Here is a 122,410-nt window from a genome sequence, read left to right on the forward strand (position 1 = left end):
ACGTTTGGTGCTGATTTATTTGAATTAAGATGGCAAGAAAACCTCCTCTCGCCGTTTTTTCTTGGATTTTTAGTTTAGTTTTCTTTTGTTTTTAATCAAGCTCTTGCTCAAGCCATGTGAGTAAGAATTCAGTAACACATTGTAAATCACAGTTTGCAAGTTCTGTGACTGCAGATGAGATAGTAAAAGATAATGCTGTATAATTCACATGTGGCTTGTTCGTCATTCAGGCACCACATGTCAGAATCTCCCTATGCACAGCTGAATGTGTGAGCAGAAGAGTTGGTAGATATTGCAAAGAACATAATTTTAAAGTCCTGATTATTAGAATCCTTTGGTTATTGCTGAAACAATTCAGAATCTTCTGAGTACAACCTAATCCCTCTTTTTAACCATCTTTGAGTCAAAGTCAATTTGCTATGAAACTGTTTCAAAAGAGGACAAAAAACCCCCAAACAACAAACAAAAAAACCAAAAAAAAAACCCCGGAACAAAAGAAATATGCAGTCAGCAATACAACCTTTTGCAAGTAAATGGTAGAGAAATTTATATTCCAAAATGGAAGTCTCTGACACCCCATCATGATAACAAAAGATTTCTCAAAACTCTGCATCCCAATTAAACATCCCAGTTAAACTTTTTCAACAATGTAACATTATTATAAAGGTGTCAGGGACTGTAATTTGCTACGGTTGTTCAGACAAGGTCTATAGCAGAGCCATCACCCTAGACCCACTCTGTAGTCTTTGGAGACAAATGGATGAATTGTAATCCAAAAGTGCAATTTCTTTACGTTGTCCCTAAAGAAAGTCTCGGTTCCTCATATGGCTCCATTTTTATTACCTACCCATTCGCTCCACACAAATGCATATTTACCTAAGAGCCTAACCAGGCTGCTGCAGAAGGAAGAGTCACGGGGTTGTAAAGGACGTGTCAGTCAGGACAGCCCTTCGGACAGACACACAGCAGAACAAGGAACGATCGTCCTTTATGTCTGAAGCCATCCACGCCAATGTCTGTCTGAGAGATCTCTAGCTGAGTTTTGTACTGATTGGATGTATTGCTACGTTGTCAGCTACCAGCCAGCTTTATCTTAATTTAATTTTTAGCTTGATCTCATATGGAAAAGAGGGCTAATGCAATCCAAACAAGCAGATTTTTTACTATCAGCAAGCGTCTCCCACCCCTGCTACCCAGTGCACTTAAAACCTTTGGCCAAAATCAGAAAAACTTGACCCTATAAATACTTTGTGGAAATGGGCATCCAGATGAAGGGGAGCTGCCCGTCAGATGGTCTAACTGAAGGAAGACTGTTCTGCGGGTTCACAGCTTAGCACATCAGAGACCTTACAAATGCTCCACACTTCAGAGTGTCAGAGCTCACCTCGTCTTGGACATCGAAATCACACTACGCGCTTTTAAAGGGAGGTGAAACCGCTGCTGGGACGCCGCTCGCCTCTCAGCTCTGACTTCCGCTGCGTGAATACTCCTAAGCCATAGAAGCGGTCACTAATAACATCCTGTAAACATTTCATTTTGGCCCAGAACGTGTAGCAATGGTGTTAACATTATGAATAAGTTAAAAACTAAGAAGCTCTGACCCACAATGCGACATTAACTCTGTACAGAGCTGCTCCTGTTTTTCTGGGGTTTAGCCCTTTAGACTCTTTCCAGTTCTTAAGGATGCAGAAAGCTTAAACAACTTTAAAAAGAACAAAGCTCTCGTGGCCTAAATGATAATGGAACGATCTTTATAACTACTAGCTATAGATATGGGTATATATTTAATATAATTTAATATAATTACATACACATTATATGCATTATATGTGTGTATATAATACACACATATAAAATAACAGGTATTTGAGAGGATCTAGGAAAAGAACAAGAAGTATTAGGTACTACTAGAGATGTTTACATGAAAACACACATATATACACTTACCCAGTGTGTGCAGAACGTGTGGTGCTACTGTTCTTCCTTTCAAACAGAGGGATGACCAGTTAGGGGTTTATGGAGATTTTAAAGAACTATTTCTACTTTCTAGTGTATTTTGCGTGGAGTATTAGCATTTGGAGGCATGATTTTTATTAATAGTGTGGATGGTTTACCAGCTGCAGCTTAAGAAGTAATAAAAGAAAAATTATTTTACAAAATATCTATATTAATAAATGAACTGCAACAAAATCAATCCATAACTATTAGAGATCTCTTGCATTTACCTTTAAAGCAATGTATGAGGCTGGTGTCATTTTGTCATGTGTCTCAGAAGCAAAATCGCAGCAGAAGAAAATAGTATTACAGGTTTATTATGTCTCAAAATATAGAAATATATTCCAACAGCATATTTTAAAGAATAATATAACAATAATCTTCCGTTTCTTATTCTCAAAATGGTACACCATTATTTTAAAATATATTACTTAATGTACCCAGAAATTTAATTTCCATCAATTTCCATTTAGAATAAATTGAGTTCAAAAAAGCATATCCACCTACCCCGATTCATACAGAAACCAGTAAATTTTTTGAAGACAACCCAGGAATTTAACTGTTCCAAAATGGTAATTCATTTTGCTATACACCCTTGTGCCTGAACTGCAACTAAACGTAGATATGTAGGCAATAAAATAGAGATGGAAGTATAAAATGGAACCGTTCTATTAAGGGGAAAGAGCTCCCAAGATTGAAATTAGAAGTGTTAATTTTTCCAAAAAACTGAGTGTATGCATAAAAAGGGTTTATGTATTACTCCAATAGCAAGATAAAATAAATTAGTTTCTGCGAAAAAAACAGCTGCACATTCACATGCATACACACAGTCACACACACACGCTGATTTTATCAGTCTGTAATAATCTGAGTTTTCTGAAATATGCTTTAAATAACCAGAGAGGTCAGAGTTTACATGAATAGACTGTCTAAGGAGAAACTGGTAAGTCCTATTCATTTTTTAACGACACTCTGAGAACTGTTTAAATGAAGCATTTTTAATCAAGGCAATTCATGATAAAAGCATATATTATAATTAGCCATGTAATAAAGAGAAAATAGAGTTTCTATTTTCTCATTTTCATAGCACTAAAACAAAGGGGTGTCCAAAGACATTAAATTCGAAATAAGCATGTGGATAGTGGTGGTGAGAATGATGATCTGTAATTAGTTGTGCAATTCACAACCACAGGATTTCATTTGAGGTCTAAAATTTAGGGAGATTAAAAATTATGTATATGGATTTAAGAATTTTCACAGTTACACTGATTGATGCTAAAAAAAAAAGGAAAGATATCCCGTCTTAAATCTCATGATTTAATGCAATTTCCACCTGATAGAAAAGAAGATGGGACTGAAAGTAGGCTGTAAATTACCCAACAGCTCCTTAGGAAAGGTGATTTTTATCTTTCCTTGAGAACAGCCACCATCAGGGACAAGATTTTCAATTAAACAGGTGACAACTGCTGCATCTCCTGTGCCTTCCCTCCCACGCTCAGAAAACACGTCCAGAAATGGGAGCTAAATGGAGCAAAGCCCTTCCACACCCTGTCTTCTGTGTATTTCGTGAATATAGGAACTTTCCTGTGGAATGGGAAGGCTCGTGTGTTTGGTTTTGGGTTTTCTTATTTATTTCACCTTATGTTGTTATTATAAAAATATTCGCCGGAGCAGTGTGATAGATAATAGACTGATGTGATTTGAGGTAAGAATGTTGTAGTTCAATTTTTAGAGTTAACTTGGAAAGTCATAGATAGAAGCGAGAGTCTGTCTCCACAGAATTCCCGAAGCTTTGAGCCTTTTGCGAACTGCAGCCCACAAGCCAAGAAATAACATACTCCTCCAGTTACACTCATCTTGTTAAACAAAATAGTTATAACAATTATGTGCAATCATGTAACTTCTATTTTCTATCTACTATTTATTTACTTAAACACTGTTCAACATTTCACTTTTTCTAATGGAGCAGAACTTCTAAAAGAAAAAATATGTTTAGCCAAGCAGTTTTGTTTAGTTTTTTTTTCTGTGCCTTTTTCTAAATAAATACCCCACCACAGTTTTCATTGGCACAATATGACCAAACGTATTTTAGTTCCTTTAACAATATGAAGCAGTTACAGAAGATCTGGAGTTTCTAGCTTTAAAAAAGTCTACACAAAGGCTTTACTTTAAAGTATTGAAATGGAATGAAACAGATTCCAGCATGGTCAATTGAAAAATTAGTTTGTGAAATTCTACTGCATAGTGAGGTGACCCATAAAATAAATGGTTTTGAAATTTTGCTCATACAAAAGAAACTATATACTTTTAAATAAATAAAAGCTACTATATACATTATACTGTACATTTAAATGAGAGATGACATGAAATGGAATAAATTTAGGACTGCCTTTTCATCAGCAAGGCTCATATCTTGACTTTATTACAATTCTGAATAAACCCCTCTGCTTTAGATTATTTTTCTTATTCTAGTGGCAGCCACATGAACGCACCACCATATTCCTGTATTTTTTTAAAATAACATTGGAACTGTCATCAAAGTAGAGCACGGAGATTGCATTCAGTTTTGTTGGTGCACAGCATGGCTTTGGTACATGATCAGGGAACATCAAATGAACCTGAAAGACAGATAAATACATAGCTCATATATCAAACAGAGAGGTACAAGGACAACAGCAGTGCAAAACATGTCTTTGCAATTCAGAGGGTGCTGTGGTCACACATTTTCCTCGGTTAGCAACTTTAAAGCACAGCTTACCTCCAGAACGTTGCTCTGATTTCAATTGCGTGGGCAGATTATACAATAATAGCAGATGCAGAGATAAATGAGGAGGAGTGGCCAAGACGGAAAGTTGGTTTTCAGAGGAAATTTAGAAAAGAGTTGGACTTAGGTGCCTGCTCAGGAAAGCACTTAAACATATTGTCAGTACCACCTCTGCTGAGGACAGTGCTTAACATGAAGCACGGGCTCAAGTCCCAGATCTCACCAGGACCCCAGCATGTGCTAAAATGCTTTCCTGTGTCAGGGTCTCAGCATGGAGGGAAGTCTGTTGCAGACAGCAAAGGCTCATACTGAAACTGTTTTCAGCCTACGAAATGGCAAGATGTGGGCTCTCAGACAGTGTGAGTGCATTTTAAGGTCTTATCTAGGTATCCGTGGAGCCGATTCTACTTCCACTGAAGTCAAAATCAATTCATAAGGTGGGTGCCAGCTGGACAGAAGGTTTGGGGAAAGGGCTGAGGCAGAGAAGGCTTTATGTACACTAGGCTGAAATATATCAATGAAAGGTTAAAGAGAAGGAAAAGACTTTTGAACAGCATCCCAGAACGAACAAGATCTGGTGGATATATCTGAAAATGGGGGAAATACAAGTTCTTTGTACTTGAAAGAAGGTTGGATGTAATATTCTACACATGCTGAAGACTTGGAAACTGGGGAGGCCAGAAAAGAGGGAGTTGTAATAGAGAGGGCAAGAGATTATTAAGGCATGGATGAAGACTTCAGCAGTAATAGGTTTCATTTGTATGTTAAGTCTTTGTAAATCTGTTAGAGCCATCTGTCTTGCAGTGATATAAGCCCAGAGCCTTTGCCAGACAACAGAGAACAGTCTATCAGGAAACGATTTTTACATAACTGTTACCATGAGAAGGTCTTTTGAAATGAGCAATAATAAATCCTGAAGTAGCAGTTTAGTAAGGGTTTAGACACACATTTAAAAACAGTTTAACAAATGAATAGCAAAGCACTGGAGAAAAGAATGATTGTGCCTCGTCTAGGCAGATGTTTGCCCTGCCATGACTCCTGGTCCCACCAGCCCCTGCCACCCCAGCTGGGAGCACCGTGGCCCTGCTAGCCCCACACCACAGTGATGCTCACAGCCTTTTCAAGCGTGAGCCTGGAAATCAGGGCGAGTCAACCTGCTGATCCACTGGCTCGCATGACCAGGATGTCAACGCTACTCCAACGCCTGTTCAGAGCGTGATGGGAAGTAAGAGAGGAGAAGAAAGCTTATCTAACTCATTAAATGCAGTCTATCTTTTATATATATATATATATATATATATATATATATAGGCATCTGTATCATCTGTCTGCCTAAGTTCAGTCTCAGAAAGAGAAGAGAAGAGAAGAGAAGAGAAGAGAAGAGAAGAGAAGAGAAGAGAAGAGAAGAGAAGAGAAGAGAAGAAGAGAAGAGGAGGTACTGGCCCAGCATTTCTCCTATTCTTGTTACAAAAGGCAAAGAAAAAAAAAAAAGAGTCAGTAAAGTTTGGAGGGGTACCAAGGAACAATCACTTCCCAACCCAAAGAGTGGGCTTTTTTAGAATGGTGTAATCAGTATGGCTGGGAGATGATTACATTTGGATTAGGGTGGGGTGTATGAATAATCGTTTCCTAAGCCATCCCCATGTGCACACCTTGTGTAAATCTGAATTTTGTATAATTTAAACCAGAAAGCATTCAACTACTGTTATCTCATCTAATTTATGTGCAGTTAAAATTTAATTAGCCTCATGATTTTTTGGCTGCACAACTGAATGCATGTACAGTACATGCAGAGGGAGACACACAATTCCAAAAAGGCCATTAAAAGGAGGGAAATTTTAAGTATTCAATTTTAAAAATAGGACAAACTACACAAATTTCTTAATCATGGGAAATTAACCATTTTTGGAAACGATAGATGCACAAGAGAAAGTAGCACTGGGCCACTTCTTATTTAACAGTCCATAATTGTAACCGGGAACTCTAACCTGGGGATCTCACTGATATTGGCAACTTTTCTGGACAATGTTTCCCTGATGCTAAACTATCACTTTGCTGACCTATTTCTTTTCAGCTCAGGACTGCATATATGCTGTTCTTCATCATCTCCTAGGCACATTGCTGTATTCCTTGCCAAGCAGCATTTGCTGTTCCCCTTCACCTGAACCCCTTACCACAATTCTTCTGCTTATTTCCAGCCTCTGAATTTTTCCCTTCTTTTTGTGAATCTTGCTGACTTGAATTCTGGTATAGAGGAATAATGTTGCATTGGTGGCTGGACTTGTAGAAGGTGCATAAATGAAAAGCTGAAAAGGTCTCGGCACATGCTGAGGTTTTAAAAATGTAGAAGTACTCGTGTACAAGTACTTAGCAATTTCACAAGCAGGATTTGTTTTCTATCAGAAAGAAACCAAACTTTGTTTGTTTGTTTGTGGGTGGGGGTTTTTTTGTTGGGTTTTGGGTTTTGGCTTTTTTTGTTTTCCCCACGAAGGTAATAGCTGCACTCATTTCTGAAGGGGAAAGGCTTTTTAGGCCCAGGATTTTTATGTTAAAATCAAAGAAAAAGTTAGCCATCCATGGACAGACTCATCAGCATAGTCTGGTGGTGAGGATGCTTTCCTATTATCAGTTTAAATCAGAGGGACCCTTAAAGCCAGGTTTCTCTAATTGCAGTCAAGTGCCTTGACCTTTCCAGAAACTAATTAGGGATGGCAACCCTTTTCTCTTCTGATTTCATACTCCCACTCCCTCCTCATGTATTATCTCTCATTCCTCTGCTTCTTAATCATTCTGCTAATACTGGTGCTGTTCAGAGCCAGTTCTTCAGCTGGCACAGGTGAAAAATCATGACCAGGCACCAGGCTCACAGTATTACATTTAGGCATAGTGTAAATGTCTTGATTTCTGTAGGTGCTGTGTTTTCCGAACCATAGCTGAATGCTGCTGGGGTAGAGGAGGCCTAGCCAGCTGCTTCAACTAAGATCATTTTTTTGGCTGCTCCAGTTGACGCACAGAACTAACATAAGAACAAACAGAGGCAGAAAGCTGGCTGCAAATCCCCTTTTACATGTACCAGGCAGAGCAACAGATCCAAACACCCTTATTTATAAATTGCATTTGTTAGCCAGGCATGACTGAACACAATTTCTTACATGCAAATGCATCTGCTTGCAAAGCTTCACAATAAATTACGGTTTAAGTATCTCTGCCAACAGTTGACAACAGAGGTCCACAGAGTGGCCAAGTGTCAACATTTCTGGAAGGTATAGCACGTAGATGTTAACACGGAGCTTCAGTAAGCTGCAAAAAACTCTTGGAAGTGGGACCAGGGGGCCCCTTTGGTTCCTCTCCACACAATTCTCCAGTAATATGACACAGTCTTCTCGTATGTGACTGCTTTTGAAATGGAAGGGAAACCTACTACATGGGCCACTCTGGACAGTTCATTCTCTCTCCAGCGTAATCATCAAAGCACGTATTTGAAATGGGTTATCATTTACACAGAAGTAATCAAAATCCAATAGTAGCAAACAGAGAGGAGGAGGCACCCCGTCCCAAGACACTCGCAACGGCAAAATAGGCAATTACAACATAGGCAGAGGCATACCAGAGTCTGAACGATGGCGTGGTTTGTTGCGTTCATGTGGGCATTGAGGGGGAAAGAACACTCTCCATCGCAGTAAAACGCAGCGTAGCCCTCCGGTGCAATAATCCAATCCTAAAACAAAAACAAATAAACCCACTGGTTTTTTTTTTTCTTCCTCACTCAGATAATTAAAACTATATCAAACTAACTAAGACTTGTCAAAGGACAGAATGAACCTCAGAATGTGGCATGTTAAATTACCTTTTTTGCCCCCCTCCCAAAAAAAAATATTTGTTTCATTCATGCAAAACTCAGATGAAAATTAAACTTAGAAATCTGTACTGAATATGAACTAATGAGGCTGTAATGGGAATTAAAGGTCCAAATATGTTTGTCAGAATACTTTTCTTCCCAGACTGAAAACCTTGAGCACTTCTTGGTGCAATAAATGTAATTAAAATGCATCCTCTTTCTTCAGCATACACAATACCATTAATTGTATTATTGCATGAGACTGAGGATTGTTGGAGATTACCCATTGGAATGTCACTGAATCATGCATTTTGAGTATTTCTAGCAACACAGCATGAGGAAAAGACCACAGGAGAGAAAATATTTTAAAATGTTAATGAAAGCTATGTGTTTAGTTTGCTGAATTCCTCCTTTGCCAGGCAAAGGTATGGAGGTGCTGTGGGAAGGGCGGAGAGGATCAAGTATCTACTTCTTGGGTTTTGTTTCTTTTTATCTCATTTCACCCTGAGTTTCACTGATCAAATATTGTACAGCGTAGCTTTGGCTTTCCAACTGAAACTTTGAATTAGTCAAGTATTTTTTTGGTGGGGAAGAAAAAAAATTCTTTTCTCTACGGCCACCTTGAATGGCTGATCTGAGAACCTTGCACATCTTAGGGCATATCAGAATTTACTGTTTCGAAAAATGAAAAAAAAAAATGGTGATACCTGGAAAAATCTGTGATCTACAGAGAGACAATGGCTTACTTGTTCAGTAGCCTGAGTTCGAGTCAATACCACAAGCTTGCTCTGTGGCCATGGACAGGGTGATTATGCTCTGCAGAGTTGGGAAAACAGTCTCTGCCTACTTCTTCAGGCTGCGGTGAGGATAAACATACTACAAAAAGTCAGGCAGAGTAATGAGGCTGTATGAGAATCCAAGCTAGATATGTAAAGGATGAGCTGTCACTAAAGAGGTAGCACAATTTCTCTCCTCATAGACTTTTCTGCTCACAGAGAATTGTTATAAATAATTCAGAGAACTGTGAAATGCACAGCCAGCCATCTCTGAGTTCTTACCTACATATGCAATATGTCTAGGTTATAGGGTGGATGGACTTCTTGTTCTTTCTTTATAGATATCTCCTTGCTTTCTCGAAAAAAACCCTAGACTGATCTCTTTTTTCATTTCTCATAGTGCCCTGCCTCTGTCTTTATGACCTTTCACTACAAGTACCTTCTGTTTTTGTTACTGTATGGCAGGATGAGTTTCTCCTAGAATTTATATAAACTTAGCTATGGTGTTATAAAGATCACTGAGCAGGGATGCAAGCTCTAGTTCCCTACAGACCCTACCTTAGTGAAATCTTTCTGACCTGCAGTAGACAGCACTGAACCAGGGAGAATTGAAATGCAGATTTCAAAAGTGGGGATTTTGGTTTCATTTACTGCAGATCTAGTCATATCTTGAATAATAGTTCAAACTTATCTTTATGTGAATGAATCCAGGTCTTAAAGCCATTAATGTCTGTAAAATCTTTGAGAGAGCAGCAGCCAAAAAAGGTAGAGCAATAGTGATAGGCATTCATTACAAAATGCATTTAAAGGATTTGTCTCTCATCAGTGAAATACCAATTCCTATGAGGAAAACAGACTGTAAATAATGAGGTACTGTAAAATAGATTGTCCCAATTAGAATTGATACGAAACAGCATTTATAACCATACCTGCCATCCTAAGTCTCGAAAACTCACATAAAGTTCATGTTTCTTACATGCTTGCTTTTGTTCACTTGTGTTATAATCTACAGGAAGAAAATAAAAATTGTTTAGAAACATTGCTATTTTTCAGCTCCTGACCGAACTGTACGAAGGAAAGGAACAAGCGTACTGTTATTTCTGTTCCTAGGGCTGTTATTTATATGCCTGGGGTTGGTCATAAAGGCAGTGTAAACTTGGAAATTCAGAATCAGCGGTGTCAGCCTGGTACAATTTGTGTACACAGCAGAAACGATGCATTCAGCGTTAGGCAAAACAGGTTTACAGGATGTCTGTTTGCTGGCCAGCTAACAGCTCTGATAATATGCACACAGGCAATCAAAGGAGGACAACTGAGACCCTCATCCAAGATACGGGGAAATCATCTGTATGCTGGCACAGGTTTAATTGCCAGGTAAAGACAGTAGCCCAATTCAAAAGATAAATTAACTGATAAAAATTGTCCTGAAACAACAGAATTTCCAAAAGTCTGTTATTTAAACATTAGCACATTTTGTAGTCCATAATTTTTTTTTACATTTTCTGGAAATATTCACCACTTGATGATCTTTAGTTGGTACTACTAATGTAAACAAGCACACTAATAGATGCTTTTTAAAGGCCTGAATGTTTCTGCACTGTCAGAGATGTGTCAGGGTAGAAGGACAGATGGAACCTTCCATACATGCTTCTCCAGGACAATCTTAATCCTGGAGAAAATGTAGTACTTGTTCCTTACTGCCCCTGGGTAACAGGAAAGGAAGGGAATAGGGCCATGCCTTCACTACATCAGTACCCCAGAGTTGGTTTTTAGTGCTATTCTAGTGATGCCATCAGTGAGGTATGTGATGGAGCAGGAAGGACAGGCTGTCTCCTCTGGTTCCGTTTGAAGAATGTTTAAAGTGGCTTTTTTGAACCCAAATAAATATTCTGGCAGGAAAAAAAAAAAAAAAAAAAAAAAGAGTTGGCTGAAATTCATAACAACAACAACAACAAACCCCAAACAAACAAGAAAGACACTGAAAAGAAACAAAATCTTCATTTTCAGGAATAGAATTTTTTTAGAAACAGTTTTTTAACATTAAAAGACTTGAGGCTGGGATGATTATGTCTCTGTTTAGAATTCCTGGAAAACTGAGAGAGAGGCCTTTTTCACATAAAATGAAAGGAAAGGAGTTTTACAGTCTGTGAGATAACCCCCTGTAATGCTTCACTATCCTTGCAGAAAACTCTTCCAAATAGCTGGCCTAAATGAGCTTTTCTGCAAATTTACCAACTGCTTCTTGTCAGCTGTCCTGATCTGTGCTGTCATTGCTTCTCTGGGTTCTCTTCAGTTTCTTTGTGTCATTCTGAAGATGTGACGGCCAAAACTGAACACAATGCCAAGTAAAGTAAAATAATTATTTCCTATGATTTCCAGATTATTTTCTAGCAGTATATCCCAGAAAAGGAGTTTTGCAGCAAAACCACACTGTCAAATAATCAACTTCCTTTTTTGATATACTCCTGCCTAGTCATTTTAGGATTATTTTGTATTTATGCAAATGAATGAGTAAAGAACAGGTTGGGGGTGAGGATGTTGATGAGAACTGCAGGATGATGAGGCTGCAGCAACCATGATATGGTGGAGTTAAAGGTTCTGAGACATGACAATGTGCAGCCCTGGACTTCAGGGGAACATATTTCAGCTTCTTCAGAGAACTTCTTCACATGATCTCATGGGAGACTGGCCTGGAGGGCAAAGGAGCCCAGGAGAGTTGGCTGATCTTCCAGGACAACCTCTGAGAGAAGCACAAGGTAAGTCCAGTGTCATGTGCAGGTCAAACAGGTGTGGCACGAAGCCACTGTGGCTAAATAGGAAACTCTTGACTGAGCTCAAATACAAATAGGAAGTAAAAGTAATGTGGAATTGGGATAAGCTAGGCAGAAATAGTATAGACACATTGGCTGAGCACACAGGGTTGAATGTTAAGAAAGCCAAAGCTTAGCTGGAGTTGAAATTTGTGAAGGACGTGAAGGTCCACAGGAAGGACTTCTATAGGTACATTCATAGCAAAAAGAAAAACTAAGAAAAATACAGATTCATTGTTCAGTAGGGCAGAGGACCTAGTGACAAGAACTCAGAACAGGTTAAGGTACTCAATGGCTTCTTTATCTTGTTCTTTACTAGCAAGATTTACCCTCAGGACTCCCAAGTTGCTAACTCTAGTGACTGAAGCTTTACTCACAGTAAAAGAAATAGAGTTAGGAACCACGTAAGCACACTGAAGATGCACGAGTCCATGTGAGCAGAAGGGATGAATTTCAAGGTGGGGAATGAGCTGACCAACATCACTGCAGTCACTCTCTGTCAGTTTTGAGTGTTCACAGTGACTGGAGAATATTTCTGATGATTCAAAAATGGAAAATGTCATACCCGTCTTCAAGAAGGCCAATCAGCTTAACCTCAGTTTTTGGGAAGTCTGTGAGCAAATCCTCCTTGAAGCTGTGTCCAAACACATGAAGAACAAGAAGGTGTTTGGGAAGAGTCAGCATGGATTTACTAAGCCGAAATGTGCCTAACCAATATGATTGTTTTCTGTGATGAGCTGACTAACTTTGGGGCCTATGAAGAGCATTGGGGTGTTCTTCACTTTGCTTTTAGGAAGGTTTCTGATACAGTCACCCATTGTTTTCCTATAGCCGAATTGGTCAGATCCGGTTTGGATAGGTAAGGAATATAATGGGTGGAAACTTGGCTGGGCTGCTGGGCTGAAAGGGTTGTGATCAGTGGTACGAAGTCCAGCTGGCAGCTGGTTGCTAGGGATTTCCCTAAAGGAGCAGTACTGGTGCCAATAGTAATTAATGTCTTTGTTAGTAACCTGGACAATAGCACAGAGTGCGCTCTCTGCAAGTTCACAGAGGATACCAGATCTGGGAGGAGTGATCAATCATCCAAATTACCAATAAAATGTTGTGCTGAATGAGATCCAGAAGAGAATCAGTGAGAGGTCATTCAAAATGCCCACACAAAATTTACTCTTATTGGTAACATGATCTTTGAATACGCTTTTTCTTTTTTTTTTAAACAGGCTATGTATGCACTTTCTGTTGAATATACCTGAGCCCCAATATATCTCCTGAAACTGTGTCAAAAGCTGTGCACAACTCAAGCTGTATCCATTTGCAGTGTTAAATAATGTGTTCAGGTACCACCAGGGATGTTAAGTTAGGCTTTCTAAGCTATAATACACCAAATCCTCATTCCTTTTTAAAGTTGAATGCTGCCTTCTTTCCTATGGTATTTTCGTAGCCCTTCATGGGCTGATTCTCAGTGACACTCACTAAAGGTTCTCCACAGGTAGTTAGTTACCTATTGCCATCTCAGATACCCTTAGCTGTCCCAGTGTAGGTATGGTTAAAATACATACCCACATCCTATGGGAGTCCTGTGCCTTTCTGGAGTAGCCACTGGAAGCAAGGCAGGATACCTTAGGACACCACGAGTTTTCAAAAATCTGTATGCCTTCAATGTAATCAAGAACTCTTAGTCATCCTTTGCACTGAGTTGTCTGTAATAATCTAGTATGTTCTTCACACAAATTAGAAGTAAGGTGAAGGTAGTGGAGAGTAAACTTTAACAAAAAAATTTGAACTCTGTTTCACTGATCGCTCTTTACAAGGATCTGTATACTGATTTTGACTAATATCAATGTTCATAGCAGGTAAATATTGAGCTTTGCTGTTTCAACTATTAATGGAAATTTAAAATTCCATCTTAAAGAATGCAAGTTACTTTGCAAAAAAAATGTGATTAAAAAATATGGGGAAGATATGCATATGAGAAAGTCAGGAAAGTCACAATCTGGTTTAAATAGCACCCAAGCAGGCAAACAAATGAAAGCTGAAGACTGTGCTTTTGACAGTTTTCTCTAAGTCATGACATTTTTGTATTTAACAATACGTACAGAAGTTTTAACACCAGAATGTAGTGGAAGTACCTACAGTTAAAGGAGAAAGGCTGAATGATGAATATGTAAGAAGTCATCACATAGATGTCTTCATTGTCTTGGTGCTCTAAATTATTTGACTATAAGTTAACCAGCAGTGGATGAACGGTCCCGTCAGAACACCTGATGTGATGGTCTGTGATTCATATGCAGACATGTATCTGCAAACCATCTAACCCACACATGTATGAAGAAAGTGAGATTCAGGCAAGTTCGTATTCCTTCCTTGAATTCTATCTTTCATATAGGACAAATGTTGTGTGTAATGTAACATTTCATATAAGTATCAAATGTGACATTTATAATAAGATCTGGTGCCAAGGATCCAATTTCACATACTGTAGCTTCAAGGCCCATATGCTTATCCTGTCAAGAATTAAAACTGTAGGCTATTGTGACTAAAAAATATTGTTCCTCAGTTATTCAGAAATGGCAGTTGTGGGCCAAACTCCTACATAGCAGAAAGAGCTGTGGAAGAAGGGCAAAAAAATATATTTATAAGAAATGTAATGTGGGGGTTTTTTTGGCAAGGGAAATAAAGACATATAGACATCTTTATATATACTATCACAAAGTACTGTTCCAGCCTGCCCATCTCTTGCTGCCTCCATCTCCAGTCGAGGTTGCTGTCCTGCCTTTGATGCAATCACACACGCAATTACTTCTTAACCTAATTTTGTTTTAACAGAATGGTTTTCTTGAACTGCAATCTTTTTTGACAGATATCTGGCATGGATGATACTATTTATAGTGATATACCTCTACACTTATGCAGACTAGGGACCTAAAGAGTTTAGGAGAAAATTTGTTTCATAATGCACATTTCACTAGACATGTCCTGATTTTTCTTGTTTTACAACAGTTCTGGAGCATGACTGGATGCACAAATGAGGTTGACCAGTGTTTGGAGACATACAGACAGCTCTTCCCGAGGTAATTCTCAAGCCGATGCAACTTGCTGGCATGTGTTAAGGTTGAGTTTTTCCCAGGTTAAACCAGCAGGGAGCTTGTGTTCGGCTTTCCTGCTATAATCAAGGAGGCTTAATAAATCCATTCAATTCTCATTTCCTCATGGGCTAGAAAGATGGAGTTCAATCTGAAAGTATTATATTTAGGCTTCTTGTGTGTACCATGTACTTTGATGATTTTCCACTCCCTCAAAATAATATAATGCTCAAAATTAGTAGCTATTTTCCAGGAAATATGAAAAAAAAATTTAATATTTTTTGTGCAGAGAGAATATTACTTAATATTACTTACCCTTGAGGTAAGATATATTTTGGAGTTAACACAGTTGCACAGATCATCTTTGACTGTATTTAAAAACAAACAAAATCCCCAAAACCCCACCCTCATGTTGTGTCATTAAGTCCAAAGCCCTTTTATGAAAACAGGGAAGTGCATCATATGATAACAGTAAAATAGAAGGAACAGTTTCTGCAGAAAAATTGCACATTTGGTCCCTCTACCGAGGTGAATGAATTTAGAGCAAGCATCAGCTAACAAGCTTAACTGATGTGCATTAGATATTAATAACTGCTCCCCTTCAATATTGATTAAAAAGAGGTTAGAAGTCAATTGTGCAGATGAGCTATTTGTGGTATAGCTATACAACATATCAGAAAACTTGACAATACTAAAAAAAAAACCTCCAAAACCCCCTAACAAAACACAGTTGTAAATAGAGATCCCTCGTGCCTTAACAAATGTCGGGGGCTTTTCAAAAGCTAGAGTCCTCAGAGGAAACATGTGCATCTCTCTAAGTCATCTACCTGAGAAATAACTATCCTACAGGTCCTCAGCGGAAACTAGAGAAATCGCACAGTATTTTTACCACCTATACATCATACGTAAATAAAATTGAACCCACTACTGAAGCAATAATTTTTTTTTTCCCCAGGATATGATTTAATACTCATTTTTAATCTTAAAGTGGGATTTTATTCCAGTATATCACCAGGTAAACTTTAAATAAGTTTAGAAAGATAAGTTATTAAGATAATTTCTATGACTTATTTAGCAACTCAGTAGCAGTTTGTGGTTGTTAGGGCAAAATTCATCCTTGTGCAGAAGTTCAGGGAAAGGCTTATGCATTACATTAGAGGAGTCTCTAGTCTGCCGCTTTTGAGGTTCTGAGATGGATATGAGTAATACCTAATGCTCATAATGGTTCTCCTCAAACAGATGTGTTCCACTTCAGGGCTGATTTTTTTCCACTAAATACTAATTTGCTTACTTGTAGACATCCACAGGGCTTAAGAGTAGCATTTACATTGAGGTTTTGATATGCTGGTACTAGAATTGCCATACTTTTAGAAAGATACATTTTCACACCCTGTATCTGAAAAGTAGGAATGTTTGTTCAAAAATGAGAATGTTTAGAAAGTGACTTTGTGCCTTCAGCTGAAGGAGCATTTCAGGAAAGAATTGGAGCAAAACTTACTCAGGCTCTAAGGGGACTAAGAATGTTTTCACGTGCATTATTGTCAGTACTTTTCAGGTAAATAAGGGATCTAATTCACTCCCGTTCAGGGATACACTCTATTTATGTCAATACATGTCAGCTGGTCTGAACTCATAAACAGTTTACACTTTCACAGATTGGTTAAGCTTCTTTATTTCCAGTATTCAGATTTTTGTGTTACATCTTGGCTTCTTCAGCTAAGAGGCAGTTAAACAAGAGTCCAAACACGGTCTTTTGCTGATGCTTCCTTGACAAGCAGTTGGGGTGCGACCCTCCTCTCTACTCTCTCTACCTTTTTGTCATGTGTAGCAAAGATCCCATCCAGTTGCCTACTACGTAGAACTAGTTTCAAGCTCAGGTGCAGCCTTTCCCAAACTCCTTGGGCATTTCACCATCCAGCAGCCCATGAAACATGTAAGTGACCTTACTCACAGAAGGTAGATCATGCTCTGGGCCAACATAGCAAAAGACCAAAGCTGAGGGATGGGGGGCAGGGGGCAGGTCAAATTAGAGCAGGAACACAGTTTCTGACAGTTCAGCCACTGAACAGAATCTTAAGCTGCTGTGACTCCACTGCATTTGAGCAGGTGCCCATAACTCCTTTAAAAAGACTAGTAAATCATAGCTTCACCTTACCCCCAACACTTGGCATCCTAGAAGACTCCTGATGACTACTGGATTTGTTGCGGTTCTGATTTTTCCTTTTATTGTTGGCCGCTCGGACAGAACGGAAAAGCACTTCACTTGCCTTGAAGAACGCAACCATGAATGGTTGCTTTGACTGAGGCCCATGTCTTCCAATCAGGCCAGCAGATTTGACATTGATACTTCGACCTATGAAGTAATGGAAATTGTAAGTTAAAAGGTGAAATTCTGCCCCTCCTGAAGCCACGGTGGGAGTTCAACTGCTGACTGAAGCATGGCAAGGATTTTGCCCATAATCCTGAATTTACGTGATTAAGAATCTTAACTGCATTTTGTGGAACGGAACTTAAAAGATAAAAAAATTCAACGATTTACAAAAGTTTCAACAGCTTTACAGTTAGTTTGTCATAGCATAAAATTGCAGTCTCTGTGTGCTATATATCTTATTCATTACTCAGGTATTTTAATTCAGTCTCATGTACACATGAATAGAACTGAAAAATAAATGACCCCCATTAAAGTCTATAGGCTATCGAAAGGATAATGTAATGCAGTCATCTAATTTTTGCATCACTTCAGTGTGAGATATGGAACCTTATATCCCCAAAGCAAATCGGTAGCAAAAAGAGAAGTGTAGATAATAAATATACTTCTGCTTTAAAAATAAATATCGTGCAGTGTTACTCAAACTGATGTTCATTCACTAGTAAAGGTAGGAAGGCATTCAGTCGTTCAGGAGAACAGAGTTTGAAATATGTACATTATTAACTTTGGTTCTGTTCCCAGGGGATGTGCATATTTCTTTAAAGTATTTGTTCAGTCAGGACTGTGTGGTAACCTCACTATATTATAGGATCTAAACCTCAGTAAAAGAAAAGAAAGCAAAACAAGTCACTGAAACTGCATCAGTGACATTTTAACAAATAAACCCTTGCTCTTAACAGAATTTATTTTGGCAGCGTAAACACTTTTGTGCATACGTGTATTATGCAGAGCCCTTCAACCGTCAGAAAATGAGACAGTGTCATGTGAAGCTGTGCAGCTGTGCTGGGTGGGGGACACAGAGGTCCTTTAAACGGGAAGGTGCGGGCACAGGCACTGCCTGCGCTGCGCGGCATCGGGGCGCCCGGGGATTCTGCTAAACCGACTGGAAAAAGTTTGCTACGCGGGCAGGGAAGGAGCATCTGCCTCACCAGCGTATCACGCCGTTAACTCAATCATCCTGAGCAAGAACTTGCAAATAAGCATAGGAGTAAACCTTATAGAAATAAGCATATAGGTTTCCTTTTCAAACACAAACTTACAGTGGCTGTACGCCAGAGTCTATATTTCTTAGAAAAACTCTATCACTGGCGTAAATGAAAGAGGCAGTTTGATTTGTGGTTAAAGTAGTTTCCATTCTACTTCCACTGTAACAAATGTATTAATTCAGCTCAGACTTCCTCCTTCTGGCAGCCCTTTTGCAGTAAAAAGAGAAATTAGAAGTTCCAGCCAAATACCATACCTTGAACTGACCCACTTCAATACATAAACACTTTTACAACATGTTTATTCAGGTGTAGCACTTTAAATTGGTTTAAGATGTTTCCAGTGACAGAAAGCCCAGCAAAGGCAGGAGAAGAACTGAGAAAGTTAGCAGTTATGGAGCAGAGTAATTGGCAACATATTCTGAACAATTTTGTTAATTACTTTTTTGACTGCGAGGGAAAACTATATTTGTTGAAGCTTCTGATTTAATTTTAAATGGATTTTTGGCCTTGTGTTTCTTTAATTCTTCTCTTCATGTGTTTGAATTGCTATTAAATAATTCAGTAACATTAATTTCTATATGTCCCAATCTGCTCTTGCGAGTCAGATATGAAAAACTGTACAGACTATTCTCTATTCATTGCAACATGGACAAACTAGCCTCTTACCACAAAGTTCCAAGTTTCCCCTCATTTCTAGAGGGAATATTTTTACTATTTTTCTTTATTTTTTGTTCCAATGACTTTCAGAATTTTAATTTTATCTGTAAAAGATTAATACCTTACTGGTGGACATTTTAAGAATACTATTAGATTTATATACTGAGGGCTGTAAAGATGTGTGGAGGTTTTCTGAATTTAAATCTAGGTTCTCTGAATTTACAATGGTGGATATTGTGTGCGAAGCAAAATACCCTTCAAACCAATGTGAACTCCCTTTAAAATAACTTTTAATATTATTAAGTTTCCTCTGGGTTTCCTTTAGACTTCAGCAATGAGATGGCTATTAAGATTCCACAAGTTAAGGCTTACTTGGTTATTCAAGGTATAGAGATATACTATAAAAAAATTAATCCTGTAACCCACAGCCTTTCTGCACACAGAAACAGCTTATGTGACTTTAGTCCTTTATTTGCTTGATCTTTTAAGCAGCCAAACTGAGTTTTTAGGACTTGTTTGTTCAGTTCATGAATGGTATATGCACTGAATCGGCTTCTAGTGCAGTCAACAGGAAAACTTTTATTGACTTCCGTAGGTTCATCACTAAACTTTTCTCTCTCAGTTTATCACATACCCTAGCATAACTGCAACTTTCAGAAGATGAAACAATCAAAATATACAATGCCCTTGAGACGCTATATTTCTTCCGAGGAGGATCTCTGAACTGTTTGGTTTGTACATTCAAACCACATATGTTGTCTCCATTTTAGGTTGCTTCTGTGCAAAAGAAAGTTTGCATTTACAGAACTTCTATTATCCTTTATTTAAAAAAAAAAAAAAAAAAGTGCGTGTGGGAGATTTCCTTTCGTCTAAGAACACAAAGCTTTGCCCCTTCCGGAACAGGAGATATTTCAAAGTATCCTGCCTCTGAAATGCATCGAGCTTTCTGCCACAGGAGTAGTTCCATCTGTGTGCTATGCTCTTGTTAGGTAGTCCTCGCCTTTGTCTGTAGTGCGGATTTCAGAACACAGGAGGAAAAATCTTACTCCAACCTGAATTGGCCTTTGTAGCAAGAATCATTTATGGGCTTCGTTTTTAGTAAGCGGTTTTAGTCTATCATCTCTTGTAAGCAATTAGAAAACTCTTGGCTCCGATGACAACTGAAAACCCAGGTGTCTCCAGCACGCAGTTGTTCCATACCGTGGTATTAGGGCAATATTTTCTAAAATCAGCTGAATGAGTCAGGCTGACCTGCTTAAGTACACCTTCCCTCAGAGCTTCACCCACGTGAAACTGGTAAAACCAAAACAGCAAGGTGTGTCTCCCTGCTTCTCTTGAGCGTCTCTGAACAAGAATCGAACATGGTCAAGCATTCTGAAAAATGGATTTGGTTTTACACATCCATCGTATCTTTAATTCTGAGGATTTCAAAGACTTCTTCAGACTTTAGAAGAAAAGAAGAAGAAACTGCAAAAAGCCAGCAGTCAGCTAGTGCCTGCTCCACTGAACCTAATCACTGCAATTGCCCCTACACCTAGAACAAACAAATAAGCGTAACAGATGGACTTACTCTGTGTGGGGACAGTCCAGAGCCTTTGTGTTCCTCACATTCTGGCATGCGCTTCTCAATCCTGCTATGATAATTTATTATCTCTTCTCCGTATTGACAGGTATATTTGGAGGCTAAGACTTATTTAAAGCATTATGTTCCAAATCTGCTGAACTCCTTAGTCCTTATTCATATGATTTTGAGTCTTTGGCAAGATGTATTTGTTTGACTTGGCATTTAAACTTATTTTTGGCTTTTATTCTATGTGATAGTAAAGTGCCCTTAGCAGTTTGCATAAAAGGTTGTATGGAAGTGCCGGTTTGACTGACTGAACTGAATTCATATTATTTGCCTTTTCACGTTCTGTCCCCTTACGATAAAGGAATCACTGCTGCAAAAATAACTGTGAAGTTCAGCTTATAAAAAGGTGCTACCTCGACAATCCTGATGATTTTGTTTCTTTTTTTTTTTTTTTTACGCACAGGATAGGAATAGCACTCAGGATCATAACTGCGGAGCTATTTGCTGTGTCACTACATCCATTTTTCTGCTGTGACAATTGTATCATACAATTCTTCTCACGAACTGATCAAGTTCCATCTTAAAAGCTCATTTCCCTCCCCCCTCCCCAGCTGCTCCACATGGAAATGCAAAAGCCCTTCAAGCTTTCAATAACAATCTGTCTCACAGTCCTGACCTGGAGACATCGCCTCGTTTGTCATGACATTCAGAAAGCTGACTTCTTCTGAGATCGCCAGTGTGGATGCCAACGACAGTGGTAAGATTTGTTACTTGGCTGCCTCTCCTCAGGCAGTATATATTTTATGTAAGGCATAGAGCAGACACTAATTTTGCAAGAGCTTTCAGCCATTATGCATCTTGGCCAGATTTACACTGGCAACGCAGGACAATGAGTGATTCCAAGATCCATTATTTTGTCCTGAGTCATCGAACTGCAGCAAACCACTCATTCTGTTATGAAAAACAAGCACTTATTTACTTTCAAAAGTGTTCAACTAGCCACAAAACACATTTCACAGATTAACCACTACTGCTAGGCCATAGTAGTTATTTTGCTAAAAATTTTATATATTCGTAGATAGAAATGAAAACTTTAGTGATGCTGAGAATTCATTTCTGGTTTGCTGAAAAAAAAATAATTTCCAATGCCACACCTATGGTTTCCTCCTCCTGGGGAGTGATATGTGAAATGAGGATTGGGAAAGGCCTTTTGGAGAAAGGCTCCAAAGTCCAATAACATCTAATATTTGAGCAAAAATTGTCCTGAGGCTCTGAGTCTGAAAGCTCGCAAAGCAGTTTTCAAAATTAGATAGAAACTTGTGTGGTTTCTCATGCCTGAACAGTGCTCTTGAGAGCAATGGGACTTCACAGAAACAAAATAATTGAGGTAGAGTTTGGCTACCAAAGCTTAAATGAAGGCTTATTAAAAAAAGGAGAAGAGAAAACCTAACAACACAAATGTGATGGCCCATATATGACATCCTCAACACTCCAAAGTATTTTATACCATTTCTATTGTGTCATCTACATAAACTGTTATGCAAACTTTTCCTTTGGTGGACACATTTATCTATATCAACATAAAATATGTTTTTGAAACAACAACAACAAGATATCTTCAGTTTTATTAACTCCTCTGCTCCCTGGAGGCTTTAAGGAATTCTGAAAAATGGGTGGTCTTGGATGGTCTGCTCTGCATTTCCTAGGCTTCCCAGCTTTAGTTGAAACTAAAGGTTCAGCTTCTGGTTTTAAAATCTTACATTTTGTTGGTTTTATTCAGTTCAGTTGAAGGAATTTTGCGTATCTTTTTGTGTTGATTTTGGTATTCATAATGCTCTTGAAGAAAGCACTTGGGAACACATTAGGAGCCATGGTATGCCGTATAATGTGGCAGTACCATGTATGCTTACACAAAAAATCAGATGTAATCATACACAAATACACTTGCTAAGTACTTTATTTATCCTTTCAATTTAATGTACTTAAACTGCAAATGGTGTGTGGGAGTCCTAGGGCTTTTCTGCACAGTTAAAAATGTGTTCAGGAAGACAATAAAACAAGGAGAGATTAGATTAATTGGTCATCCACCAAAGAATAAAATGGATAAAAGTCTTCTGAATGAAACAAAACACAAACGCCATTATCTCTAAAATACTGGTGCTGAGAAGCAGATGTATCCTTCATCTGTCTGGGGAGCAGAGCGGAGTGGGAGTAGCACAGCTTTACAGCCAGGACCAGTATGCACCAGTATGCAGCGGTGGCAGGAGAAGGGGCAGGAGCCCATCTCACCTTCCTGACCCTCCTGCTTAAAGTAAGTGTGCCCTTACTAACAAAGGGTGTGTTCACATCGCTTGCTACAAGCAGACACAAGAAAATGCTGACTGTATTTCTGACCCAGCTGGAAAGAGGGGTTACACCTATCTGCGTAAATTAAAGAGTGCCCAGGAGTGCTCCCAGGCGCTGGAGCTGGATCATCCGCTCTGCTCGGGGTGGGAGGGTGCTCCTGGTGCACTCACCTCCTGTGCCAGCCCCACCACAGGGTCCGCAGCACCCCAAGGCGGTGCCTCAGGGACCTCTCCCAAGGAGGCGGCTGCCATGGGGTCACCCTGTTTTGGAGACTGAGAGAGTCATCCCTCCAGCTCGTTTCACACCACGGTATTCCTGAGCATGTTTAATTTACTAGTGTAACTTTGGCCAAAGTCAGCTCTGAACCAGAACTCATGTAGCTGCACTTAGGCAGCGCTTGAGCCCAAGCTAATAAAACCTGCTGAGGGGCAGGATATATTAGCTCGGGTTCAGTGCTGTGCTAACATGGCTATATGGCTTCCAGATGGCTCAGAATTTAGGCAGGGCTATTGCCTGCCAAAGTCCATATATATATCAATATAAATATATATATCCTAAATTCCCCCACTGTAAGGACACTAATGAACGTGAACTCGCTCCTGATACTTTGCCTTGTAAATACCAGATCCACCAAGAGACTTAAATGTAACAACCCAGCAGCATCCTCCAGAGTACCTAATGGCTACTGTGGTCATGTAAATTAGGTGCCAAGGTTGACTGGGGGCAACCTTGGGACGAGATCGATAACATTTAGTGTTGTAAAGGTGAGGCAAAGGCTAATGTAAAGTATTCAGCTGACTACCCGAAGAAGCCAGAGTGCTGCCGCAGGTTGCTATGGGTTGAAAGCAAGGTAGCCACCCCCTGAGACATAGAGAATGTGGCCATGCTGCCTCTCTGAAGGCTTCGTAGGAGAAAGGGACCCTGAAAGGCCCAGGCTGAAAGAAGGAGAGGTTAAAAAAGAGAGATTGTGTCTCTTAATGCCTCCCCCATCATCGCTGGAGAAGGACATTACCAAACCTTTCTGCAGCACGTAGGAGCAGGAGCCAAACCCCCTTCCAGGGGACACATGTCGGAGTATACCCAAATACGTGCTGGAGAGAGAATTGGCCTTCCCTAGGCTTCACTTGGATCAAGGAACCTATTTCTTTCAAGTTTCCCTTTGCTCTGAGGAAAAAAAAAATACCTGAAGTAAGAGTCAGAGTTGGGGAGCTGAGGATTCTTGCTGCCTGCCCACCTCAAACGGCAAGAAAGCCCAAAGAAACCTTCCATAGGACTATGCAGTAACAGAAATCACCTTAATCAGCTTGGGCTTTTCAAAGTTACCACCAGTTTCTTCCCCTCTGATGTGCAGGCGGATGGAAAATAACCGAGAGCTGTAGTAGTCTAAGAAAAGGCACAGAACTACGTGGCTGTGGGGGCTACCCAGGATGTCGTATTGAGCGCTGTGTATTTGGAACCTGTTTTACTCTGTGCATCGTCAACAATCATCATTACATCTTATCTCCCTCTCCCATTTTCTGTAGACAATGCTAGGTTCTCTTCAGTAATGATATAAACAGCAAAAGGAATATTCTTGCAGCTATTTATACTCCCCCAGTAAAAGTGATGTTCAAACCGCTGCTAACTTCCAATTATAAAAATGTTAAATGTTAATATAAAGGTGCTGATTCACTGGAACATGTTTTAAGTCTTAGGAGACATATGGTATATATACAGGAAAAGCGTCACATGGAGCTTTTCGAATTGTTTCTGCATCTGCATTGATTTTATGCTGCAATTCATCTAACACCCGCACTTCCATCAGTGTGAAAATGATCACCTCTCATTTTAAACACCATGGAGAGTTTTGGTGTCAAAAGAAGGGAATCAGCCAAAAGGGGATGCTGCAGAATGTTGAGGAGACATTAAAAAAGAGAATAAAAAACCCCTGATCCTTAATTTACCACAGCCCGAGGGAAACAGTGCATTATATGTTGACAGCTTCCATATGTGTCATGCAAACCTTTATTCTTACTGTTCAAAATAAAACGTCCCATTAAGAGAAAAAGTCTACATTTCATGCTAAAATGAGGCGTATGATACCAAATACTGTCTTAAAGAAAAAAGAAAACACATTCCAATGTCATGTGGCTTTTTGTACTTTTTCAGCATTTTCAAAGGGGCAAAAATATGAATTACAACAACCAGACATTCTTCCAAAGTTGTTTTTATCACACTGTTATATTAAATAGTTACAATTTTTTTTTATTCCTCATGTAGACATTATTATTATTTATGCACCATCTTCAGGGATCACCAAAGAAATATATCTACACAAGTAATTGCCGAAAAAGTCACTGAAAGATAACTGCAAGATTAGTGTTAATGGTAATGATAACAATATAGTAGCACCCCAGAGTCTCAGTAATTATTGGCACCCCATTTTAAAGGCGCTGTATGAATAAATCTAAAAATTAGTACGATTTACAGACTTGATTATCCAGGGCCCCAGTGCAGCACCTGAATACCTCACACAGGGATCCTCTGGCTTAACAGAATCCCATTTAGTTTAACGGTCTGTTGCAATAGAAAGGTTAATGGATCAGGTCTTATCATAAATGTCTCTCCAGTTATGGGGTCAGGACTCCTCTACCTCCCATACACTCAACAGACAGCTGGAGGCACGAAGAAACGTGCTTCAGACCTGCACGGCCTGAAGTTCACTGGAGCCAAGGGAAGGTTCTTGAGTCGATCTGAACCAGTCTCGTAGAAAACTGGTTGGAGGGAAGGTGAGTGGGGTTCTCTGGGTTACAGACAGAGTCCACTACGTACTGAGTCATGTATAAAAATTCGTGTTCCATCTGTACACAAACATGTCATTCAACTGCTGGTGTTTCTAATAGCTTCCAGAAGTAACAGCAACCCAGTGAAAATAATCAAAGCCTTAAGAGCAAAATTGTAAGAGCACGAAGGGATGATTTTCCTTATGCTAAGCTGAAGTGGTATAGCACAGGTCTTCCCTCTAGTTTTGAAAACTTTAGTCCCTAGAAGGGCACTCCTCTTGTGAATAAACTGAAAAGGGAACAGAAAGTGAGGGAAGAGGGGAATCCCCTCCTCACTCAAGCAGCTGTGTTGAGAAATTCAAATAAGTGAGGTGCAGGAGGTAAAACTGCCTGTGGCTTTGGAATATAAAATAGAAAATTATCTATCACCTTTCTGATCTTGGGAGTAGGACAGGGGAAATATTTACATAAACCATTCATTTACAATTTCTTCAGTGTATTAACCTAAAGGTTTCCTTTTACCCATACAAACTTTCCCGTTGTTTACTGAACGGATATAATTTTGAGGCTAGAACCAACAAGTTGATGGTTCCAGGGTTTCTTAATGAATGCCTTTCATGGATATTTAATTTTCGAGAATTTCTGTATTTGAATCTCCTGGAAAAAAAACCTCAAGGATGGAGTTTATTCTGGAGCAGGAAAGCTGGCCAGAAGCCAGTCCACCTAATTTGGATGCCTAACGGAGGTGTCACCTCTCCAGCATTTGAAGGGCTTAAAAATGGCTTCACAAACCCAGGCTGCCTAACAGAGCCTCTCCCCGCACAGCCCGGGCTCGTGTGCCGTGCCTCTGAGGGCTGGCTGAACCCAGCGACAACGGGGTCTACTTTGCATTGCTGCCTCCTTTTCCCGCTGACTGTACTCAGACCCTATAGGCGATATTAGGTGAAATGGTCATCCGCTCTGGTTCAAGCCTGCCAACTCCCTTTTTAAGCATCGTGCCTAATGGCGGACAGTTTTTGCATAACTCTCCGGCAGCCGGAGCACTTGCCGAAAAAGTATGAGAGGCTTTGTTCGCAGCCCAGCTGAGCCTGAGGGAGAATTCAGATCAAAAACAATGAGAAAATGTAGCCAGAACAAAGAAAGAAGAAAAAAACATTAATCCTTACACCAGGGTTTCTTCTGCTACTCATTAACATTATGTCAGCTAAGGTTTAGATTAACTGGCATCATAGATCCCTTGACCTCTGACATAAAAAGCTTTTTGACAAGAAAGAGCTAAATCTGAAAGTTTGCTTGTAAAGTAGTATGGATTAAGTGAACCACCACAGAAAAAACAGTATATAAGTCTCTTTTTATTAGTTTCTAAAGAAGTCTAAGTAAAGACCATTTCTTCTAAAAATATTATTTTGCATTGAGATGCATTTTCACTTTTTAATGACGAGCATAACTGTGAATAATGTAGTAGCCTAGTAAATTTGTTCCAAAAAATTGACTTCAGTTTTGATAGTGTTCTTTCTAATTTTCAGCTAAGATTTTCAAGATTTTGCATTTTTAACCCATTTCAAGATTTAAAAAAATTTATTTTTTTTCATTTTAGAAAACCAATTCCCACATTACCCTATTAACCCATTTCAAGATTAAAAAAAATTGATATTTTTTTTTTATTTTAGAAAACCAATTCCCACATTACCCTGTTGTTAATCTTTCTCCAACATCAGTACCAGTGGCTGTGAGATACCTCCTGAACTGTCCTAAGGGGGATTTTTTATACATTTCTCCAGGCTTCAGCCCAGAAAGATCTTTAGAAACTTTCTAAAACAAAAATTCCCAGGGAAGAACATTAAATTGGAACTTCATTTTTGTACGTAGGAGCTTTTATCCCAAGCATCATCTAATTTAACTTGATTCAGTTAGCTTTATAATTGCCATGTTCTACAGAATTAAGAATAATAGAAAGCTTGCAGACGTCAGCTATGGCAGGATAAGACTTGTGTTCTTCGCTTATAAACTTTCAGTGAATTATCAACCAGTCAAATTAAAAAACACCCATCCAGAAAAGGTTCCCAGCAAGAGATGACAAGAGCATATACGGCGTTATGATCTACAATTATGATCTTACCGTCCCCGGTTTCAGCGCAGAGTTGCAAGCCCAGATTGTTCTGTGGATTAATCACCCAGTGATTGCTGGTCACAGTAATGTCAAACACAAACCAGCCCACATCAGAAGCTTGAGCCTTTCTGGTGTCCAACAGGAACAAGTCTGCATCCCTAAGTTAAAGAAAATAGAGAGTTAAGGCGTTCAAATATTAATTTTTGTCCTTAATTTCCTTGCTGACAATAACTTCCTGGAGTCCAAATGAATAATCCTTTCACGTATCTTCATCATGTCACAGTACGGCATGTGCTGTAGCTAACATGTAATTGTTAAGTATAATACAGGTATTTCCCCTGAGAGGCCTTTCTGCAATGAGTCTCAGCATGTGAAAACTACAGCTCTGGAAAATCTGAAAAATCCAGCTTCCTGATATAAATACACAGAATATATAATCGAGGCTGTGTGTAAAGGATTCCTCTTTCAGCACTAGCATGTCTCAGGAAGATTAACTTTTATAAACCATTCAGTGTAAAAGACAAAAAATGTCAAAATCGCATTCCGATTTAAACTAAAATTCAAAGGCATAGTGTTGCTAAAAAAAATCTGTTATTAATAACATATGACAGCAGCTGTATCATATGACAAAACATGAATAGATGACAGTTCAGACAGTACCATATTAGTACAGATGTTTAGCAAATAAGTCTCCATATCAAAGCAGAAATTATATATCTATTCAATAATGTAATTATTATATTTTAACCCTCAGTTCCCTGGTATATTCTCAAATTTGTTCGCATGAAATCTTCCAGTAATTCAGAAGGGCTGCTCAAGGGAGTTAGTATAATCATGTTTAGCATGGATCGTTTATTTGTTCTGTTTTCACATATCTCCTGACACAATTGGTTCCAGAACGACATCTGTATTACAAATAATTTACTACAATGACCACACTAAACCCAAGATATTTAACTCTCATCGGTTTCATTTTACATGCTTCTACAATGCAACATGCATTATTAAACACTGTTTTCACCATTTAGCCTTTTAAACCTAAATCTATAGTTATAGAAACCTATTTCTTTTCTGCCATAAGTAGTAATCAAAACAATAATATACAGGAAAAAATATTTTATTCTAAATTTTGACTGTCCGAGTCAACTAAAGACAGACTTGGCTTACACAGACCTTGGAATCATGTTATTACCTTACAGACAGCATGAATATATGCTTAAAGAGGTAAGAGAGACAGAAATAATAGGCTTTGTGTATAAAAAGTGGATTTAAAATTACGATGATCCTGTCACTGTATTCTTATGTTGCTTAATCACAATGACATTGTAAGAAATTACTGCCTTATCTAGACTAAACACTGTAAATGCATCTAGAAGGTCTGATACTGATAAAAACATCTCGTGTGGCTCTTGAAACTGTGGTTGTTCAGCGCTCAGGAAAATAAGACCAAATGAGCTATGACAAGCATATGTTTACTTACATGTGAGAAATATCTGCAGAATCAGGGTAAAGAGCTCAGAAATGATAAAGGAGGGGTTTTTTCTTAAAGAAAAAAGAAAATTGAAAGGACATTCTTTCAAGTCACCTTTTTTTTTTCTTCTCTTAAAGGGTAATCTTTTGCTGGGCTCTTATCACTTCCATGCTAGTAGAACTGTGCTAATGACCACACAAGGAGAAAACATACCTTCTCCCTCTGGAGCTAACAGGAAAACAGTCTTGCAATTCAAAAGAGCCTGACCTGCTACGCTAGCACTGAACAAATTAACAACGTACCACAAGCTCATAAATAGTACTCTCTGGAGTCTTAAATGCCAACTTTTTTCTCTAATAAGCAGTTTTATCAGAAGATGAAAGGTTTAATTCTGAATGTGACAGTCTTTAAGATGTTTATTTAGAAATATTTCTTGTATCATTCAGTAGATTTAATAGGAAACTAGAATTGTTTGGAATACCAAATATTACAATATCACAGTGCTATAATTTCGCATTTGTCATGTCTCCTCCTAGAATACATAATTGTTTTCCCATATGGATTCTTTCAGCTCCAAACTTTACTGGGACTGACAAGAAATGTTTTCAAAAGTGAGGATGCACAATATCTCATATGCCAAATCAGAATAGGGTGCTACAAATGGTACAGTCCAGAAATCCCTATAAAGGCCAAATTTTCCCTGTAGATCTCTCCTCAGTGTGACTTTATTATTTTGTACTGCAGCAGAAACTCACACCTAAGCATCTTTGGCATTGATATATCAGTCGTCTTGCCTGCCTTCCTACGAGCATAGTGATCTGGCTAAGGTAATAGACTCAAAGCAGCAGATTATTCTTACCCATTAACTCAGCAAATGAACCAAAAATTAGTTGTGGGTACCTAGAGAAAACTAAAACTGATTCTTGAGAACACATAGTAGAATAGAGAAAATGTCTATGAACCAATGCTAATGATTTAGCCCACATAACAGCAATTTACTACAGAAATTCAAAGTATTTGGGAAAAAAATCCAACTTTTTTCACAATTGATATAAACATAGGGTGAAAACCTGACCCCTGAGAAGGCAGTGAGAGCTTCGGGATCAGGATTCCCCCATTAGCTGGTGTCATTCACTCAAACCTCTCATCACATTTTATGACATTTTCAATTTTAAAATTCTCCTTTATTCTGTGAAAAGAAAAAAAACAATCACACTTAAAATGAAAAACAGCTGCAAATTTTGGCTCTAATTTTAAAAAATATTTCTCTTTAAAAAATAGCCCACAACACATAATAAAAAAGTAAGGCATTATGTCGTAAATAGCCTGAAATGCAACAGTGAACACATTCAGGCAGAATACAGCTGATTGGCTTTACCTTTATGGAGGCTGTTTAAGTTTAGTGATCTCAGTCTGGTCCCAAACGGCCAGTTGTCTACAGCAGAAATGCTACCACAGTCAAGAATTTCAGCAAAGAGGCTGCGGGCAGAATGTCTAAGAAGCTCCAGATCTCCTGGGTCGCTTAAGGAAGTAAAGGTGGAATAAACCATCTATATGTTCCTTGAAACCCAGCAAAGTTTTCGACCAGATCAAATCACAATTACTATGAAATAGGCCATCCCCATAACGCTGCTTCACCTCTCGCCTCATTCCAGAAAGCTGCTTTAGTATCTTAATGCCACTTGAGGATTCCCTAATGCAGGAAGAATCCTCGGGGTTTAGTTAAATTAGTGGCTAGCTGCCACCAGATCATGAACAAGGATTTGGCCTGTTGGACTACATTACTTTTGTCATGAGAAAAGATCCGGGTAGGAGTACATTGGCAGGGCTGCGTAGGAAAGTTTGCCTTGCCATGGGCTGTGCTTTACACGCTTACTTAGAACAAATAGAAAATTTCAATCCCAAAGACTGTCATTTCAGCAGACTCCGAGCAAATTCAATACACATACTTCAGCGGCCATGCTGCCACAGAGACAGAAAAATGTCCAAGACTACAATATAATCCTAAATTGCAACTCAGAAACCATAAACCCTGACCACTCCTTGCCTGAAAGCATAGCAGGACTGCGTTTGGGATTGCAGAGCCCTGTCAGACACCCACATTTCCTGTTCAAAGCAAAGAAGTGGAGGAACAGGGTCAAACCCAGCAGTTTTGCTGTGGTATGGCACTAGTAAGGAGTGTGGGACATATGATCACAGAATGGTTTGGGTTGGAAGGAACCTCAAAGACCGTCTAGTTCCAACCCCCCTGCCATGGGCAGGGACACCCTCCACTAGATTGCGTTGCCCAAAGCCCCATCCAACCTGGCCTCGAACACTTCCAGGCATCCACAGCTTTTCTGGGTAACCTGTTCCAGTGTCTCACCACCCTTACAGTTCTCTTGCCCTCACTTTCTGCAGTTGCAGCTTATGAAAATTTTGCACCTAAAATCTCTTGTACGTATGTAGGAGATACCTGAGGTGATAAAGTCAAGAATAACACTAATGATGTCTAGAACCCAAAATAAAACTGTGTCTTTATTGGCGGGGGGGGGGAATTCTCGTGAACTCTTCTGCCTGGAGGTATCAAGAAGCAGGTGGGAAGGTGGAAAAGGTTCCTTGTTTCTAATTTGAACAATAGAGAGCTAGCTTGTTGTCTTCTCCCATCCTGTCTCACTGAGGCATTTGCCTCTGTATACTCTATATATGAGTAGAGACTGGCAAAATCAACAACAGGAGGGAAACAATCTACATCTGAAGTTTCTGTAGTTACACTGGTGAAATCAAATGGGTGGTATATCGTTGCATGTCCCACTTCCCAGCATCATGTTTCCATTAGAGGACATTGGGCTTTTATGTTTATAAATGCAAATATGGAACATTTATAAATTGATGTTTATGTATTGAAAGAAATCAAGAGCATTCTTTAATGGTTTCACAGACACAGTTGTAATTTTAACAAGTCTGATAATATTAAAGTGTGATTTTGCTTTCTCTCGAATAGAAGAGAAACAACGTACTGGGAAAATATGGGGGTGGGGAGAAGAAAACATCAAATGGATTAGAAAAACTAACTTTTCCCATTAGTTCTTAAAATAAAATCTGTTGAGTTTGCAGGTGAAGAGCTTTCATCACCCTGGCCTTGACTTGTGCTCTTTAAAAAGGTATGTTTTGTTCCTTCCCATTTCATTCCTTCTTCCAAGAAGTTTCTTTTGGAACCTACGTCAAAAGAATTTTTGCAAGCTGAAGACAGAGGTAAAAAAAAATCCTGCACTGTTTTGTTCTTGCCCAAATTTACTCAGAAAGCAGAAAGTATTCTGGAAGGATGAGTGCTTTCCCTCCTGTTGGTTCTGCTCCATTCGATATAAAATAACTCCCTGTTTATAGTCATAAAGATTTTATAACTTGATGTTCAGAGATCTCACCTGGAAGGTACAAGCTCAAGCTTCTGTGGGCAGAAAAGAGATTTGAACTCTAGCCCAGCCTTTGAGCTAACTGGTGATGGGGCATTTTTTTCCTCCAGAATACTCTGCAAGTTTAGGCTGTCATTTTCTTCGTTTGTATTAAACATGCCCAGGATAGAAATGGTTGATCTGTTCCAAGATGAGCAAGAGTTTTTGTTTATCTCAAAACAAAACTATTTTTCCCCACTTTTCTGAGAAAAGTCATAAACTAATTTAATTTCTAAACCCAAATTTTGGGTTTATGTGGCTTTTTTCAGCTTGGAATTCCTACTAGTTTTTAATGGGAATTTTCAAGTATTTAATTACTCTGCCTGGTGAAATCTGGTCATTTACTCAGGTCTTGCAGAGTCTTGGAAATATGTCACACGCAGAGCTCTACAAACCTAGATTCAGAGATTTGCTTATGTGTAACACCATATTTGTTTTAATTTTCAGTTATGGTGAGCAGCATGTGTTAAGTGTGTATATGTCATCTTAAAGTTAATGCATGACTTTATCCTTTAATTACATTCTGCAGAACATTAAAACACATGCAAAAAAGCCATGTTCCTTTGAAAGTAAACACAGTTGAACAATCTATCTGCCTTTAAGGAGCTAAATGAATCTTGGCTGGTAGTAAGTACCTCAGTGTCAGCAAATGGTGCGTTTCCCAAATCCAAATGCTTAGACTGCGCATACGACTCCACCATTTGCTCACTGAGAACACGGACCCTCACCCCCTCTGTGCATGACTGGACACGTAACTCTCCATAAACTCATTGGACATCTCTGTGAGATTTGACATGTAACCCTCCATAAACTTGGAATAAATTGCATTGAAGATAAGTTTTATTCTTGCTCAGTATTTGTTGTCGTTGCCTAGGAATTGATATTGCACAAGCCACAGTGATAGCAACGATGCCTCGCCGAGGGTACGCTTATGATCAGCTATTGTCTCCCTACTTAAGACAGAAGCATGAGACGTTATTCGACATGTGATATGTTCGTGCCAACAGGGTACCTGTTTGGATACTCCTTGATGATCTGATATATGCTAATCTGTATGGTTTCGTTCTCAAAGCGGCTGTTGCTTCGATCTTTGTATATCCGGAATTCAGCTGCTGTCACTGCCTCTCCGTGCGGGATCTGAGTAAGGTCAAAGCGAAACTCTTTGTAGTGCCTTCGCTGGTGGGAGAAGTCCTTGTCCCTTTCAACTGTGAGAAAGAGAGTTGGATGCAAATTAAAGAGGTGAAACCAATGCCCATTTCCAATGATTAATGGAGCATTCCCTGTGCTTGGGAGTAAACAAACAGGACAATATAAAACTGTGCAAATAATAAAACCACAAGCCCAGACATACTTCCCAGTTAAAAGAAATTCCACCGGCCCAGTGTCTTCAGTTCAAAAGAAAAAAAACCACGGTGGCTTTTATACAAATTCCAGAAGCTGGAGTGGAAAGAATATCAAAAAGAGCTGAAAGAAGGCATGCTGTAAAGTAACTAGAAAAATGGACAAACTAAAAGCCGCGAAAGGATTTAGGACTTCACTTTAGTCCTAAGTGCAGCAGCAGTAATGTCAGAGCCATAGATGACTTTGGAAAACACTAATTGCCACTAATAACCCAGCAGATGAGAGGAATGCTGCTCATTTCCACTTAACGTAATAAATTCTGAAGTGGTGCTAAAGTGCGCTGTGACTACTATATATTTAAGAAGCAGTTACATCATATAAATTAACACATGTTGTACTCTAATGGCGTAAGTGTCATCTTGCCCGTGGTCAGAAGGAGCCATGAATCAGGGCCGAGTGGATCTGGCACCCCAGCAGCAAAGGGAGCACCGCTCTTGGCGTGAGAAGTCCCCTCAAACCTCCTGTGGGTGGGCAGGTGCAGCTCCCACTGCTTCTGGCACTGACACAATTTAAAATAAAAAAGTTAACCTCATCATTGCGTAATTCCGGATTGCACAGAACTTTAAGGGGGAATAAACAGAGGATTTTAGTTTATTTGAGTTTAGAATTGGTTTGGGGCTAGAATTCCACTGTCTGCTGCAGTTCTGACCCCGAGTTAGGAGCCACTTTGGCAACGGAATATGTGTTTTGATGTGGCAAGGAAACCTACAGGCCACAGTACTGGCCGATGACCACCTTACAGGATTGGTACTTCACATATTACGGATGTGGAAAGGAAAACGATCCATGGTTTCCACTGCCACAGAGTGCAACATATCACTGACCTGTGAAGAAGCTGTGCTCCATGAGAAGAGAGAACTTCTCACTTCTGGAGAGGTTCTACCTGCCTCGTGAGACAGGTGCTTTGTTTTACTGATGTAAAACACTCAGAGCTGAGATTTGGTTTGGAGAACCAGCTAAACATTTATGACTGCACCCAGCTTCTCTAAATGCTCCCTCCTATAATCCCTGCCCTTCTACTGCCTTTTAGTATTAACAGTCCTCACATCTGAAGGAGGAACAACGTCAGTTCTGAAAAAGCGCATATTTAGATTACTGTCATATGTATAAATAATAAATGTGCATGTTATTACAACATATGTGTATATTTACACTTATACACTCATGTATGTGTGTACGCCCAAGCAATTTTGTCTACATACACAATGTGTATGTGTTTCTATGTGTATAAATATATATATTTATATATAAACCTGCATATGTGTATTATTATAATGTATATGTGGTCTTACGAAATAGAAATGCACAAAAAGAAAAAAAAACACCACACATTTTGGGCTTGCCATGTAAGGGTACAGTTACAGACGTATTAAAGTGAGATCTATTGAGGGAAAAGTATTTACATTCTTTTCAGAGCAGTAGTTACTGTTTAAGTCACCTGTGGCCACGTAGCTAGTCCCTTACACTGCACTTCCCTTTCACCCTCTCAAAAATGTAAACCATCCTTGTTTTCATCAGCATATATTTTTTTAAATGTACAAATCTATGTTGCCTTAAGAACCACCAAAAATAAAATATATAGGCTAGAAGAACACTTCATCTTCAGTGAAAATGAACTTTCTCCTGGCCGACAAAAGGAAAATTGTCTGCTAACTGTGAGGTTTACTTGGCTCGAGCGCGTATTTAGCTTCGATGGGTTTGCCATCGTACACTATGTAAAAAAGTAAAGCAGAAAAGAGGCAGAAGCATGTAAACTGGCTGCTCTGTACCTGAAGATGAATGGGCTGCTACTGAAGAGAAACAGGATACAGGCTCTTTAGCAGCTCCACCGCTCGGCTCTAAACTGTGAGATATATACAGAGATCTGACTTGAGGTTTGGGATTTGTTAGCTTTGTTGGTCTTTTTTTTTTTTTTTAATGTCCATGTAAAGCCTTTCATTTCAGAGAGAACTTGGCAGAGATTAGCATATGCAAATGCACTGAACAGGGGAGGATTTTTTCTAGGGCAAAGAGTCTGCTGCAAGTTTCTAAGGTTATAACTGAACATTTTGAAGCTGACATGAAACAGATACGTCAATAACCTTCAAATGAGAAATATATTAAAGGCAGACTTAATGTAGCAACCCTTTCTGATATCTCTGGTTGGTATTTATTCAACAAGTATTTAGCAGCATGCGTGGGTAACTAGGCACTACTCACTATGAGTAAGCATTGCAGAATTAGACACTGAATAAAAGGTTTAAATGCCAGTACTCCTGGCCTGTCTCATTTTTATCTGGGTTTGAGGTTTCCTTTTGTCTAGTTTCTTACAAGTACCTTCTAATTAGTAACATGAGTTTGGAAACGGCAGTTCTCTCCCTGCATGTTACAGTTTGGACAGAAACCTCTACAATACCCGGCGATGCTATCGCCGGGGTTCTCTCAGGACCACTCACAACTGCTGAAAGAATACCGATAGCCACTTCCTGACGGGCCCAAAATTAATTATTACAGCTCACACAGATAGTACTTATCTGTGTTTCCATGTATACCCGAGGAAGAGACAGCGCTGCCATCTGCAAGGGACACAAGTTCAAAATTTCCCTGGGCTGAGACAGCATTTACGGGCAGGCCAGGGCTCGGGAGCAGCAGCAGCCTGCAGAAATGAAGGGTCGTAGCAAACAGGCACTGAACGCCGTGAAAAACCCTGAGTCCAGGGAGGTCCCACTCTCCGCAGTGAAGCCCGAATCTCAAACTGCAAACTTCTGTCAGCCAATATACAAAATATAAAAACAATTTTTACAAATTTAGACAAGTTAAGATCTTGCTTTATATAGTAGACTGTAAAAAAGCAGGGATGGTGATGTTGCAATAATGACTAATGGTTAGAATGATAGCCAAGTTATAAAAGCGAAATGTTATTTAATGATATTGAGTATTTTCATACTGAAAATAATACACAATTCTTGATCCCTTCTGCATCTGATAAATGCCTTGTCTGAGAAGACCGTGAACGCTCAGTAGGGTATCTCTCAGGTCCTTTGTCCCGCTGAAATGGGATGAAGTGCAGGGGGCACCATGTCTCAAATATTTTTATTTCACATGCGAGAGCTTTTCAACACCGGCAGCCCAAAAAACACAGGTTAAGATTTTTAAGTATTCAGTTCTTCCAGAGCGTTCTCATGTCATTCCAGCTCTGCTCAGTTCATCTGCCAAAATGCATCTCTGTGGAACCGATCACAGCATCTAAAAACCAGTTGACCAGAAAATCAGGAAGTCCTTTTTTAACCATCGGAGGAATAAAATTTTTCTAAGTAAAAATAACTAGAATATTAGGGTCAATGCTGATTATGACAAAATGCTTCATTTGCTCTCATTGATCAAGATTCTTAGCATCAACTTTTAAAAATGTTATTTTTATACCACCTGAAACTAATATATTCAGCACTGTGGTTACATCAGACAAATCATGGCTCAGGGGAATATCACAAACACCTGTGTGTAAGATGGGAAAGAATGATATTTTCCACCCATGTGGCAAACTGATGAAATATTCATACTGTATTAACACTAAGCCCAACTCTAAGCAGAATGAAGACAAATTTACACCAAAAAAATATTTTGGAAAAGGGGTCATCTTTTACACCAAGAGAAAATATCGTGCGCTAATTTTCATTACCAAAAGTATTTGTCTTCTGGAAAAAAATAAAAAGCATGTATATGGATGGACAGTATAATAAGCAATCGGTATTTTACCAATTCAGCTATAAATGTCTGATTAACTGTTGACTGAGCTTAAAAAACGTAAAAAGTGCTAGCAATGAGTTTAGGTCATAGTGCATGAGGGACTATTAGACGTGCTCTTTCATTAGTGATTAGCTCCCCACTGACATGTGCTTTGCTTTTCCTGAAGAGGTTGGTATGTGGTGACATGTAGGGAAAGTGAAAGCTCTTTGGCAACCCGGGGAACAAACCAAAGATATGTTGGAATAAGCTGATTTTACCATCCAAGATCCCAGGATCCCAACTGGATTTGCAAATAGTGAAGCCTCGCTAATCAACTTAATGTCACTGTTTAACTACTAAATACACATGCCAAAGGAAAACGGAGGGTCTTACAGACCAGGCGTAAGTATAAGGGGCCATTTAGACTAATCTCACTGAATTTCACTGTTTGACTCTGAATTCTTTGTATAAGCACTAAGTAAACCAGTCAGTTTTAATCACTTCAAGGTGATAAAGGTTACAGTAAGCCGATACACTACAAACGACACTCGTTTACATCTTGAATATAATGAAATGATAGTTTATCTACAGGGAACACTTGTGGTTATCTGACAAAAACAGGTCAAAGGTTTCGGGCGTTTTCTCCTGAAATTACTCAGTGCTGCCTCTAATGACTGATAATTGAAAGCAGAGGCTGGAAATATCAAATGTGGTAGGTGACAGATAAGCAACAGATTAATGCAAGTACTCTGTTACAGGACACTAAAAGGTCAGAGGCCCTAGGAATTAGCTATTGTGCTACTGTGAAAAGACAGACATCAAATAGCTGTTTACCTCATTCTTGCTCTTCTCTCCAACATTCAAATTCTAGACCCACATTCTCTCTTCCACAGTTAGGCTATTTAAAGTGACTCCCTTTTTACAAAATAAGGCAACAAACGTTTTGCAGGGCATGTGGATAGGAGAAAAGATGTGATCCTAGAGCAAAATGAAAGATTAAAAAGTAGACCAAAAACCCCCAGCTATGCTAGGTGTAAATATTTTAATGAAGTGCATCAGAGAGAAGTTAAGAAGCACATTCATCAGAACATCATTCTCAGCTGAGGAGACCAGATAACAGATTTTAAAAAATGCATTTTAAAGCTTTGTAACTTTATTCAGGCTTTTACCCTCTAGAAAATGAACAGTAATTTTAGAAACTTAAATTAAGCTTATCTTTCATCTTTTTACCCTGGAAGTCCTAAAAATGCAAAATCTTATTCAAAGTTTGTTGAAGTAAATGGCAGCCCTTTCATTCTGCCCATTGCCCTTTGAATGAGGACTACAGTCTTCTAAGAAAGGTTTTAAATCAAGTGGATTTTTAAAGTCCAAATGTGATGAAAAGTAGTCCCCCAAAGTGATTATTAAAAAAACAAACCAAAACAAAACCACAAACAAACAAAAGCAGGCAATGTAAATACTTGTCTAAGCACTACGGCTTTAATCGGTTTAATATGTTTTGTAGAATGGTAAGAATCCTGATCTGGGCTCAGGAAATCTATTTGGAGTTAGACATTGCAATTGATAGAAACGGTCACCTGTCCTGAAAGGATTGTTTCGGACACCAGAGATGGCTGCCTGATACAGTCCGTGGAGAGACACTTCTGTTTGTTAAGAGTCAACTGTCTTGCACCAACCAGTAAGAACAACAGAGGACTTTATCTACATTTCCCCTCTAGTCATCTGCAGCTCCAGAGAACAGGACTAAGAAACAGCCCTTGCTCAGTCAAAGGACACTTCAGTCCTCATCAGCTGCTCTCGATGGCCATATCCTAACTGCCAGGATGCTGAGTAGCCCGGCGGTGGGACATCCTGGGCCACTGCACAGAAGAAATGCAGGGGTTGGGGGTCAAAATGAGAAGTTTTTGTTCCCACAGCTGATTTTTTTATTTATTTGCTATTAGGTGTTTACTACATAATCATTCAGCTGAAAGTTTTAACTACAAAGCTCCAGAGTCAAACACCCACTTATAGAAACATAGAATCATAGAATGGTTTGGGTTGGAAGGGACCTCAGAGATCATCTAGTTCCAACCCCCCTGCCATGGGCAGGGACACCCTCCACTACACCACGTTGCCCAAAGCCCCATCCAACTTGGCCTTGAACACTTCCAGGGAGGGGGACTCCACAGCTTCTCTGGGTTGCTTGTTCTTTTAGTACCGAGTCTTCTGCATTTCTTTTTACCCTTTTTGGTCTGCAGAGGGAGGGCGGGCTAGTGCACCCATGTGTATTCTGTAGCCAGTAGTTAGGGAAAGTGGGTGATTTAGGCTTAATAACCCTTCATTTCCCTCCCCATCTCTCTCCCCTAGCCGAGGTGGGAAAATAACATTGCACAGGCTTCAGTCGTGTCTGTCCACATGTCTTGGGGATGTTCAAAATTGACCTTCTCAGCTGAGATCTTTTGGGAATTCGACTCTGGTCAAAATAGATCAGCCCATACTCAAAGCCCGAGGGCAGGCATATAAGGATCCCTTAAGTCAAAAATGTAGGCAGGGGCTGAAAATAGGTGTCCCCAAAATTACGTTCCACACATATTCTAGCTTAAACACGAAACTCATTTTCAGAATCTTAATCCAGATTCTGATCCCCTTCCAACTGAGGTGAAACTATTTCCGTAATCAGTGAGAATTTTGCTTAATTAGGGAGGGTAAGTCTCCAGAAACTATACTTTTTTCTTCCCTTGCAACAGTTCTGTTTCTTAAGAACTGCTTTATTGCAGCACTGTATATTTGAGTTACTCTGTATTTATTATTATTAGATTGGTCGTATTTAAAGTAATTATAGATTTACAGATGTGGTTTTGAAAGAATGATGTAAATTGCTTTTACATAAAATATACTTTCTTATTAAAACACAAAGCAGAAAGCTTGATAGGTCATGTTCTGAAGCAAGTTACACTGCTGTAAATTTAGAGTTATTTCACTAAATTCTTTATTTTCAGTCAGTTACTGACATCAATGAGCAACATTTGGCTATTTTGCTTAACTAAATTAGGGACAGTTTGAAATTGTTTGATGAAATACTGGGCAGTTAGTGGCAGTTTCAATAAATGAAAAATCATCTATTGTTTATTGAATCCAGACTTTTAATGGCAGAATATCCCTTCCATAATTGCACAGAATTACTGAACTGCATGAACTGCAAAGTAATTCAAGTCAAGATAAAGTCAATGAAAAAACCTTCAGTGACTGCAGCAGAATGTAGAGCAAGAATGAAAAAGAAAACTATAAATAAAAAAATAAAAATAATACATTGCCTGGACTTTTTTCAAGCAGATATTGGTTTTCTTTCTTAATCCCTCATAGAAGAAATTTATTTCAATATCCCATATTTTATACAAAAATAAGTTAGAATATTCATGTATTTTACCCAAGCATCTAGTATTACATCTTTTGAGAATGACCAGGAAAGCAATGTTCTATTATTTCTTTTCCATTATCTATCTATTACCAATTAAGAAAATACACATTTGAAAAAGTCGGAATTGTTTGCAACACTAAATTATTATTAAGTCAGACTTTGAAATTATATGATTTCTACTTTCTAATTCCTCAAAATGTACATGCAATACATTCAACTTTAGTAAGTGGTAGGCAACAACTAGGCAAATAATGGAAGTTACAAAAACATGGTGGAATATAAGTGAATATGTAAAAGGATTTTTTTTTTCATTAATTATTTTAAGAATTAGAGCTCAGGTAGTAATTAAAAGCTTTCAGCATTCACCCCGAGCAGGAAAGAATTCCCAGGAACTGTATAACAGTGCCTGCCAGCAACTTTTATAAGCACAGACCAAGAGAAATGTCTCGACCAAAGAGGCATAATTGTGCTTGGTTTTCTCACGCATAATGTGTGTCCCAGGTGTTCTGTACACCATGAGATTACCTATCATGCCTTCTTGTTGCTTCACACTAAAATATGGGATAAAGAAGATGTTTTCATGAAATTGCTGGTTTTCAATAGCAAATATTTTGTTGGAAAATTCATTGGTAAACATATGTTATTCACTCAATTTACTCTTCCCTGCATCTTCCAAGTCAAATGCATTCGCTCAACAAGTCAAAACAAGTGCTACACTGCAGCTGCTCCAATAATAATTAAATGCTGGAAGGCTTTCACTTGTTGATATAGAATAAGTGGAAAAGCAACACCTGCTTTTCTTATGCTGGTTTGATCCTGGCCAATGCAGGAGTAGGAAGGAGTCAGTAACCAGAATAAAGAGACCGAGGTTTGGAAGTGAACAGAATTATGAAAGAGTCTGAGTATTATCATGATACAAATATAAAAGGTAGCTGACAAAGTGATTCCTCAAAATCTATTTTTTCTTCTGGTTTCAACAGTATAATGCACTGTATCCTTCAGCCTCCCGAATGCAAAACTTTCACTCCAGTTGTTTAGCTGTAGCATGAAGCACAACAGAAGATACAGTGCACGTATGTGCTTTTTAATTCTACTAACGGTGGTAGAGTGAATATCACCTGAATCTTCTTCCATAAATTTTAAAGTTGAAAGTCCAACTGGTCACAGCTTCTAGATTTAATGGTAACAGGTCATATCTGGACCTATTTTGTGCTGTCAGTTAGTAATGCGTGCCAAAAGAGAGAAACATCACAACCAAGAGGCTGGGAGGAGGCAATAAAGAAAAAATCATGTGCAGTTTGCTATTTTGAATGCAGCAAGTATAGATCCTCTGATTTCTTCATTGTTGTAAGTCACACAGTATTACAAAGGCACTCCAATCACACATACCTATTTAAAAATGCGTATCCACTAGGGTTTTGGTTGTGTTCATTTTCATCAGTGATAAATAGTTACTTGAAATAATAGAACAGATCAGAGAAAAGATCGCTGTATTATGTAGTTCTGAGCTAATACATAGATAAATTAGCTAATCCTTACATTACCATGCCTGAGGTTGTTAATTTTGTCTGCATTTTCAGTGATGTCTATTTTGCCTGGGCTTTGGCAAAGCCAGTACATTTTGACACCATCTATCAAGAGACTTCCATTTTTTCTCATATTTGATTTTGGTTTTCTCTAATCACAGATTGTCACAAAGAAAACCAACAATTATTCCCAGGTTTCTGGCTGTGTGTGAAAGTCAGGATGTCAGATCAACACAACCTCAGGGTTAACAAATGACAGAAAAAAAGATTCCTCTTGGGTTCAGCTGCAACTGAATAGGAACAAAAGTTATACCTTTGGGATCCAATGGTCAGAAAAAAGGTGTAAGTTATAACTGTTTTGACACTGTAAAAGTATACAGATGGAACATAACTTCTGAGAAGGGTGAAGGGGCATATATCATCATAGGGCAACTGGCAGGGGAGTAAAAGCTAAACATTAAAGCCCATTCTATCTTCCCACATCTCCTGAGTTCCTGCTCATGTTAACCCTCTGCTCACTTCCACACAGAGGTGGCAAGTCACTCCACCATTCACCATTCACGTACATCGTCTAATAAACTCCATCCATTTCCCACTGTGCAATTTGTTGGAAAAGCTTCCATGGAAGTTGTGTCTGCGTGCCAAACTGTATATGACTGGATAGGCTCTATTTCCTGATTACCCTGAGCTCACAACTGAGTATTTTAATATTACCCGTACCCATTAACACTGACCAAACGTTCCATAAAAAACAGTCCAGCTGCAACAACGATGAGGAAGGAAACCCTCAAGAACATCTCATTTAGAGAGTAGAAAAATGCTTTATTACATATAATAAATTAAAAATTCTTTTTATATGCTATATAATATATCGGATATTACATACATTTGCAAAAAATAGCTGATCACAGGCCATGTGCTTAGCTGGTATCTCAGCGTGGCTCTAATGACTTCAGAGTTCCTCAGATTTATACTTTGTGTGCACAAGTGTATACTGGACTAATCGCTGTACTGAGTCATCACCTTAAAAATTAAAAATGTAAAGAGATTGGAATTTCATCTTATATAAATTGTTAGCTCTCATTTTGAAGGTTCGCCCTGTGCATGCTCGCTCTTGGCCATCACCAAGGACCCACCTAGGAGAGCCTAAGCAGTGGTGCTGAGAAACCAAGTTATGGGGCCAAAAGCACAGCAGGGACGGGCCCTCCCAGACATTACACCCCGGGGGCAAACAGGAGGAAGATGAGGAGGAAGAGTAGCCAGGAGACTGGGTAGCAGTGATGAGGAGTGGCACTTTCAGACAGCAGGTTTTAACAGCCAGTTTGGGAGCTGGCTGTGATTTTAACAGCTTGTTATACTGATTCAAACCGCACCCTCTCCTCTGCAGCTCTGGTAGTCTAATCTGATCATGATTTATTCCCGCAAAGAGAGATTATTTCACCCACATATAAACCCCCATACAGAATATGTGCCCTCAACAAGAAGGAAAAAACATCTGGACTTTTTTTTTTTTTCCCTGAAGGAAACTGAAATCTTACCAAAGTTAATGAACATTTCAATCCTCTTTCAGGGCAGAAACTCACTGACTGTTAGCGAATTAAAAGATCTCTGGGTTGGCCATCCAGCATGACACCTGCACTGCCAGAGAAAAGGAAAAGCAGTCTTCACAAAAAAATATTTGTGCCATGAAAGAGCTCAGATTAGCTCCAGGTAACATGACAATAGGTGGTGATCCTTCACAGTAGGTTACTTTGGACAGAATTAGGGAGAGAGACACAGGAGTCTCAAAAGGACATAAAAAGCAAGAAAATAATTTCCAAAGTAGAAAGAAAAAGCCTAACACTTTGAGCACACAGAACTGTTCATCCAACAATTGTCTGAGCAAGATCATCACTCCACTCCAGAAAAAAAAGTAGGAATGACTGATGTCAATACATAAGGCAGGAGTAAGATCCTCCTTCTCTGTAACCACTCTGTCACAGAGTCACAGAATGGCTGAGGTTGGAAGGGACCTCAGGAGGTCATCTGCTCCAATGCCCCTGTTCAAGCAGGGCCACGTAGGGCTGGTTGCCCAGAACCATGGACATAGTTGTATTATTCCTGCGTTTTCACTGTCGTTCCACATGGGGCTGCATTGCTCATACTCCTTGCCAAGTTACTTACAGACACAATACCCAGGCCGATTGTGGAGGTATATCTATAGGTGTAACACATCTCTGGAACAGCAAAGATGATCTCCTGAAGCTCATATTATATAATACTGGCTTCTCTCCACTCCTAATAGTAGAGTGTCTCAGTAGTAGTAGTAGTAGTAGTGTCTCAGTAGTAGTAGTAGTGTCTCGGACAAAATTTGTGTGTCTTTCTGAGCAGAGAGTAAGAGTGAGCTGGGATTGGGTACCTGACCACTAAAATAGTGCTTTCATGTCAAATGCAATCTTTTTGATACAACACCATTGAGAATATTTGGCATGCATTTTACAGCATCCGATCAGCCTTTGCCTTTGCAGACATTTGTGCTAAACCTTTGTTTCTACTAGGGCTAGAAGTGACTACTGTCCTGAACTTTGGTGATAGGCCTGGTTTTCTTTTTCAAGTAATTGAGAACCATCTGTTGCCCATCCCCAAAACTGGAAGCATCACAGTCTTTTCTTTTGGGGGCTTGCTTTCATTTGTGTTTTGATGAGAGCACACTCCTCGACTGAGGACAAGATGGAGCAGAATGGTTTAATGGAGTCCACAGTAAATCTCATTGACCCAAAGTGATATACGGTTAATAAAAGAAGATTCATTCCTGTACAGCAGCAGATGGCAATGTAAACACAGGATGAACAGGTCATAACTTATCTGGGAGCTGTGCCCATGTAGCCAAGTTTTCAGTTCACGCGTGTGCCTGTTTCATTGATTCAACTCTTGTGACGCGCCCCTTTTACATTAGGTCTCTCCTGTACACACACACATGCTAGTAAGCACATCCTTTGTATTTTTCCATTTCTAAGGAGTACATACAAATATGTAGAAAGTAAACCACAACTGCTGGGAAACTGAAATGGAGCAATATATTGTTAATCTTAATGATATTACTCCCTCCATTCTGATCCAGTGAATTGTAACATGAACTCAATCTACTTGGTATTCACTCTATAGCAGAAACTGTCTCTGGATTTTCCATTTTTTTATATATATATGTAAGTATATAAATTTTATAAAATGTTATTATTTACAATATATTTAGTTAAGTTAAAATTTATACATATATATATAAAAATTCATCTCCTTGTAAATGTGATCTCATTATGATATACATCATCAGTAAACATGATTATTAATGCAATAGTTTCAGAAGTCATGAAAAAATATTACTTTTTGAAAACACATGTTGTTAAAATAGATACTCATCTCAATAGCTATAAGATGACATTAATAAAGGAGCACACCAAGGAATCAAATATAAGAAAGAATTTCATTCTGAAATGATACCTGATTTAAAACTACTTTGATAAACAATACTATATTGTGTCACATTACACATACCTCTCAGAACTCTGAAAAATAAACCCCCTCTCCCTGAAAGTCATCATATTTAATTGTATGATTTCAGTTATACCCACTATTGCTTGACACGGAAGAGAACTTAAACATCATGATCTTTTAAATACCTTACTATGATATTCAGCAAATTCTGTGTTTCATTTTTAACCCTATAAGCTTGTAAGTTAAATCAACTTATAAAAACCATTTAACTATGTAAATACCATTGTGTGTAGCTGAACTGTAGGTTGAGCCTTTGCTACCTGAAAGACTTGGTACAGATTTTTAGCTTTCACAGCAATACTGTTCACTTCATGGTGGTAATCATGGGCAGTACTGTGTCAGCCTAGAATCTCACAGCATAGCACCAAGTAATTTGTCTTTTTTATCTAGAATATGACTCATGCTGGATGCCAAACCATTTACAATAATGCCATAATTATGTCTAAGTCTAATTATCAGTGTTTTAATAAAATAAAATTGAAGCTGTATTCTTTCACCTTGTGAAAAGCAGTATGGTCAACCCCAGGTGTTTCAAAAGCCATTAGCTATATGAAAAGCATTATAAAATAAGAAATGTTTGAAGTTGCTTTCTGAGCCTTTAGAGAGCCTATTTTCAAGAACTGTGTCTGTTTCTGGATGTTGATTTGTTTTCATTTTTGTTTTTCTGCAACCACAGATAATTGCTGCTCTTTAATGAAACCTTAGATGTGTCCATAAATCACCCACACACAGAAAATCTCATAGCAAATACCATACAACTCCCAAAAGCTCATGGGAACTGGCAATTCTAGGGAAGCATAAGGAACTCTGAAGTTTTGGAAAACCACAGAGACATCACTTGTGGCAACAGAGGCTTGTCTCTCTTGTGTCATCATATGTGAACTTCAGCCCTTGCAGTAGTGTTGATAGGCCTCTCACTCCTTCCTTCATCTCTTTGCAGCAAGCTCCAAGCTGAGAATCAGAGAGGAGAAGCCTTTCTCAGAACAAAGAAAATCGTGTGATTTTATTCTCAGAAGTACCAAGGATCCTAAATGGAAAAGGAATGGTTTAAGGATCCAATTTTGCAATCAACTGGACAAGGCACAGCTCTTATTGACTATGAGATTACTCAGCACCTCATACCACTGAATTCTGCTGCCGTTTCAGTCCTCGGCTCTTTGGAGCTGATCCATAAACTCTTCTCCTTATTTCAAAATGTTACAACAGGATGTAATTAAGTACAATTAACAAGGAGGTCAAATGGTCATCTGATAAACACCGGCCCAAACAGGCAGCTTGAAAGGTCAGGGCTGCTAAAGCCACATAGTATTGATGGGAAAGAATATTATGATTTAAGGGGGAAAAAATCCCAATGACTAAAACTGAAGAGATTTACATGCTTTCTATCTGACATACGCAATGCCATACACACAGACTGATACGCATGCACACATGCCTCAGGGAGGCACAAGCCTATATTCTGAGAACAAGAGATAAACTAATCATAAGTTGTCTCTCCATTGCATCAGATCTCAAATCTCAGTTTTGGTGCTTCAATTCCAGTGTTTCTTTTTATTTTTCATTATTTTGTAAACCTGTCTGTTTTAAGAGTAAATAGACCTGTTGCCCTTACAGAAGGGCCTTTTTTTAGCCCTTTCTAAAATAACGCTTGAGACCACCATGAGGAAACGCAAGGTGTTGCAAGGCTCTTAGGAGCGAGGTATTTTATAGAGCGCATGGCCAGAGTAAAAAGAGGCTTCTCAAGAAAAAAGCTATTCCAGTACTCCGCAAGGTCAAAGAACGGGAGTGCACAGAAGTGAAAATGAACACAGAAGTATTTACCCATCCTTATTTTATGGATTGGAAAACAGAGGCACACTGTTTTCATTCTCTAACTGAGGTTCTTCAGGTTTTTCCTATTTGGCTGCTCAGACGTTTCACTCTCTGACTTTCAGGTTTAGGCTAGGCTGGGGCCAGGGCAGACTCGCTGCACAACATTTGCACACGTTTCGTGTGTGAGGCAGCAAGATAACCTGGTCAGGAGTAGCAGATTAACCCTCGGGATCACTAGCATGTTATGACTTGTAGTTATTGACAGATACCCCACCTGAGGTAACCTTGGGAACGACCTTCCCAAAGCTATGTTTCTGCTGGATCTCAGCCATCATAAATCACCACAAAGACTACAGCTGTCATGGAGTCGTATGCTGGACTTGCTCTTGCTCCCATGGCTTTATCATGCACACTACTGTTCACCCACTCGTTTGATTTCCCAGCTAATGTTTTTGCAAACCATACCACGGCTCCAGGCCAGGTGCCACCAGGTGCCATCTGCCCGCTGCTCCAAAATCAGACTCACCAATCATTCAACGTCCCTGCTCTTTCCTCTTCTGTAGTCTAGGTTTGCCAGGACAGAATTTAACACCTCTACCTCCAAAACTGATGCTATCCATATCATAGAAGTCCAACACAGTACCTTTTTGAAATTATTTTGCAGTACCTTATAGTTGAATACCCCACCTATATTTCCCCCTCACTTTTCAAAAAGGGATGTTTTAAAATACTATGCCTAGACAAATTGTTATTAATTTATAATAATTACTCTGGATTATGGGTACAGCTTTTCCAGATAATATAAATATAGTTTCATTAATTTCACTACAGTCAAATACATGAGAATTAGAACAACAATAATTTCACTTGATAGACACAGTCTACAAAGGGATAAAATCGCAGAATCATTGAGGTTGGCAAAGACCCTTAGGTTCTCATGGGGTATGGATGGGTAATATTGCTAAGTCAGATAAACCTAACAGAAATTTCAGCTATTCAAATTCCTACCTCCTCCTGATTCTCCTCCAAAAAGAGAGTTGGGTGGAATTTTGCTTCTGCAAAGCCACTGGTTGTCAGCTATGGATATAGATCAAGTACCATCACTAGTTGTCCTGATTAGTTTTGTAGGCTCTGACTCATTAGTAATTGTTGTCTCAGTTTGCCCTGAATGACAGTAGGAAAAAAAGTAAAGCCACATTATGGCAAGGTACCACACGTGTCATTGAGTTGTATAATAGCGGTCGATAAAGCCAAGTTCTCAATCTACTGCACCACAGCAGTTGCTCAAACAGAGTTTGGAACTAAACATTTAGATTCACCTTTTGGAGCATCTCTCAGTAATAGTGGGAAGTTTCTGAGAGGAGAGGTGAGCCGTAGAACCTCTCCTTTTCTACTTGTTTTACAGTCATTTTTTGTATAGAAACAAATTCATAATTCAGTGCAAAACACAAACCAGCTCCTGCTTGGCGTACCCCACCCACAAACTTAAATAATGTAGTTGTCAGGGTTGACAAGTTCTGCCTGCTGTAGCATTTCTGTGTTTTATAGGAAATTTTAACCAGGGGTGTTATTTTAAGAGATGAGCAAATGGGGAAACCCCATGGCCTAGCCAATAAAATACGAACTTTAGGTGCAATGGAGCACTCATAAATATAACTCAGAACAAGGGGATTCATTGTTTCTCCCGACCCCTTTTAGCTGCTCCTCTGATCTCAACCTCTCTGTGTGCGTCATGGCAGCCCTCATCCTTTAACCTGCGGTTTTTAAAAGCTAGCTTCTATGTTATTTATGGCTGCAAATGTTAGTAGCCCGTCTGTGTACTCCCTGCACACACATACTGAAGGGTGGGGGGAGCTGCATTTTATTTTGCAAGGATGAAAAATTTTGCCCGGGGAGCCAAGTGGCTGGTGAGGTTGAGGTAGTCACTCTGCCACGAGGGACTGAGAAGGAAACTGCTCCCTTCACCTGCAAGGCTCACTAGAATAAACTTATACCTGGATAAATTTTATCTTTCATTTGCACGTTATCTATGTTTATCATGTTCTCCCTCCTTTTCTCTCAGGCTTGCCCTTTCTCTGTCTGTATTCGCCTTCTTCTCCCTACCATGATGATCTGTCCTCCACTTTTGTAACTCTACTGGCGTGGGAAACGCTTTCAGTGCTGCAACATCACACTTCACGAGAGGCACGGAGGAGCAGGACTAACTCTGCCAGTAATACCAGTTCCTGCAGAGGCTGTTTCTCTGTTGCGAACCTTTCCCATGCCCAGCAGGTCTGTGTCCAGCCCCACACGTTGGCCGCTGCCTACTGAGAAGAAGAAGGCTGTCCTCCCTGTAAGGCTTGGTCCGTGATTTGCCATTTTTCTCTCACGCCTGCTCTCATTCCTTCCCTCTCCATCTCCCGTGCTGTCGCCTAGTCTCACCGCTTCTCGGCCTTTAATCCCTTCTGCAGCCAAATGCCACTGACATAAAATTAAAGTTCAGTGACCCTGCCTAGACAGCGGGGGTTAGAGACAAGGGAAAGGACAAGGAGGAGAGGATGGGGAAAAGTGTGGGAAATAATTATAAAGTCTGGTAGCAGCCAGAGCTCTCCTGAAGCCCTGGGGAGCCTTTCTTTAGCTGGAGGCTGCAATTGGCACTTCATAAACTGTTCATTCTCAGCTATGTGGAAACACCAGACGACACCTAGAATGATCAGACTGTAATCAATCAGCTTTCTGCAAAACTCTATTAGTTTGTGGGCCTATGAAAGCAAGCCGAAAGGAACCACCGTGGCTAAAAAGAGGAGAAAAAGGAACTGCCCGTGTCATAATTACCTCCATAACTCAGGCAGTAAGTAGGCAGGTAGCCATGGTAAAATTCTTTGCATAATTCAACATTCACAGAAAATAATAACAGGAGCAATAAGGGTGGGAGGTCACGTATGTGCCAAAGTTGTCCTGTTATCTAAGCAAACAACCCTGGGTTTAGGAAGAGAACCAAGAGGCTCTCTGTCCAGCCCATGGCAGGCGGATTCCTCCTCCAATACCCTCCGCACGGAGGCATCTCCACAAGCCTCCCTCTTTCTCTTTCATGGCTAGCCAGAGTCACTCCGAGATTGTGTTTTCCTGGGAAAATATGTACTGTACAATACATACAATCCCCACAACCCCACCCAAAGTCTGTGTTTAGTCTGGAAAGGAGCACTTTCTAAAGAAGAAGCGGAACTGGGTCAGCCGTTCTTCCCAATGGGAAAAATATTAGTAATAATATATATTTTTATATATATCTATACATATATATAGCTTTTCAACATGCACGTCTAACCATCTGCTAAATCAGTTTCTCTTCAGTTATCTGCAATTTCTTTCAAATCTGTCGGCAAGGAAAGTCAGACAGTTTTATACCCCAGTTAATGGAGAGCTTGACATTTTTTTGGCTGGGTAGATACAATAATTTACTTGGATTTAAAGTGTTAACTTTGGCAAAAAAATTAATTGACAGTTATAAAAACATTATTTTGTTAGATGATATTTATAGATCACACACAAACCTATTTTGAGGTAGAGCTATATAGTTCATAAGATTCGTGTAACATGAGAGATTTCAAAGGAAATATAAAATATTTCAATATAAAACAACAATTGTAGTATAATTCCAAAAAGGAATATGGAGAATATTTCTTGCTCAAAATCAAAAACAATTCTTAACAACCTGCTCTGTCATTGCACAAAAACTGGTTAAAACTGCTTAATGAATTGTAAGGATTGGGAGAGGATTTTAAGGGAATGTCATCCTGTGGGTAAAATCCTTTTACTCTAGAAATAAAGAAACCTATTTTGCAAAAAGCTGTCTTAATATTTAATTTGATAATAGAAAATTATTTCATCATTAATAGTTATTTCTAATGCCTGATTGCGTACCTCGGTCACAACAAATTAGTTCAACTCACTGATTGGGGGATGAAAATTTTGTTAAGTAAAAAAAACTTAGGATTTCAAGACGGCAGTGAGGTTTACTTTGGGTGATTATGTGAGACCCGCTTGATCTAGTTTGCTTTAAATTTTATGTAAAAGAGTGAAAAATGCTGTTTTACTGACTTTGGATTCCCATTCAAAAAAACTTCACAAATGTTTTCTCTTTTTTGATCCAATATTGATCCAATTCCACAATTAAAGACATGGGCTCTATTTGTTATTTAACAAGTTTTATCTCTGTAATAGCATCCCTCTTTTCAAGGCAAGATAATAGCACTATTTCTGTCACTTCAGTTAAGGCCGTGTCAATATTTTCATTAGAAGCCTGCATTTTACGGACTAAAACTGTACCACAGCCAAGGAAATTCACGTAAGGTTAAAATTAAGACAGCAACATCTGAAATCCAGTGGAAAAGAAAGAAAGAAAGAAAGAAAGAAAGAAAGAAAGAAAGAAAGAAAGAAAGAAAGAAAGAAAGAAAGAAAGAAAGAAGAGAGAAAGTGCTCATTCCTAAGATTTGAGAAGTTAATGATCCTGAGGCCTTTTTGTGTGTATCCTTCAAACCCAGCTCCCCATCCACAGCTCCTGGCATCTTATAGCTTAGCACTCCATATCCCTCGCTGATGATATGTTAGCTGTGAGTGGAGGGTTGTAGAAACTGAATTAGTTTAATTTAAGAAACTAGCTACTATATGCACTCAAGGTCTGACTGCAGTTAGGAATCCTTTCTTTTTCTTGTGTAACAAAAATATATTTGTACAGGTATTCGGTGCGGATTGATGTACTGTAGGTTTCTCAAAGTAGTTGTATGAAAAAAGTTGTTCTCTGCCGTGTTAGCATTCTCTGATGAACACAATGGGCTGTAAATCTCATGAATTTATGTATTTGCTTAGTGCTTCAGGTTTTAAAGAATATAATCTTCAAGACAGTGCACAATCTTGGGGTAGAGAAGCTGGAGAAATATGAACAGTATTCTGTGCCTCAAACAGGCAAAACTTCCTCTGATTCCGGTGTCTGATCTAAGAACAGATCACAGCACGTGTGATTTGAAGATTATAGTAGTTAAGATTGTGGAATCACGTTGTGAGTGAAGAAGAAAAGGTGTCTTTCTGGGGTGTGTCAGCTACTTTACTTCAAAAATCTCCATAATATGGTAACTTTCTTTAAATTAGCATGTGTAGGTCAGGGTCACAAATTTTACGGTGATCTTCACATTTGAGTTTTTGAAATTCAGTTTTTATGCTAAGAAAGAAAACACAACAGAAAGCCACAAAGGTTGTATATATTTATCACCTATCTTATAGAGAGTTCATATCAATTCATAAGAAAATATGAAGAAAGAAAACAGAGTTGCTTAGCAAATGCAGCAATCTGTTTGGAGAAAAATTTACAGATGTTGTAAACAAATGAAAATACAGATCATTTGAATTGCATGAGAAGGAACACTTAAGTACAGTGGATTCAGTGATCACTTTGATGCTAACGGAAAATCCAGTCCTTGAAATGTTTAAATGTAGTTTATAAAAGTGCTGCTGTTTCTCCAAGCCTCAGTCATGTACATATTTTTTTATTCAACCCCCCTCTTTTGGTGAGAGGTGAAGAGTAGGAACACTAACATTTATCTTAACAAAGTCCTTCCCTAACTAAATTTTGAGTGAGCAGAAAAGTGAGTAGGACTACATGAGTATTATTTGTCTGTTCTCTGAGGAACAGGGTATCCTATATATGTCATTTTAGGAGACTGGCCAAAAAGAAGATGCCAGAACTCTCAACAGTCAGGGCTTTGCAACAGTATAATAAAATAGAGTAGGATAAAAAAACACCCAGTGAGGAGAACAAAGTCCTGAACTTGTAGGTGATATAATCAGATCTTTGAAAACCCCGATGTACTTAGTGGAGGATTTATTCTTTGACTGCTGGACCAACCCCAGTTAACTCTTGTGTTACAATCACCGATAGTTATGGAGAGCTGCCAACGCGCACAGTCTTATACAACATACAGCACAAGGCATAGTGTCTGTCTTGTCGTATCTTTCAAGAAAGAAAGAGATGGAAATTCTGGTACAAATTCCAGTATAAAGAGCAGGTGTTTACAATTTTAACTTCAGGAGAAGTAAATGGAGTCTTGTTTTCCTCCCTGGTTGCTTGACAGAATTATAATTGCAGTTCCCTTGATGATTATTTTTTTAAATTTGTTTTTGCAAGTGAGGTATTTGCAACTCTGACAGGTTGTTTTTTGTCAAAATTAGCATATAAGTTTCAATTTTTATTCTTCAGTATAAACTTATTTGTCCTTGTCTATTTTTTTACTTTACTTTTTAATCTTATTCAGCCTTTTCAATCTTATGCTTAATAATTCCTAGCAAACATCTCAGCTACATATTTCTTGTTCTAATATATATATCTTAAATTATTATAACTGACTACAACTATATAGAAAAGTTTCAATTTAAAATATCATTATGATTAATAAAGCTTTATAATTACACCTTATGTAATTAATGGTGTGCAAGTATGAACATGGTGAATACTATTTCCAGAGCTGATTAATCTGATGCAAGTTGACTGAGGCTTCAAATCTAAAACCAGTTGAGTTATTACTGTGCTGCATCAGCATTTATTGATTTTAAGGTACAGTGTTAGCATTCACTTATCACTGCATATTTTTCCCCCTTGCACATTAAAAGAGCTTGCCCTCATCTGTCACGATCTTATACTGCATAAATCATATAAAATGGTTACCTGTTTCCATGATTTATTTCATTTTTATGTTAATTATACTGAAACATAGGATTGTTTAATAAAAATGTTGAAGCTAATCTATATCAGTCATCAATATTTCTTACATATGTTACATGGTGGAATGTGTGATAAACCAGAATATCCAACATGTATGGAAGGGCATTTGAAGTGAATTAGGACTTAGCCTCACTTAGAGCTGAGACACATTTTAATTTTACAGAGACCAAACATAACCTGGTACTTACACGGTAATTTTTTATAAGTTAATGGTGTCTATTAATCATAATCACTAGAAAAATAAAGCATCTCACCCCCGGTTTCCACAGCCTAGAAATGTAAGGTGAAAGATATGCTTTAACTTCTCACAATTACTGTCTTAAGGCAACCCTGGCTTCCCCAAAAAATGAGACAAATATTAGAAACTTCCCAGTCAAGGTAAGACACTCAGTGTAAACTTGTGTTCTTCCAGAGAGGGTTTTTGTCTGGGGAAGCGCAGCAGGATCAGGCTAGGACATATCTGACACTGTGCCTTCAAAAGACTTGTGCTCATGCACTGCAAGAAGTCCTCTTGAAATCAAAGATGTTTCGTGAAACCAAAGGCTAGGTCCCGTGTAAATAGTCCTCAGAGCCGTTTATGAAATGGTCTGCGGCATATTTACGGAGGGCATTTCTCAGCTCACATGAGGAAAATTTTTGCAGGATCAGGGCCGTGACTAATCCTTAGGAGATCAGAGCATTTCCTATTTTCCTTTATAACATTGCCATTTTAAATTCAGCTGGCTCCAGATACTCTGGGTAAATCGAGGCATACAATGATAACTAAAACGTAATACATGGATAATATGTCACTCTTTCTTAAGGATGAGGAACATATTTTCACGAAACAGAGATTGCATTTTTTTTCTAGTCTGCTATTTCAGGAGCAAGAGCACCAAGCAAATGCATTTAGAGTCGTGGACATGTTACTGTTAAGGAAAAAGATCTCAGAATTGAACACCTCCTGATCTGCCAAATAATTAATGAAAAGTAATTTTATTATTATGACAACTAAACTCTAGGGTGTCATCTTCCTAGAAATTCAAGTTGTTGAGGATTTTAGTGTTTGGAAACATTTTTAATCCTGCAGCAAGGATTAACGAGCTGGTAGACATAAAAGGTACAGAATGTGTGTGATAATCTGAAGGTAGTTCAGAACATGTGCCGTTGTTTAAAGTTTCCACTGAAAGTATTAGCCGGGAAAGCAAGACTCCATCAGATTTTGTACCAGCTTATTGAGAAACTTCAAGTTTTTAATTAAATCTCTTGCCATTCAGATCAAATGAGAAGGGATTTTTTTTTAGCTAGCTTTATGAGTTCTGCAGCATTTAAAATACTTATAAAAATAGTAAATACATTTCACGAATTATTTGCAGCTTTCTTAATGAGATTTAAGTTGCCTTCTATTAAAGAAATCTGTAACTGCTTTTTCACCCACAGCATAACTGGTAAGCATGTTTATTATACTCAGAAGCCAAAATAATTTAGTTTTATCAGGTTTTGTGTCTGAACTGATATAATTTTCAAAAGCATTCTTTGCTTGCATGTTTCTGGTGTTTAATACTCTACTTGTTATTTAATTTATTTATGACACAGAAAATAAGAACCATTGCTGACTCTGAGCACCGTGGCAGTGTAATAAAACACAGTCTGTGGTTATTAAATAGAAATAACAAAGAAACAGCAACAGATTATTTAAAATCCAGTCATCCAGCTGAAAAGATAATAAAACTCTGACTTTTATCAGCAGAAAAAAAAACCCTAAGATTTTTTTTTCCCCAGAAATGGCTTAACTTTTCCCTTTTCATAACATTCTAGGCTTTAAACTATTAACAACTGATGTTTGTTCATGTCTGAGCTTTAAGGAAAACAGTGAGGGAAATAACCGAGCAGTAGGCATAAGTGTTTGATTTTTTGAGATTTAAAAAAAAAAAGGGTTAGTTGGCCTGAGGCTAGAATTTTCATTACATCAATGAAAGAAAGAAAACAGAAGCCAGCAGAGGGGAGTTATAGAAATTGACTTCATATAAACAGTGAGAAAAATCTTTTTCCATGGCCACCTACAACGTAGCTACTTTACCATCAGCACAACTTTTTTTACCAGTGGCACAGCAGCCTGGGCCCAATCCTGCCGGTTTAGAACAGGTTCCCGTCCGGCCAAGAGGTTTGTCCCTTGCAAGATCAGGTTAACAGTTTGTCAGAGAGAGCAGAAACAAAAAAAATTTTTTCCACGTACCTAAATTGACAAAGCTCATGACCATGTCAGCATCATTCAGAAAGTTGGTGTCGTGCAGGCTGGCTAAGGGAGGATTCTGTGTGGTCAGGGGGGTCATGCGAGATAATTGTATTCTCCGTGAATATCCATTTGGAGAGGCAGGGTATCCTTTCCGTATCCCTCTGCTCTCCCCTGCCATTGATCCCTTTAGTGAATACTCCAGCTCCTCAGTATCCTCTTCATTTGTCATGGCATTATACAGGTCCAGCATGAAGAGGGGTGCAGAAGAAGCCTGCTTTCCTGGTGAAAATGGTCTGGGTCTGTGAGGTAAACCCAGGATAGAGAGAATCTCTCTCTGAATCTCCCTTCTCTCATGGTTCCGCAGCCTCCTGTAAATAAAACTCGAATGGACATGATTGTCTCCTAAACCTCCCTGTGCGTGACCCACCAGAACCCAGAAATTCCAGAGCAAGCCCACGAAAGCTTTGAGCGCAGTTAGGTTCATCTTTGGAAAGAAAAAGAACAAGGAAAAAAAAAATTTAAAAAAAAAAATCTTTTCTCCTACTTGTTCTGAGTTCCTATGAGGTCTGCTTTCCCAGTGGCTGAAAAACAAAATTTACCTATTCTTCATGTCAATGTCATCTCTAAACGTAACATCTTTGATGATTTGTCTCCCCCCACCCTGTTTAAATATTATGGAATGTGTCAGGTTGCAGTTATTTCTAAGAAAGCTGAAATTCAGACTTCCAATTTTCCACTGTTGTTATCGTTTTTTCTGCATTTATGGAGCAGAAGACCAGTATTTTGTCAGCTGACCTAGGCATTCCTATATAAACCTTAGATAACCAGGTCTTTGGTGGGGAGCTGTATTAGCAAGAGCTGTTCTTCTGACACATTGTAGTTCCCAGAGTTATCTTCCCTCGTTATTCTGAGTTCTTCGTACACCTTGCGCTCTTCCCAAGATAAAATCCTGAGTCACAGATTTGTCTTGATCTGTACCTTGGTGGTGTAACACATATTTGTCCAGCAGCCTGGTGATAACTTTAACATCTTTTGAATCGCTTGAGTGTAAAGTAATTCTAAAGCATGTACTAATCAAATTAATGTGTTGCCATGAATTTACTCAAAAAAAAAAAAAAAAAAACCTTCTGTAAATCCATTCAACCCTTTTCAGCTTCTGAACTGTTATTTCCAACTCTAGCAGGCACAAATATAACAGTTCTCTTCAAGAGAGATCTAAAGACTAATGTAAGCACAACCCTGCTGGGAAAGAAGAGGCTTCTCATTGTAATTTGAAACGGGTATAGCAAAAAAGTCCTTAACCCTTCTCTTGCCAAACAGAGCTTTAAACCTCTTCCCCCCCTCAATTTACAGTAATATCCCTAATTTTGGCTATCTGCTGGTTTTTTTTTCCTAGCAGCTTGCAGAATCAATTTTAACTTTAACAATTTTAGGATATATAGCTAGCTAAAGGCACGGCGTAACGTGGAAGCTCTTGCGAGTCTCCTTATGAGTCTCTAGTTAGTAAACTTGAATAGGAAACTCTCATAACAGACTAAAATAGCATCTCATTAATTCAAGAAATGTTTATATTTTAGGTAAGTTTAGCAAACAAAGGTGACCTTTTTAATAAACTCTGTAGGAAATTTTGTCGGTTAGGCTTGATTCGCTCTTTTCTAAAAATGTCGGGAATGCAATCTGAATGAAAACAAATTTATTCAGCAAGCGAGATTTCAAGTTGTGCATAGCCAATGGTGTAATTATGGTTATAGTCACAACTTTCATAAACTTCAATTTGCAATGATAATTTATTCAAAGTACATTTTGACTCATAAATCTCTATATTATATTTCCCAGTAAATATCCAAAGCTAAGATTTAATCCCACAGCCTATTATTAACTGGAGAAAGAAACAGCTTAACTCAAGAAATAAGAAACATTAAATAGATTTTAAAGCTGCTGCCCATGAAATTAAGGTTCAGCTTAGAATTTTATGACAGCCAGCAACCGGTGTTTTCCTCTCACTAAAACAAAATCACATGCTAAATTTCATATTGCTCAGATTATTGGTGGTTGTTTTCCCCTCCTGTGCTTTTCCTTCAGTCTTGAGGAGACATTCCTTTGATGAAGGGGAGAAAAAAAAAGGACAAAAAAGGTTAATACATGACATTGAGGAAAAAACCCAGGTATATAAAACGCATCCTGTCGGGTTTTCCCTTACATGACTAGCACCTACTCAGCAAATCACACAGTTCTTGAGTAAACTTGGGAGTGTGACAGCAAGTATAGTCACACCCTAAGAAGCCAGGAACAATTTATCTAGTATATTAAGCACAAACGAGCTTTTCTCATATATTGTGAGTCCTAGCCTGTATTTACAGTCTAGTCCAGCTATTATTAAAATATAGCTGATTGTCTCTCATAAATCAGCACACATAATAGAGAATGCTTCTCCCAAGGAAGGCTATATCTCATGCTGGACCTGCTGAATTAACACTAAAATTAATTATGAAGGCATTTAGCAAAAGTCCTGTTCTCAGCATAAAAGCAATATGCTTGCTTTCCTCATTGAGGTTTTTCCCTCAAAATCCATTTCTTATAAGAAAAGTATTATTTCCTGGTTTTGTTTTGCTTTCACTTGTCCTGCTCAGACAGTTGCAATGATACATGAGACTACCACACATATGTCTTTTTTTAATTTGGCCATCGCATATCCTGCAACAAGGTTTATTTCTCTTTTCCAGTAATATATTTCCTTTTTTCCCCTAAGCATTCATAAAAGCCAGTGGATTGATTGCTCAGAGGATTTAAGTCCTCAGCCCATCAGTACGTCCAGCAATAGAAACTTCCTATATTATCCCACTAGAGTGTCTGGAGTCTTTTCCCACTTAAAAAGCCAAAAATGCCCTCAAGTTTGAGGATGCTTTTATGTTGTAAACAGTTTCCCAGACAGAAATTGAGTAAGAAAACATATAAACTAGTAATCATATTTTTGCCGAAAACAGCTCCTGTTATTTTCAGACAGCCACAACCAAACATGTGACCTAAATACAAAGGATTTATTTTACATTAACCTACCCTACACTGAAGCACCAAAAGTCCTTGACTAGAACATGAAAATAAAAATAGTTTTTATTAATATAAACACAATGTCCTTTTGTAATAAACCTGTGTCCCATAAACAATCATTTTTAACATGGATATCATAAGTGGGAGATATAGTCAGCTCTAAAAATGAAAACCTTTGCTACACAAGTGAAAAGGATCTGCAATAGCTGATAGGTCCCATTTCGTATTTCCAATATCAATCAATTTACTTCTAAGGAAAAAATACCACATACAATTTCAGCATGCCAACTTATTTTATTTGAGAATATATAAAACTAGATGGGCACAGAAATATGGATGTAGTTTAGGTTGGGGTTCAGTTTCAAAGTCACCTTAAATCTAGGTTTCAAATTTTACAACAAAAAATAATTCTGAGATGTTTGTATAATATTGAAATTCAAAACAAATGCCATGTTCGCAGCATTTTTAGATGCACTCAGATCTAAATAACAGTTGATGTCAGTGTAAAGCATTGACCCAAAATCAAAACCAGGGATTTGAACATGATGCCCCAGAGATTCTAGTTTTACCCTGCATCTAAAACTGAAATTCTGAAATATAAAACCTTCACACAGACAGACCTTTCTTCCCCAGATGCTCAACCTGGAAGCAACATAAGAAATCACCTGACCAGCCCTTATCCAGTCCTTTAAAAAAAAAGAGAAAACTAAAATGACTCCAGAAGTGAGCTCCCATTAGGGATAGATGTCTGGCAGAGGAGCACGTAAGACGCGGAGCACTGGAGAGCCGGAGCCTCAGAGGCAGGAGAGCAGCAGAGCACCGTGGAGGCAACCCTGGCAGCGCAAGGTAGGAAGCAGTTGCATGAATTTCTTAAACAATGTGGCATATATGTACAGGATGAGTGAATTCAGAGCTTGTTACATTTGTACTAACGTAAACAATGTTAGAGCAAATATCGTAAGGGAAGTAAGGAAACCTGGGAATCCAGCTCTCACCAATCTCGGATTCCAATGGGTCACAGCACTGCAAAGGTGAAAAAATGTAGACCCAACAGGTCACTGCAACCATTGGGGGTGCAATTGTGTTCAATGACCACTACTCAAAAATACATAAAATTAGTGGATGGCTACTGAATGCAGAATCCCTCTGGGTTCTCAATATCACATCAACCGAGACTGATTTCCCCCAGCAATGGTTCTCCATAACTGTCTGGCAAAACAGACTGAAACGCAGACCTTCTCCAAGATATTTCCAGTCTAAATCTGAAACATGCGCATGCACGCTGAATGATTCTGCTGGCTCCTTCCCTCTTAATGACCAGCTAAATTTGCCATTCAGATCAATATTATGCATAAACAGATGATCCGGCATTAAAAATGTGTAAATGTGTAAAAAAATGTTATCTCTCTGCCAGGCTATGGCTGCAAAAGGTATATGGAGAAAGACTTTTATGAAAAGGTTTCATGAAAGCAGGAAAATCATTAGAGGTTAAAATTACAGATTCCTCAGCAAAAAGAAAACGAGTCTTCTGGACTCTTCCCAGGACAGAAATGTTACACAGGCACCATAGTTAGGCATACCTGATATACTACCTGTATCTAAGTTGGATTTACGATGGCATGGACTGCATGAGGTGTACATATGAGCCTTTGCACGTAGGTATGCATATGTTCCAAATATCCAATCAACAAAACATGTACAACATCTTTCACTTAGGGTTCATTTCATTTCATTTCATTTCATTTTATTGAGTTGGATGTTGTATGAAAGTTGGATTCTTACCCTGCAAGCATATAAAAGAAACACAAACATATTTTTCTGTACTGATGAAAGATACATCTCCTAATGCAAAGGGAATTCCATTTGTAACGGACACTGTGAAAATCTGTAGAATTAGCTGCAGAAATTGGCAGTTGAGACATAAATTGAATATGATATTTGTAAATGTTGCATATGTATATAAACCCCTTTTATTCCGGATAATCTCACAGCATTTGTTAATTAATCGACAGGAACCATTTCAGATGCAGAAACACTGCCATTTTTGGAACAGAAAATTTGTTCAATGTTATTACTTTATTTAACTTCATATCAGGACAGAAAGATAGCTGTCCTGAACCACAAAGATAGCTGTGCTCCACAACCACAGGGGAATTTTACAATAATCACTGGGGTTTTACCCAACCTCTGTACACTTTACACGTGTTCCTGGGGATCATTAAGCATTATATAAAGAAAGTACTTCTATTTTATGCTGCAGGCAGAGGAATGCATTGCAAAAGCGCTCAATACTTAGATTATAGTGCAATTTATTCAGTTACCAATCAGTTTCCTGTAGCAAAAGAGTTTTTTGTCCAGGATTTCAAAAGCTCAGGCAAAATCACAAATCAGCCTAGGAGGTAAGTCATCAAGCATTTTATAGATGGCATTTAATAGAACACTTTGTTTAAAATTTACAGAAAGACCTCTGGCTTTAAGTATAATCATCTGTGAAGTTTGTTCTATTCATAGTACATGCACACTGTTGTAAAACTATCAGCACAGAATAGTCTGTAGCATTAAAAATATACTCTTCTTTAACATTAAGAAAATGGAGAAAAATCATTTTGTAATCTGCCTGAAGACTTTTTTTTTTTAACTTACTGTGTTCAAGGACTGAAAAAAAAAAAAAGGAAAACTTGTTTCACACATACTCTTCAGAATACGTGAACCACAAAATATACAATTAATAATATGATCCAACATCAGAGTGCTGTCATTTGCATAATTTACAAACCCAAAGAGCTCCCAGAAATCCCCTTTGGTTTACAATAAGCCTCTAATTAGTTGTTAAAAAAAAAAAAAAGGAAAAAAAAAAGCAACTGCACTGAGGCAAATACAAAACACTTGGACAAGAGCAACATTTGTGAGTAGCAAAGCATAACAATTTTAAAGAAGATTATTCTTGGCTCAGCTTGTAGAAGGATTTTATTGTGCCCCAGCTGCAGACTGGTACCTGCTAGTCTCATTGCTCTCTGGCTGCAGCGCGGCCATAAGCATTTTGTGGTGTTCCCGGGCTGGCCCCAGCGCTTTTTCAGGGAACCTCTTCTGCCTCTTGCTGGCTGCCTTTCTGTTTTCAACTACAAATACGTACAGAAATTCATCCCTAAACGGATGCCTTCCAGGTAGCTGCATTGCACTATTGTTCATGTTGTGAAATATTCTACCTATCTAAATATAGGATTTATTTCTTCCCTTGAGCATTTTGCTACTAAGTTCTATAGACGTGGCTTTAGCACCTCTACTGGCAACTGAATGATGCAGCAGTCTCTCAATCTGTAAATTAGTTTTGGGGGTTTTATACCTTTTTCCTGTGCTTTGTTTTATACACACTCTCTCTCTCTTTCCTATACATCCTCCCATTACGTCTCTCTACGTTTGGTCTACCATTTGGATGTGCTGTCTCTGGTCCCACATGGCCTTTATTTTTCAGCTTTTTAAACTTTTTTCCCACCACCATCTCCATTTTCATGTTTCTTCTTTCCCTCCCCACATATCTGTAGACAGATGTTATTTTCTTCTTTTAAAACGACTTCCTTTGTTTAGCAATGTTTCCCATTTTGTAAGAGATCAGCTGGCCTCTCCGGCAGTAAAAGAGGAGCTGCTGCTCCAGTACTTTCAATTAAGTGAGCACTACCAGGAATCACGCAGTCCTTGAGAGAGCAGTCATCTCTTGCTGATGGAGGAGGATTGCGAAAGAAAAAGATGTGCAGGGGACCATGTAAGACTATGCGCATCCTAAAATCTTCGGTGTGTGCTGATGGATCTTTCTACATGGACTTTTTCAGGCGTGTTGATCCATCAGGGAGGCAGCCCAGAGCCAGCTGAGGAACTGGCAGCAACCCAGCTACAAAATGCTGTAAGGTCTTCACCACAATGGCTTTTTCGGGAAAACAGACAGTATCAGAGTCAGCTAAGAAGCAGCAGTACGATACCAGGGATTTTGTGAAATGTTCAGTAATATTAGCAAATTATGTTCTGCTGGCACTGTTTCCATACTAGCTCAGGTCAGAAAGGCCATTATTTGTATCTTGTGTGTTTGTACTAAACCATCATCACAAGAACCCAAAAGAAGGTAGCAACCAAGCTGCACTGAGACAGGCAAGTGTGTGAACACGTCACGGAAACCATTTAAATTCGCCAGGGTTGGGTCTATTCAATTAGCCAACATGCGGTAACAGTGTGGTGGCAATGGCCGTAACACAAGTCAAGAAAAAGTCTTCAGAATAAATATTGGTTTCCTGAATTTCTCTCATTAGACCATACTCCCTTCTAGCACATAATGCCTTTATCTTGCAAAATGATTACAATTGGCTACAGCTGATGAAATTTATTTAATCAACAACGAATAATTGTTGCCAAAATTTACTACAACAGTCTGTTCAAGCCAGAGTTTGCTAAGCTGGCAAAGCAAAGGAGTAAATTGAAAAGCTAATTTATGCTGTCGACCCAGAAAATCCATTTGTTTTTCTCAGACCTTCGTTACAGTGGAAACACTTAAACCTGTACATCGAAGTGGAAAGATCACTTTAGCTGCTAAACTTTCCTTTATGTAGCCAGAGGTCTGACAAAAGGATCTGCATAATCCATGTCCCTCATAAACCAGGCTTAGGCATGGGGAGCACGATTTACATCGCAACCTCTGCATCTGAAACTGCACTGTAATCTAAACATGGCAGAGACACACAGGCAGTCCTTCATTTCTGCTTCTTTAGCTTTACTACCTTGTAGCCATGTCAATTATAAGACAGTTACTGATGCAGAACTGCAGAGCAGTCTTTTCCTTTGGAAAGTGGATTCACAATGATATTTTCATAGGTTTTACTATTTGTTGTTCTTTATTACTCATCAAAAAATGTATCTGCTTTTCTAGAAACTCAGCATTGGATCGTAAAAATAAACCGGATTTTGTTCATTCATAGCTTAGATTAGAGTGGTACATGGTGAACTTCTTTAGTTTACTCAGTCGTTATATCAACAGTGCTGAACAGTGCTGGAAAATGGGAAACATAACCCCCATTTTTATAAAGGGAAAAAAGGAAGACCTGGGGAACTACAGGCTGGTCAGTCTCACCTCTGTGCCTGGCAAGATCATGGAGCAGAACCTCATGAAGTTCAACACGGCCAAGTGCAAGGCCCCACACATGGGTCGGGGCAATCCCAAGCACAACTACAGGTTGGGCAAGGAATGGATTGAGAGCAGCCCTGAGGAGAAGGACTTGGGGGTGTTGGTTAATGAAAAGCTCAACATGAGCCGGCAGTGTGCGCTTGCAGCCCAGAAAGCCAACCGTGTCCTGGGCTGCATCAAAAGAAGCGTGACCAGCAGGTCGAGGGAGGTCATTCTACCCCTCCACTCTGCTCTCGTGAGACCCCACCTGGAGTACTGCATCCAGCTCTGGGGGCCCCAGTACGAGAGAGAGACATGGAGCTGTTGGAGCGAGTCCAGAGGAGGGCCATGAAGCTGATCAGAGGGCTGGAGCACCTCTCCTATGAGGACAGGCTGAGAGAGTTGGGATTGTTCAGCCTGGAGAAGAGAAGGCCCCGGGGAGACATAGCAGCCTTCCAGTACCTAAAGGGGGCCTACAGGAAAGCTGGAGAGGGACTGTTTACAAGGGCATGTAGCCATAGAACAAGGGGTAATGGCTTTAAACTGAAAGAGGGTCTATTTAGATTAGATATTAGGAAGAAATTCTTTACTGTGAGGGTGGTGAGGCACTGGAACAGGTTGCCCAGAGAGGTTGTGGAGGCCCCCTCCCTGGAAGTGTTCAAGGCCAGGTTGGATGGGGCTTTGGGCAGCGTGGTCTAGTGGAGGGTGTCCCTGCCCATGACAGAGGGGTTGGAACCAGATGGTCTTTGAGGTCCCTTCCAACCCAAACCATTCTATGCTTCATGAGGTATAGCTTACTTCCACATAGCCTAAGCATACAGGTGTACCTTTTCATGGTGATTTTTCAGAGTAGATGCCTGATATTTTCTGTTCTCATTTTCTCCTCCCTTTGGTGATAAAATGTGCACTGGGACAAAGTAATGAGAATTTTCTATGACATTCAGATAGATGTTTTCCTTATCCTCCTTTGAGCCTTGCTAGAAGAATCAGATGCAATGGGCTGCTGGGAAAGCTTCAGGCTCAGCCTTGTTGTTCACCTTTTAGATGCTGTTGCCTCTGGCTCTGGCCACATGTTCCTCTGGCATGAGAAAGGGGCTGCAAAGCTGAGGTCAGTCTCATGGAAGAAACATTTTGCAATGATTTATTCTGAAGCCCAAGGTTAACAAATTTCTATTTGTTCTCATTTCTTCATTATAATTCAAAGTTAATCAATCTTCACTATTTCTGTAAAGAATTGTGAAGGTTGTTTTCCTGTATTTACAGACCTTCAAAGAACTAAAATCCTCTGCTTTCAAGCAATGAAGGATCCTCTTGATGCAGATGAAAAAAGAAAATATATTACAAGATGGCCAGAAAGCTTCAAAACCATAAGAATTCTGGCTTGTTTAGTGCTCTCCTAAAAAACATAAAGATGACCAAACAGATTATTTGTATTAAAAAAAAAAAAAAAGAAATGAAACTTTTCAGTCTAAGAATTTCTTTGCCAAGTTCAATCTAAAATTATTTTTTATGGCTACATTATAAATTGCTTAAAAATGGGGTTTATAATGGAAATGGTGACAGACTTAACTATGGCGGCACAAGCAGGCGCCAGCATAATTACAGTCTTCTCAAGACACAACTTATTACAAGCTACGCAGCAGAGCCAGTATTTTGTATTTTAATTAAGAAACCTGGATTTTGTTTGTAATAATTGACTGTTATGCCGCCCCTCTTGCCAGGACACCCTTGTAAAAGAGACTCTTGCCTCTAGTAGTCTTTCTTGGTTAAATATTTTAAATAAATTTTATATTGTTGACTGGAAGATTGCATGCATTTTATAGGTCATTATTAACTGTCTTTTGGTGACTTCAGTTGTTCTATATTTTTTAATGGAGATTTTTGTTCCTCTCATCTGTGACCAGAAAAGGTTTACAGTTTAGGTCTCTCAGAAGTATAATACCATAACATCTGTGTTATCTGCCTTAATCTGTACCACGCAGGCCTTCCATAAGAAAGCATGTTCTTTAACCATGCTCTCCTAATGCCCTAGGCAGGTTCTGCAGACCGTTATCCTGTGACACCAAAACACTTAGACCTTCTCTACACAGCCCTGACAAGGACATCACCACAGCTCCCGCCCTGTGGCATCTCTGCTGAGACCTTACAGAAAATTTCAGTTCCTGGACACCGAGCCGTATTTACTACTTGCCTACAAGCTCCTTTTGTTGTATGCTGCTGGGGTAAAAACCACGGCACGCAGTGGCCCAAGAAAAATCAGCTGTTTGCAGGCAGTGAGGGCGAGGACCGGGCAATGCCGCATGGGATGCTGCCACCTCCCGGCACCGCCGCTGCCAGACGTTCTCCCCTCGCCTTTTTCCTCCACAACATTTGCTGCTACAAACATCCTCCGTCAGTTTTCGGCCTTTACCTTTGTTTTTTGAGTTCTTTTCAGTTGTTCTTCATGACGCTGGAGTGTGTGTCCTTCCACAGCCAACAGTGACAAACAGCATCAACTCTTTACAAGTATGGTCCGCAAGCATTGCTATATAATTTTGACAGGAAAACAGTGGTGGTAATTAGGTAGTCAGAGAAGGACCTTGATATGCACAAAATTAAGTAGGTCAGAGCAGCTCATGTGCAGTTTAACATGCTGTAATAGTAGTACCACACAGGCACATACACAAATGAGATTGATAGAAGCGTTTAACATTTTTAACTGAAAAGCAAAATATGAATTGAAGCAGTGCAGGACTAAAATAATATGTTTCTCAAATTAATTTTTTTTTTCTTTACCTGACTGCCACTGGGTACAGCAGAGACTTGGCTAAAAGCATTGCTTGCAGTCCCTTTATTTCTCTCTGTTTCGCCTCACAACGATGCTGTTCTAACAAACATTATTCGGTCATTTTCCCCCGGGACTATTTACCAACTAGAGAGATTATCAAAGTTAATTATGTCACTTCCTTTCTTTTCTCCAACACACTCCCAGGCTAAGAAAAGAGATAAAGGAGTCAGCCTTACCAGCAGATCTCTCCCCGCTTCCTCCGACAGAAGTTTGCCTCCTGCCAAGGGGACCTGCAATGAGTCTTTTGCTGCCTTTGGCTCTTCCGAGTGGAGCACAGGGAAAAGAGCATAGGAGATAATCTACCACTACAGGGTCTGGAAAAAAAAATAGCAAGAAAATAATGGTATTGTGTTGTGATTTTCTTTTGGGTCCTGAAACAGCTATCGGTATTACATTACCGAAGAGTTATAATTTTGGCCAAACAGCTGAATGAAAATGAAAATACAGTATTTGTTTTTATTTTGTGTCCTTGGAGAACAAATGTAAAGTGAAGAGAAATTTAAGGGAAAAATACACAGCAAGAAAATTGATAGAAAATGCACAGAAATTATATCACAGGCCTTTCTCAAATATCTATATTTGAGGTTTTAAATATCTCAAATATCACTCTTCACCAGCTATTTATTAAGTGGCATTGATTTCTACTGTGTGAGGAAAACAGGCTGGAAAATATGCTTCAGTGATAATGTCCAGGCAGAAAAACTGGTGAACAAGCAATAATCTGTGTGATGACTGGAAAGGCTGGAGTCTGAGCCTAGGATGCCCACGTCTAGCCAAGGTCCAGCGAGGTCCCTAGGAACCTCAGAAAATTCAGTTGATGCAGTGGTGGATCATTTTCTGGATGCTGACTTCCACTCTGCTTTTAATCATGAGAAAGGGAAGCTTTTAAGATGAGAATTCAAGCAAGTTCGAATCAGTTGATGCCATGCAAGGGAAGGAGCACCCTCAGCCGGGTTGTCCAAGGGAAGAGGCACCCAGCGCTGCCCAAGCAGGGTTGTGGATGCGAGAGCAAGGAAGCAGGGTGGAATGGAACCATGGGGATTTAGAAAAGCCAGTAGATTTGAGGACTGATAATGAAGAATTATTGCAGTAAGTGCTACTGTAGGTCCAGTTCCATAATTTTTTCTCTGTTTGGCTATATGCTAAAACACCTCTTTATCTGATCCTCCAAATATAGCTCAAGCAATATTTCATCACGCAGGAAATGAGAGGGACCAACAAACAGACTGTGTGTGACAACGAAAAAGAAAAACACCAGTCCTATCATCTGACTCCTTTATCCAAACTGACTGGTCTGATTGCCTTGACATCATGTTTATCAGTTCCACATGTTTTGGGGGGCTTGGGGCCTTTTTCTAATTCCCAGAAAAGGATGCCTACAAAGGTGAAAGCAGAAACCAGTAGAGTCCATCTCCTAGGAGTATGTATTTGACTGCAGCATTTTGTTATTTTGTGCTATAGAAGGGAAATTAATAAGACCTTTTAAAAACAGCAAAAAATGTGAAAAGGAAGATGTATTTCAGAAACAAAAAAGATAATGTGGCAGAAAAAGGAAATAAAAGAGGATAATTCTGTCTTCTACGGTCAAGAGGAGGACAACTACAGACAGAGAAGACCTTGAAAACCAAAAGCTTTTCCTCTTGAAGTGTCTCGTAACGTGAACTTGTTATTGTCAAGATTTAGGCTATTCAAGAAGAAAAGAGAGATAACCAAAAATACTATGGAGAGTGATTGCTAGAAACCAGAATTAGGTATCAGTCTCACAAGAATGATATGCAAATAGGAAATTAATGAAACTAAATCTCTGCAACTAGATATCAATAGCAGAAAAAATACAATACGTAGAATAAAAGATTAAGTGTTTCTATTGGAAATAAAATACTAGTTTCACAGTATTAGTCAAAACAGAACTTCCTATACAAAATGTACAAGAGCTAAGAGCTAAAGCTTCATTTTGTTTACCTGAAGCAAAACTTTTCTGTCTCATGTCATTGTGTAAATAAAAGGGTCATTAAATCTGAGAGCTCAACAGGAGCTGAGCAACAGGATTATGTGGTATCATTAGCTATTGTCAATCTGTGTGCAGGTTCTGCAGTCATCCTCCATTTGTTCCCCAAATGAAGTACAGAGCATGACTATTTCTCAGCTGGAATTGTTCTGGTGACTTCTGTCATAACACTGGAATGATAGAAAATGTTGGCCAAATCATGCAGGCTTTAGTCAGGCAGTGCACCTAATTAAGTCAGTGGGAGATTTTCCCTTCATGCAAGCTGTAGAATCTTTATTCACTCACAGATCATGATTCCTATCTTCCCTCCCCCCCCCACAGTACTGGAAGATGGTTTGAACACTGTCTGGCTGTTTAATGCGATAACAATCCAGTCCACGATGTACCATCCTGTGTAGGGATGGAGTCAGATTTAAAGGTGTGCGTTACAGCGCGTGAGCAAACTCACTCTAGCTGGCAGTAAAATGTACTCTGGCCCTGTTCCAGCAGAGCACTTAATCATATGCTTATCAGTTAAAAGGATGACTCAAATACTTCAAATTATGAACACGCTTTTATGCCTTGTTGCATCACACCCACAATGTTTGCACCATTAGCCCGGATTAATATTAACCAGAGGCTGAAAGAGATGAAATGGGAGAGAGAGGTTTAGAGCGAACTGACATTCCAAGCACTGCAACACACAACTGTGATATTTTGATCCTGCTAATACTTTTCAAATGGTTTGTACAACCACCCGCTTAACAGATGAGATCTCTAATTAGAAACTTAAGTCTCTGATCTTTAGGAGTATTAATTTTTTAAAAAATAACCTTGTTTTTAAGTCAGCCCAAACCACCCCACTTGCATTTAAATTGTGCCATCAGTATTTCAGCTTCCTGAGCTGCATGCTCACCATGTCCTAGGGTCTTTCCTTTTTCTAAAACTATTTCTCTTACTTGCTGTGGATGACACAGTATCCAAAAACTCAGAACCATGTTGATGATGACCGAGTGAGGTTACCCACAGTGCTCCAACCAGGCTCCAGTCTGGCACAGCTGCTTTTTCGCAGCCACACAAACCTTTTGCCTTCTGAACCACCGGCATGCCCTACTTTTCCACATCGACCTGCTTCTAATGAAATAATACAAGAAGCCCGAGAAAGATTTCTATGATAAAATAGTAATGAAATGAGTGCTTTGGGTGGATGATATATAATAAGTTGACTTTTAGTTACTGTGTTGTTTGATAAAAGGTAATAAAAGGGATGTACCAAACCAGATAACTTCAGGCATTGGCTCAAAAGACAGTGGCTACAGACAGTTCTAGTTGCACAAATCCATACACAAACAAGACATAATGATCAATACTTGGAAAATTACTTCAAATGGGAGAGAATCAGAAGTCTGATAACAGCAAAAGTAAGAGACCAAAAAAGAGGAGGGACTCCAAGGGCACCTAAATGAGAAGATGATATTGTACAGGAAGTTTTTCATTGTAACTCGAGAAAATACAGGGAAAGTCCGACTGTGTAAATAATTACTCGGTGTGAGTTTCTCAGGAAAAAGAAAATCACAGTTGATATTTTAGCCCCAAGCTCTGCAATTACTATCACTCTATAAATATCTTTAGATTACAAACCGATATTTTTTTGCATACCCTTGAAAAAAAAATTTAGCAATAACCTATAAAAGCAAATCCACACCATCACTTTTAATGGTAGCATGAGGCAGATACTAATGAGAGTGTGTTCACTCCCATGCTCACTAGACATATTTATCAAAAGAATGAAGAGTAAAAGCAAAGATATCCACACACAATCTTAATTAACCCAATAAATGAGAAGTGAAAAAGTAGCAGCTGGCTTTTACATGACATTTATACTTGTGAATGAAATTTGCACAGACACCATCATTTACATTTCTTATTTCACCTCCCATTTACAGCAATGTGAAACACCTGCCATTTTATTTAGAATATTACTAGCTTAATAAAACAATCTACAAATATTGTCCATTACTTACATCTCCTCTTATTTCCCATGGAGGTGGCTTAAACAACTGGAAACTGACCTCTGTTATTTTTTATCTTAACTTCACTGTTAGAGTGCTCAATCTGGTTTGACAGAAACAACCCAGGTCCCCGTTGGTGACTATTCAGGAACTTCGTAGGACAGGCAGCAATGCCCACTGCTTGGTCACTTGCGGGAAATGTGATTCTTGCCATTGGGCCACGATCTCTCTGGAGGTGGCCTAGGGTCATATCCATCCTGCCTAATGGCAAGCACTGCATGAGGCTCCAAATTATGATCGTCATAAAGCTAAGGCCCTTCATAGTCAAAAGACAGAAATGGGTCTAGCCAGGATACATTTCATGCATCAGGCGTCCTCACCTTTCTGAGCTCTGTAATTCTCCTAAAAGGACAGCACTGCTCCCCAAACACTCTCCAGCTTTTTCTGTTTAACAGGAGGTAGGTGTGTGAATGACTATATAAAATCAGTTGTGCGTGGATTTCTATCATGTGATTCTTCCATAAATACAGAGAAAAGGGAACTAATGAAATATACCATGTCAACAATCTGCAGTAGCAGAAAGCATCCATCCATCCATCCATCTATCTATCTATCTATCTATCTATCTATCTATCTTTAGCCAATATATCTAGAGGTCATTTTCAGCACACGTGTGCCATTCATTGTTCACAGTACAAGTATTAATGCATGGCTCTTAGTTAAAATAACTGTGGTACACTTACAAACTGGATATGTCTAGAACACGGTATAATACTGAAAATTAACAATATCTCTCATAAAAGTCATTGATATTTTGATTAAATTAATTGAAGAAATTATTTACTAAATATCTCAGTGAATTATTAACCCAAATACATCAAATATCTAAAATGTATAAATAATGAATTTTAAATCTGTCAGAGTATGGGTTAAATATATGAAAAATATTATTCAGCCCCACTAATAAATTTTCTTAAACAATTTTAATCCTGCTTGCTGGTTTATGCTAGAATAATATATGTCAAGCACTGGGGTTTCTCTTAGAGCTTGGTTTTGTATAATAACAGAACTCACCTTTTTGGAGAAACACAGATTTACTATCAAGGAGACAGCTATATGACAATCTTGATAGAGAAGCTGGTCATACTGTGGGCAAATTTAATAAAGAAATAAATCAAACATTAAAATAATTCTCTGAGGAAACTTACTTCATTTGAGGGGAGAAATAAAGGTTCACCAGTAACCATAGTGAGTTCATATTATTGCCATTGTTTTTATAAGTTGTTGCCATGACTTTTTTGACTTTTGGGCTAGATTGGACTTAAAACACAACAGATGGCTACAATTATGTGTCTGTAACTTTTTTTTTTTTTTAGAATAACTAAACAGAGCATAATAAAATAAACAGGCTTATATTCCAAAGAGACTCTCAAAGTTTAAGAGAGCTATAGATGGTTATTAAAAAAACCCCAAAACCCCAAAACTCTCTAGACTCTCTATACAATAGGAATAAAGCATAAATGAGAAATTAGTTTCACAAATGTGCTGTTTTCAGTAAGCACATAATTCATTCCTATAATCTAATTTCTCCAATTAGCAATTTCAGGAGCACTGAATAAAATGAAATCGCATTATAATTTTGAGATTATTTGGGGTCCAAGGGTGCATTCCTTTCAACGGCACAGCTTCCACTGGATTTTGTCTTAACAAGAGGTGCTAGCTTGGGCTCTTTGTAGGGTAGTTTTTAAATAAGTACAGCTTAATTGTAATATTTATTATCTAGAATGAGTGTTGAAGAAGACTTTGGATCAACTGCTTTTTAGAAAAAGAAATTTATTTAATTACCTCATGGTACTTCAATTTGTATATCAGTGGACTTAGTAAAGGGCAAAAAGAGACTTTAATATGGAGAAGGAAAAAGGCATAGAAAGGACGACAGTACTGACCAAACACCCCCCCACTAAATCAACAACACAGTGTGAGGTGAGCATCCTTGTGTCTTTAAGGCTGTGTTATGTAACTAGATTACTTTAACACAAGGTGGTTTGAAGAGCGTAAATGGCTTCAACTATATCTGAGTATGTCTGACATAGAATATCAGCTTAACCTTTGAACTTTCTAGCATTTTTTTTTTTTGCTATTTTATTTTTAAACAAAGTAGTTAATTTATTTCTTCTCTAGAACTTTTCAAGCTATTAAGGCAATTATAATCATACGTTTTAGACACGTGTAGGTTACTGAAGACTTCAGGTATTATTAACAATGTCTTGGTCATGCACTGCCTGGGTAGGTCAGCAAGGAAACATGGCACGGGAATGAGCCTTTCTGCTCCTGTCACACCCCAGGCTGCTAAGTCCAACCCGTACAGCACAATCCCACAGTTCAGTTGCCCATCTATGACTGAGGCAGAAAATGGAGGGTTTTTTTCAGAAATCACTGTCATCTCTTCAGTGACTACATGACCATACCTGCAAGATTGACATGTCAAGCTGTTTTGCAACCTAAAGTCAACAGCTTTGCCCTCATTAACAACATAGTCTAGCTGAACTTCATGACCTGTGGATCCTGTAGACAAATGCAGAGTAGCAGAGACTTGGACAGATCAGTCCGCAGCACATGTAATCTACTACTGCTATGAAAAGCAGCCATAACTTGCCTGAGAAGAGTCCTGTGGGAGTCTGGATCACTAATGGTGCAATGTCTTCATTTCTGCATATTTGTGGAACTCTATTCTCATCCCTGAGCACATTTAGCACATTTCCAAAACCATCCAATAAGCTTCGAATGGACCACACTGGAGAGGTTTTGACATAATGGTGGCAGCACACTGAAGGATCAAGACAGTTTATAGTAAAATGCCTCCTTTACCTCAGAAGATAAAAAAGCAGTTGCTTGATTTTGGTCCTGTTGACTCAACAGTTCTGATGATTGATCTTCTCATTTTTTGTTTCTCCTCCCTGCTGTACACAGCTTCCATGGGACACTTTTTGCTTTGAAAAGTGAAATTTTACACTACTTATCAAAAGCAAAGAGAATTTTTAAAGTAAGAAATCATCTAAGCTGTGAAAGCAAAGGTGACAAGCATGAGAAACTTAGACAGCATAATAAAAACATGATAAATCACAAGACACAAGCAAGATGTCTAGTTCTGCAAAGCCCTCCAGCATATGCAAACCTTTAAACATGTGCTGAAATTCACTGAGGCCAATTCCTCTTAAGTACTTTATTGTATCCAGGATAAGTTGTAGAATACAGTAAGTAACAAAAAAGGCCAACAGACATGTCATATTTTTCAAGATTTATTTCTACACATTTACTAAAACTCTGCATACAAAACAAGGTAATTTTGCCTTCATAGTGTCCACAACTTTTAGTCTATTATGATATCAAGCTCACATTTGCTGTAGCACTCTAATTTTAGTCAGAGTAAAATTCTTGGTAAATCTAAACATAGGCAATTTATTCAGTCTGGCTATATAGATATATATTCAAAAATGCCAAGGAAAATTGGAAAAACAAATTTTCTGTACCACTAACACTTGTTTCAGAAGTGTCATGGAAAACTACAAAGGGTGAGAGGAAACAGTACTGTTTAAGGCCAGCTAGACCAAGATGGACACTGATTAAGCTTAATCATGTGAGCATGGTTCATAGAAAAGGCTTTGTTGAAGGATATTCATATACACTGTACAGATACATTTTCTGTATTTGGTATTCCTTGAATTATGAAGTATAGCTTTTGCTTAGTTTGGTTCATTTTCAGTTTAATACTGATTTCTAATGTATGGAACATGTTTTGTTCCTTTCTTCAACAGTTCCTTTAAAGTCATCTCTTCATTTTGACTCTGGCTAGTTAAATGTTTCCTAAGAATCTTTATACGCGGTTGAGGACTACATGAAAAAACACCAAGGACGCCACATGAAAAGGAAAACTCTACTCCAGTTCCTTCAAACCAAATTCCATCAGCTTCTGTTGAAATCATGAACTCACCACTTTCTTTACGAGAGTAAAGCTGACACTCATGAATCCAAACACTCTCCAGAAGTTTCATTTTATAAGATCTGATGAAGGATGAAACAGTGAGGTCTTAGATTTGTTTAATAGGTGAAGAGATATGACCACACCAAAGTGTAAATGGGAATTGCTAGGTTGGTGTGAAGAGTTTGAGTTCAGTCTTGCAGCACTATTTATATGAGACTTCTCTCTCCTACAAGAAAACTTATGGGGGAGTTTTCTACAACTTGCTCAAACACTTCATGGAAAGGAGATTAGTTTGGCTTTAATTTAACCAACTAAATTGAGTGTTATTACTGGAAACAGCTCTAAGCTTTTCAATTCCCCTAATGAGGTCCAAACTTCTATGGATGCTATCACCTGAGACTACTGTAATATTTTATTTGGATTTAAATCTTTAACTTGGCAGCACTGCTGCGTCTCCGTGGACACCTCTCATTTTAGTTTTATATTCTCCCAGGTGGTTGATTACTTATCCCCGTAACAGGATTCCTTTTCATATCGAGGAAGCTCTGACCTCCATTCCAGCACCGTACTGAAATTTTAGCAGACATGGCATGTTGTTTTTGTTTGTTTTGTTTTGCTATCAAGACCAAACAATCTATTATATCGGATTTATTTGACAGATTTTTTCAAGGTACCTTAATTTGCTGAGCTTCTTTGATTCTTAATGTCATTTGGAACTAATCTCTTCTGCTAACATGAAAGCAAACTAAGAGCCAACATTTTTTATGGGAGACAGGAAACGTATATTTAAAGGAGTGCTGTGTTATCTTTTACAGCAACAACAAAGGGAATATAGACCCAAATATACCCCCAAATGACATATAGTTGATTTTTTAACTGGTTTCAAGTGTAAGTCTTCTTGGAATATTTATATGGTATCAGTGAGAGCATTAAAACCTGCTTAGAACCACAACCACAAAGCAACATTACCGGCTACCCTAACCTGCCCAGAACTCTAGCGGGTCTCAGATCAGTTGGAATTGTCATCAGAAGAAGCTGTTTCACAGAATGAACTTCCCTTTGTTTAACACTTTCCCTCTGTTTCATGTTTAGCAATAGAAAAGTCTACCTGTCACTTGCTAGGTGAGAAGGCAAGACCAAGCTCACTTAACTAATATAGTTAACAGACAGCGTATTGCTTCAACAAAAGAAGAGAGCCATCAGTTAAAACAAGGAAAGCAAGTTTGACAATGTTTATATTTTCTGCGTAATAAAAGGATGAAGAAATGAGAGCATCAAAAAAACTCAAACAACCAAAACCCAAACCCAAACTCAAAATAAAGGGCAACTTCTAATAAATTACAAAATAATTTGCTTGTATCAGCACATCATTTCAGCAGTTTAAAGTAATACAATGGGCTTCCTCAAACGACACAACAGAGGGAAGGGTGTCCTTTGGAAAAACATGTGTTTTGTTCCTCCTCATGCAAGGTAAGAATTCAGAAGTTTTGGGGTAGTGTTGGGGTAGTTGGGGTAGTTTTCTCAGGCTTGATTCTGCAGGAGACAATTCTTGCAAGAACACATTCTCCTTCCTAAGGCTCAGGACAAGCTGGAGAGAAAACAGCTTAGTTAAATTCCAGCAGCATATCATTGTCCTGTCTTTTGGTAATTGTTTCCTTTCATCCAAATGAATCTTTAACCCTTTATCTTAACAGAATAAAAGAGACTTCTTCCATTCTTAAACATTTGTGGTAGTTTAGGAGTTCTTAAGAAACAGCAAATTCTTATTCAAGGCAGACCAGCATACTCCAAGCAAATTGCCTTTTTCAGGAACTGGGGGACAGGATTGTCGCTGAGCTGCAGGAGCTACTCTGGGGACTGTGCCTGATGCCAAAAGTACAGAGGTGCCTTCGGGTACTCTTAGGAAGTCTTCTTTGTCAAGTAAAACAAGGTACCTGAAACCAGCTTACGCTGAGAATACACACCCTCTTTATGCTCAGCCAGCCCAGTTTCCTTCTCCAGAACTGCATATCTGATTCTCTCACTGGAGTTGTCAGATCAGATTAATCCAGATTAAAAATATATAAATATCTGAGCTAGGTTACCCCACCCACTGGCAGCAGAGTTTAAAGGAGATAATGGGTATTGTGCCTAAGAAAGCCTATACAGGGAGCAGCACGCAGTGGCTGACACAGACGCAGACATATGGAATGGGGAGTGATGAATCCAGCCTGCTCCCTTCCCGTCTCTGGTGCAGACCCGTGGACTGGCGTATGCTCAGTCGCCTGTCAAACGCTACACGGACCAACCTGACACACGCGGGAGCAGTGACGGAGGGCAGCGTTCTCATTCAGGCTGTGGGGATGCTGCGTGCCCTCTCTGGCAGACCTGCAACGTGTAAGTACGCTCTTTGGAGACAGTCACCGCAAAAATCAAGGGAGATTATACCACATATGTGCGAGGAGCAGTTTTGCAAAGCCCCATAACAGATTTTCCCATGAGTAGCAAAGGTCATATTCTGACTCTAAATTGTCTCTTCTTACCTGTTACTCCTCAGTGTAATTTCAAATCCTAACTTCAGTGCACCAGACAGCAAGAGTCATTCAAAGAAAAGATCCCAGATTTTTTTTTTTTAAAGGAATAAATAACTCATTTTCCCAGGCTTTCTTAGAAATGGCTGAAACTTCTCAGCCAAAAATTTCCATAAAGTTCAGCCTGAGGCACAGCCAGGATATAAAATACTACCCTGAAGAAGCGTTCAGTTCAGAAAATCATAAGGGCTTGAAAAATGGGGGTTAGAACTGGCAATATTAAAAGTATGGGTGATTGTACTAGTCTCAATAATATACAATCTACGGAATATCTAGGAAATATTTTAAGTCACAAGGACAAGTTAACTAAGTATCAGCTAATTAAAGCAAACTAACTGAGGTCTAAGTGTTTTTCTATTTGGAAACTTTCTACTGATGCTCAGCAGTTCATCTGTTTATGCGAATATAAAACGATAGGGTAAGTTTTGCTGGACTTAAGCACCCTCAACCTGAGAGGTGGCTGGGTTTTTCAGTGTTTCCAGCCTGAAGATGTTATTGAAGCCAAACTTTTAAGGAAAAACATTCACAGTAAACAAGGGCATTAGCAACTGCAATGTTGCTGATGGTCAGAGAAGCACTTAGGGAAAAATAAGTCAAAGCATAGATACATATTTACATACACGTGTGTATGCTAGAAAGAGGGGGATTTCTATGTATATGTGCAGTGCATACTTGCTGCATTATTCAGTGAAGATTCCAGCTGCTGGAACTACAAATGTTCTAGGAAGAGCTGGCAAAACAAGGATTACTGCTTTGTTACAGTGTTGTACCAAAACCACATTAAATTGAACATCTCTGAAAATGTTAGTGAAAACTGTTACTGGGTAAAAAAGCTTTCCATACAGCAAGTCAATATGCTACCTAATATAAAGAACTTAAAATACATATATTATATATACAGTCTTAGAACTTAATATACATTATAATGGAAACATAATGATAGTATTTGCATCAGTTTCATTGCACCTTTGCAGCTTCTTTTGGATAAGTAGATTTTTCTATGTATTTATTTCATACAGAAATTTCTATAGCCCATGTATGATTTCAAAGCCACGTAAGTACAAGAGAATTTTGTAATCAAATCTTTGTGATTTAATTTTAACGTTTATTTGCAGAGAGAGTGGGCCTATACACTCAAAGGAATCTGGATAATGTATGACTAGATATACTTTTAATAAGTGAAATCTCTGCAGTTGTGGGCAAAACCCCGTATTTAAATCCAGTAATTGTAATTTTTGTATAAATCACTGAATATTCTGGTCCAAAGTATCTTCTGCCATCTAGTGGGCACGATGTCTCACAGGCTGTTCTTCCACGCTGCTCCGAGAAGCAGAAGATAAAAAATACCTTCCTGATTGGAAACGCAATTGTAATTGTTATGCAATTAGCAACAAAACAGGTTCACTTCTGAAATCTTCTCTAATATAACTAGTTCTCTAGAAAATTTTTCATTAATACTAGATTCTATGAAGACTTTAAACACTGGATGTGTTTAATACCGTAACTTTATCTCTTGAAGTACTTCAGTATATACTTAAAGTTCAGCATATCTGTATACACCAAAGACCAAAGGCCATAATATCAGGCAATGTGAAAGAGGAATCCAAAGTAATAGTTTCAGTTTCAAGGAAAAGCCTGAGATGGTTTGCTGTCAAAATGCAAAGGACTAAAACCAGTGTACCTTTATACTGGATAAAACCTCTTCCAATTGATGGCACAGTGCTTTCACTTGTAGATTATTACATTCAGGATGCCCAATTTAAAAAACATTTACTCTAGTATATAACGAGATGAGAATCTTACAACGTTTAGTCCAAATAAAACCAGAAGACATCATAAAAGTACCATAGCTGATCATTAGTTTTCCTCTTAGCTGGGCCTCGAAGGAATTTAATAGCTCAAATAAGCACATCACAACTGTCAGTGCTAAGATGCAATATTATTGTATTAACAGATACAGTCCCAATCTGGACCTTGGAGTATACCTTGGAAAGCTATGTTGGGCACTTTTGTTGGAAGAAAGTGACAGGAATCCAAGAGAGCTCCTGCAACATTCCTTGATGTTCCCACAGTCAAGCAATAAATGAAATCACAGCCTAAATCCACAAACACTGTGCACAGAGACGGGCCAATGCTAGATTCAGAAGCCCTGAATTCAGGAGTGAGGTCATTCTGATCCACATTCCAATATGAAAAAATCACAGTTCAGGCCTATCCAAATTGGACATTTTATCCTCATTATGCCACTGAGTAGGCAGGCGTTATTCCTCTGAAATCCCTCACTGACATCAGAACTGGGCCAAATTCTGGCCACAAGGACTTGCCTTCAGGATCAAGGTGTAAGAGACCCTGCTGTCACAGTAATGGCCATTACAAAAAAGTTTTGTGTGGTGAGTTGGCTCTGGCCGTCAGCTAAGCTCCCACACAGTTGCTCGCTCATTCCCCCCACCAGTGGGGCCAGGGAGAAAATAGAACAAACAGGAGGGAGAGAGCTCACGGGTTGAGATGAAGACAGGGAGACCAATTACCAAGCACTGTCATGGGCAAACCAGACTCAACCTGGGGAACTTTACTTAATTTATTGTCAATTAAAATAAACATTTAATTACTGATCCAGGTATTGGGGAATAAAAAAGACAAACATCAAAGCACTTAGGGAAAAAAAGCACCCTTTCTCAGGCTCAACTTCACTTCAGGCACCTCTCCTCCCCCACTGATCTCCACTTCACTTCTTCCCTCCAGGACTTCTCCTTCCTCCTTTTTCTTCCCACTCAGTTCCTTTGGTGAGATGAAGGGTGGCACAGGGAATGGGGATCCTGGGGAACCATAGTGGTTCCTCTACACCGCTTCTCCCTTCTCTCGCTTTTCCTGTGCTCCAGCATGTGTCCTCCATGGGCTGCCATGCCTCTGAGGGTGGTGCCTGCTCTGCCATGGAGCACCTCCTACTTCTCCGAGCTTGCTGTTCCCTCTGTTGTTCCTTCCTCAGTTCCTCCTCCTCTCTCCCCCTCTCTGCCTTCCCCTCTGTCTCCCCCCAGTATTTTTGCCCTTTCTTAAATATCTTTTCCCTGAGGCACCCCCACCTTGGCCACGGGGCTTGGCTGCGGTGGGTGGGTCGGAGCCGGCCGGAACCAGCTGTGTCCGGCACGGGGCAGCCCCGGCCTCTCCTCACAGGGGCCGCCCTGCAGCCCCTGCTGCCAGCGCCTGGGCACCCACACACAGTATAGCTTGGGGTCTAGGTGAGCTGATTAATATTAACCTAGGGTTTAATGAGTTTTGTTTATAATATTGAAAGTAGCAGTAAAGGAAATCATGCATCCTACATGGGAAGATTATTTATTACAGTAAAAATACAATTAATGCTAGACTATGTGCTTGTTGCATTATTTGTTTTCCCTTCACAGGGTCCCTAGTAACTAAAAGCATCAGGGAAATATTTATTTACTGTTCCTGTCTGGCTCAAATCCACCTTTTTTCAAATGACACAATGGTCTAAGCATTTACACTAAATCCAGCAAACAAATGTAGAAACAACAACAAAATCAAATATGCTCACTGAACTAATTTCTGCTGGGTGATAAAATATCTCTGTCTTGGGTATGAAAGCAGTATCCAGCCCTCTCCTCTGTGGCCATCTTCCGAACTCTCTCCGATCCTGAAACAGAGAGAAGAAAAGCACCTGAAACTCCTGTTTCTGAACTTTTGTCTTTATGTCCCTGTACATGCCACAGCTGTTCCTTCAAGGAGAAATCCTGTTTTAGGTGGTCAGGTAGGGCTGGCGGCAAGCAGATTCACTGGAGGCACACCAGAAAATGGTTGGACTTGATGATCTAATGGTTGGACTTAATGACCTTAAAGGTCTTTTCCAACCTAAATGAGTCTATGATTCTAAGATGACTTTGGTTAGCATTGAAAGCTAGCAGTTAATGTTCAGATGACGATTAACCAACTGCCCTGTATGCCAGATGGAAAGAAGAGATGAAACAAAAAATTCTATATTCACATCTGAGCTTCTCAGCATACATTTCTTCTAACAGAAAATGAGCAGGAGAGAAAGGAAGAGAGAGCCACAATCACATCAGCTTAGGTCTCAAAACTGCCATCCTCTCGAGTCACACAGGGAGGTACACTTTCCACTAAGGAGCTTCTCAAGCAATTTACAGTTACTGTCATTTACAGATGTAACATTATAGAAAACACCCAATTTGTTAGTGGAACTCAAACCTACCGGCTTGTTCAGAGCATACTTGCAGCCAAAGGTCAGCACAGAAATATTTGGGAGATTCATCTGGCATGTGAATACCTGCTACAGCTGGTACAGCTCATGCTTGATTTAGAGCAGAGACTCAACTGCCGCTCTTCCGCATCCACAGTGAGTCTTTACTACTATTTGCTATTTTTCACTGCCTGAAAAAACTAGACATTAGCTACCTAAGCAGCTGGCCTGAATTAGGATTTTAACTCCAGAAGAAGAAATATAGATGAGGAGAGATCTAGATCTGGCACAAGCACAGCAGATTAGGAACAGCAGTGCAATATTAAAGTTCTTCAAAAGTATAGACCAAGATGAATTTACAGCTAACTCTACTAGCAAAACACAAAAGGGAATCCAAGTTTAGCATTAAGCCTGTGGGAAAATTACTATTATTTTCTTTTTAATGTCATCAGACTCATTAAGACTTTTATTTGATTGAAAATCCAAACACAAATGAACTGAACTACCTTGCCATTCAAGGCTGATTACAAATCTTTGACAGAGAAACACAAATAGCCACTATTCACAGATAACATAATGAAGCAAGTAGATTAAAATTTTTTCCCCCTGAAAACGATGTAGGAATAAAATAAATAATAATAATAATAATAATAATAATAATAATAATAATAAACAAAGACTGAAAGGAGTAAAAAACAACTAGTTTATTCCAAGATCTGGAAGGTTTTTTCAATTTATGCAACAAGATTCTGGATGGACATGTCATTTCATTTTTCTATGCGTCTGAGACCATTGTTAAATGTAGGTGTTGCAACCATGTCTGATATGTTGCAAAGCTTCTTAAGATAAGAATTGTAGGTTTTAATGTATTAAAATTGACCAACAAGAAAAGGGTGGTAATGGAAATCAAGACTTCAAGGCTTCCAGCCTTAGCCTCTGTCCCAGACAAAAAGGCAGTTCACTGAGAAAACAAAATCCCTTGATTAACTCGCTATGATTGCATGAGTATATTGGAAAAACACAGATTGCTGTCTTATTTAAAAATTATAATGTGATCATAGAATTAGAGATAATGCTGCAAATTATCCTGATGAGGAAGCAGAAATAAGGTCTCCACTTGATCTTAAACCTGACATTTTTTTCTTGGTTCTTTTGCCTAATCAGACAGCTTTAGCTTTTTCTTACTTACATTTATAATTAAACATCTCTCTAATTTGTAGCATGGGTTTTTTCCTTATTTTCCTGACTCACCATCTATCAGGTGCAAAGCATAGTTTAATAGGGATAAGATAAAGTTGTCATAGTGAGATGGGGATCTAGGGAGCCTTCCTTCTTTCATGAGGAGGTGCAAGCATTCACTGTCTTCCCACACTTGTGCAACCATATCTTTATATCCTCATACACAGCAGGGACTAGCTTCCCTTGAAGTATTAATTATCCCAAAACAGAATGTAGAAAAAAATCAAAGCAACTCTAGCTTTCTGCAGCATGTGCCAAAATATTTCTCTGTGTTGAAAATTACTGTCTTTTTAAGGGTCAGCTTTCCACTGCGAGTTACAGCAAGTAACTTCAGGATGAAAAATGGGAAGAGTTTTAATATGCAATTCACTGGAAGTTTACTTTAGACAATAATTTTTTGTAAAGGGACTGCAATAACTATTTTGTAGGGTTTTATTTGTGCAGTGCTTCCTCTAGCATACATGTAATAAATAGTAATAACCACTATAAGCAATAGCATAGACTGACCTTTAAGCTCCACAAGAGTCATACTGAACAAGACCTGGTCATAACTGCATTTTTAATTAGATGCTCTTTTTAATTACCATTTAATCAAACAAATGTCTTTTATAATACTGCCCACATCCTCTTAAGCAATCAGTACATTTTTTTTATATACAACCTTACCAAAAAGGTCACAACAAAAGTAAGCCATTAAGTTATCACAGATAAGCCTGGAAGTAATTATGTAAAGCCAAACAAATCCTGACAGATGAATTAAACAAATCAAAGTTCATTGTTAGAAGGACTAGAGCCTGACCCAGTAACCTCGTGTGTTTGTTCCTTAGATTCCATGAGAAGAGAAAAAGAGGTCCTCAGAAACCCAAGATAAGAAAGATTAGTACTAAACATGTTTATTAGCATGGCAGTCCTTCATGACCAAGGAGAGTTGGACCCCATTGTACTAGATATTGTAGAGGAGCAGAGCAGCAAGTATACTGCCACTGTCAGAAAGTCTCTCTACTAGTGTACCTAAAATTTAGCCAAACTAGAAATCATCTGTTAAAAAAGGGCAACTTTTTAAAGTTTCATTAGAATAATTTAAAAATTCTTTACACAGAAATTCAGAACCAGTCCCCAGATTAAGCTTGAAATAGGGACTGCTCCATTGCTCATCCGACTGCGTGTAATTGGGGGTGGGGTGTAGTCTGGGTTGCAGGGGGTGATGTGGTTTTTTGTTTGCTTTTAAGACACTTTAGATTTTTATTTACACTTCAGAAAAATGTATGCATTTAAGCAAGTCAACTTTTTTTTTCCCCCCTCCAGATTGTCTGTATCTCTAGCAGGAGAAACATTGTGTGATGCCTACCATGTGACAAATGTAATATTTGATGAGTCAGTTTTACTAGCTTTAATAATACCATAATTGCCCTTGATTAACCCTTACAGAAGAGCTGAAGATGTATTCTAAAGAGCTAATACAAACTCAGAGTTGCTTTTGAGACCAAATTAAAGTAACTATCCAAAATCTGCTGTTAATCACACTTTTTTTTGGACATGTATATGATTTAATCAAACTAGATATTAGGAATCAAACCTTTACTTAATTTAAACCAGTGAAATATCCCCTAAAATGTTTCTGGGATGAAGATCTGCTCCTCTGTTTCTAAACTTCCCATTGCACAAGGTACAACCAGTAAGAATACTACACCTCAGTGTACTGCCTGTCATTAATATAAGCACAATTTATTTTTGTAAGATTATGTTCAGTTTCCTTTCTTAGCTTAGAGATAAAACAAGAGAGATATTTCAGTCACACAGGGAACCAATAGTCCCTAAATGTTCTATAACAATTTAAATGTATTATTTCCATTGCATGAACTCACAAATGTTCAGAAAACCTTTACCACACACTTGCATTCCACACAGTTCATTCCAGGAAGATAGTTTCAAATGATGGAAGATTTTCTGCTCAAGGACATTAGTTTTTAAATAGTAAAGACAAAGAAATTCAAAATTTTGTACACCAGATGGCAATGTATTCTTAAAAATGGCTGAACAAACTGGTTCATAGAGATCATTAGATCATTGCTGTTTATTTCCGAGTGCTGTACTGATTAACCTGTCACTGGAAATGAGACCAATCCAGAAGACATTGCTCCAACTGCTCTGATGAGCAGATCTGACTCTGCACCTGAAACTCTGAGCAGAGACCTTCTTTTCAACAGGGGAGATTTTCAACTGCCTTTTTTAAAGGGCAATTTTTAGTGTTATATACTCCAATTGCTCAAGTTGAGATTTCAGATTTATATGAGCAGTTGTATTGTACGCACCTTTTTATTTGATAATTTCTAACATAGTCTAAAGAAAAAGGATGCTTAGAGCAAAATGCTGTAGTAGAACAGCATTAGTGTTCAGCTGCAAGTCAGCAAGTCTACAGGGGTTCATCTGTCAACATTCAACCTTCTACTAAACCTCGTCATCTCTAAAAAGTTGTCAAAGAAAGATGCCTAGCAACATTCAACAGAAGAAAAGGTCAAAGCATATGTGAAACCCTAAAAATCTTCTTCTATGTAAAAAAAAAAGAAAAAAAATCTTGAATGCATTTCTTAGATTTTTCTTCTCAGCAGTAACACAGTTAACAGCTAAACCACACTGACACAAACTTTGCATCGTGATTGTGTGTATTACAATCCTAGAAATAGAGGCTTAAACCTAAAAATCATATGAGTATTTAGTATACCACCATAATAATTAAAACTGTTTCTCATAGAAATTCCTTTCTTCATCTCCATGCAGTGAATTGTTTTTAGCCTTGATCTTCCAGTGGGGAAGAAAACTGAAATGAGTCTTGAAACACAGTAAGGAGAACACCACCATTCCCCATGGAGAGAAATCCAAACAAATGTTTGTTCCAGCAACTGAAGTTTCACCATCTCAGACACAAACATTCCCTTGCAGTTCATGTGATCTTTGTCTCCCAGTAGCAGAGCCGTCGTGTGTCATCAGATATTGTGTGGATCCAAGCTTTCTTCCAGGGTCTTGATCTGATCTCAGGTTTCTACAGTGATGGCTGGGCAACTTCCTGATCATCTCTTCCAAAGGCCCCATTTTAGTCACCCAGCTGGAAGCCAGTATTAATCCTGCTTATCACAACAGCTCTGTTTCAGTGCAATTGCAGGTTCCTGTCTTTCACCTTTTATCAGCTCCACCCACCATAGCCCTGCTTGCCACAGATTTGCAACCTGTCCCATATCAGGGTCTCATTCCATGAGACAACAGAATTCCTGCTTTTTCCTTAGGGGATCACTGCTCAGAGCGTCTTGTGTCCCAGGTGTTATCCTGAGTCATAGCACATCCCACGCTTTCATAGAAGAACTGCAGGTCTCATTTTCTTCCTAATTTATACCACAGCAAGTACAAGGTTTACTGCTACTTCTGCTTCCTGAGGGATGCATTGCTTTCTGGTTATTTCAGGTCCACCTAAAAATACACCTTTTCTACAAAGAAAGCCTTTGCAGGGCACTATGTCCAAAAATTCTTCATCCACTTAAGAATGCAATGGAAAATTGTAGGCCACATTTATTTGTCTTAAATTTTGAAACCAAAATCATGGGTGTGTGCTTGAAGTTAGGAGTAGAGCATCTCTCTGTACTCTATGGAACAAGATAAGGCAGGCCCTCTGAGGCTTTCTAAAGATTTTAGGTGACATGAATTTCCTTCTGAAACTGCTTTACTAGTAATCAGTGTCTCTCTTATATCTAAGAGTGTATACTCACCTCTTTTGCAAAACCCCTGAGAAATAGGTATAACCAGAAAGTAAATGTTCATGGCTATAGAGGAAAAAAAAAAATCATAGAATCCTAGAATGGTTTGGGTTGGAAGGGACCTTAAAGATCATCCAGTTCCAACCCCCTGCCATGGGCAGGGACACCCTCCACTAGACCAGGTTGCCCAAAACCCCGTCCAACCTGGCCTTGAACACTTCCAGGGAGGGGGCATCCACAACTTCCTGGGCAACCTGTTCTAGTGCCTCACCACCCTCACAGTAAAGAATTTTTTCTTAATATCTCATCTAAATCTACCCTCGTTCAGGTTAAAACAGGTAGTTAAATCCACTACAAAGAACTGTGAACCTTTCACTCACTTGGAAGATCATACAATGAACACCCACCCACCTCCCCGCGCCAAAAAAAAGTTCAGAAAATTAAAATCTCACCAGCAACTGAAGTGCTCACCTATTTACAGTTAGTTTGAAAGTGTTTAAATATATAAAAGACAAGCTATATGAGTAACTTCTAGTTTTGATTCAGTGGCTGACCTCATTCCCACAGCAGTACATACAGAGATGTGTACACCACCTGTTTTGGGTAACTAACTCCCGGTTTTGCTGCGGGGTTTTGTTCTCCAGGTTTCCCACACTGTTTATGAGCTATCTTGCTCCTGACATGCCTTTAGTGCTGACCAACCAAACCCCCTTGCTCCTCAGGAGCCTTTTGGCAGAGTACAAGTCAGTTTAGGGATGCTGTAATAGATTGCATGGGTAGGAAGTCAGCAGTTCTTTCTCTCTCTGCATGAAATAGTTCGAGGTCATGTGAAACTGCAGCAAATAAAATAATAGTAAAAAATCTGCTAAGAATGACAAGGTATCTTTCAAAATAGATCAGGTACCCTTCAAATGTAATAATTTTGAGACTAATCTAAGTCAGGATTGATTATGTCTTTAAACGCATCTTCAGAACTAGTCCATTCCAGGAATAAGATATCAGGAACTATTGTTAAGGTCATGATGTACCTCTCTCAAGTCATGGCACATTTATAGGAGCCCCAGGTTGCAAAAAACATCTATTAATAGAAATTGAAAAAACAAGGTACACACAGTGAGCATTGTGTGCAAATTCAATGCAATTCCACTGATTGTGAAGGACATACAAAGAGTCCAGGTCAAAGAAATAAAAGCTGTGACTATTTTTAAGCCAGATTTATCTCCTTTGTCCTTATATACTTGTAGCAGTTTAAAAATAAAATTTGACCATTTACATAAAAGAGCCAGAGTCCAAAACAACGATATTTTCCTCTCATTTTGCAACATTTCTGACCTGATAACTTTTTTCATCTAGCCTTAACAATCATAGCCAACACTGTAGGTATATTGGTATATTGAGATAAAAATATTGTATAACACACAGTATATTTTGATTATGCCGACCTTTGCTGCTATAGGTAAGACATTCCTGAATCTTAACCTAACTCACTCAAGTACTCATTACAGTCCAACCATAAAAAGAGGGAGATTAACTTAAATGGCAGAACCTGGCTGTGAACCTGCCTAAAAATGTTGGCAGCTGATTCATACTGCCATCGCTGCTGTGGCTAAGGCTGTTACTGGTACCCAAGCCATTTAGTCTAAGCAAGCTCAGCCACGCCTGCACAGGTAGGGTCACATTTAATTGCATGTGGATTTTTAATAGTTTGACCATCCATTTGAAAAGTACTGGGGAATAACTGAAGAAATTGCTGAATAAAATTCAGAAAGCTAAGGTTGACAGGTTTATACTTGCTATAGCATTTCTCCTTTTTGAATTTCACTCTTTATTCTCAGGCCTCCTCCATTTAGCTCTTCTCAGTGAGTAGGCTTTGCCAAAAATAGCAAAATACTCTTGCAAATAAACTTGTCGGCTCCCATTTTTAAAGTGGGTCATGGCTCAGGTAACCTCCATTTGTGAATAACTAATGCAGAGCATCATAAAGTAACTTGATTTTCAGAAATTTTGTGCAGTTACCCACTCCTCCCACTGCAAGTCAATCCTCTTAAGAATCTGAAATTGGTTATGAAAGGTTATTAGTCACTCTTGAGAATATGGGCCTTTTGTACCTGGTCCTCCTAAATGGAGACTCTGTAGAAGAGGTAGAACCTGTCCATATCTTCATTTTATAGCAGGTGGTAATTAGATAATTAGTTTGTACCAAAGTGGTGAGACACTGGAACAGGTTGCCCAGAGAGGCTGTGGAGGCCCCATTCCTGGAAGCGTTCAAGGCCAGGTTGGATGGGGCTTTGGGCAACCTGGTCTAGTGGAGGGTGTTCCTGTCCGTAGCAGGGGGGTTGGAACTAGACGATCTTTGAGGTCCCTTCCAACCCAAACCATTCTATGATTCTGTGTTTCTATGAAATCAGCATCATCTCCAATTTACCTCAGCTTATGCTGATCAGATACAGTCTGCAAAAAGAGAAAACCTTGCACTATTAAAATATGTGATTTTAATATGAGAGTGGAATCGTTTACCATGAGGTAAATTAATAGACCTATGTGTGCAGTGCCGATTCAGGAAAATGGTACTCAGGAATTTCCATTTCAATCAAACAATGTAAGGTTTCCTAACAAAACAAGGTTTTCTTTATTTCATACATCAGATATTCAAGAAAGACAATGTGATATATTTAACCCTAAAAAAGCGTGGTACTTTTCCAGTAAATATTAGGAAATTATTTGAGGACTGTACTGTACCACACTGTGAGTTGTAGTTCATCTATCCCGATTCCTCTGACCACTGTGTTTTAAAGAAGATGTGTTAAGCACAGTTCTAGAGCCCCTGGTGCAAGCCAGACTGTAAACAACTGACTTTATTGCTGAATGTTTTACCGACAAGAAAATTGCTAGTCTCCTCTGAAGCAAAGGAAGAAAACATTTCGCTGGAAATTCTTTTGCATGTGAAATTTAAGTTAAATGGTACTGACAAGTTATTGCACTCTGACCTCCTAAGTTTGCATAAATTGTGGCAGTAGGTTCAAGTGTTTGAAAAACATCTAGAATGAAGTGAAATTCCTCATTAACTGAATCCCACAGTCCTTATGAATGCTGTAATTTCCCTCCCTTTCGTTTCTACACTATTCTGAATTCCCTTAGCACCTGCAAAAGAGTTCACAACACTTCCCTGAAGTGAGACCTTCAGGGAGGAAATTCACATCACCAAACTTCAAGTAAATAGCTTTGTTTTCCTAACATCTGTATACAGCTAATGGAGAGAAACAGGCACCTCCAAAGGTGCCTATTCTGAATAGGAACAATGGATTATCTCTCTTTGGCATAGGAATCAAATTTAATTTAAGCTTCTCCTTGAATACCTTCCTTTCCTTTATGTTTTCCTGTGCATGGGAAAACAGAGAGAATGCCCTCTAACTTAGGTATTTGAGTTAGATACCTACAATTTGACAACACAGAATGACCCATATGTTCTGCCCTCCACAAAGATATTCTAGTAATATAGACTATCTGTTGCACTTTGATGGTCTTAGCTCAAGACATCTCCATTGGTTTGTGACAGAATTGTCATGACCGTGTAACATAACAGTTCATTTTCTTTTACAAGTAAAATAAGGCATTTCTTTGGTCATCTTTTGTCTTTATGGATTGTTAAATAAGTGTTCAATTTAATGAAAAGGGAAAGAGGAGATCACGTTATAATGCAGTCTATAATGCCCTATGACAATTTCATTCTAGTCTTCAAAACCCAAGTGAAAAGAGGGACCTTCCTCTACTTCTATGATAACATTATTTCTTGAATCCTCCTCTTAAAAACCTGCAGGATTGCTCTGCAAATGTGAGCTCAAACAAGAAACAACTTGATATAATTCAAAATTAACTCACTGTTGTACAGAAAAAAACCACAAAACAACAACAAAACCCCCCCAAAACCCCCAAAACCAAACCTAAGCCCTCTATTTGTCCTAATCTTCTTTTGGGACATTGCTGACATGAATAAGAGAATCTAACTGATCAAAATCTTTCCTACCATTCAGGTGCTGATTTCTTTATTAATATTGTGTTACAGTTCCCTATATCCTTATTTTGCTGCATAAGTAAAAAGCCTAAGTTCTAAGCAATCAGCAATTCCAATTAAATCAGCATATCTAGGAAAAATTTTATTACCAAATAAAACATTTTTAGTAATAAAAATATTGATCCTCATGCTTAGGGGCGTGGTTTGATAACAACAGCCTGCAACGCAGCTGCTAGTTCTGAGCTCTTGGCCAGAAAAAAAATGACCCTGGAGTCTGTGACACATTAAGTATATCATGCGGGTCAGACAACAATGTTTCTATGTTGCAAACACAAGTGTTTAGTGCATAATATATTAACTGTACATTGTTAAACACAGAGCAATGGAAACTTGCATCTAACCATGTTTGGTAAATTAGAGTTTATATTTCAGCTCATTTACAAAGTAAGGGAAGAGGAAGAGCCTACAATAAACACTTGTCCATTTTGTTAAACATCATCAATAAATGACCCAGCAGTGCAGTTCCTATTTAAGGGTGTAATGTTCTTACATATAGTCTCATGACAGAACAAAGTCAAATAAACTTGGGGCCACTACACGCTTCTCTTGTCTCCTGTCGCTCTTCTCACTGATGTCCACATATAACCACATTGGCTTACTGCTGGGAGCACCTATTGTCCAGGGTGTGATTGCTTCCCAGCACAGTAAAGAAATCAGTGTTATCACTCAGCAGAGAACGCACTTTGCCCATAACAAGTATTTAAGAACCAACAAAAGGAAGTACTTTTTCATACAACACGTAATTACATTTTGGAACTCATTGCCACAGGATGTTGCTAAGGCCAAAAGCATAAATGGAGTTAAAGAAGAGACTAGACAAATTCATGGAGAAAGGGTCCACCAGTGGCTATTAAAATATGATGATCCAGATGCTGCTTCTAGCTCAGGAAATCCCTGAGCCATTGATTGCCAAAAGCTGAGGAGAGACGAAAGGACACATAACAGCAAGATAAGACTCAGCACTGGTGTGTTATTCTTCTGTCTGCTTATGAAAAAAAAAAAAAGTCATATATATATATGTATAAAAGACATATATAATGTCAGTCCTACGCACAACCTTTTGATCTTAAGGTAACCAAAAGTTAACCAATTTTGGCAAAGAGCTCATGAAGTTGGTAGAAATAGGTAGATCAACAGAAGACAGATTTTTTTAATGCCTTAAAGCTGCAGCATTAGCTCAGCTTTTATTAAATATCTACCCAAGACACAAATATATGGGAGATCCAACTGCATTGAAACTGTTCACAGAGCTATGTGCTATTATAATTTATAAATATTGCATAACCTATTAAAATACTTGCAACTGAATGAAAGCTGTAGTAAAGCATATAATGAATACTTAACACTCAACACAGATTTAAGGTCATATAAAAAACCTAAATAATCCAAACCCCAGAGTCAATCCAGCTGCTGAAATGCAATCAATATATGCCATGAAATAAAACAAGGAGAAAAACCACCCTTAAAACCAATAAGAAACAAAGTTGTTTACATTTGATAGTCAAAATGTACATTTTGTATTACTATGCATTTCCAGTCTCATGCCATAAAGTCACATCTGCACCAAATGTTCTACCCCCTCTCTTTGAACTCCTTTGAAATGTTTCCTTGGTCTTTTTAAAGGAGTGTAAAAATGGACTCAGACAACTAATTCAAGATCTGTTTTGTTTCTTGCCAAGATTTCCTTCCAGATTATTAAGAGGGCCTCAAAATTTAGCTAAACAAAATAATAGTGTTGGAAAAAAATTAGTGATTCATTTGAAAAAAACATGCTTCTTGGCAAAAAGGAAAGGAAACTAATAGGAGACAAAGGCAATAACTGAAGTACTTCCTTATAGAAATAAGCATGCATAAATGTCAACACTGATTCCTTATAGTCAGCACACATGGTATGAAACTGTATTAACTCTTTGTGTGTTGTACAATATATATGGCAGACCGCTACAGACAAAACCAGTCAAAGCTGGTTCATGACTTAACCTTTTATCCAGCAAAACGTCTTCATGGCATTCCTGAGAGAGCTAGAGTGTCTATAAAAGATAGAAATAAAAATCTGTCTTGTTAGAAGGTATTGTCCATTGGGAAAACTCTAAACCTGAACACAAAGCATCAGTATAGAAAGACTACAATGCTTGGCGGGGAAACAGACATGCCTATGGGACTGCTTTTTGGACTGATCCTGACTTCAGTATATTTATTTCTGAATCTGAGAATTTCTAGCCAGCAATAGTCCAAAACCACAATTTCATCTTTTAGTATTACATCAGAAGTGTTTTATATACCGCCCAACTTACAGTATGTTATAAATGGAAATAAATCAATGAGAAAGCCCTGAGGACCAAACTTATTACAGGCTCAATCCTAAAGCTTTTGCTTGTAGTCTCACTGAGTTCAATAAGACAGTTCATATGTTTAAGTGCAAAGGCTCAGAACACCCTGGGGAAAATGAAGTGTGGATAATTGTTTCTAACATATCATTTACATGTTGTGTGTTATTCCCAGCTGGCCACAGGGAAGTCTGGACAGAGAGGCGAGGAGTCTGGATGCTAACCTGGCATTCAAGGAATACAGGATGCTAAGACTTGCTTGAGATAGTAAATTTTAATTTTTTTTTTTTTACAAACTAATGAAAATTACATCTGCAATTGTCTATGTCAGACAATCAATTTGTCAGTAGAAAGGAAATTCTTTTAGTGGAAATGTAGTACTGAAACTATTTTAGAAAAATAGCTATTCCAGTGCCTGGAGGGGTCAGTGAGTGTATCACTGACTGTATCATGCGGTCTCATACCAGTACCAGCTCCCTCGCGCTTCCACGCTGCAGAGCTCACATCCCCACCTGACTCAGTTAGAAGGAAATATTTGATTAAACCTCAAGTCCATTCACTCCTTCATATTCATCAGTGGCAATACTTAGGGGAAACCACACATACGTCACTAAGATGAGTATCTGCTGAGATACTCCTGTATTATTTTACATTGATTTCAAAAAAACTTCTACTTAAAGTAAAAGCCCATCAATTTCCAGTCCTCCAGCAATCATATAATTGCCTGATGTAAGCCCACTGGAGTCTATTGGAGTCTTTCCAACTGCTTTAATATGTCTGGGGATCAAATATATCAACTGAACTGACTAGGCAGTAATGCTAGGGCAGATCGCCTAGGGCTCCAGATGAGTTTCCCATCAGTTTCCCACAGCTCTTCTCCCCAAACGGCTCTCTGATTAGGAAATAGCAACAGCTATACTCCGATGACTTTGGATAAGACAATAAGACTTGCAACTACTGTGCGTACACTGTGAGTTGAAGGCTTCCTCTTGATAAGTGTTTGAAGGATAGCAGTTTAATTATTTTCCAGGGGCTCATGTTAAGAGTATAGGTGAATACATGGGAATAAAAAATATAAATCAAAAAGTAAACCTGTTTTACATGATTCTGTTTCTCAAATAAGACATCTCCCTAAAATTAAGGAAAGCATTCTCATTCTTTTCACTAATACAACTGGTTCAATTCACTTGTCCTCACATAGGCATCTAGGACCATTTGGGATATGCAGAAGGTATTGTGTGGTCTTGGAAGCAGAGGACTATTCTTCCTTTTGGAATAAATAATACATTAAAGATAATCAAATTCTGAATTACAAAGAACAAATGTTGGAGTAAAGTTTAAGTAAGTAACATTATCATAAGTAGGTAATCTCATCATAAGTACGATTAATTTAATACTGACATCCCTGAGATACATGCTGGAGAAAAAGTGAAGTACCGGTCACCTGTACTTTCCAGCATGTTAGTGCTGAACCTGAAAGGTAATGTCAGCAGAGGTGATTTTTGTAAACTATGTTCTAGAGAACAGAAAATTTCTCTCATTGCTGGGCTTACCTGGCCAAGTATTAAATTTTACCCAAGTAGTCTCTGTGTTCACATAAAATAGTAGATCAGATAACACTGTCAACAATTACAATATGCTTTAATTGCAGCCTCAAGAAATCTTCGGTTAATTACTGAGGGCCCAGCTGAGGCAAAGTCATTTAATGTACAATTTGGGCATGAATATGTGAATAACAAGGTATAGTTCTCTCCACTAATAGGGAAAAAATATAAATTATGAAATTTTTCAGCCTGATGGGACTCCATACAATTATTCAAGCCTATATGTACCCCTATATGCATCTGTAAGCCTCTTTCAAAATTTGTCCCAATAAGATTAAATTCCATTGAATTTTAGGCTTCTAAAAGGTTATGTCCCTTTTGTAAGGAAATGGTTATTTTAAAATATTGTAATAGTTCATTTCAACTGTGCTTGCATTCATTTTGTTTTCAGTTTGCATCCCAAAGATTGACTTTAAATAAACATTATAGAATATTAGAATCATAGAATCATAGAATGGTTTGGGTTGGAAGGGACCTCAAAGATCATCTAGTTCCAACCCCCCTGCTGCAGGCAGGGACACCCTCCACTAGACCACGTTGCCCAAAGCCCCATCCAACCTGGCCTTAAACACTTCCAGGGAGGGGGCATCCACAACCTCTCTGGGCAACCTGTTCCAGTACCTCACCACTCTAACAGTAAAGAATTTCTTTCTAACATCTAATCTAAATCGACCCTCCTTCAGCTGAAACCCATTACCCCTTGTCCTGTCACTACACTCCCTGATAAACAGTCCCTCACCATCTTTCTTGTAGGCCCCTTCAGGTACTAGAAGGCCACAATTAGTTCTCCCCAGAGCCTTCTCTTCTCCAGGCTGAATAACCCCAACTCTCTCAGCCTGTCCTCATAGGAGAGGTGCTCCAGCCCTCCGATCAGCTTCGTGGCCCTCCTCTGGACTCGCTCCAACAGCTCCATGTCTCTCCTGTACTGGGGCCCCCAGAGCTGGACGCAGTACTCCAAGTGGGAGTCTCACAAGAGCAGAGTAGAGGGGTAGAATGACCTCCCTCGACCTGCTGGTCACGCCTCTTTTGATGCAGCCCAGGACACGGTTGGCTTTCTGGGCTGCAGGCACACACTGCCGGCTCATGTTGAGCTTTTCATCAAGTCCTTCTCCTCAGGGCTGCTTTCAATCCATTCCTCGCCCAGCCTATAGTCGTGCTTGGGATTGCACTGACCCACATGCAGGACCTTGCACTTGGCCTCGTTGAACTTCATGCAGTTCGCATGGGTTCACCTCTCCAGCCTGTCAAGGTCCCTCTGGATGGCATCCCTTCCCTCCAGAGTGTTGATCACACCACACAGCTTGGTGTCGTCAGCAAACTTGCTGAGGGTGCACTCGATCCCATTGTCCATGTTGCCGACAAAGATGTTGAACATTGCTAGTCCTAGTACCGACTCCTGAGGAGCACCACTTTTCACCGTTCTCCACTTGGACATTGAGACATTGACCACAACTCTTTGAGTGAAACCATCCAGCCAATTCCTTATCCACCGCGTGGTCCATCCATTGAATCCATGTCTCTCCAATTTAGAGACAAGGATGTCGTGCAGGACAGTGTCAAATGCCTTGCACAAGTCCAGGTAGATGATGTCAGCTGCCCTTCCCTTATCCACAGACACTGTAACCCCATCATAAAAGGCCACCAAGTTTGTCAGGCACGATTTGCCCTTAGTGAAGCCGTGTTAGCTGTCACCAGTCACCTCCTTATCTTCCATGTGCCTGAGCATGGTCTCCAGGAGGGTCTGCTCCATAATCTTGCCAGGCATGGAGGTGAGACTGACTGGCCTGTAGTTCCCTGGGTCTTCCTTTTTACCCTTCTTAAAAATGGGGGTTATGTTTCCCCATTTCCAGTTGATGGGAACTTTGCCGGACTGCCAGGACTTCTCAAATATGATGGAGAGTGGCCTGGCCACTTCATCCACCAGTTCCCTCAAGACCCGCGGATGCATGTAATCAGGTCCCATGGACTCGTGCACCTTCAGGTTCCTTAGATATTCTCGAACCTGATCTTCTCCTCCAGTGGGTGGTTCTGCAGTCTCCCAGTCCCTGCCTTCTGTGACCTGGGCAGTGTGGCTCAAGCATTCGCCAGTGAAGACTGAGGCAAAGAAGTCGTTGAGTGCCTCAGCCTTCTCCATATCCTGGGTAACCAGGCCACCCATTTCATTCCGGAGGGGACCCACATTTTCCCTCATCCTCCTTTTATCACTGACATACCTATAGAAGCTTTTCTTCTTGTCCTTGACATCCCTGGCCAGACTAACTTCTATCAGGGCTTTGGCTTTCCTGACCTGCTCCCTGGCTGCTCGGCCAGTTTCTCTGTATTCTTCCCAGGTTACCTGCCCTTGCTTCTACCCTCTGTAGACTTCCTTTTTTTGTTTGACTTTGCCCAGGAGCTCCTTGTTCATCCACAGGGGCCTCTTGGTGGTTTTGCTTGACTTCTTCTTTGTTGGGATGCATCGCTCCTGAGCTTGGAGGAGGTGACCCTTGAATATTAGCCAGCTGTCTTGGGCCCCTCTTCCTTCCAGGGTTTTGTCCCATGGTATTCTACCAAGCAGGTCTCTGAAGAGGCCAAAGTCTGCTCTCCTGAAGTCCAGGGTATTGAGCTTGCTGCACGCCCTCCTCGCTGCCCTGAGGATCCTGAATTCTACCATTTCGTGGTCACTGCAGCCAAGGCTGCCCTTGAGCTTGACATCCCCTACCAGGCCCTCCTTATTGGTGAGAATAAGATCCAGCATGGCACTCTCTTCGTGGGCTCCTCTATCACTTGGAGGAGAAAGTTGTCATCAACACATTCCAGGAACTTCCTGGATTGCTTGCACTCAGCTGCGTTGTCCCTCCAGCAGATATCAGGGTGGTTGAAGTCCCCCATAAGGACAAGGGCTTGTGAGCGTGAGGCTGCTCCTATCTGACTATAGAGGGCTTCATCTGCTCGGTCCCCCTGGTCAGGTGGCCTGTAGCAGACCCCCACTATGATGTCCCCTGCCCCAGCCCTCCCTTTAATCCTGACCCATAGGCTCTTGGTGGGCTCCTCATCCATCCCCAGGTGGAGCTCCATGCACTCCAGCTGGTCATTGACATAGAGGGCGATGCCACTTCCTCACCTGCCCTGCCTGTCCTTCCTAAAGAGCCTGTACCCCTCCATCCCAACACTCCAGTCATAGGAGCTGTCCCACCACGTCTCTGTAATGCCAATAAGGTCATAGTCTTGCAGGCGCACACACGTCTCCAGCTCCTTTTGTTTATTCCCCATGCTCCGTGCGTTCGCATAGAGGCATTTCAGTTGTGATTGAAATATTGATTGAAAGCATTTATTAATTACAATCCCAAAGCCTTGAAACCTAACTATACAAGATATTTTCAAAGAAACGGGCTTATCATCTCAATTTAAACTGAAGCAGCTGTTAGTATCACACACTGTAATTCTTGCAAAAGTGACTGATCAACATTGATTTTACAAAATTACTAAATAAATATTCCATCTAAATCTGAGAAAACAATTTTTTCACAGGCAACTTACAAAGCAAACTGAGAGATAAAGTCTGCATTAAAAAAAAATTCTTGAGAAATTTCCATTGTCTTGAGTCTGTTTCTGAATTAAACTGTGCTAAGTCAAAGAAGCCTGATCTTGCAAACTGACTTAGCCTGGCAGACAAGAATTAAATTATCACGTCTATACCTATACTACCTTCATGATCCTTTATGCATCCTTCGGACCAGCTACTGCCTTCCCCTACACTAGTAGCACCCTCTAGTATGTACCGGCCCCAGCTCCACAGGTCCATGTACCTGCTCACATCCAAGCCTCTCCATCTCACACTAGGCACATCATGGACTCTTACACAGACTACGTTTTAGACTTCTGGCGTCTATTATTTCAAGAACTGTTTGCAGGCTGCGTTGAAAACCTCCGGTGAGAAGTCACCCAGCAACATACCCATAGGTGACAATATTGTTGGAATTCTGCAATTGCACACCCTCCCTCCGATGTAGGCCTTCAGTCAAACTGTCTTTGGCCAGTCTATGTAACCTCTCTCTGAGCAAGAAACATTTTAACATGTAAGAGGCAAACAGTTCCAAATGTTGTGTGTGAGAGAACTACATGTTCCACTCCAAAATAGATCTCAGATGTTTTCTGCCATGTGTGCTACATTATTTCTAGATAATGTAGGAGGATCATGGAGAGATTCATACTGACAGGGTAGGTATACAATACATATGTTTGCCCCTATAGGGACAGAACAATTTAAGATCACAGTGTGATCCTATTAGAGCATTATCTCACTTTTCCAGAAAACTATTATATTGTAATGATCCCTGAACCTTGTTAATTTTATAATGTAGAATGGAAGAAAATTAGTCATCTTGCTTTTTGGTTCACAGAATTAGGCAAAACCAGCTAGAACTTTTAGTTAAGCTAAGCTTTTTTTTTTTTTTCCTTTTTTTCCCCATAGGCATATGCATTCATCAGCTTTAGATTCCAATAGCATAGATCTATTCAAATAGGATATAAAACTAGAAATAAAACTCATACAAACCCATGAAATTCTGGCTGAATCAAAGTAAGTTTTATATAAATATTGTCCCGAACTATAAATTATTCTAAGGTTTGAACGAAGTCCAGTTTCCAGGGTACTTAAAACTTGGCCCCAGCTGGATGGAACATGACCAAGAATCACCAAAATATTGGCAAAACCTAGGGAACCTGGCCTGAGAGTATAACAAAAGCCAAAGCCCAGAGAGGTTCACACTGACAAGCTGTCAGTGCCTTTCAATGTCACCGAGACAGAGACTGCCCTCACACACACTTACTTTTTTTAACAGATTGTAACCTGTGTACACCTGAAAAACATTAATGGAAAAGGATCGCTGGATGTTACCGTAAAATATAATGTTTAATCAAAGCAGGGTAAAAGCATTCATATGATAAAAATAGTGTTTGTTGCGCTTATGATTATTTGGGTTACGAATGAAAGTGCCATGTTTGGAAACACAAGAAAACGCAGCACATCTGGGATCTGAGTTACTTCTCTGTGCACGGCACTTTTAATAGACATTCTAGTTCCTTCGGTTCCCACAACTCTTCTGCACACGCCTCTGACTGACAGCGATGCCCAAAGCAGCTGCCTGCTGCAAACCAGGTGACTTGGCTGTCTTTACTGTGTGACACAAAGCAGCTGGACAGAGAAACCTCATTTTCTGTAGGCGTGAATTCTGTTCGTCAGGTACTCGCATTACTAACCTATTAATATCTAAGCAGGTCACAAAGACATAGTGTAGCTTTAGTAGTGACGGGGTCAGACGATGTCTAGAATATCTAGCAATTAAATGATACTTTTTAATTCTTATATTAGAAAAAAACCCATAGATAAATAGCCCAATTTTAGACTGAAGAGAGGAATGTAAAGGTGACAGAGTAATTCCAGAGTGGAAATTTAACCAGAATCTCTGAAGTGAAAGTCATGCACTAGTCATGGAAATTGCCTGGTTAGGGATATGTCGAGAAACGTATACCTATAAGCAGAGACTCACTTTAAAATAGCCCAGTAGTCAGAAGGACTGGCTGGCCGGAAGTCCCACTAATTTGTAAAAGGGATGGAGTCACAGTCATTTTAGTGTGAGTTATTATCGTAAAGAGCATCATCACCTTCACCATTCCATCATTACGTATCCTTGCACATCTTTGAACAAAGATATGAAGTCATTTTAATGGAAGAAGAGATGACATAGTCTCTTCAGTTTGGAGCGATAACAAAAGGGAGATGTACTAGAGGTCTATGAAAACATGAAATATGTGGAGAAATTGAATAGAGAAGCACTATTCACTGTTTTTCTTAGTATGATAATCAAGAAGTACCCAATTTATTTACCAGACAGAAAGTTTAAAACAAACAAAGGAAGTAATTTTTCACACATAATTAAATATCATGCAAAATTAAATTGTGGATCTCATTATCACAGGATGTTGTGGAGGTGAAAAGTCCAAAATGTTCCAACAGGCATTAAAAAATTCTCCCAGAGAATAGATTCATCGGAGGCTATGTAGCATGATAATCCAGATGAGACCCACAGTTCAGGAAATGCTTACAACCGCTGACTGTCATAAACAAATAACCCGTTCCAGGGAAGTGAGCAGGTTAAGCATACTCTGTTTCTATCAAATTTATATTAAATGTCTGCTACTGGTCATTGCAAGGCACAAAATAACAGGCATGATGGATAGATGATCTGATTCAATATGGCATTACTTATGTTCTTTTCTAGTTGTTATTTATACAAATGAAAAGTAAATACTGAGTGATCGCCATTTTGACTTGGTAGAATCTTAAAAGTAAATTGAATTGGATAAAAGACACTACAAGGTGCACAGTAATGATCAGATGCTCCCTGGAACACCATGACTAGAAGAGCAAAGAGTTCCAGTTTTCCTCTACGTTACAGTTTTCCTGTTGATTAAGAATTCAAGAGGAAAAAGCTATGTTCCTTTTATGCTCCTCGAAAGCAGCATGTTTTGACTGACCTATGTATTTCTCTGCCTAATTCCACTTAATCAGCTTCTAAAAGTATTGTATGTATTTTTCACTGTAGTAGTAAGGACTTGACAAGTTATCTATATCATTATGGATTGCATCATCCAAATAATCTTCTTTAAAAGCAAATTTTCCTCAAAGATCCCAATGGCATTAATGAAATACTGATGCTTGTTGGAGAGCACCAAAATATCAAAGAAACAGACTTTGCTGCATATTGCCATTATTGCAGGGAGTCTTTCAACTGCAAAGAGTGTATGTATCATTACACGTGTAAAAAAGACAGTGTACATGAACTCAGAGCACATCACGTTAAAATATGGCCCGAGGCTATAATAATGTGTCTTAGTGAGGAAATTTCCAGTTCTCCTTACCATGTTTACAGAAAGAAGTGCTATGATTTAACATTAGGCAGAAAAGTAAGTTTCCATAGGCAATGACCATAGCAACAAGTAACAAGATGCATTTTGGTAGCCAACACATGTGGTAGTTCTATTAGCTCGGAGTTTTCAAGTAAGAATCCCCAAAGATCAGCTGCACACGGGAGCTGCTTAATTTTGTGTCAGCTACATGTACTTTTTTCCAACTCAGCAAACTGTGCAAGTAATTTGGCTAGAAATTAGATGGTTCCTGGCAATTTTAAGTGCTTGGAAGAACATATGCTAAGTAACTTTCTAGTTTGTTTTGCCCTCAATGTATTTGAAGAATTAAAGAAAAAGAAAAAAAAAAAAAGAGGAAAAGTAGCAAAGATTAGAATACATTACAATAAAATAATCTTCAGTGCAATAGCTAATAATCAATTCTTATGAGTAAGGTTATTTACAAGTTTTGAGGACTTGGATAACTATAATGGTGTTCTGAGATCACCTTTTGATTTCGATAGACTTATGACATTGTCTTGTTCCTTCATGGTTAATTTGGAATATTCTATGTCTGAACTACACTACGATGTAAATTCTTGCAAATTAGGTAGGATTCACTTTGGTTAATAATTAGTGGTATTGAAAGAAAACCAAAGCTTTTTTTCTGCCGTGTCACCAGCAAATAGTTTTACTATTAGGATACTAGCTATTGCTTTGGACAACAGTAGCTCTTAGTTTCAGAAGCAGATCTGAGTATCCACTATATTTTCATTTGATGTCCTGATCTGACAACAGCAAAGCAAAAGGGAACTAACTGTACAGAACTCAATGCAACCAAAAGCATAACTGGTTCAACCAGCAGCAAACATCAGCACGCTCCAAATGAGTTTGTAGAAGCTCACAAAATACAGATGTTTGCAGCAGATCACATACCCCAAGGCTGTTTTGATGCACATTTTGTACAGCGATGTGTGGTGTGTATGGAACCCTTCTAGTTTATTTATTACTTGCCCAGGGCTAGGCTCAGTTGAGCCCTTCCTATTTTTCTCTTCTCTCCCCTCCCTTAAGAATACCACAGCTAGAAAATTAGATTTGTGTGAAGGAACTGTGCCCTTCAACAATGCAAAAGGTCAATAAAGGGGAGCTTTCCCAATCTATCATCTCCATTACTTCTGCCTGGTGATGAGTGGTTTTATAGCAACAACTCAGTTTTTCTGTTCCCACCCTTGTCTGTTGCTCCTGGGCATCTTCTCTGCTTTGGTTTCTGGTCCTTTTTACATCATGCCTTTAACATATCCAGTATTGCAGCCTCTTCATCAAATGACAGAAATCTATAAAACATCTATAAAAATATACATTTTGGGTACAGAATATTAATAGAAAATAGTAGCTTCTGCCATCACATGAAATAGGAACCATTGTCCATAACTAAAGGACCGTAGTAAAACCACTGATCTTATGAATCAGCAACTTGATCTAAGTTCAAAGATGGAGTTAACTTCAAAGTTGGCCGTTCTTTGAGCAGAGACCAGATGACTTCCAGAGGTCCTTTCTAATCAAAATTATTCTATGTTTCTCTGTCCTGCAAAGAGATCCTGGCTGCTAACATTCACTAAAACTCCCAAAGGAGAGATTCATTTATAATAACCACTTATTTGTTTGCATTTCCATAATCACTATCTTGTAGGAACATACTCTAGGCTCCAATGAGCATTTCCCTCTCCGTAACCACTTAAAGCAAACCATGGGAAAAAGGAAAGTGAAGAGGTAGCCGCAGAGCAGTTTCCTGTCAGAGTTACAGAACAGGAAAACGAAGATCACAATAATCTGCAAGGACAAAAATAATGCACCCTCAACATTTCATTGCAGGCATCTCCTTGGCCAATCTTCCACTGCTTCTGTGAAAGCTATGTGTAAACAGGGATTGCAATAAATATGAGCATGTACTGACCAGGATTTTCTAAAGACTGGGTCTTACATCCACTGAAAGTCAGGAAGGAAAAGAAAACTAAAAAGTCCATTACAAGAGCTGCTGTTAGTAGACCCTCTCAAGAACAGCAGGAAAGCCTGAGAAGGAAGTAGGCAGGCTGAAACATGAGAAATATATATTTGCATGAAGCAGAAGAAGATCTGGAAATGTGAAGGCTCTAGGTTATCTAGGGAATCTGAAGCAGCTCCACCAGGAGAGAAGGAATGTGGCTGCTCCTCAGGCAGGAAATGCTGCTTGCGTAGCTGCAGCAGCCCAGGCCAATAACCGATTTTTATCTTGGTGATCAGCAAGGTATCTAACCTACTGATTTTAAAAAAAAGAATGCCCTAAGGACTCTGCTGCTTCTTTGTAGCGGGGCTTATACATTTCAAAGAGCAGTGCTTCTGGGACTCAGTGCTGAGGAAGCTGAAAGAATGGATCTGCAGGCTTGTGAAGTATCAGAAAGTGCCACTGCAAAGGGCCCCAAATCCACCACAGAAAAGCTGTCAGGGCTCATCTGAATCACAGTCTACTTCACCACGTTGCTCACCCACACAGGCACTGATGGTTCCTCTGTGACTAGAAGTGAGCGGATCGGAAATTGCTAGAGCCAGAGGCTCAAATTATATGCTCCTCAACTCTTTCATATGTATGGAAAAGCTAGACAATGACTGACCTCTTTTGGATAATATGATGTTTACACATGCTTTCAGGGATAGAAGGACAAAATAAAATCCATTAGCAGGGGGAACAGAAAATACACCCTGTTTATGTGCCTACCTATTCTGGTAGCACTTTGGCTTTCTTCTCATGCTGCAAAGAGACTGCTGCATAGAGACGGTGTGACACCCAAAAAGAGAAGAAAGAAACTTTATGGATACTGAATAATTTGGATTATCTAAAACTCTTGAAGGAAGTTCAGTCATTGAAGATTATTGATTAAGGTGGCATGAGAATCAGAAAAAAAAAGAAGTCACTTGTCGAGTTGCTGAATACCTTACGTGGCTTCATCCTAAAGCAAAGAGTGCTAGCAAAATCTGGAAGCCTTCAAATCATCAAAATTATGACCTGATTAGAATAACAGGGATTTATTGGATATAACTTTCACAAAGATTTCACTTGTTCAGAACTAAAATAAAGTAGGAAGATGATTTAGGTGTTACCTGGAAATCATGGCTATATATATTCATGTAGGAATTAAGGTAGAGGAAGATAGCAACCGCAGCAACCACAGTCCTGGTAAGGACGACAGTGGTTGTCCATAGATACCTAAACAGTAACAAGTGGAGGAAAGATTTTTGTGGGGGCAACCAAAGCACAAAAGCTGGTACTAATGGGAGCTCTGAAATAGAAAGGGGAAATTAACACTTCTATACGAGTATACTAAAGACTTTTTAACTTTCCCAGGCAAATGAGTTAGTGACTTCCCCAGACAGCAAGGTCAACCGGTATGGAGTTGGCTATGTCTAATCTGATGAACTCTCTTGGTGTCCAAAACATGGTGCCTACATGTGCACAGCTTAGTGAGAAGGCCTCTGGAGAGTTTTCACGTCTGAACTGTACCTGGCAATCATTTAGGAGAACATCAGTCATCATGCCAGGGAGTTTTCCAGCAATTCACTGACACAAAAACATTCGCTGGCAGTGCTTCGCTTTCTAGTACGGATTCAGCCAGAAAGAAGGATTTATCTTGCCTGTTTTTAATATACCTCCAATGTAGATGCTACTCCCAACATAGTAATTCTTAGTATTCTGTAAACGAAAACAGGCACTTTTAGAAAGGATTTAATCTAGCCTAATTTGGATGTTTACTTTTAAATTAGAAAAAATCACAGCCTCTTTCTCACTCCTGACTATGGATTACAAATTTAGATACAAACATCTGCAATCTACATATGGCATCTTTATATCTACATATGGTCAGATAAATTTCACACATAGGAGAAATGATCAAAGTGTAATGAGCAATTCTTGGATACAAAAAAGAATGACTGTTCTCTTAGATTAGATTCCTAAAAGAGGCAAAAATGAGTCAAGGATGAGAAACTAGAAAGCAATGCTTGTTAGGGTGACCATGAAGTTACCAAATCATCAATCATTGTATTGATTTCTGACGATTCCTGCAATTTAGCAATGCCATTTTGGATTGCAGTCAGGTTTTCTCTAACCTCTCCCAGCTGGCTGTCTTCTGCAAACATCTTGTTTTTCTCTAGTGCCAAGTACAGGTCACACATGAAAATTTAGAAGGGCACCAGCCCCGGGGAGGGGCTGGCTTCACCTCACTGATATGCCACCTGAAGAGCCAGCTACCAGAAACGCTTTTTAAACTCTAGGTCTCCATAGAGTTTTGTATCCACCTCAGAGTCAACCATACTTCTGAATTTGTTCATGACATCCCAGGTGGGGCAGACCAAAAGCCTACATAAGACAAGTTGTATCATAAATGCTGTTTCCCTTTGTCCATTAGACTACTTGCTCTGTCAAGGAAGGATATTAAATTTGTTTGAGAAGACATTTTACTGACAAGCAATGATTTGCATTTTGATCAATGTACTATTTTCTCAGCAAACAGGCCCCACTCAAAACTACTTTTCCTTCTCTGTTAAATGTAATTTCTTTGCCTTTTGCCAGTTCTCAAGGATTCCCTAGCTCTCCATGACATCCCCAAGAAAAGCACATTGATTCAGAAAATGCTTCATCTTATTCCCTAAGTAAACTCTATAGTCCCGTGTCATGCTATATTAATTTATCTAAATATTCACTAACTGACCTTTCTCCTTTCGTGTCCCGTATTCTTATTAACATTAATGATAATAAGAATTGCAAGAAAACATTTAGTTTTAGCCAAACATTTTATTAGCCTAAGTTTTCTTTTTTTCTCTCTCAATAATTTTAAGTGTATTTGAATCTTCACCTTTCTGGTTTTACACCTACACACTTACGCCTCACACTTATGCCCCTTTTCAAAGCATAGAAAGGTGCTTATTCCTGCTTTCAGTGGGATTTCTTCAATTTTCTAGTCGTTGAAGAAGACTTTATATTTCTTGTATCTTACTATATTTCCCTTTTTCCTCTGCATCAGAATATTATTAGGCATATCTTCAAAGCACAGAGAAAACTTCTTATAGTTAGAGATAAAATTGACATGCCTTAAATATATCATTTAAGGTGTTTTATGCTGCACATTGAAATACAGAAGAAATATGAAGGGTTTATTGTTTAAAGATGTTCTCTGAGACAGTCACAATGCATTTGACTTGGATGATAACTTTTATACTTTATAGTACATGTCGACTGTGTAACACAGAAGTTTCAAAGTACTCCATGGAGAAAATCTTGTTTACTATTTTCATGCTTTCAACAAGTTTACAAAACTTTTTGGAGGAAATGAAGAAAATATCAAATTTCAAGCAAAACAAGATATACTATGTGAGTGCCAAAATCTGGGCAGAAAATCCATAAAAAGTAACTATGGATTTTCCCAAGTAATTAATAGGACAAAAATCAAAACGCAGCTACAGAAAAAAAGTAAGAAGAACAGCGTATATTCAGTATCCTTGTAGAATGGAAAAATCGCTCTCCCCTTCTCCCAGATCTCCCTCTACTTTAACTTTATCGAGAACAACAATTAAACAGGAGGACTTCTTAAAAAAAAAAAAAAAAGGCTAAAAAGGTTTGCAGGTATGATGGAGAGATTTTAAACAGCAAGTTAGGATCTCAGGAAAGGAAAGAAAAAATAAGTATAGATAAATAGCAGAAAAGAAAAAAAAATCAAAATATTTAAAGTAAGAAAAGAGTTTAAATAGCTAAATCAACATCCAGCCAGAGGGAAAAAAATTAGAATTGTAAATGTAAAACCAGAACAAGACAACCAAAAATCATCAATGAGAATGCAGATAAGGATGATTATTGGAATGTAGTATGCCTGATTTTCAAAACTTCTCAGCAAAATCCCTTGCTAAGCTGAAGAAACTAAGAGCAAAAGTCTTCTAGGAGATTAATAATTGGTTAAAATACAGAAAGCTAGGCAGAAATAAATAAATACACTGAGATGGGAGGACTCTGCTCTCAGGTCTTTTTTGCTGCTCTATATTTTCAGAAGTTGCATGGAAAAATGGAATAAATAACGAGTTCACAAATGTTGCCAAGTTCACAGATGACACAGATGTACTCAGGATCATCAAATCTAAAACTGGCTGCAGAGAGCAATAAAAAGCTTTCACTAGAAAGAGCTACCACACAATTAAATTGCCTGAAGATGAAAGCCATCATACAGTAAGTGAAAAACTATGTATGTATGGGAAAAAAATTGCTAACCACAGATACAGAAAGGTGTGCCTGAATTTCTTATTACTTCTCAAAGACCTGAGAGTTATTTTGAATATATTTTTGAAAATATTAACTCAAAGCTCAGCCACAGTGAAAAGTCAAATATGATTTGGAATTACTAAAAGAAGAAAACAGTAAACACAATACAAAAACCATAAAATACTGCATCATGCCATGACATCATGCCTTTCAGGTTATCATAAAACTAGGAAAAGCTCAGGGAAGGAGGCAATGAGGATGATATGGAAAGACTCCTGTAGAAAAGACCGTGAAGTAGAGTAGGACCTGAAAAAGAGATATTTGAGGAAGGATGTGGTAGTGATCTATAAAATCATGAAGAGTACGGAAAAGTTGAGCAGTTTAACTCACAGATGTTAGAAAAGATAAGTCCAGTGAGTAATCCATATCCGGTTTGGAGAAAATTTGGAATCAGGATGAGGGAATGAAACAGCTGAGTGAGAAATCGGACACAAATAAAACTCTCTTTGCAGTTTCTATCACAAAAATGATGTGTTTCATTGTCATACATCTCTCATTTTGCCAAAAAAAAGAGAAGAAAATAAAAGGGGGAGAAGAAAATAGCAACCCTCTCCAACTACTAAACCCAACTGTTTTTCATTTCATGCAGATTCTGTCTCATAATTAAGTATTTATCTATGTAATTTCTTAGCTAGTTTTTCTGTGCTATGTTATTTAACAAAAGTTTTGGCTGAAGCAGAGAATAAGGCTTTGGGCCTTCTGACTGCCTTTTTTACTATCTCCCATTTGTATACACATATGCATTTTATTTGTCTGATTGTAATAGACTTATCTGCCCTGCTGGCCTCCCCGCCTCCCTCCTCCCCTCCTTTTCTTTCATATCTTTTTATCTCCAAAAGCTTTGTTTGATTTTTCGGGAATGAAAAAACACACCAGGTTGTGAACCAAAGGAAATAAAACAACTCAATAGTCTTTCAGGATGAAATCGTAGTTTGGAGAAATTTTGTAGGAGGACAATTATAAACCTCAGGGTGGAGGGTTTTGTCTTTTATATAGCAATTTAACTCATTTGGGCCCAGGACCAGGACGGGAACTGGCCAAACCCACAAAACAACTAATTGAATGCCTCAGTCGAAACCCACGATCCTGACATCCCCCTTCCCCAGCCAGCCACTGCCCGATGCAGAGAGCAGCCCAGCCTCAGCGCTGCCGCACCTTCTCCTTTGAAGTTACCCAAGCATTTAGACAGCAGTGATACTGCTTCTTAAAAGCAGATGTGAAGTTGATCTGGTGCCCAAATTCAAGCCCTATCTTCACTGTCCATGCATGGGCATACCAAGAAGAAGTTTTTGGCACAAAACAACCTTGCTGGCCCCACGGCCAGGTCTGTGCCTGGCCCAGCTACCTCCAAACATCTCAGGTGCCCCTGGGGGGGTACCATGCTCTCAGAGCTCCCCACTCTGCCACAGGAGGGGGGCAGACACTCCCCCTCATGATTACATGTGCTGTCAGTTCAAATTCTAGCTGTCGGGGAGGGGGAATGAAGGTAGCAGGCTCACCTGAAGGTCTCTGCAGACATCCTGCCCTGACCCTCAGTCCACGATCCCCACTGCAGCCAGGTCTGCTCCTCACAATCTCCTTCCAAGTGCAGCAGCCCATCTGCAAGAGGTCTGCACCAGCATCTATTGCAGCCCAGGTGCATCTAGGTGCCAGGGGAAACACCTAGGAAGGAGGTTCAACCCTCTTGGCTTGAAGACACTCGAGTTCCCAGCCAGAACACCAGCTTAAAGACTATCCCAGAGTGCTGTCACCTTTCAAAACCTGTTTCTGTAGGCAACGAGCACTCATTCTCTAGGAGCAGGAGTAGGATTTCCACTTTCCCACACATGACTTCTGGGTAGGTGCCCCGTAGCCTGGGCTGTAAAATAATTCTCTCCCTCCTGCTCCTTCTTGCAGCCCAATCGAACGCTTCAGTGTTGAGCAGGAATCAAATGCTCTCACCTATATTTTGGATGAGTGCTTTCAAAACTAGACCACTTTATAGGAAATGGAAATTACAATCATATTGGTATGTATCAGGAGAAAATCTTCATGTGCCTAAATTCAGATGTGGCTCACAGAATGGATGCTTTGCTCCCCTTCTCAGCACTGAGAGAGGTGCCTCCAGGGCAGAATCCAAGGCTGTTCCCTTGCTAAACCTTTCCCTCTCAGCTTACCCTCAACAGCTATTTACTAATTCAGGAAATCCAGGTACCTCACCCAGGGCTCTGAAGCCAGCTCTGGAGGCCACCCACTATACTGGATCTGGCTCAATTCCCTTCCACCCCTTAAGCCCCTCCATGTCAGCACCCTGAGCAGTTATACGCACTCTCAGAGTGGCGTGGTGAGAGAGTCCACAGAATTTGCACTTCTTGGATGAGATGCTTTCCTGAGTGCTCACTGTCACTATGAGGTGACTTCCAAGCCTTGTCTTCAGGCAGTCTGGAAGAATTCTCTCTTCCAAATTAAAGCCAACCCCTGCTTTCTTTTAGTTATAGCACGTGATTCATTAATTAGGGGCTGAGGCTTATACATTTACTCATAGCATCAGAAGATTCATTCTTATTCCAAAGAATTAGGAAATACTTTGTTATAGATTGTATCCTCCCCTAATTTGAAGAAAAATCAGTTAGAAAGCCAGCATAATAGCTTCGTATAGAAAGGCAAGTACCCCTTCAGACCTTGAATTTACCCTTTCCTTTCTGGACAGCCACTTGTTCTAATGAGGAACCGGGGAACTACACCTGCAGTATTCCTCAAGCTGTAACTCTGGGAACACTTGAAGCGCTGCTGTTTCTGAATAGCTGTTAGCACGTGCTTTTCCCTCGCCAAATTCTGGGTTATTTTTTAATATGAAAGAATACACTCAGTCCTGAAGAACATGGGAGGGTAAGTTGGTAGTGTCTTTTAGCCAACGTGACTTCACATACGTTGATTTAGATGCCGTCTTGTGTTAAATGAGCTTTCAAATGATATTGCAGTAAGAACTTGCTCATGCATATTAGCACTTTTTAGAGCTGAATGAACATTGCTGAACTGCTCAGGAATGTTTGCACTTTAAATTAATGAGCTGCATCTGTTTTCTCTTCTGAATGAAATGAACACTTGGACAAAGCACAAACACAAGATACTGGCTTTGACTTCTGTGCAGGACTGAGCTTCAATCATCTTAAACAGTTTGAGAAGTGAATTTCATGGCAAAGTACATAAGTCACTGAATATTCACAAAAAGGTGAACTTTTAATCGAGTTGAAGTGAGCTATTCAACCTTGACCACAGTAAAGAGGAGACAGAGATGAGGTTCACCTCATCAAATAGCATTTGCAGGCAATGTGTACAAATTTTGAAACAGAGTATCATGCTTTAGATCATAAAGGAATTTCCCCCACAATCAGTTAGGTCGTGACCACTGCTGGGAGAAGGGGAAAGAACTCGCCTCTCTCTATTGCATGGAAAATTGCTCACCAGAAAACTGTTCCTAGCTTTATCTAGGAATGTCATCAAACAACTTTGCAGCTCCTTCAGAGATCAAAATCACTAATGACCCTTTTGCTTATCCATCCCTTTTTTTTTGCTGTGACTATTGACCTGTAACATTAAGCCTAAGGCAGAATGAGAAAGTAAAAAAGATGGCATTAAAATATTGTACTAATAGCTGCATTGGGATGTTATCCTTTGTTTTAGGAATGCTGTAGCAAAGCAAATTCAATCTTTTAGTTTCAAGTAAATCGTCAAAGGCAGATGTCAGCAATTTATAAACAAAATTCTTCACAAACCCCAAAAACAGTGCTTCCAGGCAGACAAAGTACTTCCAACCTGCTGTTTCTAACCTTTTTTTCCTAGTTGTATCATATAGAGTGTTAGTTTTCTTTAAAAATTAGTATGTAAATATGGTAATAAGTAAAAGGTGGAGTCGTTCCTAAAATTGTTTCTTCTACATTCTTCAATTTCAATACTTGTTTCAGAAACCTTGTCTGGAGCCTACTGAAGTCTGATTAATTTGTAGCTGTTTTCTTCACCACTGAAATCCTGTTACTGAGCACCATGTGATTTGGTTCACTGGAAATATGACAGAGACTGCTCTTTCCTCAGAAAAGTTTGAATAACTTTGTCCTAGTTGTTGTTGCAAAGCAAAATTTTGGAAAAAAAAAAAAAAACAAAACAGAAAAAGAAAAAAACAACAGTAAAAGTTTACATTAACAGTTAACATATGAGTATATGAGATCAGCTCCTCATATTCTAGGTCACAATTATTATCTCTGTAAAAGCTGGAAGCATTTGGAAATGTTTCTTTCAGTTCCAGAATTATCTATTTTTCTGTTACTGATGGGAGTAATCAGATTTGTATTACCCAGAAGTTCAGGAGTTTAGGTTTGGTTTTTGTTTTGTTTGCGGTTTTTTTTCCTGTGGCTTTTTCTTTTTTTTTTTTTCCTTTAGAAAAGGCACTTAGCTGCACTGTCTACACTGATATTTTGAAAAAATATATCTTTTCATGCAAAATGTGATGTCTCAGCTCCATTTGTAATTAAACATTTTCACATAAAGAAAGGCCTATACACGGGTAGAATATAATTTGTTAGCGAAGACGACATGATAATTTTATCCCAGCACAGAAGTCTGTAAGTTTGACAAAGCCATTACTAAACACTGCTTCCTATGTACAGCTCTTGGCAATATTTATTCCACTATTTAGAAGGCTACAAATAAGTAAAGCACTTACACATGCTTCATTTGAAGCCAACAAGTACTTCCAGGTCTAATAGCCCCAAGCAGTTTACTCATCTACTTGCATGTACACATGCGGTTCACCAATTCAGTGATCCAATGGATGAGCAATAATGAAAATAAGGAAAGAAAGTAATTTCTGAGGGCCAACTTCTCTAACAGCTCATTGACAGAAGACCTCGTTCCAGCCTCCCACACAAGACACACACTGGCCAAGATTCAGGTATCTGCAAGCCAACCATATATCACATATATATAGACATTGTATGTGGGCAAGTGCATTGAGCCTCAAATGGGTCATGGACTATATGGCTTTCTGAATCTAAATGGATGTGAAAGACCTCCTGGAGGCCAGGCTGGTGCACTCCACATACACAAGAATCCCAAAACACGAGTTAAGACTGACAGAGAAAAGAGATTAACTGACCCCACTTGTAATGCAGATGTGAAAGCAGAGAAATCCTTCATTTAACTCTGAATTTTTCCCACAGTTTTAAGGCAAGTGACTCCAGAAAGACAGGGAAGAAGTGGAGAAAATATCCCCTTGCTAATATACGTACAAGGAAAATGAGTAGATGAGGTTGTCTGAAATCAACGTGCCAAAGTGCACAAGCATGTGTCTGTCTTTTGATGATCCAGCATGGCAAACGAGATTGCTGACCATCAGGGATATGCTGGAATACCTCCCATAACCATAAAAGAATTCCCATTAGTATATGTGCTATAAAAATGAATTTCCATTTGTCAACACCTAGTGCCCAGGGCACTCAGGGCACTTTAACAGATGACAATTGTTTTAAACATTTGTTTTAAGCATTTAGATGGAGAAACATTTTGTTATGTATATATAAAGTTCTCCAGAATCCAAATATTTTTACTGGAAATAGAAATTTCATTTCTTCCAAACACAGTATTCCTTTACTTGTCATATGGGCACAACAGATGAAGTAAATATGAGAAATTGCTGTAACACTGAGAAAAGGTTTTTCTCCATTTTGAAGAGTTTGGAACTGATGTTAAGATTTTCCCGCTTGACTTCCTTGAAGTCAATGGTACGTAATACCATTAATGCATACATTGCGTAATCTTGCAAGGAATAAATGTTCATATCATCTTCATTGATGTGTTACAGAGCACTCTCCAGACATAATGAGAGTTTTCTCCTTCCCAGGCAGTTCAGTATTAGAATTAACTACTGAGCTTGACTTACAGAGTTCTCTAACCTGGGATCTCCACTCAGCTTATCTATCATTCCCATGGTAATGACCTCTCTTTTTGAGGAGCTTGATATAGTGACTTTTTAATTTGAAGATGAGAAAAGGAACAACCCACTGTCTCTCAGATGATCCACATTATATGAAAGGTATCCGCATTAGCAGAAATGACAGCATTGTAGGGCTACATTCCCAAGATTTGTTTAAAAGCAGTAGAACTTAAGCATAGAATTGCGTGGGAAATGTTTTTAATTTCACAGAGATACAATCTTTCAAAAATAAATTGTTTTCTTTTCAGGTTGAAGTTAAGAATTTACAAATTGAAAGCACCAGCCTTTGCCTACCGCAGCCTCATCAGTACTCCAGGAACTGGAGGAACTGGCAAAGAGAAGCAGAGAAGACCTTGCATTAGTTGAATATCATCAACAATTTCAACAACCCACATGAGAATTCAGTTCCAACACAGCTGGGAGTTACTGGCACGCATGCACGCACGCTCGCGTGCACGCGCTCTCTCTCTCTCTCACACACACACCCCCCCACACACACACCACCACTCTTCACCCAACTGGTGAAGACCTTCCTATTCAGCTTCCATTTTGACAAGAGATCTTATTTGAACAAACAGAGAAAGCTTTCATTTGAAAATATTTACCTACCTCTGCTCAGTTTACTTTGATACAATTCAGTTAACAAATATTAGTAGAAGAAATTCTACACATATGAAACAATGTACAAGTTCTGGAGAAAGTCAGTAGACGTATTTGTATACACAACCAGAGGACTTACTCAAAGAGCTACAAGGAATTCGTAGGACCATGACATATGCTCCTGGGTTTGTTCCAGGCATTTGTGGATGCACAGGCAGAGTTTATCACAAGAAGAGTTATATATGAGGAGCTGGCAGCTGCCACAGGCTCTTCTCCCTAACAGAAGCAAAGCCATTGTCATTCTCCACTTGCTTTCCATTGCAGGTCACCTGTGGTCAGATTATACCCATCTGCTTGTACAGTAGCATTGTCCTTTCATATAAGTATTTCTTTTTCCTCCGTATTGTTTACTCCATCATATTTACAGAGGGCAACTACAGCCCTTTGCATAGTCTGTTTTGTTACACTAGATAGGCAAGCCAACGTCTTTAGATTTGAAGGGATAAAGAGACTATTGGACATCTAATACATTGCAATCCATTAAATTGCACCTGGTTATATCTCTAGCCAACTCTAACTTGTTTAATAAAAGCAACACTCAGCCTCAAATTTTAAGCAGTAAAGGAAGGGATACACAGTAAGGGTTTTGAGCCTGACATTTGCTGTGTGCACAATGTAGGAAACCAAGTTCAAACAGGCAAGTTTATTCCAGAGAGTAACTATTTTTACTATCAGATTCCTCCAGCTCTAGTAACAGCTTCAAGGTAGAGAAAAGCAGTGATCCCAGACAGGTGAAGATTTCCCCTGTCGATATCTCAGAGCTCCTTCCCACCACGCAGCTAAAGATCCCCTACAGCATTGGACATGTGAGTCCTTCTGTAGCGGATCTGTTCAGCATCTGCCACCCCTTCCAAGCATTCCCGTCCCTCTCACACAACTCAGCAACCAGATGAGTCACAGGGAGAACGATCACGTAGTTGTAACAGTATATGCACGCAGCTCTCAACAGCCAGGCTACAGCCTGTGCATCTTCCAGTAACTCACTTTATAACTCAAGACCCAAGGAAATACTTGGCTTTTGCACCTCCTATGTACAGGAGCATTGCAAGCACACCAGGAGAGACTGAAGTAAAAGACAGACATGCATAAAGACACACACAGACAGTACAGTGTGACAGGCTGAGAGAGTTAGGATTGTTCAGCCTGGAGAAAAGGTGGCTCCGGGGAGATCTAATTGTGGCCTTCCAGTACCTGAAGGGGCCTACAGGAAAGCTGGTCAGGGACTGTTTATCAGGGAGTGTAGTGACAGGACAAGGGGTAATGGGTTTCAGCTGAAGGAGGGTCGATTTAGATTAGATGTTAGGAAGAAATTCTTTACTGTGAGGGTGATGAGGCACTGGAACAGGTTGCCCAGAGAGGTTGTGGACGCCCCCTCCCTGGAAGTGTTTAAGACCAGGTTGGATGGGGCTTTGGACAACGTGGTCTAGTGGAGGGTGTCCCTGCCTGCAGCAGGGGGGTTGGAACTAGGTGATCTTTAAGGTCCCTTCCAACCCAAACCATTCTATGAATCTGTGATTCTATGATACAGCTTAAAGAAAGCAGAAATGTAATAGGAAAGAAGGAAAGAAGGAAAGAAGGAAAGAAACTGAGATTTAAAAAAAAGCCATTTGCAGACAGAGGAAAGAGCCTGAACAAATGAAGCATGTATCACATGAAAAAAATGAAAGAATACATTGCAGGGATCCTGTGAATGGACAAGTTACACATGTGCCAGAGTAGTTTGGCCATGGGCGTGACCTGGGGGAGGAGAGCAGAAGGAAAGAGAGAGAAAGACAATAAAAATCATGAAACTTCTATGGATTGCACTGTGCAGATGACGACCATCTGGCCTTCAAATCGTAAAAAGCAAAAAAAATCCCAACCCAAAATGCAAACTGCATCTCCATTTTCTTAGACTTCACACTGTAACAGTATTAACTGTATAAAATTTATAAGTTCACTGGAATTTGCCTCTCTCATTTTAACATTGTCCCTACTGCCTTCTACTCTGCTTAAAAGGCAAGAGTTAATCTCTGAAAGAGATGATCTAGGTAGCAGTTTTCTTCTCTAACATCAATACTTCTTCTCTAATCGTATTCCTATGTCACTGTACTACATAGGCATATGTAACTAGGAGACAAGAAGGCTTCAGTTATTTTTTCTCCAGCTGACTCTGGTCAGCAGAACATACATTTCTACACCAGGTATTTTGTTCCTGGCTAGATGGCTGCACAGCACTCCCACAGATATAGAGCCTATACTGTTCCAGCTACATATATATATATATATATATAAAAATATACTCATACAAAGTCCACAAGCAGAAAAATAGCCACCACTTATTAACCGTTATCCATTTTTTCAATTGGTCTATAAGGTCAACTAGTTTGCTAACAAGTCAGGTTAAAACTAACCCTTCCACCAAGAGAATACTTGTTGAAGGCAAATCTGTCAGAAGCCAAATATGCATCAAAATTCCCCACATGTAGTCTTGTCACAGAGCCATTCTTTGTTGTCAAAAACTTTTAACATCCCAAAACATTTAGTTCTGACACCTATTTTCCAGTTTACTGCTTTCTCCCTTTTCCCACCATAGCTGGGAACTTGGTTCAGCTGCATGACATTTAGCAGCAACCCCTGTCAGCCTGCTGGGAATTAATCTCTCGTGATTCCTACCACTTGCAGGCTCAATGAGGGCTCCAGCTCGCAGCAGACAGGAGCTGGAGTCTCCGCCGTAGGAGTCACCAGAACGTTCATAGCCATAATACAAGCTCCCTTATCAAGCATAGCTCCAAGTTACTTCTTGTCAGCTGATCACCAAGTATACATTAAGTATTGGCTTACTCACTCATCATCCAGTTTTTAATAAAAGATGTTACAGTGCTCAGTCCTATGCTATCAACTTCTCAACCAGTAGAACTTATCATAATGATTCCCTAGTGAGTTACTATCAAAGTATTATTCTAAGGTTTCTCAAGCTTTTGCCAGTATGCGTGTAATGCAAATGCATCCTTAAGGCAATGATGTAATTGTGAGGAAATAAGATATTAATCTACTTCTATGTCAAGTTTTATAAAATTTACGTTCTCATGGGATATTAAATTAGAATGGAGGAATGAAGTGAATGACCTTTTCCTTCTCCTTCATTTGCTATCCAAGCTACTGTACTGCTTAAGCCATTTTTTTCTTCACGGTCTCTCTTGTCTACATTAAAGGTAGCATTCACTCCCACTTCAGTAAGACCTTCACATACCTTGAAGAATCATGCCCCAGTTAGAAGAGAGCTTTTTTTTTTTCCCCTTCATCTCTGAGGTACCATTATATTTTTCAACAGTTCAAGAAAGTTATTTCTTTGAAACACAGTTTCTAGACATTATCACCTTTTTTAGCATGATATTTAATATGTGATTTCAATGTGTCACAGAGATACCATGAATTTTTTTCATGCTTTACAAAAGGAAAAACTGAAAACAACAAATGGAACACTCTGTGGAATTTACGAGGTTCCAACATAAGATACTTTTTGCAGGCAATATGGACATATGATGCCATAACAGTCACATGGCTAGATCTTCTGATGAATTCTCACATACCTTTTCCTTAAGTGGAAGAATACTATGTACTTTTATCAGTGACAAAAAGAAACTCGTCAAAAGGTGTCAGAAAATCAATACAGAGCACTTAAATAGTTCTTTAAGCCTATGGCAGACAACCAAGGAGCCTCCAACCCGCCAATATACCTTCTGGAGAGCTAGCTGAGTGGCCAGACACCACTCCTGGAAAAACATCTTCTAATGCTTGCATCTTTTGCCAAGAAAGGAAAAATATCACAGAATAATACAATATACTGGAACATCACCAGCATATTTCTTTGTTACCAAAAAGCACTTTATGCAAATATAGTAAATACTGGGAGGGGGAAGATACTTGTAAAGAAAAACTCAGGAATCGCATAGTAATGATTTCCCCATTGTAAAAATGGACTTAGATTCTCCAGGATACATAGATGATGTCCTCTACGAGAAAATCATGCTTATCAACAGAAGAAAATAACCCACAAATATTTTTTACATTAATTCAAGATTTAAACATTTCAGCAGCAGCCCAGAAGGCAATACTTCTTAAAATGGTTTACTGTCTCTGCTGAATATGAATTAATAAGATGTATTTTGATTTATCATCTATGTTTTCCCCCTACAGGAAAATATTATAGTCTCTTTTTACAGGGGTTTGATTCAATCTGCGTGAACTATAATGACAGATCCTGACAGTGTTCACTGCCAGGCCAGTCAGATGCAGTGACAGGAAATTTCATTTTAATACACCTTCAGTTTTCTAAGAAATGAGATTCTCTAGTTCTGAAAGATGCACAGCTAACAATTCTCAGCTCCTCCTCTAAGAGGCCAACAAACCTTGACATACACTGGCTACACCTGAAGCTGAGAATGACACCTTGGCTCTGAAACAGCAGCAGAACTGTGATAGTTCCGTTCTTACAAGAAGACTAGATTTTATTTTTTTACATTTTTAATTGGAAGACTATGATATCTTTCAGTTAAACAAATGAAGAACTGAGAACTATACGTACACATATATATACACACCATATACACATATATATATATTCACCAAATAAATCTGCACATGTGGAAACCATCTGTAACATCTGGTCTTTTACTAAATTATATGTATGTATATACAGACACATCACTCCATATGTATTTATTCCAAACCTCCCTACGAAGATCATGATTCTCAGAGGTGCAAATTGCTGAGCTCCATACACCACTAAGTTTTCATTAAGAAATTCAGTTCCCACAGTAACACTTTGCAATTCTGCATCTTTATGTCCAAGTACACGCCTCAGTATCTAAGAGGCAATAGCAATCAATGACCATAGTAAAGTGGTAAATTTAAAATCTATTTTACATGCACAGAGACATTATGAGTTGAAGCTGTATTAGAAGTTTAGTGTAGTGAATTGAAGTTCCTCTACTGACACCAACAGGCACTAGACCAACCAGGGAGTGTATTTTTTAACTCAAGGTCACACAGTAAGATGCTGCTAAAAAAAAGTCCAGAAATTCTCTTTTGCATCTTATCCTCTGCTTAAAAATTAGCCCAAGATCCAATTTTATAGACTGTCATCAGGAGAGTAAGTAAATGTCAGTTAATAGAATGTCTCATAACTGTTTCCAGACAATATCTGGTAGTTAGATGGTGACATGTTTCACAGTGTATTTTTTATTCACAGCTACTGATTGCAGATCAACACCCACAAGAACCTCATATAGTTTGCATGAATAGTAAGAGTCTTTCTGCTGTGGATCATTAATCTTGTAATACTCTATACCATTTGTTTTATACCATTTTGCTTTAAAGCTCTAACAAAGACATGCACAAGCTGAGGTTGTACACCTCTTTAGGTAGCACTGAACAGAAATACTCATGCTAGGCCAGACTGAGCTACCTTAGATACCAGAAGGAGTAGAGGAACAGTAGAAGTCTCTCTTTTATCAGCATAGACAAAAAAAAATATTAAGATACAGGTTTCCAATTAAGGGAACCATAAAATTAGTAAGAAAATAAGGTAGATGAGGGGTACTCAAAGGGAAATATTGCCCTAGGTAAAAAGTGGGTTGCTTTGTGAATTAGTTTTTGGATCGACGGTACTGTTTTCTGCAGTGACTTTGACACAAAATGTAGGAGTATGCTAACAAAGACTGGATCAAAAGAAAGGAGGATCAGAACACGTGAGGCATTAGTCTGGAATCAGAACAGTACACAAGCTCTGAAATGCAGTGCTACAAACTGCAAGCTCATACGCTTAAGAATTAATAAGCATAGCTTCTTTAAGTTGAGGTCCCCTTCAGCCTGAATTACCCTATCCTACAGGAGCTCATCAGCTACAAAAAATAGAAGAGGGAATAGATCTGAATAATACTAGTTCCTCAGAGAAGACTTAAATGACTCTTGTATAACTTACCCAAGAATTAAGAAAATGAGAAGCTGAACAGATCTACATGCTTTAAGTATCAACATCACTGAAGTATGATTGAGGTTCCTTACCTGGAATTATGGACATATTTCTAGAATGACTCATTCCCCCTCAAAAAAGTGAAGCAGAGAATTACAAGGATGAACAGGGAGTGGAGAGCCTTTCATACAGGTGGAAGCTAAAAGGTTTGCTTGTCTAAACTAGCAGACGAAAGGCTGTCACGGAACACTGTTTTTCCTAAAAGATGCCAAAAGAAAAGGAGTAACTCAAGCCAAAGACAACGTTAGCATAAGAATAAAGCCATATAAGATGGCTGTTAATAGATGCAGACTGGAAATTACATATAGATCCTCAGTCAGAATAATTGAGAAACAACCCTGCAACAGGACTAATGGGGTGACAAAACAACTGCTACTTTTAAAATTGAAGCTTGATATAT

The 122,410-nt window shown here is 39.0% G+C and overlaps 1 protein-coding gene across 3 annotated transcripts; it reads right to left on the reverse strand.

The window, feature by feature from the left end:
• Window positions 1–1,836: 1,836 nt before the first annotated feature.
• Window positions 1,837–58,591, reverse strand: BMP5 (bone morphogenetic protein 5). 3 transcript variants are annotated; one of them, XM_054822502.1, is made up of 7 exons: window positions 57,369–58,591; window positions 34,040–34,232; window positions 28,135–28,283; window positions 17,422–17,619; window positions 10,303–10,379; window positions 8,367–8,477; window positions 1,837–4,613 (listed from the first exon to the last, which is right to left on the reverse strand). In XM_054822502.1, the coding sequence occupies exons 1-7, from the start codon at window positions 57,850–57,852 to the stop codon at window positions 4,464–4,466; spliced, it is 1,362 nt and encodes a 453-aa protein (XP_054678477.1). In that variant the 5' UTR covers window positions 57,853–58,591; the 3' UTR covers window positions 1,837–4,463. The 3 variants fall into 3 exon arrangements, with proteins under 3 accessions (XP_054678477.1, XP_054678478.1, XP_054678480.1); XM_054822503.1 differs by lacking the exon at window positions 17,422–17,619 and having other exon boundaries at window positions 57,369–58,549; XM_054822505.1 differs by lacking the exons at window positions 1,837–4,613; window positions 8,367–8,477 and adding an exon at window positions 10,113–10,213 and having other exon boundaries at window positions 57,369–58,549.
• Between the last annotated feature and the right edge of the window lie 63,819 nt (window positions 58,592–122,410).

The sequence above is a fragment of the Grus americana genome, chromosome 3 (genome assembly GCF_028858705.1).
Source record: "Grus americana isolate bGruAme1 chromosome 3, bGruAme1.mat, whole genome shotgun sequence".
Taxonomy (NCBI): domain Eukaryota; kingdom Metazoa; phylum Chordata; class Aves; order Gruiformes; family Gruidae; genus Grus; species Grus americana.

Bases quoted from the DNA above. Each gene is read 5' to 3' on its own strand.
- BMP5 (XM_054822502.1), bottom strand. From the start codon at position 57,852: ATGAACCTAACTGCGCTCAAAGCTTTCGTGGGCTTGCTCTGGAATTTC. The intron at 28,284-34,039 runs GTACCCTGTTGG...TCTTTAACTTAG, and splicing joins ATCAAGGAGTATCCAAACAG to GGATGCAGACTTGTTCCTGT. The intron at 10,380-17,421 runs GTAAGGTGAAGC...TTCTTCCTGTAG, and splicing joins TAGGATGCCAAGTGTTGGGG to ATTATAACACAAGTGAACAA.